This window comes from Ciconia boyciana, chromosome 11 (genome assembly GCF_034638445.1).
Source record: "Ciconia boyciana chromosome 11, ASM3463844v1, whole genome shotgun sequence".
NCBI classification, from domain to species: Eukaryota; Metazoa; Chordata; class Aves; order Ciconiiformes; family Ciconiidae; genus Ciconia; species Ciconia boyciana.
The window spans coordinates 11,553,027-11,697,205 of NC_132944.1; the positions used below are offsets into that span (position 1 = coordinate 11,553,027).

Consider the following 144,179-nt stretch of genomic DNA (forward strand, 5'->3'; position numbering starts at 1 on the left):
GAGAGGCACACACATCCCCTAATGCAGAGAAATGATTGTGAACTCATACTTATGAATGTAGTGCCGTAGCTAAACTAGACAAATTATTACAGGCCCTAGATGCCAATGTCTGCTGCTATACACTGCCTACTACTGTAGAATCACTCTTTTGATTTTCCTTCTCAGGGAGAGAGGGAAAATAAAAAATGTATTACTCTTTTCATTACACAGCTCTCTATTTTCTGCTCCTTATATATATTTATATGTGTGCGTGTGTATATATATATATACATATATAAAAGCTCACTTAGTTACTAACTTTTATTTTTAATTTTATTTTTGCTAAGTGCACTCGACTCCTCTGTGTGTGCCAAGGGTGGGTGAGTGCAGCTGCAGGAGACGCTTGTGCCTCACATGCTGCACCTACCGCCGGGTGCTGCTGGGGCAGCCCAGCCCACAGCGATTTTGGGAGCTATCTATTTATTCTTTGGAGACAGAAATTCATTCTGAGGAAAAGAGTGAATCCTAATGTAAATCCATAAAACCAAACTATTCTCTGTATTAAATCCATTACTTAATGGAATAAACTTCATCTTTTGCCAACTAATACAATAGGCACAGAATGCAGTATCTCTCTTCTAACAGATAATTTAGATATGGGGAGAGAGGTGTGTGTATATTAAACAGGAGCAAAAGGATTGTTTTATGGTTTAGACTTAAGGAGAAATTTTCAAAATCTTTGTGTGACTCAGTAGCCTGGGAGAATTTCTGTTAGAGAGTATCTTTGAACTGGAACAGTGTAGGTGTTCATAGACATTTTCTGTAGAAGCTATTTCTTGATCTATAATAGTTTTACTTTACATATTTCACTAGATAAGGCATATAGACAAATATATTAAAAATATACATATATAAAAATAAATATAGCAATATTGACATGTAAACCTCACGCAGAACAGATTTCATGAAATAAGAGTAAAAATGTTCCATCCTCTAGACAATGCTGAAATGTCTTACCACTGTAAGTGAGAATGAAAACTGGAATGGTTCAAAAATTTATTCTGAACTATTAATTTTGAAAACTTTAGAAAGTCCTCTTTACTTGCGGTAATGCTGGAGAAATGTTATTATTTTCTAATGTAACGTAAACCAGCGTGTGTCTGTGCTTGTGCACATCTGTACAAGTTGGAGTGGGAGAGGGTGCGGTAAACTAGATACATCACTCATTATAAGCCTAACAAAACTGCTAAGTAAAGTGTTTATATGAAGCAAAACAGTGCATGCATCATAAGAAAAAAAAGGCAGAGAATCAGAGACATTGAAAAAAAAAAGTCAGTTTAATTCTGAGTCACTGGAAAATGTACCTCCTGAAAACATCAAAAATCAGCATGTTAGGCTTAATGTTTTGCTCTGAAGAAACAGTGGTTTCTGATGGGAAACTGTTTCATGAAATGTTTTCCAACCAGCTTTAGCACAAATACTGCCAATTGTCATTGTGTGGGAAAGTGAAGAATTTATTTTATTTTAGCTTCAATTCCAGCAGTGTGCAGGAAAGTGGCCTCTTTAATAGAAGTCTTTGAGTCAGAGAAGTGGCAGTGAGGAACATCGCCGTTAATGGGACAATAGCCCTGATGTTCCTCTGCCCCTCTCCTGACCCTGCGTAAGCAAAAGCGTTGTTATGAAACCCCACTCAGGAAAATGGTGTTTCTTCAGACAAGCTCATAAAATCAAATAATGATTGAACTGCCAAATTTCTGGATGTTCAGAGCTGATCATTGCTTTCCCATTTTATTTTATTCTGTTTTTTTTTTTAAACAAGCAGGAAGAACTGCCAGCTAGAGCAGAACTTTTCTGCAGCTGCCCACCTTACTCTTTTTCTCTTTTCCTAGGGCTTTAACAATTGATCTGCCCCACTGATGTTTCTGTATGTTTGCTGTAATTTAGCTATATCGGCATACCGTTATTTGAAGTAGCTTTTGGTTTTGAGGGCTCATTTAAAATCGAAGAGCAATCAGCTTTGGCATTCCCTGGTGACTGGTGGGGGGGGAGAGGGGCTGACAAAATTCATGCTGTGTCTTTCACTGAGGAGTTTGAGACAAAGTTTTCTCTTTTTCTTTTCATATTTGTTGCCACATTTCTTCATCTGGCCTTTCGTGGGCCTTTTTTTCCCTTGCTCTGTTATGGCTCCTGTGAGCTGTGCAAGATTCTTCAGGAGTGTTAATTCCATTTGAAATTTGTCATCATAAAAGAAGCATTGAACCCTCAGTGGGGGTAAAAAAAAAGTTTCAGTATTTGATGTATGGGTTTGCTTTCTTTGTTTGTTTGTTTTAAAATTTTTTAGAAATTCTGTTGGATAGATTTGAAGCCTGGGTTGACAGAGAGCCTCTAAATAGAGAGCATTTACCCATGAGAATATCCGCCTTTAAGGTTAATTCAGTTTTCCAAACTCCTAATTAAATGGAGAAGTTGAAGGAAGCCATGGTAGTTTGCATGGGTGGTGGGGTGGATCTGGCGTCATGACCCAGGTACTCATTTGAAGGTGGCCTGCCCTTAGCCAGGGAGCCTAAGAGAACAGCTCCACCAGGAGAACAGCTAACCACTGATGCAGTGTTACCAGTCAAATGCTTCAGGGGCACAGGATCCTTCTTACCTCAATTTGGGAAAACTTCAGAACAGTCACGATAAACAGCAGTTATATCCACTTTATGGCACTGTAAAGCAACGTCTGTATGCCAGAGCCGGCTGGCAGAGGTGTTAGGAATAGCTCTCTCCTTTGCTGCAGATAGCAAGTTTCCTAATACAGCAGGAAAAAGAGCAACATTGCATCCTTTTGGGGGGACCCTGGGATGCCTCAAGCCTTTCCACCTTAGGAGCCTGTCTGAAGCTCCCAATCTCTTGCTTGTTTTCAGAGCAACAAGCTCTGAAAAATGCCTTCACCAGCAGAAGTTAGCAGAATGAACAGCAGTTTAATCCTCTTCTCCAAAATTCAAATACCTGCCTGTTTTTTTATCATCCAAGCCTTCCAGCTTGTTACCTTGCTAAGATTGTGGGCCAGGTTTAACCCAACCAGGGTAATATCATAGAGGTTAAGCCCTGTAACTTCTTTCCTTTGCTCTGCATCAGCGTTTGTCTCCTACTTTTCTCTGCTAGAAGCAGGAATACAAAAAAGTACTTCTAGCTCAGCCAGTGGATGATTTTTATCAGCTCATTTTAGTCAATAAAGAAAGAAGTCAATCACTCCTGGAAAACAGCACTTTCCAGTACTGTATATACTTGGCCAGTACAATCGTAGAATAAATCAATAACCACATTAATCAATACGATGTAAACTGCTGATCTCTGTGGATAAATTGTACTGGTATAAGAAGGTTTTCAAATAAATTCTAAACCCACTCAAACTGCATAGGCTTTAAATCTACTAAGGGCAGTGGGACATGTGAAAGATTTGTGCTGTTTCTCTTTAAAATCTCTGGGATAGCAGGGCTGCAGAATAATGTAATTAAATCATGCTAGCAGTGCTCACACTCTCACACACGAAGTCTACTTCATGAGAGCTCCAGAAAATATCCCTTAACTCAAATCTGCCAGCAACTGGGGATTCTGGCATCGTGCGATACCTCAGGAGAAAAGGCCAGGCTGAATAGGAAGGGGTGCACAGAGAAGGCTGAGCTGCAATCTGGTTATTTTACAGCCCCAACAGCTGTAGGAGGTTTTGCTCTTCTAGGCACCTCTGTTTTTTAGAAAACCCTGAACCTAAGCATCTTGGTTTTTATTTTACATATTGCCATGATAACAGTCCCATGCAAGACCACTGGCAGAGACTTACAGACACATTGCTTCTAAGGGAAAAACTGTGTTATGCCTAAGGAAACTGGACTCGCAGCAGCAGCGTGGCTTGCAGCAGCTTGTCCCTCTGCTCCAGCTGCATTGCCCTGTGTGCATGGCTGGCAAACAAGCAGAAGGAGACAAACAGGAACGTAATTTGTGAAAATTTGCGTTGGGCTTTTCACCATGGGTATGAATGTGTTGTGGAAAAGGAAATTGTTAGGAGGTCATGATAGCCATGAAGTTGTACATAGCATTAGTAGGAATGCAGAAGGGAGTGCACAGGTGGTGGGTATGGGATGAAGGGAGATTTCATGCATTAGCATAAAACTTAATAGAGCTACGCTGAGCAGGTTAGGGTCATACCAGCTGTTTCTGGCAGAGCAGAAGCCAGAGCCGTGCATGGCAGTGTCCAAGCCAGTGCCTTAATTAACCTGGCCCATCTCCTACACTGTCTGTAGAGAGCTGTATTTACTCAAGTGCAAAAATTCTAGAGACTTGAACGTATCTTGTGAAAAACTTGCATATTATAAGGGGTCTTCTAGTATCCTTTTGTGTTTCAGAATTATTCCAGTTCATTCGCTAAGGATGGGAAATATTTGTAGCCATTTTTTAGTACTGAAAGATATTGGCATATATAGAATAGGTTAAGTAAGGAAATGATACATAACACTATTATTAATATGACATTTTAATTGCTACATCAGACATATTTCAAAGAACAAAGTGCTAGGAATTGATAAAAAGAAGAAGTTCATATTAAAAAAAGCCTGAATGATTGAAGCCGTTTAGAGGCCTTTATTGTACCATGCTGTCAAAATGTCCAACTGACCTTTTCTACATGGTAAATTTCTCCAAGAAAGATTTTATACAAGCTATTTTAATAGCACTGATTTTTTTCCCTCCCTCATAGTTTTTGGATTAGATAATGGTCAGAGCAAGAGAAATGCCAAATACTTACATATACTCTGAAGATGACCAGGGACATTATACATATATACTAAGTCTCTGCAACGTTGTTTAAATTTTTAGATAGATATTTCTGAATGCATCATTTGTGATTCTTTTACACTTTCAGTCCGTAACAATCCTGTAAGTGGCAGCCCTCCATTAATTCACACTCAGCAGCAGAAGGCAGCATATAGACATTATCTCAGCTCGATGGCTGAGGTAGGCTGGACCACTCCTTGGCATAAATAATGCACAGACTGCAAGGCGATGCGCATTCCCACACTACCTGTGCTTTGAAGAGCTCATCATCCTTGTAGCAATAGGTCAATAGTCCTCTGCTAGTATTATCATACCTCAATCAACATTTACCCAAAGGCCATATTGTGGCTGCACCTACATAGGCACTTGAAACATAATCAGGAGCACTGAGATGCAGCGACTCTCTGGCACTTCAAGGGAAATTGTGGGGGACAGTGCCTTGGAAATATGACTACCAGAGGGGATCAAAGGCATTGGTTTGTTCAGAGTGGGACGAGTTCTGCCCTAGCTTTTGCCCAGGGGAAGACAAAGAGCAGTTGGACACATGCTCCCTGAAAAGACAAAAATCTGTGGAGGGGTGTAGAAGGGAGGCAGGATCCCCAGACACTGGCACACGGCAGCCCAGTGTGTCCCAAAACCTCTCTGAGCAGATTAATTCTCTCTTCCACACAGGCTCTGCAAATCTTTGGGGGAAATTCTCTGCGACTGCAGTAGAGTCAGATATTAATAAAATATTTTTCTGCTTTTACAACACATTTATACGTAAGTGTGATTTAGAGCTCTGTGTCAAGTCATCACCAGGACTGCATTCCAACGACCTGCAGAAAACACAGGGTGTTTCTGCACTTCAGGATAATGTTGATTTAGGGGCTGGTACAATAGCACACATGGGCTATTTTATTTAGTTTCTTGGCATTTGTATTCAAAAATTGCCCTATAAAGAAGGAAGAAGGCATTAAAAAAAGTTTAAATGCTCTTAAATCACAAAGAAACATTGTGTTTAGAGTGAACTGAAACATTTGGATAGACTCAAAATTGCTTTTTTCATGGAGAAATATTTTGTTGATGTGTTAAATTTAAAATGAAAATCTCTGACTGTGTCTCTTTTTCATTTTTTGGTACTTTGCTTAGGTTATCAAAATAAAATAGGTATTACTCTTCCAGCTATTTGAAAACTTAGGCTGGGCTGTGATTTGATCTGGTGCCTCTAAAATCTAGTAAGACTGGGCCCAAGGTTCCCTGCATTGGGCACCTTTAAGTGAGGTTTTTAATTCAGCTTCCTAGTTGCTAAAAATCAGGAGCATTGCAGAGTTTTTTGTTTTACTTTTTCCGTTGTTTTAATTTTGACTTCTGGTTTTACGGGATTTATACTGTTCCTATTTTCAAACTTTTTCCTGCAACTGAGTAACAAAACTATTTTTTTGACCCTTTTTTCTTTTAATGAAAGCTGCCAGTCATCTTAACCCTTTCTATTTCAGCATCAGGTGCTTTAATAACATTTTTCACATAAAAAAGAGAGCTTGACTTTCACTGCTTTGGGCAGCTCAGGCATGAGTTCATCCTAGTGAAACACCAAAAAAGAATTGGGGAATCGAAGAGAAGAAAATGAACCTGCACAGGTTAGAGGGCTACATTGATTTAGGGAGGATGGGGGGGCTATGATTATATCTATATTTAAAGGTATTCTCCTTAAGACTGCTTAGAAGTTCTGCTCCCAAGGCAGAATAGTTACTTGGCAATCCACTTGTGCTCCAGCTCTAAGGGAGTTCAGCAAGGGAATAGCTTTACTCATGTTAGTGGTTTTCCTAGGTTGTGCCTTACTTTAAAAAAGGCTACTCCCATGGGAATGACAAAAAGGACTAATGTAGAAATTATGAGGTTACATAAAGAGCCTGATTTTGAAAAATATCTTCTATAGTGAGAAAAGTACCTTGCAAAGAACATCAGTAATGCATACAGAAATGAAAACAAATGTGAAGAATGATTCATTGTTTAGTTTCACTACAAAGAAAAATGTTTTTACTTCATTAGGGTATTATCAATAATTTTAATGCCATATCCACTTCTTTCTAAACTGTTCTCTTCTTTTGAAAGCTATGTTAAACCTTTTCCTAGTAACTCCTGTGATTAGCATCTTTGTAGAAATCCAGGAGGACAGGCTTCTAAAAGTGGCACTATATTTCTAGAGTCTCCCTGTAATTAAGCATCTATCAGGCCTTCTATTCAGTTGTATATAACTGCTCTGCCGAAAATCTCTCTTCGCTTGAATAAAAAGAGATGTTTTGTTTAAACTTAGCAGAAGGATTGCATTTATGTTATGATATATAAGAATTTTAGATTCAGGTTAACTGAAAAAAAAAAAGTACCCATTGCTTACTGGACACAAGAAGGTCTACAAGTGAGCTGCCATGGCAGAGGGCAGTTCCTGCTGGAGACCTGCTGGGAAGGGATGATGCAAAAACCTCTGTCAGAGCTCCACCAAATAGTGGTCAACTCCATGAAATATTTTGTTGAGTTCAGTATGGGGATTATTAAACATCACCAGGTGTAAGTGATATTTGCTTATCCACAGTAAAGAAAAAACCCCAAGTTTCTACAGTCACTTCTTTAGTGAGACTGCAGCTGCACAGCCGTGAGAACATGAAATACACGCTCTTTTGGCTTTGATAGTGTCAACACAAGATGCAAAAGTTTAACAGTGAGAGCAACTCCAAGTGAAACACCTTGTCCTAGAGACTCAATATCCTTTTCATCCTCTGGAGTCCTTAGATCAAAATTGGACATCATTCTGTAATGCGTGCTTTTGCAATATATTTATCATTTATGATTTTATTTTATGTCAATGTATGTGGAGTTCTTCCTGGAAGTCCAACACATGGGCTCTGTGAATAATGTTAGATATTTGGTATCTTTGGGTTTTGGTAGCTTCCTACATGAATTCACATTTTAGACTCTCTTGCTGCCAATTTGGCCTCCCATACCCATGGATAAGAAACATGTTTATGCTGTTCGAAGGATTATCATGCACAGATGAACCTCAATCCCTTTGCTCATTCGTGTGCTTACACATCACTGTCCCCTGTCCCCATTTGAACCTTTTTCTTTTAAAAAATATTGGGAGATATTTGATTCACTTGTAGTTATAAATGGTTACAAAGATGACATAGCACGTATTTGACTGTGGTGAAAAGAAAATATACTTCAGAGTAAAGTGGGAAAGAAGAAAAGGTCCCCCCATAATGATATGAGACAAAAAAATACCTTTTATTGGATGTTGTTAAAGTTGACATGTGTGTGACTTCACATTTTGAGCTGTATCTACTGACTTGAAAGCCATGCTCACTCTGGTGTTTAATTTGTCATTCTAATAACTCAATAGATTGAAGGGCTTAATTAGATGCTTTTATTTATATTTCAAGATGATGAAAATCAATGTTCTTCTCATTTACCTTCATACCCAGCCCAAAGATGAACTTACACTTTCAAGCTACAGCAAAGAATAACAATATCGGGTGAGAGAGCAACTGAACCTACTTGAAGACAGATATATTTCAATCTCCTTTCAAAAAAGGTATTCAGCATGTCTGTTAGTTTTGTTGATCAGAATACTCTTTGCATGAAAAAGTCCTTTAAAATGTGTTTGAGAATATGTAAAGTATCTCATATTATAAAAGGTACTGTCTCATTCAGATCTGGTTCAATGCTTGTTGATGCCATTGAAAGTCTTTCTATTGAATTCAATGGGCTTTGGGTTGGTACATATGATTCCTTTTATTTAAGTTTCCCTTTTCTGAAGAAAATAGTACAGTACACTTCATTTAATGCATTGTATGACACCCTCTGTAATACAAACAAGTGCAAAAAGTAAACAAATAGCTTTTATTTAATTGAAGGTGGGGGTTTTTTACAGGTTACATTAAAGAATGTGAGATAAATATCCACGTCACAAGCAATTGCAAGTCTCTTCTTCTCTCAGTTATAACAGCTTGGCACAGGTCTTTCATGCTTAACATACCATTACACTGGAGTTTCAATAAGAACTACTGCTTGTAAAAAATTTGAGACCACTTTCCTCACAAATTCAAGTTATGTTTGGCACCACTCCATTTAATTAATGCATATACATTTATCCATTAATTTCAAAGCTTATTTTAAAAAATTAATGTAATATTGATACTTAATGTTTTCTTAATAATATACCACTTCTATCTCCCTCCCCCATGCCCACTATTTTTCTTTATCAGGAATGTTGGTCGTGGTGAAGTATTAAGATAAAATCGACACATGGTTTATTTTTAAAAGTCCATGGCTGAGCATTGCTTTAATCATCAAGAAAAAGGGTATATAAGAACAGAACTCAATAGCAGGATCCCAGATGTCAATATATGGTTTGCCCTTTGGGACAATTTTATTCCTCCAGAGCTTAAACCTGTAAAATATAAGCATACAAAATTTTATGACAAGACTAAACTAGTGTCAAAAAATATTTTTCTATTCATTCTAGCATAACAGTAATCTTTGTTCTATTTTCAAAATGAAACATTACCCACAAATGTTATTCCTATTATTTATTTTTTACGTTGTAGCAGCAGGTCCATGGAGTATGGTTTCAAATCAGCTTCCCACCCTCCCTGTGAATATCTACTTTCAGGAGGGTTTTGGCTAGTTTGTTGCAAAACTGTGTTCCATTTTGCATGTATAATAAGGTATTCATGAGGGCAGAGACCGGACCCTGGGCAACCCCTCCCCAGCCGCGGAGCGGGGCTGAGGTGCTCTGTCTCAGCAGCAGCAGCTCCAGAGCAGATTAAGAGCCGCGTTACATGTGAGAGCTGCAGCTTTGACTTTAACGAGAAAGCTTATTTCTCTGTCCTTCCCTGAGCATTACAGGCCAGGGCAGATGGAGACCTACACTAAAAATAAGGTCACATCTAGGTGTTGTGCAAAATACTTTCTCCACTAATGAATCTGAGAGTACCAGAGACTAATCTACATGTCCCCAGCATTACAAAGCAACAGGAGGGAGGCCACCTACGGTAATGGAAAGTCTGCTAATCTATTGTACTTCTTAGAGGCACTGAGATTTTTTATTATGCAATAACATTCAGAGAAAAAAAAACCTCACGTACTTGATATTTTTGGAATCCTAATTTCCTCACTGCTGCTGCCATCCCCACCGTCACTGACAGTTCTTATTTCTATGAGATAATCTTCTTCAAATGGTACCAGAAGTTCAGCTGAAGTGTTGTTTGTCTCCAGTATATGCGTTTTGCTATGTCTGTTTTGTCTATACAAAATCTAAGTAAAAAGGGATTAGAAAACAAGAGTTATTCAAAATTTTTTTTTAAGTTTTAATGGATTTTTTTTGGCTGAGAATAACTTCCGTCATGTCCCAAACTTTTCAGAGAACTATCAGCATCCTGCAGAGTATTAAACTTAATTCAAAACATAGAAATATACTCTGCAGAATTTTGTGATGGAGGCCACAGTGGGAATTTACTCCAACTTTCAGGAGAGCCTTTGTCTACTAGAACTGAGGCTTACCTTGAAAGTAGGGTTATGAAATCCTTATCCAATACACTTGTGATCTTCTGTAAATATGGAAGTTAGACACACCTTTAAACAAGACTTCAGTCTGTAACACCTTTTACATCCAGAACTCATCTGACACTTCAGGAACTGAGGGTTTAGTTGGTTTTTTTTTTTTAATTTTGCCTGGTTGTGGTGAGCATTTATAGTCAAATAGAAATATTCACATTGACTTCTGTGCAAAATTACCACCTGCTAATGAAAACCTGGGACATTGCATAGCAGTATGTTTTTAAAGACTTCAAGAAAGGACAGAAATTGGGATAGCAGCATCTGGGTTTCCACTTAGGAAGCACATTTCTACTAAACTAAACATGACGGATCCAGTGCCTACTTGCACTTAGGCCTTTTTGCTAACGAATCATTGGGCCAAGGTGCAGAGCAGCCTGGGGAGTCTAGACAGGGATCCTACAGACTCTGATCAGCTTTTTTCCTCCAAGAAGCCTTTATTCCTTGCTAGCACAGCAATGACAGTGTTTGACTCCTTTCTCTTGACAGTCTTTTGACATATTTATGCTAAAAAGAGAAACTGAAGAGCAAAGCAGAAGGAGAAACAGGGATCATACAATAAATACTGCAGCAAGTACTTAAAGCACTCTTTCCACATCAAAATGTAATAAGCAAGTGTAGCCTAGAAGCAGGTAGGTTAGACACAAAGGAAAAAAGCTTCATAGTCTAGTTTTACCTTTTTCCCCAGTGTGTGGAGCTACTCAAACATAGTCACTAGGGTGGAAAAGAAGATGATCTCAAGAAAGACTGCAAGGTGGGGGTTTTTTTGTTTCCTTTTCCTCCCTAGGCATAAATAACACTGTGTAGACACTAAAATGCCTAGCAACATGAGGATCTGGATCCTGAGAACCTTTCCTCATGTAAGCACTCTCCACCTCCATTTTTACAATCCTTCAGGAGTAAAAAAGTCTTTCCATAAGTCTTTTGAGGTCAGAGCCACTGCAAACTTTAAACTAAATTTTCCTTTCCTTAAAAAATAGATTTATGGAAGTGCTTTTTACTTCACTCACATTGATCTTTATGTGCGTATCTTCCTATCTGTTTTCAAAGGAACATTTATGAATTGCCAGAGAGTGAAAACTTTTAAATGTGTTTTATGCCTGTCTTTAATGCTTAAGAGACTGTTCTCTACTTCTTATAGATGTGTGAAACTCTTTCCCCAAAAAGATGTGAATGCAAGAATCTTAGATGAGTAAGATTACAAGAGAAAAGGGACAAGAGAGATCCAGCACTGGGGACAGAAAATCCCTGTGTCGGGATAAAGAAGTCCTACTCTGAATGAACACAGCCATTCTTCCATTTGTATAAATGTCAGCCAGCCATCCCAATAACTCCGGAAAAGTCACTGTTTTCCAGGTAATGAACAGTCGCCTTTCAACAAGTCACTGTACCTTTATTATAAACAACATGTCCGATTAATGAGGTAAAAAAATTACTTACTTTGTAGCCTAGCACCTCTGATTCATTTTCCATTGTTTTTACGTGTTCCCAGTTCAAGCAGATTTTGGAATTTGTCAGCTTCCAGGCAATGTTTGCTGGGGGTTGACTTGGTGCTTTAAAAAAAAGATGATGATAATCACAAGATACAGCTCAATATTAATTTGCATAGTGTAATTGAATGAGCTGCTGACATGGAAGTAGCAAATGCATGGGTGATTCAAATCTAGAAGAGTAAAAAATATTTTCCAGTCTATCATTGCTCTCATATTAGTCAGAATAAAGATAGCACAAACCCACTTACTGTGAGAGTTCATTTTCGAAGTTAGGAAAAGCCTGACAGTGTCTGACAGTTCAAGTTATATTTGATAGATTTTGTTTAAGTACTATGTTGTTCCTATTTATATTTTAATGTATTAGAGAATGTTTTGCTGTATGGATTTCAGAAAAAGCTAGAACTAAGAGCAAAATACAAAAGACAAGATTTTCGTCAGCCATGAGGACAGGTTACAAAGAGCTACACATTAAAGTCTCCATGCGTTCCATCATGAAACATTGTAGGATTTTATAAATTCTCAGCACAATAGGCTGAGAGTAGCTTTTCAAAGGCTTTTTATGCCTAAGTGCCAGTACTTTGAAAATTTACCTACAAGTGACTGAAATTGAATCCTGTGTGAACATGTGAAGTTGAAACTGTGCTTTTGAACTGTATCTATCTCAGGTTTAGAACAACACATTATCTCCTTCTCCATGGTGTGTCCCCCCGGACCCTGCCTGGGAGGATGGCACTGGGGGTGTTAGAGGAAATAAGGACTTGAACAGAATCAAGAAAAAGGAGGAGAGATTTGGAGAAACATGTTGTGAGTATCCCAGACCTCACTTTAAAATGCTTAACTTCTGGGATCCTTCTTTTCTCCCTACAGTTCCTATATATTGATGATTAATGTATGTAACTGGGAAGGTACTGTTGATTTGGTAATACTCCACAATTTCTTTCATTTCCCATGGATATAGAATAAATTGATGGTGTCTGTTGTTTCATATCTATCTGCCTCATGACTGTGGTGAAGTTTAATCCATCCCACCAGTAGGGAAAGGGGGTGTTAGTGGACCACTCAGGTGAATATAAGCAGATGTCCATCCATGAGCCATACTGTCAGTCCTGGAAAAAGATTAATTTTCTTTCTGAAGGCATTTATATACATTCACATACATACAACTGCAAATTTACTTAAATGCTGTTTCAGACCTCTTTGTTGCTTTCAGCAAATATTTTATATAAGGAATTTGGTAACAAAAAACTCACGAGAGGCAAAAGATGTCAAATACTTCATTGACTGTGTACTCTGAAAAGCCTTGGAAGCACTCAAAAATGGGTGAATACTGCCTTATTCAAAGCTTTTTAGCATAGCACTTAAAACCATCATAATTCTTAGTCTTTGAGCTGAAAAAACACCACAGGATGATTTTCAAAACAAAATTATGTGGTTTTGCTGTGCAGCCAGGGACCACGTGGTACCGTAGCACTTCCCCAAATCCATAGAAATATCCACAGGCAAAAACACTGCAAACAGTTCTTCAGATCTAAGATTAGCAGATCATTTCCGCAACTAATTTCTTGTAATCAACATTGTCAAGAATAATAGAAGTCCCAAGCACATGCTTAAGTTTATTAAGTTAACGATGTTACTCTCATGTTTTAAGTAACACTTGGCTTTCTTGCTGTACTGAGTTGAGGTTTATCCTTGCAAACTGTTTCTAATATCTATATGTGTCAATGTACATATTTGTAAAGAAAAGGAAAAAGCAAAGAAATTTCTGAAATCCATGACATATAAGTAAAGAAGCAGAAGTGCTGAGCTTCACAACAGCTCCTAATGGAGCAGTATGTTCATGGAAGGAGGACATCATTTCCACTTTCCTAAGTAGTTTAAACTTAAATCAGGATATCAACTTAGACCTTAAATTGATCTTAGATAAGTATGTTTCAATCAGAATTGCACCTATTTGGCAGAAGGACCATTTTAGTTTTGCTTAGTCTCTACAATAATGGCATGCACAGAACATTGTAGGAATCCTGGACGATGAGTAGGAAGACAGAGCTATTACCTTGAAGCTAAAGCTCCCGCTGTAGATGCACATTGTTTATATTCTTTTGACATATTATCTTTACTCATATTGGAAGTGCTTGCATCTTTCAGAGACTAGAGCTTAAAATTTTAATATATGTTTTCAAATATTAAAAGGGTTATTTTGACTTTAATTTTTAAATGAACCATTAGCACAATCCTGAATTTGACAGAAGATGAAGTCAATGTAAAACAAAAGCATATTTATTCTTTATATGACTTGTCACTTGACTGCCATGTCTTTAACTTGTCTTTCATACATATGTACATATGAATATAGAGAATAATTTCCAGACATGGGTCTATTTTCCATTAAGAAATTGCCTGTAAGAAGAGTCCTGTTTGAGTCCTTAAGAAATACCTTCTCTGGCTTTATTTTGGTTTATGTTATTTACATTAAATGGTAACTTTTATCATTAACTCATTTTACAAGTTGGTTCCTGTCTTGCACTTTGAGTAATAGCATGGAACAGCACATAGACAAGAGGAAAATTGGTGAAAGACAGGAGAAATATTTCCCTTTTTGTGCAAAAGGGCTGATCAATTGTTTACTGGGAAAACAAAGTCCAAGGAAAGTATAAAGAAAGAGGAATGTTTAAACAGTAGTGAGTTTTGGGCACTCTGGTACATAGCAGATTACCAAGATTTCCTGCATTATGACTATTTTACTCTTAGTGAACATTTACTTCATGGGTTCAATCCTGCAGGATGGTGCTCAGTGCTTCCTTGTTACCTTGGAGGATGGCCCCATGAAAGCATTGGTTTCATGAAATTGCTTCTCACAAACAGAATAGCATATGTTTTTGCTTCTACAATTGCAGAAAATTTAAGAAATTAATGACTAAATAGTATTTATATGAATGTATCCCATATGCTACCCTCTGTAGTGCACAGTTTAGAGGTCTCAAAAAAGCACTGTATTTGGAGCATTCAACAGTTTCCTTTAAAAAACCAAACCCATATTCCCACACCCAAATCTATTGTTTGACCTGTGGAACATCTTTCCTTTATTGACTCTGCATTTCTTTTGAAAGCAAGTGGTATGCTGTTGCAATGCAAGAGGAAATCCTTCCTAACAGTTGCTACTCTATAGGAACGCAAACACCAGTATTATCTAATTTTGTAGGTGTACAGAATTACTTTAGCATATAAATAGAATAGGGTAAATGAAATAACCTTCCCAGGTCTGATTTAAGTTGATGAGAATTTTGGCTTCCATCGAGAAAGAACTGAAGCCCAAGCTAAACATTATATTAATGTCTTAAATACCAGAGTCTGAATAAACTTGATGGTGACTACAAAAATATTGTCAGGGAAGAGATAGAGAAGTTTCTTAGTCACAGATTTTGTTGCTTAATTTTATGAAGAAATTTGGGATCCAGTTTTCTTTGATATTGCAACATTTACCAGACATGGGTCACGGTAAGCTGAAATGTCACTATCACACTTGGGAGTTTGCAACATTTGTTGTACAAAATTGAATACTCACGTGATTTTTTAGTGGTGACATTTACCGGGGTGCTAGAGGGCCCTGTCCCTGCAGTGTTGTAAGCTCGAACTGTTGCAAAATACACTGTGTTAGCTTTTAGTCCTGTGATATTTTTGGCTGTTACATTCCCACTGACTCTGACTTTACCAGCTGTGCTTTCCTTGGGATCATCAGTCCAATATAAAACCTGAAAAATTAGAACAAAGAACAGGCAATTCATTGTTTTCCATCAGTTACAGATTTGTCTGGGAAGCAGACATGCTGACAATGAAGATTTCAAGGAATACAGGATTTTTTATATTCAAAACTAGCAGAAAATAAAACCAAGCATGAATATTTATAGAGAAGAAAGAAAATTTCAGAGACTGAATACCAATTAAGGAAATAAATGAAATCCTTAACTGTATAGATGTCCAAAAGGAAACCTTTAATAAGGTGAGAAATTTTTAAAGTTTGTTTGATTTTATAGTTTGAACACATTTGAAGAAAACTTTAAACGATACAAAGAAACATTAATCTCAGTCATCTAAGAGGTTTTTTAATTATTTTGTATCCTGCCTCTAGTTTTGATTCAGTGACAGCTCTTTAGACCTGGGGTTTTTTTTCAGTGAATGATTGATTTAGGAAGGTTTCTGTACTGTAAATGACTCCTATTACCTTTGTTTATACATTTGCAATGATAGGACAGAATTTAAAGTATTTCTGACTTGCTTTACTTTTGGTTTATCTTAGCTATAAAAAAAAAAAGTTTCACTGTGCAAATGAAGTTACTCAAGTTTTGCAAGTTTCACTGTGCAAATTAGGTTACTCAACTCAAATTACTCAAGGTTACTTCAAAGTACCCCAGTTATTAATACAAAAATCTGCTCCCCCCCACCCCCCCGGAGGGACCTCTGGTCTGTCCTGTGGATGTCAGATGCAGTTGACACAGGGTTTCTGCTCCCACCGGGTGCTGGAGACCAGAGCGAAGCCAGGAGCAGCACAGCTGGCTGAGTGCCGCTGGGGTCTGGCAGCATCCATGCGTCCTCGCAGCTCCCCCTGCTCAGACCCTGAAATGTCTGTCCCTGGATCTGGCCCTGGACTTGATGCCATGACACTAGCAACGCACTCCAGTGCACAGGGCAAAAAACCTGTCAGTTATCAGTAAATCAGTAGGTGCTCACCACAAATAGGAGTGAGAAGCCAAAAGCCTTTCAAATACGCCACACCATAAGCTTTGGATAGCAATGAAGTACATTTATCCTGGTTTCTTCTATGGACCATGTGCATGCCCTCAAACTATCAAGTACCGCATCATGCTCAGACAGCATTACAGCTGCGTAAGAAGAGGAGGATTAGCCTTGTTTCGTGGAGTCAAGCACGAGTCCTTTTATAGTAGCCATCACAAATGATTAATCTTGAGGTTTTAATTTACATTACAAAAAGTCTGGGACAGAGCTGCAGTCCTGGTCTGTAAATGCTTGTGATTATCTCAGGTGAAATGTTGCTAATGAGAGTCGGGTGAAGAGCTCCATTGTCTGTTGACTTGGAAGCAAGGGAGGAGGAACCAGAATACAAATGTGGCCGGGAAAGGGACATCTGTAAGGTGTCAGACACCAGCACCAGCTCCCTCACCTCATAGCCCAGCACCCTGCCCGTGTGCCTGTTCCATGCGATGGGCTGCCAGGAGACCTCCACCTCTGCCGCTGAAATGCTCAGCGCCGAAGCCCCCGCTGGTGCTATCTGCGGTTCTGGGTGATGGGAGAAAACACAGCTGGTGGAACATATGTGTTACCAAAACAGTGTTATGTCAAAACTGACAGAGATTCAAGAAAAGAGGAAGAGATTCTAGGGGAAGCAGCAAGCAGAGGCTCAGGAAACCTGGCGTGGACCCCTAGCTTTGCTGCCCGTTTATTCTGGAACATCAGCAAAACCATAATTTTTCAAAATTGGTCATTACCCATAAGCTGGGACAGATTTTCAGAGGAGACCAGCTGCACTGAGTGGTCTGGAAAGCTAGACCTTCTGAGAGCTACACTTTTGAATGTTTCCTGATTTTCCCAACCCACTCAGTGGGAGCTCCTTGGGGACAAAGAAGTTGAAACATGCTGTCTACTTAAAGCAATTCTGAAAATCTGCCCCTTGCTTTTGTTTACTTCAGTTTCCCATCTTCTGCCTCATGTCTCTTGTCAATCTTCAATGGACAGCTTTGAGCAGGCTCCTTAATATCCCTGTGGAGATCTGTCTGAACATATCTTGGACCTATTGATGCTACACAACCATTACTAATAAGAGTAACACGCATTACCGTCTTCTCCTGAGTAGACGATGGATATGGAGCTCAGTGTCCCTTCTCCTTCGTTGTTGTAGACACCAATTTTCACTTCAAAAGGAGAGAGAGGTGTAATGCTGTCATTCCTATAAACATATTTGTTTGCTTCTACTGAAGCCATCACTGCTTTTGTCCAGGTTGCTGAGCCAAGAGGACGAAACATAATGATGTAGCCAAAACCTTCCCCATTTTGTAGTTCTTCTGAAACTGGCTGTAGTGACAAGGCAGTCAGTCAATAAGCATTTGCAAGTACACACTGTTTTAATTGAATCTTCATTCTCTGAGTATATTTTAGTGGTATTGATTTAGTTGACTGTGCCTTAGAGAAGATAATAATGTTTGCGCCATCAGTCAATGTAATATTGAAATAAAAATCAAAATAATAAATCTATTGAGGCAATCAATTTAGAAACAAAAGATCTGATCAGCTCCATTAAAGTTATTCTCTTTCAGGCATGAAGTTTTCAAAATTAAAAGCATTTCACTCAGTACAGGTTGTAGCTGATTTTTTTTTCCCCAAGGGGTATAGGAATGCTAATTTTAAACAAATGATTTTTAAAGAAAAAAAAGAGTCAGGAAAGGAGCAAATGCATACACAGAAGCATGCATCAGCTGTATATTGCCTGCATATGAGTACAGCACTTACATATTTTTTTTAGCACAAGTGAAAGTCTCAAGTGCATGAACATATTCTTTTCTTAAGTTTGTTTAGATCAGAAATGTTATAGCTAGTAAACATGGCAAATTAATGTTTCTATTAATAAAATCTCAATCAAGATACGTATTAATGACTATTACTGAACAGACAATTACATCAACACTGTATCCAGCATGAACTTTTTTGTTTTCTTGGGATAAAAATACTTCTACATTGGCTTCTCAAAGCAAGAGAACATTTATGAAACAAGAAAAGATCAGTAGTACATGGAGGAAGGAAGTGTTTCTCAGCAAAACTTCATTTATTTTAAATGCTTGCATCAAAGTAAGGTGCACAGAAAAGCAGCCATGAAAAATGGTGCAAAAAGAGAGAGAAAAACATAGGGGCAGAACTGCAGCCCCTGTGATCATTCCAGGCTCCAAGCTCCTCTCCTGCAGAGAAACTACTGGGACCACTAATGGTGTGAGAAAATGGGAGAAAAAAATCAGGAAGTACGTCAGAAGATTTCAGGGCACTTATTTGATTTTTCTCTTCATAAATTCCTTCTAATTCTAATAATAACCCTGGCCTGGCATATATAACAACTGTGTCTTTCCTTAAGTGTTTTACAAACATTAATTCCCCAATATGCCCCCTTCTAGCTCTTTTCTAGTCCTGAGAGAGTTAAGTGTGAGTGATGATGGTGTACTGGGGATTTATAAGAGTTCAAGCTACTTTCTAGAGCATTTAATTTGTTTTTGAGGCTTCTGTGACCTCAGATTTAATCAAGATGTTTAGTGAGTTCATCACAGAAAGCTTTAGAGTCGTGTTCAGTGTTGTTAGCTTGGCACAATTAGTATTTCTTCTGACTATTTTTCAGGACACACTATGGAGTCCAACAGGATAATTTGATTGAGATCTCTCAGGTTGTTTTCAATTTTCGTGTTCTTCTGCTCCCAAAGAGTAGATCAGTAGAAGAGAAAATGAAACAAAACAGTGAAAGATGCATATGGAGGAAAATTTAGTGCAGTAAAAGTGAAATTTCACTCTGTTTGGAGCATGGAGAGGGGAAAGCATTAGCAATATTATTTATCTAGTGGGGATTCTTTAATTTTGACCTCATTTTTTTCCTATCCCTTCCCTTCCTCCTCCAAAAGGCTGGTTAAATGGCACAGTTTTTTTAGCATACAGGAGAACACAGGTAACTCACTCAGCTGATGAATAATATCACTTTTAGTTTAATGTAATTCCTTTTCTTTTCCTTCAAACTGTATACATGAGCTTGGTTATTTCTTTGGAAAAAGAATGAAGTCAAGGGAGGGAGCAGACTGCTTTCCTTGCTTAAGCTGAACTAGAAGTCTTTTTTTTTTTTCATGAAGAAGTGTTTTCCATGACTTACAAAGGGAGCACTTTGTTTTTGGAGGCCCCATCCTAAATTAGGAACTAAACAGAGGTCATCTTGTGCAGCCTCTGAGACAGTCATACCTGATAGTAAGATACATGGGAAGGCTGCCTGGCCCCTGCCCTCCACGCTGGGTGCTGCTGATGGCATGGGGTAGCTCCTACTTCAGTAAGATGTCCTCAAAGCCAGGGGACAGATTTAATTAGGTAAGTCACAATAACTTCATATGTATTTTTCAGCGGCAATGAAAAACCCGGAGAGTGGGAGCCGTGTTTTGGGGAGTTTTTCCATAGGGGCTGGAGCCCCAACCAAGCACCTGCCCCATTACTGCACAGGCTTTGCAAGATGCTGCTTGCCTTCGTCGTGGTGCCTGCGGGGAGGCTGCTGGGTGGCTGGAGAAGGAGGACTCCTTCCCACAATGCTTATTTCCCGCTCTCTGAAATGACCTGCGCTCACCCATTGCAACTTGAGTATGGTATTAACTGTTCTGAAAATGTATATTCTCTCCTCTCACTGGAGTGCTAGAGAATTAAAGGGCTCATCTCCTTTAACGCATAATAGGATATGTCTTGTCAGCACAGTGTTCCAGAATGAAAAACATGTAAACAAAAGTATGAAAAATATTAATGCAGAAAATGGCCAAGCAGATTAGTGTGTTAAGCACCTCCTGTACAATGGAGATAAGAGGGTTATACAGACTTCTAAACATCTTTATAACATGCCTCTTAAACTGTTTATTTTTATAAATTGTTTGCTATAACACAGAAAACTTGCTATATATCTTACAGGCTGTTTGCTTTCCAGATGCAGGATGAAATTCAGGCTCAGCCAAAGCCAATGACCAAAAGCCTTTGGATTTCAGCAGGGCTGTGATTTCACCCATGGACTCTTCCCCATTAGACAGCTTAGGTTAATTGAGCTAACAATTACCTCCCATGTGATGACCAGCTCAGAACGGCTCCCTCCTCCTCCGCTGACATTCGTTGGTGCCACGACAGGAACTGGAGAAGAAAAGATGTTGGTGCTTGCAACTACCCACTGCTACTGCCAGGGGTCTTGTCAACTGGATGATTAGAGCTTTTCCTAGCTCACATGCAGCTATTCTGCCTTTCAACACGTAGAACAGGGACTATATTATATAGCAGTATATTTAAAATGAACTGAAATTATGTTTACACATTTTCAAGTTTATAAGGCTGAAGCCACAGATGTATTTGATACATGAGTACCCTGGTTCAAAAAATTAATTAAAGAAGCTAGTAGCATCAAGTATCTGACATTATTATGCCTCATCAACTAATTGGCAAAATGATGTTCCATTCAGACTGTAGCTGCAACACTACTGATTTACTAATTATGCATTTGTTCAGTAAACATGTTGGAGCAATATATTAATTTTTTTTAATTGGCTGCATGCTTTTCTTAGGAAATTCAAAACTCTTAATTTGCTTTTCTCCTTCTCCCAACACTGGAAGTGTCCAAAAGTTCATTGACTAGAGCTTGATTTCCCCAGCATTGCTCCAGGTGTATGACACTATAGGTACAGCGTCGAGGTCAAGCAATGTGCTGGTGTTCCAGGCTGAAGGGGCTTCTCATCACTCAGACGGCTCTTGGTGGAGAGGCAAGGAAAATATCAGCATTTCTTGCCTCTTGCTCTGTATTTCTGTAAACATGCCCACCCCATTAGCCTATAAATATTGACAGTTTTGGGGAACTGGTTTGTGATGTAATGAATGGAATTTAGACAGACCAGCCTTGTTCTTATTGTACAGTTTGCTATAGATCTACTTGCAAGGATGGTATCATGTTCCTTTTCACCTGCTAGAGAAGTATAAAAAGAGGACAACTCTGGAAATGACTGAGACAGAAACTCCTTATAAGAGGGCATGTGTACTGTTTACCACCTCCAAACCCTTGGTACTATTTTTAGAAATTTCAAGATTGTTTTGTCATTCTCTTCATTCAACTCTCACTGTCTGAAAATTGGATGTGTTGGGACAGAGCTGAGGACAGGGTCAGAAATAGGAGGGACAGTTACATCTCAGAAGCTTTTTCAGAGACTTTGGCAAGTTTTGCCATGTCCGCCTGCCCTTCCCCATGTCTTCCACCCAGCATTAGCCCAGCTCTAGCAGAGGCAATAAAGGCAATAGCGTTTAAGTTCACAGAAATTTCTGTGAATCCACTATCACTTCTAGATTCAAGTCCACATATGAAACTTTATCTGATTTCATCCTCTCTAGAAATGTTGAAATTTCATGCTAATTTTGTTGTGCAGTCAAAAAAGTGAGTGCAAGTGCAAACAGACAGGCTTTTTTTTGAGAGTTCAGCATAGGTATTCAATTTTGTCACTCACAATCAATGTCTTTGTGCACATCAGAGGCAAATAATCTAAGACTGAAAATAACTTCATTAAAGGAAAAAATTACAAAGGAGACTTTCAAGCCTAGTGTTTCACTGTTTCATGAACCAGTTGATGCTCAATTAGTTCATGTGTTAAATGTGTTCAGTACTTACTACATTTGCATGGGGAAAAAATTTGTACTACTCCTCAGCAGAGCCTCAACTGGGTCATAGTTGAGAAACAGATGAAAATTTACAGCTGAGTGCACCAACAGAGGCTCAATTAATTCTCAGCTCCATTTTAATGAAATGAACAGTGGCTCATTTGCATCCACGAATCTACTAATGCTCAGATTTCAGCTGGCAAAATAGCTATTATGACAGTGAAGTTCACCCTTTCATGGCCAGTCTTTTGCTGTCCACACTGTCATACTGTTTTCAGTTTCCTATTCTGATAAAAAATTTAAAGATAATCTGTTACTTCTCCCACTGCACAGCAATGTTTTGAGAGAATGATTTACAGCAGTGAAGAGGTTAAGCAAGTAAACCTGAACTGAGTCTTCTTATTCATTTTGTTAAGCTTCAGATGGGGCTACACTGTAAGGAAATAATGTTCCTCATGGTATTGCCATGATAAATAATATTAATTTTATTGTTTCTTCCTCTTTCCAGCCTTAGCTTTGTGAATCCCTCTAATAAAAAAAAGCTTTAAAAGATGAAAGCTTTTACTGACTGTATAGGTGGTTTTGAATATCACACTTTACAAAGCCCCATGGTAGCAACAACAAGAAAGGCCTTCTCAACAGTAATTTTGACTTCATGATCAATCATGTAATGGAGAACATATATCTGTGATACTCTGCTGGGAAATTTAGAAAATCTGGCCTCTTCCTGTCTCCAGCTTTTCTTTAGCCTTCCCTTTTCACGTTGCTCCTTACTCCTTGCATGTGAAAGCTTCCTGTGGTTCTCCTGCTGGAGGAAGGGGTCATGTACCACCCGGGCATGCATCCCCCAGACACCGAAGCCCAGGCAGGATCAGTGTATCTTTCCAGGCTGGAGGCTCTCAGGCTCTTCCCTTTGCTTGGGAGCAGCCTGCAATCTGTTTTACTACCACACTGGCCAGGCAGTCCTGACTGCTGATAAGACTCATTTGATGTCTCTCTGCACCTGGAAAGCTGAAAAAATCTATCAAAATCTGTGTTCTAATGATCAAATAGTTTTTTTCTGGCATCAGTACTCAGTATAAGTTTTTTCTTCAACAATAGGAAAAGAAACTTACTAAATTTAAATCAACTGATTTCATATATTCTGAAGTAATTCGGCCTTGGGACAAATATTGTAGGTATTCTGAGAAACAAATGGATCCCCCTTTCTAAGGGTATATGTATTTTCTGTTGTATAATGTACAAAACTGTATTTTGAGTTCTGTCTTGAAATGCAGCTTGCCAAACTTCAGAGCTTGGCAAATGAGATAAACAGAGAGGAGAAAGTGGATTGTAAAAGCTGCTTCCATTTTACTGCTTTCCGTCCTATAAATACTGATTTTATAGGTGAGAGAGAGTTGATAAGCAGGGGGCTGGGAGAAACGTAAAACAAACCAAAGGTTTGGGCTTCAAATAAATTGTACCAAACTGAGTAGGTCAAAGGACTGACAGTGTCGGTCATCCAAGAATGAGTCTTCTTTTTCCTATGAGGTTCCAAGTCCCAGAAGATAAATGTGTAAAGGTTAGACAGACAGATAGTAAGGATCCCACCCTGGAGTCAGTGGAAGCTATTAGTTTCACTGGGCTTTGGATGCCGTAATTTATTTGCTCCAGTTAAAGGCAATATCCTGTCCCTACCGATGCTCAGATATCAAACACCCTCTGCAGCAAAAGGCATTACATGCTTGTGCTAGGATATGCCAGAGACCTGGCTTTATAATTTTCTATGCAAGTCCCTGAGCAGGGTATAAACTTGGTTATAATTGGAAGAAAACAAATGTTGCTCCCCAATTGCTTAAATGAAAGCTTGTGTTCAGGCATGGGGATTAGATATATTTTGGGACATGTCAAAGGGAGGAAGCATGGGCCAGCTCCAGCCTTTATTGCTGGTCCAAGTGATCTCCAAACCAGAGAGCAAAGCATGCAGTACCTCAATCATGTCCAAGCATCCCTTGCATCGGTAGTGCAGGTCTGCTGTCATGAAACCAGAGCAGCCACAGACTAAAATGCCAGACAGATACGTAAGTAACCCTGCAGGAGTGAGTGGCTCTGCTGCAGTGAAATTCTCACACCCAGGAGCTGGCAACGTGTCTGTGTGGAAAAAAACAACAGAAACTAGGGACTTACCTGCTGCTTTAGTTTTCAGTAGAGCTGATGGTCTGCTTGGCTCCCCGATTCCAACACTATTGCTGGCAACCACACGAAACTCATACTCAACCCAAGGGCTTAAGTCAACCACTGTTGCCTTGTGAGTCCTACCGTTAACAACTTCAGGAACTAAAGGTAAAATAAACATGTCATAACAATTTATTTTTGGAGTAATTAATGGTATATGCAAAAAATACAAGGCAACTCTCAAATTGCTCACCTGTTGCAACTGCCTGCCATCCAACTGAGAAAGGAGTCCTTGTCTGAACACTGTAGATCTGGACTGGACTATTATTATCTATTCCAGGCTTCCAGGATAACATAGCAGTAGTGCTAGAAATATGTTCAACTTTAACATCTTCTGGTGGACCTGGGGGGCCTAATATGATTAGCATTTTAAGATGAAGGTATTAGGAAGAGAAGATTCATTGCTGGGTTGGGTTGGACAACTCTTACTTTCTCAAGTCAGTGGAATTATTCATGAAGCTGCAGTTTCATAAAAGCAGCACAATCTCTAAATGATTACTTCATGCCTGTGTTACATTTTTCTAATTAATGAGGGGTTTTGAGTCAGGAAAATGAATGTCTTTATGTTTCTAATATGAAAACTGCAAACAAGGGAATTATTTTTTTTGTCTGACAAAGAAAGTTAACCACAGTGTCTTTTGCTGAACCATCCAACATTTTCAGAATTCCTATTGAATTTAATAAAAATTGAGGTTTAGAAAGAATGCAAGACGGTGCACTATACAGATTTCTGATTTCTGCTAGGGTTGAGAGAATTTGCTCCCATAACAGCATTTCTCTTGCTGCTGGCAGTAAAAAGATTAGTTAGTTGACCATAGAAAATAATCTTTCATATTATCTCCAAATAGTGGAAAGGAACCATGTCTCTTGCTTTTTTTCCAGCCTGCACAGTGACCCAGAGATGCCCAGCAAGGAGCAGGTGACAGCAGTCTGCTGAAAGTAGAGGACTTCCCTGTGGCCTGCCATATTGACCTGCATGGCCTGAAGTTTACCTTCCAAAGAGGCCATGACAGAATTGCACAGATCTCCGTGGGTTAGCTGCACACTAGGATCATGCTGGCCAGAATCTCAATCCAATTTTGGGGCCAAGGGTACAAGGTATATAACATTTCACTATTGAAATGTTGAACTGATATCCTAGGAACCGTTTAAACAACAGCGGATATTAAGAATTTCTAATTCCTCCAGAAGATAATATGTGTCTACATTTAACAGACATACCTCTTACAATTATATCTACTGTTGCAGATTGACTGCCTAAAGTTGTTTGTACCATGCACATATATTTCCCAGAATGATGTAGCTGAATATTTCTTATCATCAAATCCCCAACAGATTCCTGGAGATATAAAGAAAGTAAACTAATCACTCACAACATGCTTTCCATACTGGACATTTTTATAAATTGCTCAATATTAATAAAAAATTCACCTTTTAAATTAAAATATTCATAGCTATCATCAGTTTCTTTCATGTGAATTTTTTTATTATGGCTTCACAATAACTCAAGTGCTTTTATGAAATTTAAGAAAGAAAAATAAATGGCTGCAGCTCTTGTAAAGAAACAGTGATTTGCCATGCATATAAATAGCGACGGAAGAATTATGATAAATATTTGTGTCGTCTAAAGACTGTGGTAAATTGTTTCATTAAGCACTAAGGAGTTTAAAAAACTTACTCTTCCAATTCTTTCGAAATGATGTATTCCTCTATTAAAATTAATTGTATTGCCATTGAATGACCATGTGAACACCACCTGAACAGAGGGGTCATGAGACACCTGGCATGGAAGGACTATGCTTTCTCCAACTGTTACATCCATATTAGAAGGTGGAATAGTAATTACAGTCCTTTCTGTGGAGACAAAAAAAAAAATCCTTTTTATTAACATGCTTATAAAAATAGTAGATCTTGAATGAGTTTTGTACCATTTGTGAAATGATTTAAAATTGGCCCAAATTTTCCATAATAAAGAAAATTATCTCTAATATGGCGATGGTTTCAGAACACTCTTGCCCGTGTGTAGCCTATTACTTTTGCAGTATCAATACAACGAGCACACTTTGTGCCTCTGAGAGTGAGCAGGTGTCAGAGGCAACATGCTAAATTAGTCATATGTTACTTTGTAAAGCCCGTAGTCAATAGATATGATTTCAGCTCACAAAGTGCAGAATTCATTATTAAGGCTGTTAAAAATATGCCCACGGTTCTTCAAACTTGAAAATCTCTCCTTATAGGAAACTGCAGCAAAAGCAAAATTGCTGTTCATCTCTGCTTACTTTATCCATTGAGATCCTTAATCTATATTAATGTTAGTGGTAGTTTACTGCACAGTGTTGCTTACATTAGAGCTTCAAAGAAGATATCTTCACAGACAGAAAAACTATTTATGTAATCTTTTTTAACCCCTTACACCAAGAAACAAACTTGCAGCTTTCATTAAGAGAAGTAGAGCTTGCTGAAGGGGAAAGAAATAAGTTTATATGGCTTCACTTTTGTTGGTATGACTGGCAGATAGATTAGAGAGAACAACCACTTTGTTGTAAGCAATTCCCTTGAATAAAGCTTTTGTGCATGAAAGTGTTATAAAATGGTGAGAATTTAGAGACACATGAATAAAATGAGAGCAGAATCTATTCAACAATATTAATATGTTCTGAAAATAATGTGAGAGGAGGAGAAGAAAATTTACACGAGCTGTATTAGTTCAGAATTTATTCTGGCTTAACCCTATGTGTTAGAAATGTACTTGAAAATTCTGGATTTTGGTTTTACCAAGGCCTTGGTTCCAAAGGGTTGATGAATGATAGGGCATCCAACCCCTCACCTTCAAAGACATTTTTGTTCAGAAGGTCACCATCATTGCAGTAACTGATTAATATGTGGGTACAGATAGGCAATATGGGCTGAAACATGAAGGGCTTCTTCCTAGCATCTGAGCTGCACTGGGTGAGTTACTATTATGGCAGAGGTCAAGTAGAAACGAGGTAGAATGTTGCATTTTCTGCTAACCTTTTAAAATAAAACTGGATCTCACTAGTTTCAGTGATATACCTGTTGCAGGCATCACGTAATGTTTTACCTGATGAAAAACAAAGAACTTGTCTGATTTTTATTATTATAGACAAATTAGGTGTTTTTTCTGCTATCATTAAGAGAGTGTCAGGTTCTCATCATGAGTTAGAGCTCAGACTTGGAACCCACTTTCTCAGATTTCTCTGCATACTCTGATTGCTCTGCACAACCACATAAAACTATCATTGTGGCAGCTCCATTAGTTTGTCTGAAGTCAAGGACTGCACAAATATGAAGGCCTCAGATGACTGTCTTGAAGATACTTGATCATTAGGTTAGAGAAATCTCTTCCTCTCCCTGGAAACAGTGTGTCAGATGCAATAAATTCCAGATGATTCAAGGGCCATATTCTTTGTTGGCACAACTCCACTGATTTCAGCACGCGTTGGCAAAGAACTTGGCTCCATAAATCTCAAATGAAGTAATTCCATTGTGAAGTACAGGTAAGTTTTATAGAATAACATTGAAAAGTATCTGGGAACTACAGAGAACCTCCCCAGAGTTTTCTTTCCTTGCTTTTTCTGCTGTACTTCTTATTCTCACAGCTGAAATAGAACTGCACGAATAACACTTTGAGGAGAGAAATTCTATTACTTGCAATAATGGTGTATATGTTAAAAGAAGAAAGAAGAAATAATACCCTGGTATACATTAAAAATTGGAACTTTCATCATAGCTGGAAGTTCTTTTTGCCACTAGCAGGTGGAGAGGCATGATCTGCTGGCCTGATATGGTCCTCCAAACTTGTCATCTCTTCCTTCAAAGCCATCCTGTAAGACTCTCTCCTTCCTTAAACCTATAAACCGTGTACATCTCTACACTGAGCTTTTAAAGCCAATGAAACATGGCATCAAAGAAGCAAAGTCTTCTTCTGAATACCACGACCAACCTCAAACTAGAGATTCTACATTGCTCTGAACATTTATGGTATGCTTTCTTCCAGACTCCACTTGGGTTTTGTCTGCTCTGTCTTTAGCTGTGCAGGAGAGATGTCTCCACACATATTCTCTCATAAATGAAGCAAAAGGTTATGCCTGGTTTACAAGAGGGTGTTGAAGGGTCTCGCAAGTCAGCCTGGGCTGTCCCTCACCTCCTGTAGCCCCTGGGTCTGACCTCTGCGGTGGAGCTGGGAGAACCAGGAGGTGGGAACTGGCTCCTCTGAAATGGCTGCAAGGGTCACCTCCACAGCTCCTGTCTCCTGTACAGTGTAACTGCCCCTGGGAATGGAGAGGTCTGGCCCTAACAAGGCTCGTTTACAATGTCAATTAGATGGGCAACAGCATGTTCCCTGAGCCTTCCATTGGTAAGCTCAATATCTGGATATGAGTAAACAGGGTAGAGCTTCCCAGGCCTCTCAGATAGTCCCCAAAGCCTAAGATGAGCTCCTTGCTGCCAGGTATAAACTGCTGCTGGTATTTTATGTGTCTTGCTTGGATGTACCTGACTATCTATCCAAGCTGACTTGAATGTATCTGTTTTGCACTGCTTTGATGACAGCCCGAAGATATCCTTTGATCTGGATATTCTACTCAAACTCCAAATCAAGGCACTTACACCAGGGATTAAATTCACCTTTTCTGCTTTCGTTCATTCAGCATTAATAAAACTTTGCACCACTACTGAATTTTCCATGTGTCAAGTCCTCCCTGTCCTTCAAATTTCTCTTTAAAATATCTACCCTTCACAAGACCCACATCACCACTACTACCACAAGACTTAATGCCACCTCATATTGTAACTCCTGCTTCTCTGTATTGGATGGTTGGTCACCAGGATCGGTGCATTTTGACTCTTCTACAATGCACTGTGTACAATTACAGCATTCTATAAATAAGTAAAATACTATCAATAAAATCAATTTATTTCTATGGAAAGGTTGAGATAAGACTAAGCAAGGATGATACAAACAGGATTGCATAGAATTTGTAATCAGATTCAATAGTTACATTCTAAAACCCGTAGAATACAAATAGAAAACTATGTCCTGCTTTTTGTAAAATTTTTAAGCCTCCATCAAAGCCAGTTGTCTGTTGTACAAGAAGGGGCCATTAGCTTCAGCTGGTTGTAATGCAACTGGCTGGGATTTTTTTGAAACTTGTTTTCATCAGAAGGTTCCAATAATATTATGGTTGCCTCATTAGGTCTGTCAAGTAATTTCTTGTGCCATTATTTGATCACACATTCAAAGAGACAAAAAATAATACATCTGCAATCCTGTTATAGAATGTTATTAGAAGGAAAAAAATTCCAGAGGTGATTTATCTGTTAAAACCTATGGAATGCCTCCTTAGGGAAAAGATAAATATTTTGAAAAAAAATGCGTTCTATGAAACCGTCTAGTGAACCAATATTTTGGAATATGAGAACATAAAGGTTTCTTCTTATAACACAACAAAGCCCAACAGGTATATGCTGTTAGTATTATTAGAAGTCTACTTTCTTATTGGCATGAACATATTTGCCTCCACCAAATAAATATTGAAAACTGTCCTTTTGTGAATTATAGTGGGTTTGTGTGTGAGGTGTGTTTTTTTAGTAGTGTTAGCAAAAAAATCCATTTTATTATGGTATTACCATCCTTTTGTATCTCTTGTTCTAGCCTGCTCATATCCAGTGATACCACTGATGCAGAGTGGTTCACTTGTGTGATATTTTCTGCTTCTATTATGGGGTCATCTTTATGTCGTGGTTTAGCCCCAGTCGGCAGCCAAGCACCACCCAGCTGCTCGGTCACCCCCCCACCCCCCATGGGATGGGGGAGAGAATCTGAAGAGCAAAAGTAAGAAAACTCATGGGTTGAGATAAGAATAGTTTAATAATTTAAATAAAACAAAATAAAATAATAATTATAATAGTTTAAAAAATTGTAGTGAAAAAGAAAACAATTCGAGAGAAAGAGAGGAACAAAACCCAAGGAAAAAACCAGGTGATGCAACCACTCACCGCCTGCCAACCGATGCCCAGCCAGTCCCTGAGCAGTAATCACTGCTCCCCAGCCAGCTCCCCGCAGTTTACACACGGAGCGTGACGCCATATGGTATGGAACAGCCCTTGGGCCAGTTTGGCTGTGCCCCCTCCCAGCTTCTTGTGCACCCGGCAGAGCAGGGGAAGCTGAAAAGTCCTTGACTGGTGTAAGCACTGCTTAGCAACAACTGAAACATCAGTGTGTTATCAACATTATTCTCATCCTATATCTAAAACACAGCACTATATCAGCTACTAGAAAGAAAATTAACTCTATCCCAGCCGAAACCAGGACACTTTAAGACTTCCACCTCAAATACTTTTAAAAGCTTCTTAAAAGTTCTTGGTTCTACATTATCTATCTATCTTGCGTAGCAACTGCAGACATGCGTTATATGGCAAATCCCATTCCAGAGGAGAAAATAGATAAGATGTTGTGAGTCCTGAAGGTATAATAAAGACTTCTCACACAAAGAATAAACAACTCAATGAGCAGCAATAAACTTAATTTGCACATTAGATATGCTTTTCCAAGTTCTGACATTTCAGTTGAAAATAATGCTGAAGCAATGAGGCCTATAATTGAACAGCCAAAACTTCTCCAGAGGGGAAACAAAAACAAATGTTCCCTGCAAACAAGATCATTTTTATACCATGTTGTTACTCAGTGTTTTAATAAACTTCATAAATGCCAAACAAAGTATTTTTTTCATGTTTTAATGTGTTTTTCCCATATTGCTCCATTAGGATGTATGTATGTGATATGTGAAATGGTATATAACTTTAATGAAGTCAGAGCTGCCTAAACCCTAAACTTCTTGGTTTATTCATTGCTAGCTGTGCTGTAACATCGTCTCAGATTACACGTTGCACTGCATCAATGCTAATTGCTCTTTCATAATACGAGTATGAAAAAGATTTTTGCCAGCTGCAGTAGGTTAGGGAGGAGGTCATGCCTGCAGGCTACAGTAACCATTCTAAGTCATTGAAAACAAGAATATTAAGAAAAAAGAGAGAGTTACAAATTACATTTAATAATGGGCTCTTCTTGTAACTACAGACATTATTATTGTTAGCTGCTTTGCAAAACTGATTAATATGCGTACTATAATCTCAGAAGTTCGACTTTTTAACTTGTTCTCCTCATTTAAAATCAACAAATATGAATATATTTATAAGAAAACATCTGTATTGAAAAGATCGTGCTGGAGCAAAGAGAAAAACAGCATACTAAGTTTACCTCAGTTTTCCTTCTTTTTTATTTTTTCTGTCAGTGATCAAAGATCAGAGCATAGTCATTTAATATGCTACTCACAGGAATATCTATACAAACAATACCTCTTTTCATGTCCTCCAGCTCTGGGCTAGTCCACCTGAGCGATACATTTGTACAAATTCTTTTTACTGATGGAGCTAGGCCATCCATCAGCACAGCAAAAACTTGAAGCAAAGGACTGCTTTGGACATAATGTACTTTAATGTATTCCACAATGTATTTAACTGTGTTTCAAAGAAGGGGAAAAGCACTGCAGGGGAGACACCCCCCTGCAGAGCATCACTGGACTGGGACCAGAGCCAGGGTGTGCAGTTACATGAGAAGCTCAGCCCCAGCGCAGACAAAGCTGCAGCTTTGGAGGGAAGGAGAATGACAGCAGATGTGACCATTTGATACGATGCATCTCCTAGGCCATAATATGATTTTCTGGATGTTTAAACTGATAATGACAGGATGGCTGTTAGGGAAGTTATTTATACACCTCCAACTAAAGCATCACAACATCTACAGATAAAACTCCTGGCCTCACCAAGGTGGTCTGAAAAGCTGAAGTAGGTGTTGAAGTTGCCAGTGTTTTCAGTGGGAGGATGTAGATCCCGATCCAAAAGCAACACAGACTGCTCAATAAATTGCCTGGACCAACAGGAGAAACTAAGCAGAGCCACGTGCCCAAACACTGGCTGTGCCTGCTGCAGCTTTGGCTGACAGCAAGAACTGTCACCCAAGTGGGATCTTGCACAACAGGTCCTTCTCTGTGAGTACACACATTCCCGGGCAAGCAGCACGCTGCTCAAAGCAACAGCGACCCAGGGGCTGTCCATCTTTTGCACTAATGGTTGGAGTCTCATGGTTACAGTGCTCATCCAGAGTACGGGAGACCCAGGGTCAAGTCCTTCCCACGCAAGGGCTGTGAACACTGCATCTCCCACTTCTCTCAGCCATGACTTTGTACAAGTCCACTCCAGCCAGAGAAGACTTGAGAGCAAAGAAAGCAGCAGCCCGGGGAAAACTCAGTCCTCCCCTAGTGAGGGCACGCAGTGAAGATAGAGGGGGGGAAAGGACAGAAGAAGGAAACCTGGCTTTCCGGTCCTAAAGGTTATTTCTGGTTTATATGCAAGTGCTACAAAATGTGACTGGTAGACAATTCCCTGCACTTAGTGCCTTAATCAAAAACAAGGGAAAAAAAGGAAAAATAGAAGAAGAAAGCATGAGTTGCGTTGGAGCTGGAAGTGTTATGCAGTCAGGCCAGTCCTTGCTGAAATCCATACAAAGTTTGGGAAATATCATGCATAACTAGGTAGTTGCACTATGGCACATCTCATCAGATCCCATCAGTCATTTTGTCTTTGAGGACACAGGGTTTGGCTTCTTATAATGATCCTGATGGACAAGTTCATAGTGATGACTCTCAAAGAGGCAAGCCACTTTATTTTTAAGGAGAGAATTAAAATTTTAATCTCATATACATAATGGAGAATAAAATAATGGTAATGTGAGAGGAGGAAGTTCCTCATTCTCCCTTCAGAAAAAGATCTGTTTAATTACATTAACCTGTAGTTAATGCTTTAAATGGTTTAATTAAACCAAAATCTAATGTAAGAAAACATAAGCAAAAAAATCAAATGTTTTCAGACAAAGGAGTGTCATGTGAAATGAAGTGTCTTAGTATTAATATCCAGGAAAATAAATTAGTTTGAAAGCACAGAAGATACCCTAACGGATCCCTTGTTTTATTATTAATGCAGCTATTAGACTGGGGGAGGGCTGTGGAAGATGGTCATTTTAATATTCAGAATGAAAAGTCCTGTGAAGGGCCAAAGAAGAGTTTTTGCTTGGCTCTGACTTGTTTTGGAGTTATTTACCGAAGTAGTGCACAGCAGCTGGGATGCAGAGAAGGAGCGGGTGGCTCCAGGATCTGCAGGAATGCAACATATGCAATGTATATCTGCCCCATGCTGAAGAAAATAAGCCCACCTGATTTTCAGCTTACTTCATAACATCTTATTTCTTTTTGGCACGCCGGTTTTAAAGTCTCTTCTGCACTCTCAGATGTGATATAAATTGTAAATGAGCTGAATAAAGTCACCCAAGCACACTGCACAGGGCACACCGAACCTCCACACCGCCTTGGTGTCGTTTCAAACTGGCTGCCCAATGCCTGTAACAGCGCAGCCTATACCTGCGATGTCTAAATGGTACTACAGTGCAAATATCATTATTAAAGTTACTACCTGTTTCTGTGGAAATCTTGGGAGACCTCCCTGATAAACAAATTGATCATCGGAGTGGTGCAGTCATGAGGTTTTCTTTGCTGCAGGCAGTGGAGAGCTCAGTTTCAGCTTTAAGCTGCAAGTAAAATCCTGTCAATACTAGCACTGATTGGCACAGACATGGGCATCCCAATGAAAAAAAGCACATACTTTCTAATATCCATAAACCACAAAAGAAGATACTAAAGTACCTTTCACAATCAGGTTCCCTGAGTTTCTGGCAACTCCGAACTGATTTGTTGCTATACAAGTGTACACCCCGGCATCTGATTTGGTGATGTTGTAGAGCCTGAGACTGCCATCCTCTAGTAAGACGACCCTGGGGAAAAAAATAAACAAACAAAAAAGAAGAAAAAAACCCTTCTGTTACAGGAACTGTAATAGAAATGCAATGTTACTTTTAATATTTAAATGCTTCCATTATACTTGTTCTCTTCTACAGCAAGCTGAATATGTATAAAACAATTTTCACTTCTGCTTATTATTGATTTCTATATTAGGAATGTTATATTGACATACTGGAGTTGACCATTAATTTATCTAGCTGGCTTTCTTGCAGCAAAATTTGGAGTCTCAAGAGAAAGAAGGAAGGCCTAACTTGTTACCTAATTGTGCTATATTTTACCATGGGGGGCTTTTTTTTTCAGATCCCGATGCTCCTATGCCATACTAATGTTGTGTCTGAGCCCAGCTGCCAGTGCAATTTTGTCAAGATTATTAAAAGATATTAGCAGACGAGCTGAGATGCTGAAATGCCGTCTCACAAGCCAAGGAGCCAAATCAAATACATCGCTGTCTCACAGGGCCCTCAAATCACCTTATTAGTGACTATGTTGTTTACACCAGTTTGGAGAGAATTGGGTAAATTGCATTTAATAGTAATTTCAGGACTACTGCTGGGTTTTATAGATGAAATTAATTTCTAAGCTTGTTCATATGCTTCTTCATGTCAATGAGATACTTTAGGATATAAGTCAGTACAGAGTTCGGCATATGTTTTCCTTAGGTAAGCTTTCACTGCATGCCTGGCACCTTTTTGTTTTTACATACAAAGACAGCACTTCAGGGTTTTCAGATTTTCTTCACACATATACAGAACACATACCTATCAAAGGTAGAGAATTTCAAAATGATAACTGAATTAGGTAAGTGATGAACTTTTGGACAGAAAATAATATTATTCTGTAATGTTTTGTTAATTTTGTGTCAGTTCTTCAATCCACTTGTTGCACCTGGTAGATGTTGAAGCTCTTGATCAATTTTTTTCTGAGTCTAGAAGAAGGACAGTGGGCTGAAAGACATGAAGTTCCTGGAAGTTTCATGAAAATGGGGTCAGGGTGTCTATGTACAGCCCCTCTTGCCAGTAAGGCCACTGCATGAGCACCCTCCTTAGTAAGCATCCGAGAATCTGCACCCAAGTGGGGAAGAGCTGCACTTGAATGCCACACTATCTTACATCTGACAAAATCCAGCTGTAAGTCACAAATCCACAGGAAACCAGGCTTCATTCATTCCAGCGTTCACAGAAGCACTGCATTATTTTTTTTATATTCCTCTTTTAATTGACATTTAAATCTAATACAAGAATCCTTTTATAAAAAGAAAATATCTAATTCATGCATCACAGCCTGGGTATTTAATATTTATTACTAACAACATAAGATTGGATGATGTAATGAATTATTAAAGGAAATGAACAATAACAAGAGCAGAAGTTGAAGCTGGCAGTAATATTATAGCAATTAAACACACAAAAAACATCATAGAGTCTTGCTACATTCCACTCTGGTATTTATACTGTTGTAGCTATATGGGTAACACACATTAGAGCTTGTTCTGCTTCCCGTTACATGCCCCCAGCCTCTCAGCTGATGAAGAGAAGCGCTAGACTTGGATTTCTGGCGGTCTTCTCGCTTACATCCCCCCAGTTTCATGTCTCCCTCTCTTGTCTGACCTTACCCTGCTGAAAGATCTGCTCTTGAGCAGGGATCTATTTAGGAATGAGAAAAGCTGAGATGTCCCCATGGTGCTGGGCACTCTCTCACTGGGGTGGGGAGCTGAGAGGGGAAGGGATTTAGGATTGAATGAAAAATTTTTGTTACCTTGGCAATAATCACCAGGTACTGCAGCAGTTTTTTGCATGCAATTTGTAGTACAATGAGAAAATAAGTTTGGGTTTAATAATCCATCATATATCCATATTAAACTGGAGAGGAGCAAAATAAGAAACAACAAAGTATGTTCTTCAACATGTATCAACTAAATGACATTTTCGGATAAGGAAGGACAAATAAACAAGAAAGAACTGAGCCTTTCTGCTGGCATCACGACACTGTGCATCAAAACGAGAGACCACAGGTGCCTCTCCCTCTCAGTATGGGGACACACCTGATGACAGTATTTCAAAGGTAGGTTTAAATATGAAGGAACATTTGCAGTATTTCACTTCTGCCTCTGTAATAGTCTTTGCATTAATGATGCATTTCTTCACATCAGTTTGCACCAGCCACAAGAAAACACCCTCATTAGAAACTGCTGGTGATAAAACAGTTGATTCAATTGACTGGTTAGCTAACATGGTGGCTTCATCAAACAGTATTGAAAGATATTCAAGTGTGAATCAGCAAATGTTCATAAATTGTATACCTGAATAATAAGTTATAACAAGTCACCATAGTGTCTTTCTCACTGTCAAATATTGATGCCCTGTTATTTTTACTGCAGTTGCACCTAAAAGCTCTAGGTACAAATTGGGATCCAGAAGTGGGCATGAGGCAAAAAAAAGACAATCGCAGTCCCCAAAATCTTCCAATGTGGGCAAATACACAGGAAAAAATCTGTAAAAATACAGAATAGTAAAGGGGAGAATCTTCGAATGCACAGGCTCTCTATGGGTTTCTGGCTAGAGCTTTTTCACTGAAGTTTAGTCGTGTCTAGCTCAGATATTTTTCCCTGTATTCTTCATTAGGAATTGAGACTACAATAATTCCCAGCTTCCTGGTTTATCCACTAAGAGGGGTTTGTACCCACTCAAGAGCTGACAAGGTAACATTTGATCTGAAGAAATACTGTTCTGAAACAACATTTCAGCAACTGGGCAGGCTGAAGATGGAATGGCCCTTTGAATGGATCAAAACAGGGCTTAGAAAGAGAAACCATGAGCTAATAAAAGCTTCAGAGTTGTTTGAAACAGAGGTCATGCTACCTAAAGACAATTAGGGAGCTAGCAGTAAATAAGGTACTCAGGCAGAATTTATGTAAAAGCACAAAGGACTCCAGCATAATTAGTTAGTGGGGAAGGGAATTAAAGAAAAAAAAAAAGTGAGTGATTTCCAGCTGTACTGAGATCTGTGTCAGGACAGGGATGAGAAAGCAGAGAACAGCAGAAAATCAAGATGATGCATTTCAAATGCAAGAAAAAAAAGCAATGTGAAATACTGACCCAGTTGCCATGAACAGCAAAGTTGCCATAAACTTCCTCAGAGCCACGATTTTACGCCGTGGGTGGGTTCAGAGGGGCTGCACTTTATCCTCTTCCATTTGTCTTTCAAATAATGGAACTGTGATTCTGAAGGCAATGGGAATATTTCTTTTAATGAGCTTTGGATCAAGCTCTAACAAACAATTTAAAAAGAAGCTGTGAAACGCATGTCTCACCTGCTGAAAGGCTTGCTGAAAACCGTTACTTTCCACAACATTTTAGACTGTGTGAAGGCTATAGATAATAATTCTTAGTATTTGCATCAGAAGACAAGGTAATTCCAAGTACTGCGACAAGACAGAAAAGTTTAACTTGTCCAATATAATCCAAGTAGAATATTTTGTCTGCCAGGAAAACTGGACTTCTCTCAATAAGTAAATGACTGCCTGTCGAGGGACAAAAAGCAAAAGATCTGAAGCAGATCTGATAAATGCATCCCTGCGAAAGAAGGAGGAAAAGGAAGAATGAAATGAGCTACTCGGGACACAGCTGTTCATAAAGCCCTGTTGCAGCAGGAGATTGCTTAAGCATAAGCCTAACTTTAAACTCGCATCTCTGACTTACAAAATGCTTAAACACTTATCAGACTTGTGCTGATGCCTGTGTTCCTGCCTGAATTACACAGGTGCTACCTCTGTGTAAATAGCTTAATTAAGCAAAGTTGCTATGAGGAAAAGAAGAAATGAAAATCCAGTTATATAAATCCATACAAAGTTCCTGCATACAAGGGATAATTAGAAATACCCAGAAATATCATTCCATATGTAACAAGCCTGGGAACTTACTCTGCAAAAAGGTGGAGATCTTGGATGCAGTTCACTTCATGTGGATCATAGGAACGTAAGACAGCTCTTAAAGCCCAGTTCAGAGACATAGCTAGCCAATTTTCCATCTGCAGGATGCCCATGGCAGAGGGCGAGGGCAGGGTAAGGCTGCAGCAGCAGGTACCACAGTCCCTTCCTAGCACGGAGTGACCTGTAACCCAGGGTCTGGATCTAGAGGCAGTGCTTTTCTAAATAGGACGACATGTCTCTTCAGGAATGAGTCCACAGCCCTCTGAGCATCTGCAAGCCTTTAGTCCCACAACAGTTTGTGAGAAGTTTTTCCCCAGTTTATTTAAGCATAGTGTAAGTGATGTCCTTTTGTTTGTTTTTAATCTACTCATTCCATTGGATTGATCCACGTCCTTGTCCTCTCTGGGTGACTCCATTAGTATACAAGATAAGCATTATAGACAGAAAGGGAAAACAAACAGCGCACCCCAGATCTGCTGGAGTCAAAACTGCGTAATGTTCAAAAAGAAGAGTTTGCAATGTTTCTGCAGAAGACATGAGACTGGGAAGAAGTAAGAGCTCATTAAAATTGTCACACATACCTTTTAAGTAAAGAACTTGAGAAATCAAGCAGGGATGCTAGGTACAGCTTTTAATTAACCAGGCCAAACAAACCATCTCCGAAAGTGTTGTCTCATGTGAACAAAAGATTGTTGATGGCTATTTGCTTTGATCTTAAGAGCATGAAAGAATAATATGTATTTAACAAGGCTGATAGAAAAATAAAATATGAGAAAGGAGGTGTCAACTCATTGGATTTTAAAGTGCAGCAGAGGTAATTTTTGTGCACTGCTGTATTGTTCAGCCAATCTGTTTTAGAGAGAGGTGTGATTTTAATTTATGGATGTGAATTGCATTAATTCAATACAGCAAATGTCTTTGAAATCCCCACCAAAATCGGATGAGCTGCAATGATATAAAACTGGGGGTGAATCAAGCCTACTTCTGCAGATTTCAGCACTGCTAGTAGGGTAGCTATCTCTTCAAGGGCATTAAATTATTCCTTTGAAAATAAAGTAACCCTGATACTTAATGTAAAGATTCACTCTTCTCCTGTCTGCCTCTAACATCAAGTGTCTGACACCTCATAAGGTTATTGAAGTCATCATCATAGCACTGTGCAGATAAAAAGGGAGTATGCTGGATCTGATGAAATCAGAGGCAAAGTAATTTTTATTATCTGAGAAATCCTATTTGAAACCATGTCTTCTCAGTCTCACTTTACTGCTCAAGAGCAAAAACACTCTTACTTTCATAGGCTATGTAAATATATGTTGTTTATAAATTTCTTCAGATATGCTAGCAGACATTGAGACAATAACTGACTTTTCTAATTTTACAAGGTTGAGAAGCATGAGAGAGGCCAAATTAAAAAGTACAAGGGGAAGTAAGTGAGGGGCAGAAACATGAGCACAGCTCTCAAGTGACAGAATTACTAGCGATTTATGCAGATGTAACTGTGAGTAAAGTTTGACTGTGTGAATGAATTGTACCTGCTGATGACAGCTCTGGTATTTTTGAAAAGGTCCCACTGAGTCCCATCTGAGTTCTGACTGTCTGTATTATATGTTAATGATCTTTGTACCTGTTTATCCTATTCTGAGTGTAATTTGTATGCTAATAGCATTGCCATTTAATAAACTATGCTTAAAAAAGATTTTCCTTGTCTGCATGCTGATATAAATGAACTTCAGAGTTGACTGACAATTAACTGGAAATAAAATAAACCCCATTAAACTCTGTGTTAACTATTTGGATCAAAACAAAATTATACAATCTATCTGAATAGTCTTATTAAAATATTTCAGAAAATAATACTATTACCAATGATAGAAGGTGACACTATAACACTGTTCCTTGCTATTTCCTAAAATTCCCCTCTGTTCCTAAAAAGAAACGTTATTTTATACATAGAATCTCTGCAATTTGGGACCACAAATATTTATTTTATGTAAATATATACAGACATCTGAACTGAGTTATACTCCATCATAAAGCTTCCAGACAAAATACCGCATTTTCAGGAGATAGTACTCCCTTTAACATAAAATAGCGAAAGTTGTTTTGCCCTGTCTTTAACATACTCAAGTATTAAATGTGAGGCAGATGTTCTTATGTGATGACCAAAGAAAAAAGTGACAAAACCACCATGTCTGTAGACTTGTGTCTAAATCTATTGTAGTAACACGTCTCAAAACTTGCAGCCGGGGAATACTGGGCAGCAGCACCTCTATGTGTACGGGAAAGAAAGATGTGCCAACCAAACAACTAGTTTAGGGATGAAACAAAACAAACAAGCAACCCCCCAGAGTGTTGCTCGCCATGTTTTAATCCTTTCAGCTTTCTAAATCCTTGTGATAGTTTTAAGGTGCTTGTGACCCTGTTCATCCCCAGTCTGCTGCACGAAACAAACAGGCACATTTTTGGTCTTTTCCCACATAGAGAACTTGGTCCCATGTCATATTTACAAGATATGGCCCATTTATGGCTCTTCGCTTCCCTGTGTCTGTCTTTCTCCTATTTCAAATATGCATCTAAACAGCGCATGCCATGGGAGGAGAGATGTAGTATGATCCTGGACTAAGAGCCATACCTTAGCACGTCCAGGCAAAAAGAAAGATTTCTTGGTTCTTAGTCTACCTTGTGCACAGGACGTAATGAAACATCATATTTATGTAGCCATACATTGATTAGTCTGAACATTCATAGCAGAAAAAAATATAGTGATCAAATAGTATACTGAGAAGGAAAGGATCAGGAACCAGACTTTGCAAAATCCTGTGGTGAGAATCCAGGTAGAAAAGGAACTGAATTGCCAAAGAAAACGGTTGCCATTTTTTCTGTTTGCCAACAAGTTCTGCTGTTTTTATGAAATCTTTACGACTCTGGTACATCAGAGAAAAGTTCTTTCAGCACAGGATAGTATGCCCACACTACTACTATTCAATCTAATCCTACCATTAATCATTATTTTCATGATTCAGACATTATTAGGAGTTCAGACACAGCCATTCATACAACCAAATTCACTCCAGATGTAAAACAAAGCCCTTAATATGGGACTTGACTTAAGTAGAATTTAAACAGTACATAAGGCCCTGAATTACCCTCTGCGTGGGAGTTTAATTCACTTACAGGAATCTTCTTCCCTATCTACTTGTCACAACGTATTTAAAAAATAAAAGTATAATAAAAACTGCTGTTAACTTTAAAGTATTCTGTATATACAACAAGTAACTGAAACCAGGTACACAGCGTGGTACTGGCTTGCTTTCAGAAGCCCTGGAGAGCATGTTCATGTGCACACACACATACAGTATTGGAGATGCTTTTGCAGTACGTATGTTATAATATTGGACTGATTAATTTTTAACAATCAAATCAGGAAAGGGATTTTGGAGTGAATAGTTCAAAATTCCTAACTCAAGTAAATAATTTCTAGGACAGAAAAAAACAAAGGACCAAAATCCCTATTTTCTTCCACTGAGGAGTTGGTTGGACTACCTGTTGGCTTGAAGGAAACCCTGAGGCAATCCTCACTGGGCTATAGAATTTATGTTTAATTTGAGTGATAATGGTAGGGACTGCATGTGGTTCACTGAAGCCTTAGACCCACATCCTCGCTCAAAATAATACAAAGCATAGAAATTTTATGTCCTTTTATTCTGTGAGTAATGTTTTACTACTTGTGTGTGCCCCTTAAGTGGACTCCTCCTTTCACTGAAAATTTGAAAAGATTTTTAGTTCTCATAGAAAAGAAGTAATGAAATAGCAGTATTTCTTTGTAATAAAATCCCATGGCTAAACCACATTCTCAAGGTGCTGTTTCTATGCTTTCACTCGCATAACCCTTCACACTCAAAATGATCCCAGAAACTCCTCCCTAGAAGACTCTGTTCATCATGCCTACAGCTGACTGGCAAGAGTCCATGTGCCTGTCATGTTAATCAGTATCTTATTGCTCCTTTTTACATCGCCTCCCCAACATATCCTGATCTGTTACCTCTAATGTTACTCTTAGGTTGAAAACTTTTGGGATCAGGAACTATCTTTTGTTTGGTGTTTGTGCAGCATGTTTTTCATCCAATACTACTATTTTTGTATGCTATGGCAATAGAATAGTGCCAGAATAGTGCAATGGTAATGATGTGCATGGCAGTACAACTTGGACTGGAAGAGAAGCACAGAAGGTTGCATTCTCTCATTATTTTTTGTGCAAACTCCTAATTAGGAACCTTGATTCAAAGCCTGCTGAAGTCAATGGAAAAACTCCAATGAGATTAGCTGGCTTTGGATCAAAACCTGAACATCAATCAGAGTATGTGCATGAAGCAGGGCTAGAACATGAACTGAAAGGGAGAGAGGGCACAACACTGACATTCACTGGGGTTTAGTTTATTGCAACTCCATACGACATGAAGGAGTGACAGATTGCTTGGGACATCTCAGCATGTAGGACAGCCCCTCAGAAAAGCTCACCTTAAGAAGGTTCCCAGGAGTTGAGTAGGAACAACTTAAAATTGTATTAGAGAGATGTCATACAGAAGGGAAATTGTAATAAATCCAGCATCACACAGGTTGTCATTCTTTCTTATGTGTGAGAACATATGGTTCATTTGCTTACTTGATGCTCACGCTATCTGATGTGCTAAACACTATTGCATTAAGTAGTCAGTAATACATGATGAAATTAGGTTTATTGGCTTGTTCCATTATGAAACTCTCTAAGGAGAGAGAAAAGAAAGGAAAAGCCCTTTTCTTATGTCTTCCACGGCACTGATATTCTCTGTCTGCTGCCTGCCAGCATTTCATTGGGTCAAGAAGCAATGGGGGTCCCCTTCTGCCTTCTCATTACTCTGCAGTGGATTGACTTCAAATGTAAAGATAACAGAGAAAGAAGAAAGGGGAAAAACAAAGCAAAATAAGATTAAGAAGAAAAATAAAATATTGTCTTTTTCTTCCCCTCATCTGTGCTCTTTCCCCTTATATCTCCCTCCTCATCTTTCACTCATATGCTTTCCACTCCCCTGCCTTCGCTCTCAGCTTGGGGAGAAGACAGGAATAACTAGAAATGTGGAGAACACAAAGAAGGAAAGACTGAAGTACTTCAGGTCAGTCTGAGGCATTTTCTGGCATCCCTTTGGTTGTAAAACTTTTCTTATGCCAATATCATTAGTTTTGCTGGATCACCAGACATTTCTGCTCATGTGTACTCACTCTTCAGTGAGTACTGCCATGTTTTATGTTCCTCCTAGATTCAATGACATTATTCAGAAGGAAACATGGACAAATGCTTGTACACTTATGCCTACAACCAACACTGAAACCAGGAAAATACTACTGCTGTTAGCAAATAAATATTCAAGAAATATATTATAGCTGCCTCTACTAGTCTTTTACAATACCCTCATCTCTGCTACCTTTCATACAGAAACCGAGACCATTGTAATCTGAACATAAGGTATTTTTAGCTAAAACATAGAATACTCCTTGAAGCTCTCAACATTCCCTTGGGAAAGGTGTAATGATGTCTGGTTAGCACCGAATATGTAGCAGTAGCACGGCCTGAAAGATGAAGAACAAAGCAATTCTATACAGCAATCTCAGGTTTTGTAGGAGTTTTCATGTCTTAATACATAAATTCAGGCCAAGCACTGAAAGCAGGCAGGTAAATCCATGCCTTTGATTTCTGTCAATTTATTTGTTAGCAAGGAATGGAACCAAAGTGATTAATCAAATTTAGTAGATGTGGAATCAATTCCATTGGTTCCCTAAGCAAAATTAGAATTTCATCAAGAGATAAGCTTAATTTGTATTCATGTTGACTTACAGCGATGGTGTCTAAGATATCTGGAATTGCTCTGATTGCTGATGCCCACACTTCAAGTGCTCTATTTAAAAACTAAAATAGGAAATGAACTTCTTTACAAGCATACAGGCACTGATAAGATAGAAGGGTTAAGGCATATCATCAAAGCTATGCAAAGCTTCTTGTGGTAGAAAAGCAAGAGGATAAAAATGGAGATACACTTAATCCAGGCTTCAAAAACCAGACTTAAAAAATAAAATAATAGTAATATTAATATCCCATTGCTATTCACCTAGCCACATTGCTGTAGAAAGCTGAGAATAAAATGGTAAGTGCTGGAATAACATAGAAAATATGTTCTATATGAAACTTGTTACTAGCATACAAATGTCTATACTACCTTTATCTGCAAACAGCGGGTGCATAGAGCAGGGTGATTTGTGGCACTAGGCAGCATGACAAGCAAAGCTTCTCTTTGCCTGTTCTACTCATTGGGTCTGACTTCAATATAGGTAAGATTTTTTTTCAGACATTGTAGATAGGTTTCATTCCCCCAGTTTTACTCACCTAAAAGTTAGGCATCTCATTTGAGATGGAGGTGCCTGCCAAGAAAAAGTAAATAACTACCTTGGACTGCATATTGACTTCAGTTAAATAAAAGCTAAGTGACGTCAATCTCCTCCTCTGTTAGTAGAGTAGTGCAAATTTTGGAATTTTCAATCCATTTTGTCTTGATTCCTCCCCAAGCAGATTTTTTATTTTTTTTTTTAAAGATAATGGATATTCTGGAAGGTTTCAGTACAAGCTAAACAAACAGTGTTGACATTCTGGTAATTGAAATGTTTCCTTGAAGTTTGTTGAACTGCCCTGACACATTTCTTCTCAAATTGGTTCAAGCTGAAATGCTATTTCACAGTACAATATGTTTTGTATGTTGTATTTGATCAGTGGATTGAGGACTTTTACCAATTAATTGCCTTTAGTTTTTTTAACTCCTTATTTCTCTAAATCCAACAGCAGTCACAAGAAGACAGATTTCTTTTCGCAAATAACAAAAAAGTTTAAAATGTGTTAAATGTGTTAAAATGTTCATGGTTTGGAATCTGGCTTTGAACTGTGGAGCGGCAGAAGAAAGGCAGAAGCAGGTGGTGGCTGTGAGTGCTCAGAAGGCTGTGGGAGAATAGTTCTGCGCAGGAGACTGGTAGAGCAATTCAGATGCAGCACACAACCGTGAGCGGATCTGACCCTTTAGTTAATGAAACCTGCTGGGTCCCTGTGTTTCACATGGGAGCAGGAGAATCCCATTGAGCTTGAGGCTCCAAGGGGCAGCTGTAAGACCTCAGCAATTACCAGATAATTCCCCCCACCCATAGCGTTAGAAGTCTCCAGTCACAACATCTGCTCAGTTTTCTTTGCATAAGGTTGTTGAAAGACAGCTTTTCATTTTGGTGCTCAATCATTCCCCCATGTTTCCTTTGAGAAATGGCAATAACTTGAGTGCAAAACACCAAAAACAAGTGTGGCATGGGAGAGAGAATTTACCATGTAGAGCAGCTTTATTTATGGCAGAGAATCAATTAGCATCCTTCACAGAGATGGGACTGAACTGTGTCTTGCAAGTAAGTCTAGGAGCCAACAAGTATTGAGCATATTTTATTGACCCCTAAACACGCTTCTTGTCCAGTCCCCAGAAAAGGATTTAAATTATGAATATTTGCTTATTACTGATTATTAATGGATGGAAAGTGCTGTATATGACTAATGCATTCTTTCAGCCTACCTCATTTCTCCTTTTTCCCTCAGCTATCCTCATTTAAATTCTGAGTGGAGTGAATCACATATGTTTATATGCATTCACTACAGTGTTTGGGGATCCTCAACTCATGGTGAGGGAATAGCACCTCTCTCTGGTAAAGCCAAAGGGGTTCCAATTCCCGTTTATTAAAATGCTTCAATCAAAAAGAATTTTTATAAAATAAGTTTTCCATGAGAGTCCTGATCCTGAATCCACTGAAGGTGATAACAAGACACATTTGTGATGAGATCTGTGTCTAGACTTGCACATTTGCTTTATTTAATATACGAATTGTTCCCTTCTACTCTTTCTTTTCCACTTTTCTCAGTGCACACATGAAATGATAGAAGTGAGAAGTGAGATGAAGAAACTCCTATGGCACTTACTGAGAATATATGACATACATGAAAATAGCTCACACCTGTGTCAAACTCCACAGGGTGGGAGTTCAGAGCATGAAACTTGTTATTTTTCTTTGTTGCATTTCATTTCTACATTGAGCTAAAATCCACAGCGCACGCCAGGAAAAAGTCATGCATTCAGCAAAGGCCAAACAAAATCTTTTCAAACAGTTGCCCATTGGACAAGTGGTATTGCCCCCAAAAGCCCATTTCTCAAGACTTTGATACAAAGGAGGAGGTTAATTGCCCGAAAGAAAACTTGAAGCTGTACTGCTAGATGATCCAGAGAAGCTGATCAGGGGATCACGTGGAGAGAGCAGGTAAAACCAGCTAGGATTAGCCAACTGTGGAATTTCTTTTTGATTCCTGCAGCTGATAACCTTGAATTCCCTCTCTAAGGTGGCCAGCAGCATGAACAAAAGATAAATCCCTGAGTAGGGGGTAAGCCATATGAATGAGGGTGGAATTTAGCTATTTCTGAAAATTTTGAAGTAGAATACTCAATGCAAAGGGGACATATTAAGACTGGGAACAGTAAGCAGACCTGGTACAGGTATGTTCATGCTTTGTTTTACCATCTAGTGTAAAAATTTATTGATCTGGGATTTTTTTGAAGGACTTGCGTGTATGCTTCAAATGCAATAAAGTATTCTACATAAATCACAGCATACAAGCTGTTGAAGATCTGGGCAGTGATGCATTTGAGCTGCAGAGGAAATGGGAGAGACAAGTGGGGCTGGAGGAAACTGTCTGTGCCCTGAAAAGGGGGCTGAGGACCTTCACTGCTGGACCATGGCAAGAGATTAGGAAGATTACGCTTCAGGCTCAGGAAACGTTAAGATATTTTTCAAAAAGCAGGGGCCCAAATACTGCAGCATGGTAAACTTAAAAAGGCTGGATAAAAAACCCTCAGAGGAAACCAAATAAAAAATATTTCATGGTGTTTTTATTAATATGGGTAGTCTATTAATTAGCTCTTCCTAGTTAGCACACTTCTCTTTACATACTTACAAACTAACATTAATATAAATGCAGTGTTATATTGTCATATTAAGAACTCAGATTATAAGGGACAGCAGTGACCACGCATGCATGACTAGCAGGAGTAAACTATTGTCATGAGTGAAAGAAAGAAGGTGAAAAAGAAAGAATATCCTTTCCCCTTAGGGTAGAATAGGTCTAGTTGCACTATTTCTATAACAAAAGATTGAATTTGTCTAAATCATTGTGAAGCACCTATGTGATCTGACTTATTTAGCAATGTGTCCATCATAGTTTTGCTGTCAGAACCATAAGGGATTGGTATTTCCTTTTTTTCAGCATTTGTAACCCAACCAAATATTAAAAAAAAAGCTAGTAAAGGAGTCCAGAGATTATATAAATGCTGCACAATAAAATGGGAGCAGAAATAAGGAAAGCTTTAGTTAATAGCTAATCTGTATGTGACACGTCAGTGTTTAATCATACAGAGAGAGAAAGGCAGAGCAGATTCCTTCTCTTTTTTATGAGCAAAGATAGATATGATTTTAGTACTTTAATTAGCTGTGTACTTTAATTACAGCCATACAAATCCTTATTTCATTTTCTGTTTTCTGTCACAAAGATCACTGGAAAAAATACTGTATAGGTGAGTTATTTTTTCTTCTTTAAAACCATAGCATTAGCTATTTTGTCATTTAGTAATCAAAAAGCCTCATAAATTCTACTTTGCACCTGTGGACACACTGGTAATAATGTTTTGCACATAGAGAGTTTAAACACTCTCTCCCTTTGCCTCAGTGTAAATCCTGCTTCTTTTGTTTACTCCTGTTAAGCAGCAGAAGGCCTTCTGGGATGCTCAAAAATTACAGCGTGCTTATAATTATTGTTAGTAAATTAATACAGAAGCACAAGTAAATACTGTATGCAGTATGTAAATATTTTTAATAAGCAAATCAGATGGGGAATACCAGAGTACGAGAACCTCAAGATCTAGACTTAATTCAACTATTTAAATTGTCAGTTTTAAACAGTGCTCTCCTTGCTCCTGTTCTCAGAAATGTCAGAAAATCCAGATATTACCTGTGGCAAACTGTATACTGAGCAAGTTTTCTACATACTGTAGGGATAGGCTGCGTCTAATAGGAATGAACAGGCATTTTTGTTGAATAGACCGTACAATCAAGTAAAGATTTGACTGAATACTAGTTTGAAGAATATTTTTCAACATGAGCTGAGCAGTTAAACAGAAAATAAAACTGCCATTAGTGAAAGGGGGGAAAAAATCATTGGAAAGTTCTCTACGCCCCATGGCATGGATTGCTTACCCAAATATTTCTGTTTCATTGCGAGTACCTATGTGAAATACTTCTTCTCAGATTTGCACTTTTTCACATATACTTCGATTTACTTTTATCTTTATTGTACATTACTGCAGCATGGGATAAGGAAATATTTGTGTCACAGTTTTGGATAATGTTGTTTTAATGAATTATAAGTATTTTAAGTCTTATGTGACCCAAACTAACCTCCTTGAGCAACTGGTCCTGTGTGCAAAATCTGGTGTTCAATTTCCAGAGCTTTATGAATTACTGAGTCTGTTTTCAGACTTTGAAAATGTGATAATGTGATAAAACAGTGTTGCTGTTATATTTGTGAACTGAAAGAGATGCTGAGGAAGATTACAGTTCTTGAACACTGTTGCCCATTTCATCCATCTGTTTACATTTGTATATGGAAATATCATCACGGTCGTATATTGTGTATACTATTCACAACTTACTCAAGCCAGTAAGTCGCTTTTGATCTTAATGCTTTACCATTTAATTGACATTCACGTGTAATAACGTAGATGGTTTGTGGCAACAAATAAGCTATTAGCCATCACAGACAAAACAGCAGTAGAGCCCTGCCAAAGACCATGCAACCCCATGCTAGTTGGTGAAGGAGTGTACCAGTATGCTGGTCCAGTGGCTAAATCCTGCCTAAACAGAAGAGACAGAGAATATGGAGGCTGATTTAGCTATGGGTTATTGTACAACCTGTACAGCTGCGAAGCAATTATGCCACAGCCTGGGGGTATATTCTGCTTCCCTGAAGCCTCCACTGATGTCTCCTATATGAAGCTGATTCACTCAGGCTTTGCATGCAGTAAACAGTCAGCTCTGATAGCATTGCAGTGAATTAACTGCTGATGAACGCAAACGTATGTATCATACAATTACCCATGTGCATTCAGTTTGGCTTTGTTCTCAATCAGCTTTATATCTGCAGAACTGTATGGCCACTACTAAAGACAAATAGGCCTCTGGCATCAAAGTTTTCCATCAATGAGCTGTCAAAAGCAATACTAAGTCAGCTGTGTTTCGGTGATGTTTAAATGATATTAAAACAGACAACACCCAACAATCCAGCAACTGGTTTATGACAGTACCTTTTGTTCTGGCGCAGAACCTCTGAGCCCTTTCTCCAGTTAATAACTGCTCTGGGAGAAGCACTCGGTTTACAACCAATTGTAACTTCACCTCCAACTTGAACAACAGACATTTTTTTCACAGGATTTTTGGAAAAATCAGGTGCTGCAGCTAAAAATAGAGAAGGAAGAAGAGCAGAACAGTATGCAGCTGACAAGTTACTAAATGAACTTGCTAAATTCTTCTCTTCAAGTTACATAGTAGGTGAATCCAGTAATTGCTTTGCTTTTGAGGTTTCTGCGAAAGTATATATATCAAACATGAAAAATGTATTTAAGTACCAAAGAATGGAATTCATTGCATCTTTCTTATGCTGTTTCTAGGTAGACAGTTTAGAAACTGTCTGCTCTGACAATCTTTCCTTAGGGTTATCTGCAGACTGGGAGTATGGGTCTATCTGTGATGAAGAATGATGCTCCTGAGCAGAGTGATGTCAGTAGGATAAACATCACGCTCCTGATCATAGAATGATATAATGGGTTGGAAGGGACCTTAAAGACCACCTAGTTCCAACCCCCCTGCCGTGGGCAGGGACACCTTCCACTAGACCAGGTTGCTCAAAGCCCCACCCAGCCTGGCCTTGAACACTTCCACAGCGATGGGGCATCCACAGCTTCTCTGGGCAACCTGTTCCAGTGCCTCACCACCCTCACAGTGAAGAATTTCTTCCTTATACCTAACCTAAATCTACCCTTTTTCAGTTTAAAGCCATTACCCCTTGTCCTATTCACTACATGCCCCTGTAAGAAGTCCCTCTCCAGCTTTCCTGTAGGCCCCTTCAGGTACTGGAAGGCTGCTGTAAGGTCTCCCCGGAGCCTTCTCTTCTCCAGGCTGAACCACTCCAACTCTCTGAGCCTGTCTTCATAGGAGAGGTGCTCCAGCCCTCTGATCATCTTTCTGGCCCTCCTCTGGACTTGCTCCAACAGGTCCACATCCTTCTTATGTTGGGGGCCCCAGAGCTGAATGGGGTCTCACAAGAGCAGGGTAGACGGGGAGAACCACCTCCCTCAACCTGCTGGTCACGCTTCTTTTGATGCGGCCCAGGATAGGGTTGGCTATCTGGGCTGCAAGTGCGCATTGCTGGGTCACGTTGAGCTTCTCATCAACCAACAGCCCCAAGTCCTCTCCTCAGGGCTGCTCTCAATCCATTCTCCTCCCAGCCTGTGTTTGTGCTTGGGATTGCCCCAACCTACATGCCCAGCCACATGTATTCATCTGCAGAGTTTAGAGTGTTCAGTTACAAACACATTTTTTTCAATGGCTTTCCATTCATAAACCAATGCTGTTTTCTGAAAATGTGTTTTTGTCTAGTAACTTATGTGAAAATTCACTCTTGGAGAAGGAGAAAAACATGAGACCTGTACAATAGTTAGGTACTCTTAAAGTCTGTGTTTTATTGGTTTCACTAGTGTTTAGCTGTTGAACAAACTTTATATTTGGATATCTATAACAGAATACTTTTTATAATATATGGATAAATTCAGGTTTATGTGCATCTCTGGTAATTGTTAATGAAATTATTTGCTATATATTATTTGTTTTTATATATGTTTGCCATATGCTCTTGGTTTAGTTAAAACTATTTTTCCCACTTTCTGAAATTTTTCCCACTTGCTTTTATAAACTGCAGAATAACTATTAATAACTCATAATACTAAGTGAGAAACAGCATTGGTTAGAATTGCATGTATATGATTAAAAAAGACCACACATGGGATTAGAATTTCCCTCCAAACTTGTCACAAAATAATAAAAAAAAATAATCACACATGGGTGATGAAGAGCAAGCAGGAAAGAAATATCAACATACTTGAACTGCCAGGTGGAATTTAATCTACTAATTTCTTAATTTCAAATGTTTTAAATGAGTGTCCTGTTATAGTCAGGACCCACACATTTTAGCGGCATTTACTCACCTATCACCCGCAACTCAGCACTGGCATAAATAGTATCATACTTGTTTTCTGCCACACACTGATAGAGCCCAGAGTCTGACATATTCAGCATAGGTATGATGAGAGTTCCATTTTCTATTTGAATTCTTTCCTGATAAAAGAAAAACAAGCAAAAAACATTGACAGAGCCAATGAGTGTACAATCCCAAAGTTTTTTGGTATCACACTGATGCACCTGATCAGAATTCAGAAGCAGAAATGTTATTTTCTTGGAAGCAATGTGAGCAAAACATCAGAAATATGATGTATTCCTCAACTATATGATGGTGGTTATGTTTTCAGACCTCTTAGCTCTTCAAAGTTTTCAAGAACTCCAGGCACACTTTGCAGAGTCATTGCCTTGGGCAGGTTTGCCCAGATGTTCCAGCTGTGGCATGTGTTTCTCTGCATTGCTGAACTGTGAATCTGTGGGTATGCTTCACCATGAAGCAGACGCAGCTACCGCAGGGCAGGTACGACTGCTCCACGCTGGGAGCCTGGAGCATCTTCCATACGGCTCCCGAGAAGCAGCACCTGCAGCCCTGTCTGGGGCCACAGTGAAGCACGGCCTACCTGCCTCATCCGATTAGATGAATCTAATGATGATAACCTAAGATGATCAGAAAAGCTCCACAGGAGACAGAGGTGCTCAAATAATGGAAAAATTTCAAATGCCATCAGATCACAAGTCACAGAAAAATGATCCACTGAAAAAGCTCTACTGAAAGCCAACGCTTTTAAATTCCTATTGGAAACCCACAGGCAGCTGTTCAGATCAGAGGGAGAGCACACTCATCATGGCTTGAATTTCTATATGCACTAAGTTTCTTTGGTGCAATTCTGCTGAAAGAGAGGAAACTGCACAGTAGGTAGATTTGGACCAGAGCTTGGGTTTTGGTTTAGGAGCAAATAAAAGGAGTTTTATTTGCTCTATTTTGCCAAATAGAAAAAAGCTTGTTTCATGCTACAAGCATAACTTAAAGCTAAATATTTTGTGATTTTACAATTACTAGCCTCTGGAGACAATAATAGCTCCACTGCAAAGTGTAACACTGAAGGAGAAGAGAATACGTTCCCCAAAACAGATCAGTGTGGAAGAAACCCACAACAGGGAATATAAATTCCATCACTAAATGCAAGTCTGAAACAACAGATATTACTGTTATTATTATGCTGCTCCTTTAGTCTTCTCTGCTGCCTCTGAAGCAGTAATGGGAGCATACATTGCTAGAGTATACATCACAGTCTTTGCCAAACAGCTACAAGCATCTAAAATGTATTTGTGAACAGCTGAACATATATAACCTAACTTGCCGAGTTGCCACAGGTAAGCCAGTTGCGCAGCCTGTTGGGGGATTTCTCTTGCAGTGCTTGCAGAGGGGAGAGTGCCACCTATTGAGCCATGGAGCTCTAGTTTCCAATACTCTGACTTTTCCTTGGAGGTCTCCCAACCAAGATCTGACCCAGACCAACCTTGTTTAGCTTGGAAATTTGATGAGAGCACAGCCTGTGGTTGTATGGCTAGCGTATTGCAAACTAATTAACAACATTACATTAGCCACTGTTAATTTTTTTTTGAGGCTCTCACTACAGATCTCTCTTGCATACTTAGTTCTACCTTCAGGCTCTTTGCTATCCTCTCCATGCATTCTATTTTTACAAACAGCCTTTGAATATAAAAACCCCTTCTGAAGCAACACTCATGTTTCATACACATGCAGAATTCTCCACCTTTCTCTGCTGGGTCTTTCGAGCTATGCAGACAAAGAAAAGAATAAAGCACACCATGTACACAAGCAGGAATAATGCAGGGATGACCAACTAGGTGGTCAGGGAGAAAGGTTTGACAAAGAGTAGACAATTCCTCAGAATCAGCCCCAAGGCAGAAAGCATTTGGAAGGTATTCTTCCTGTGATATTTCCAACAGGCAGGGTGCTGTGACAGACTGAATATTTTATTACACCTCCCTTGTACTTTCACCTCCAAACTATCCATTTTGTCCATTGAGCAATAACATTTAGCATTTTGTTGCCCGAAGTATTCCATTTGCAATACACTGTAAGTACTGTGAAAATCTTGCTTGAAAATGTGTCTGTAAAGTGTTTTATTATTTTTTATTCAAACTAGGCAATTGAAGAGTGACAGATTCTAAATATCACTGTCTTCAAAGAGAGAAACTAGCTAATCTTGCTTAGGAAAAGGTGACAATGAGTAGAACGATCAGGTTCAGAAAAATTGCAATCCAAGTAAATTCTGGCTAGCCTTCTCAGATGCTAGTTGGGCTCTGTTTAGGACTAATCCAGCAGAAAGTCATATGGAAGATTGGACCTCCCTCCAATTGCTTCAAATAAGTACTATTAAGTCAAACAAGTGCTGGTTCTGCAACCCAGCAGGTGCTAATTTGCCCCATATGTTTTGGAAATGATTCTGTATCTGTTCTTGCTAGACAGAAATTAATCACTGTATTCTTTTTTTCCAACCAAGTAAGAATGCAATACAGATGAGCCATGCCATTTTATGCCTGACAGATGCTGAATAAATGCTTAATAAAAAGGAAAACTTGGCCTCAGCAGAATGCAGATGCAGCAAAGAGTCTCTTGCCACAGAAGTCATTCTCCATGAGGTCGCCAAAAAGTGAAGATTGGAAGATGGATGTGCCAAAGCTTGGCCACCACAGAAGTATAATTATACTGCCTGGAAAGAGACAAAGCTGGGTTCTCGAAGACCTGTCTACATAAGTATCTGATCGGGTTTCTTAGATGTTTGAGCTCCAATTGATTTCCCCTCTCCTCCTGCACTCTTACCACTTCACTACTTTCCACTTGGTCCTTTTTCCTTTAAGTGAGTTTTTTCACTTATTCACTACTTTTTCCTTATAACTTCATATGGTTTTCTTTAGTCTATTACTCCTCTACATAGCACCAGAAAAGTATTAACCTCAATAGTAGCTCATTTTCATAGCTGACTGATTAATTCAGTTAAAGGATTAACATAGCATAGGAATGGCCATACTGCATGCGACCAAACGTCCATCCAGCCTAACGATTAAGAACAGAAACAGAAGAAAAGCGCAAGTTAATAGGCTGATCAATTTGCAATGCCAGCTCTGAAACGCTCTTCCACAAACAGTCAGCTGGCATCGTACCAGTTTCCCAAATTACAGATTATGTCTACAAATGTGTTTAGTGTTTCTGGACAGACCCTTCTTTCCCTAACTATAATTATTATTTTTAAACCCATCCATACCTACTGCCATATCTTGTAACAATTAGATGCTCAGTAAGATAAATCATGAGGAAATTGGAGTATCTAAGTATATATAAACTGGCAACACTGTACATTTTCAATAAATATGAACTCCAAGAACCAAGGCTTTGTGTTGCAAAGAGTTTGTGCTGTTATGTTTATTTTGATATGTTAAGTTTTATTAAAATTTCTGAAAAAAGGTAATGCACTGTAAAAGTGCATGTCGTGACTAAATAATGCAAAACCAAAAAAGATGAGCAAGAAAGCAAACAAGACAACAGGAACCTTACCTCTGATGTGAGTGGCTGGCCATTTTTTAACCAACTGTATGAAGGGCTTGGTTTTCCTTTTGCCTTACATTCCCAAAATAGACTGTCATAGAGAGACAGAAAGGCATTTTGGATTTTTTTATCCCATTCTGGGAGTGCTGAAAAGAATATGCAAACCATTTTGAGCAGGAGAAGAATGATTTCGCTGGAGGTATGCTGCCATTAATTAATGAACTGAGCAAGGCTAATTAGTATCTGTCCAACACATTCTTATTGTATTGCAAGTGAATTCTGTGCAACAATTCCCTGGCATTAAACTTCAGGACTAACTTGGGAAAATGTTAGAGATCAAGTGGCTAGTGGACAGGAAGTTCAGTTTAGATATTCATTCTTATGGCCAAAATTTGCAGAAGCATTGATTTTAGATGCCTGAAATTCTGGACATGCTCTCTGAAAGCACTGAGACCCGTACTTTCTAAAAAACAGTCCTCCTCTCAAGGTGCTTGGATCTGTGTGCCAAAAATAGAAATATCAAGATCATTAGTCAGTAGCTAATAAAAATCATGGATTGTAATATTACCCCTCTGTTTTACCCACATACCTGAGACCATGGATTCAGACCGTGGGTTCTTTGGTTGCAATTTACAACACAAATACTACACAAAGGAATTGGAACTACTCAGATTAGAATAGCACCTTCTGCATACTTACGGCACATTGACATAAATTAATTGCTGCATAAAAGCAGAATTTGCAAGAATCACATACAAGCTCTGTAAACATCCAACTAAGTACTCAAGGACTGAGCTGAACAGGAATCAGCTTGAAGCAGGCTGACATTTAGAATAGTTGTCAATATATAGGTGAATATGAGACCTAGGGAGAACAACTAACACCCACCTAACTTTGGGATAAACAAAAGCCACATGCAAGTGAGATACTAGGTTGCATCCCTCTCCCTCTAGCATAAGTGGTTGGTGTCCTAACATTCCGTGAAAGATTTTTTGGTTAGGTTATTAAATCGTGATGTTATAATCTCCATATGTATATAAACATATATACACACACATGTAGTTCTTACACAGAGCGATTTAATTTTAGGAAGAGAATTGTTATCCTTTGAGACTAGCAGAACAAGCTACTTAAAAAGCCTCCTTCTACAGCATGACCCTGCGGGTAGCTCATGACTGCCCCAACAAAGTACCTCGAGATTGTCCAACATTAGGTTAATACAATGCCATGGAGCCGCTTCTCAAAATGCAAAAGTATCTCGGATACTGCTTACCATGCTTAAAAGTGATTCTAATTACATGTCATTTTTATTGCTCTCAGAGCCTAAGGCATGGGATCTAGATATCATACACAAAGCAGCAGACATCATCCAGGAAAGAAACCCAATTTCCTAGGGACAAGCTGCCTAGAGAGTAAAAACACTGCAGCACAGAAATTAAGCGAGAGGAAGTGAATTACATAGATAATATACCAGCCCACTCCTAATATGATAAAAAATCTTGTGCAAAAGCTTCATGAGTGCTGTTTATATATTTCACTATGAACAGCTATTAATTAATTTACAAAGCACATTTAATAAGCACATTGTTTTAGATTGTATTAACTGATCATAATTTTGTAGTTGCCTATGCCGTTATCAATCATGTCCAGGTAATCTACTGAACTTAGTTTTAATGGAACTGCTTGATTGATGATCTGCAAAAATTAGTGAGCAATGAGAACAAAAATAACCCCCTAAAAGCAAAGAAATAATTAAATATTCAAAACAACAGCAGACTGCTCTATTCCTGGCATATGTCTTGATATTAGCCATGGCTGCAGGAGACTATAGCTTATCAGCAAAGCCTGCACCTCTTCATTAGAAGAGATTTACTTAAAAAAAATACTTGACAAGGTCTTCTCAACAGGTGTTAATCGTAGGCTCAGTCTAGCTTTCTGTAATTATTTTTTACTGTTGCATTTTCTTTCCTTCTCTTTTGAAAGATTTATGAGGTAAAGAAAAGATCTTCTTTCTTATTCATGTCAAAATATGTTGCTTTCCCTGGATATCAACAATGGGACTAAAGAGCACCTAATTCACCTTGGCTATCGGAGACCATCATGTGTGACTTGGATCACAGGAAATTAATGCATGCAGGAAGGCAAAAGGAAAGGGAGAACAGTTTCACAGAAATATTATTCTCCACTTTTAGACAAGGAAGGAGGGGGAGACAGTGGAATGAGTTTCTCCTGCTTTGCCCTCATCTATTTATGGAGCAATACAGCTCAGCTGGAATAGGAGGTGAAATAATCTTACACTCGCATGAACCAAAACCTCATGAATCCTTCCCTGATCTGCATCTGGGGCAGCACAGCTTTATGCTGCTGTGAGCTATTGAGAGTAAATCTTTTTGCCTGCCCTTAATGTTTCATGTAAATGTACCAGGGATTTCTTTCTGCCTCATATTAACCTTTACAACTTCATCATGGCACAGCCCACATTTTCAATCTGAGTTTTAATGCAAAATATCTTTATTTGCTGAGGATGTAATTCAGTGAAGGTCACTGCAGATCTCCAATCATTTTTTAATCAGCTTAACCTGAACTACATTTCGTATCTCCAGTAAGGGCCTAATAGACTTCATCTGCAAAATACATGTGAACGCCATCATGCTTTGTAAAAGAAAAAAATTAAGAAATTAATCCATCTGCTTACCATAGACAAATAATTGACCTCTTGCAATGTTTCTTCCTCGAATGTTTCCTGCAATGCACTCATAAGAGCCTTCATCTTCTTGCTGAACATCTGGGATTTCAAGAACTCCTTTGGTTTTGTTGTGTTCAATTTTCTTTGTCAATGAGTTTCCATCAGACCTCTTCCAGCTAATACTAGGGACAGGACTAAATTATATTTCATTAGAGAAAAAGAGAGAATTTGTTATAACAGAGAAAAGATAATGTTGAAATCTTTTCATAAGAGTAATAATATTTTAAAAAATAAATCATTTTTGTTTCTAAACATGACAAAGGTTCATAAGGCTGAGATTTTAACCTGTCCAATTTATTTAGGGGCACAAGTCCAACAGTGGGATGAAGTCCTCAGTGAATTCTATGATTGCTTCTTAGGCCAGTTTGGATTTTCCCCAGAGTTACTGTTGCTTAGGGCTCAAACCTGCTTTTAAACACCATGACACTGAAGGAATGACTTCGGAAGTCCAAATAAACACCATAGAAGCACTGAATTATTGACTGGTTTTCAGAGCAAACAAATTCCCTGTAGCATTAGTGGTATTTTCACACCTCAAAATAGGAAATATTGGACAAGAATTCAAAGGACCTAAAAATACCAATAAATCTAGGTTAAAAAAATGGGAGCCAGGGTAAAAGAGGGCAGACAGACAGTTGAGAGAGGAAGTGGAAAGCATGAGACTTTGAGGCTGAAAGGAGATAGAGACAAAAGAGAATATTTCTTGTTTCATGTTTTCATAGCTTTCTATCATTTTCATTTATATTTGGATCAATGTTTTCTATACAATAAAAAAATAGTCAAGTGTGAAGACAGCTATAAATACTTCTTTGATTTCTGGTAATTTCATAAACCATACAAGCCTCACTTCCATGATCTATTCTGTCACCAAAACACTTTGAAATCTTAATAGTCTTGGACTTCACAGTTACTTTCTGTTTCTGCAAACTAAAGTAAGCTGCTTTTTCTAAGCAGACGAGCAGTCATGTTTGGAACAGCTTTTTTACAGAGGCTTTGGCTAAGTGCTGACTTATTTTCCATTGGAAGTAACATTAACAGGAAACACTAGGTACCGAACTTGAAAACATAACTTTCATGGAAATTAGAAGTGCACATTGCCCTTGTCTGCCAGTCCCCAAGGTCTCTGGCCTGCAGTACTGACTTACAAAGAATTTATTCCTTTTTAGCAGAGGTTATAACTGCTCACACCTTGAATTATTTAGGTCCCTAGTTCAAATCCTTGTTTATCGACCAAAGAAATCAAATCACAAATACAGAATGGATGAATTACTTAACACAGATAAGTTTAGACCTAATTTCTGCATTTTGAGTCTGTGTGGCTACGATTTTCGCAAGTTGACCCAAAGCCAGAAGAACCAGGACCCTGGAGAAGTGTGACTACTCAGCAAATTACACAGATTGAACAGCTGGGCAGGTGTTAACAGAGTAATTACAAACATAAAATCAACAGAAATAGACTATGTACAGGACAATTTACAGCTAGACCTCTCTAACATACAATGAATAACAATCCCATAAATTTGCTTAGTTCTACATTTAAGCTTGAAAGATAGGACAGGTGCACTGGAAGTCTGTAAATGTTTTCCTTGTGCTGGTGGGAGTTCAGCTCGGCAAGGGAGCCTCCAAGCTGCCCTTGCCCCTGCTCTGTAAAACCAAAAATCATAATCTCGAGACCATACATTTAACCAAGGGATCTCCAAGTGCTGTTTAAGCAGTGTAATAATTTCTCTAGCTGCCTTACATTTTCCATCATAACTGAGCTGCCTGTGAAAATGTTTTGAAACTATACACAATTTGCTCTGGATTTTGGAATGAACTCTGCACTACTATATATATGGATAACTCATATGTACATACACACACAATTTATACACACAAGTTCCGACTCTTACATGACTCCTCCAATACAGCTGAACAATTTACTATGAACGAGAGAGACTGGGACATGCCAGACATTAACCAGTGAAAGAGCTGGAAAGAACAACTGAGATTTTATTCTATTTCCCATTTTGGTTCAAGACCTATAAGGTTGTTTAAATTCCAAATCTTTTCAGACAACAGTAGCTGTCATCACCACCTTTATTAATTGCCCTTCACTATGAGACCAAAACCTATTTCAGATGCAAACTTGTTTAATAGTATTCCTTACTAGGAACTTTAAACGGGCTTTTCTGTTTTTCTCCAACGGACTGGTTGGTCTGTTAAAAGGTGCTGTCTCTTCCACAAACCTTGGATGACATTATTCATGCAGAAGTTTTGTAAACCAAGTTACTTTTTAGTTATTTAAAAGAAATGCAGCTCTTGTGCAGAATAGGTCTGTCCCACAATTGCCACACTCTACTCAGGAAAACAACCAGAGGTATTTTGCAGTCTTGCAGTAGATTGATACAGACTGCTGACGACATGAAGGAGAGCATGGCTGGCTTCTAAAATACTATTGCATATTAAACAGTGGGTGAATAGCTACTGTATAACAGAAGCATGCAGTACATTGAATGCCAGAAGCATTTAACTAGTTACTTTAAAGGCAATCTCTTCTGGATTTTTTTTTTGTAACAGAGATTAAAGAAAACTAATAGCCATATGGGAGAAGAAAACCAACAATTAGATGCATTCATTCATGTTCCACTGCCTGAAAGTGCTTCATCTAAATATTTCCTATTCTATTAGCTGTTTGTTTTCTCTTAGTACTGACTATTCATGAGTAGTCTGCACTGACACCAAGGCCAGAGACAGGGCTCTGGAAAAAGGCCCCTTCTGTCAACTTGTGAAGTTTACCAAGGTTTGAGCCGAAGACACTGTCCTGTTTTCCTTATCCACACCACATACTTATAATGACATCCTTGGGGACGTTTCAAGGCAAACTCACCTCATTTTTGGCCAAACACAAGGGTGTTTGAAATGCACTCCCTCTGATGTTAACTGTAGCAGGATGACATAAAAACCTCAGAGTTTGGTTCATCAACTCTGCTGTGATTAAATGCAGAATTGCAATAAATACTTAACAGCACTTTGTTCTCCTGCCAGGGAGTCTTGTGCCGAGTGGCCTAGTTTTATCAGCAGAGGGAATTCATTTGTCAGGACAGCAGCTCCTCATCAGCCTGAGCTATAGGTTAAATGAGCAGACTGCAGGAAGATCTATAGCTCAGCCATGTGCCATCATCCATAGGAAGGACCTTTGTTATCACAGCAGCTTGAGATGTGCATTTCTTCATTGCCTTTGCTGACACCTCATTATCATAGACTTTCCAGCATCTTCAGTCCCTGTATTTTGTAGAAGGTGGGGTTTTTTTGCTGGTTTCACCTTCTGATGTTAGTTTACATTTTTATAACCAAGTTTAACAGCAGCCATTACTACTGGCCATATGAAACATTTCAATGTAAAAAAAGCCCTGAATTTAAATTTAAAGTTTACTTGAATGAAATTGTTTTGTGTAACAAGCTATCTATTGTAGAAGTTGATGTTTTAAGTGAAACTGTCCTCTAGATATAGGTAAGTATACAAAACCTAGTTTAATAAATACAGCCTTGTGAATTTTTGTAGGATTATGTTGCATAATCATATTCTATTGAAGGTCAGTATCTGACATTGCTACACAGACTAGTACCTTCCTAGGCAGATTTGGGGTGGTCCTGCAATTGGTGGGTCTTTTTTCATTTAGTCTCTACCAATAACCAGATTAAAATAGATACTGCTTGGGGATAAAAAGTTTTGGAATATATAAAAAAAACAATGAGTACACTTTTCAAATTTATTACACTTCATAGACAAAATCTTGCTTTCACCTGAGTAAATAAGAAAACAGTGCATAAATATGAGAGTGTCTTTGTACATAAATCTGTAGTTTATTTGAAACCTTCAGAGCATCTAGAAGTACTAATTTAATTTATATTCTACCATACAGGCAGCAGAATCACAAAACCATAACTTACTGACTTAGAAAGAAAAGGCGATGGAAAATATTTTTTGGTTGGTGACAAGTCTTGTCACACTGAACATGAAATTAATTTGTCTGCAGCATTACTGCCCACACCAAGATGAAGGTTCTAACTTTTTGCAGCAAAGAGTCAGCAGCCAGATGATGCATTGCATCTGTGCCTCATCTTTGTCCTATGCATCTGGGGACACTTCACAATAAAATTAAATCTACAGCTTTGATAATGAAGACCATGCCTAGTTAAACAAATGAGACAAAGCTGAGGTTTGAAAGCTGCTATCATGTCTGCATCAACTGCTGACACAAGGAAGAATTAGGATCCAAGGGGCACAATAATTAAAGCACTCAGGCTTCTAATCATCCTGATGTATTACTTGGGAAACAGCAAAGCAGCAAAGTTTTCTGAAACCTGATAGCATCTCATTCTTCTGTGGTCACAAGCCACACACCTTAACCATGTAAGAGTGCATCTTCCAGAGCTTCTTGCTTATCCCTTAAAGTACAAATCTTAAGGTATTAGCTCTGTCAGGAATGTGGGCTGAAAATAGCAAATTTCACTTGTGGTGGCAGAAGTCATTCATATATATATATGATTTTAGAATCCTGTAATTGATCCTTTTATAGCCTCCTACATAACTTCCTTAGGAATATACTAGAATAGCCATCTAATGAAGAAGTGAAGCCCAGTATTTTCATGTAAGTTTAGTAAAGATGGTTATTTGGAACACCCTTGTAGCCATGCTATTATCTACTCATACTAACAGCCTCTAGAAAAACCCTGCCCTAAATACATTTACAGGAATATGCGAGGTCTTCCCATGAAAAATGAATATTCTGAGTTGAAAGAAATCCTGTTTTATATTATTCACATATGGTCTTTACAACCTCAGCTGGCAATGGCCCATCTGCAGTGATTTTGAACAGATTATTTCCCTATCTTTGAGAAGAGAATGAAGAAAAATGTAAAACACAGACACAGTCTAATAAATGTGTGCACCAGACATGAAAACTACTTTGCTTATTTTCATTCCAGAAACTATTCTTATTTGTGCAACAGAAAAAAGTTATTTTTGGAAGAAATCTAGAGAAAGCAGCACAGTAACTCAACTGAACATAATTCTTTCCATGGTACTCAATCCCCTCAAAGATATAGTGAACAATAATTTAGATGTATGGCATGATTAATGTAGCTTGATCCAAAACATGACTTTTAATACTGGCATAGTATTAAACACTGTCAACATAATGAATATTAGTGCAGAACACAAAGTCTCATCTCTTCTATTAAATTGCCACAGGCTGCAGTATTTGAAATAGTCAAGCTACTATTTCATATTTCAGTTTTCCCTCTTTTAAAAAATTAAGTAATGTACCTTTTTTGCCTGTTTAGATTCCCCATGCCAGTCAGATAGCTGCATGCTACTTACATTCCTTTTTGCCCAACTGTATTTTCATCACATTGAGAACTAATTTACTTTTCAAAAACTTCTCTACCATTCATGGTCTCTATTCTGCAAAACAGGATTCAGTCAAGAGCTGGCCCAAGCACTTTTGTTCATTCGGGGTCCATCCCTCAAAACCCTCCTCCCAAGAAAAATACTGAATCTTCCCCCCCCCCCCCCCCATTAATTTCCTCAAAACACATGAGGTTTTATGACCAGGCTAGAAGACCATTAGAGTCAGTCATAATATTTTCATGTAAAACACAAAATGAGCTTTGCAACAGAGGTATGTGGAATACGCCTACCTCTGGGTGTCCCACAGCCTAGCTGACAGAGTACTTCTTGGTTAGTTGGCTTTGAGTTCCCCCAAGAAAAAGACATCTTAAAACTCAGCCATAAGTCTGGCCTCTTGTACTTCCATTTTAAATGTGGAAGAGTTTTCTGAGCAAGGTCCAATAGGTATGATTTGCTGATCCATATAGAAAAGAGATGCTATTTCTCTAAATACCATGAAAGTACTTTCATTTAAGACTTTTGGAGACCAAAACCACAGCAGGTTGCCTATAATCTGCCTTAGATGTGAAAGATTTCTGTTATTCATAGCACAGAGGTAGTAGCAGCTGACAGCATTGTCTGAACCAGTGGACTAACAGTATGAATATAGAAAATTATGGATAATGGGAAAGCAGTTCTGAAATCCAAGAGAGATAATAACCGTTAGTGCCTGTGGCAGATCAGAGGTATAGCTCAACAAATGTTGAGCTGAATTGATTTTAACATAAACAGACAATAGTAGGGGCTACTGTTTTAGTGGAATTTAGGCATCTAAAGGTGCAGATGGCCATACTGCTGCATTTGTATGTGCCTAACTACAATAGTAAACAGCTGGAGGTAGGAAACTTCAAGCTTTTAACAATACCACTAATCACCTACATACCTTTAGAAATATGGCCTTATCTAATAAGTTAAGAGTATTTCATCCACAATCTGTTTTTCTTGCTTTATTCACATATAAATGCCAGCTCTGAAATAAAGCTTTTTCAGTGATTGACATGTTAGTGAAAGCGTGGTTCAAGGCTCTGTTCAGAGAGAAAAAAGCAGACTGAAAACAGTACAGTTCTTTATGAGACATCTAACCTATCAAAAAAATCTAGAGAGGAGAAATTCTCTAGCCACACCACTAAAGAGCCTTTACTCACAAACAGCACCTCTCAAATACATACACTAAACTAGATGCACGTTAGTAGTACGATAAAGTTGTGAAGAAAGGATTTCTGCCCATGGATCATTGGTATTTACTCAGTATAACTCCCGGGAAGTGTAGTAGCACTGGTTTTCAGCTGCAGTACTATATATGAAGAAAACATTAAAGCTGCATTAACCCTCTCAGCCATTCCATTTTCTAAGCACAGCACAGAAGGTACTGTGCTCGCAGAGGGATTTCATTATCCATGTCCTTTCAGCCCACTTTTTTCCTCCTTGAGATGTTCTTAAAATGGCAAAGCCTGTGTGCCACATTAACATGACCTGTCTTTACCCCTTCAGTAAGAAGGCACTGTTTTGTACATATAATTTACTCTGGTTTTGAAATGCTTTTATGCAGTCAGTGTATCACTGTTAAATGCTTTCCATGCAACAGATGGAAATATGAAGTGACAACTTGAAATGTAAAGCCTGCACTGACTCACACACAATTAAGGAAGTATTTAAAGAGAAGTAGCTTGACAGTATTTGGAAAGGGAAATCAGCTTTAGCAGGAGCATTCCAGTCTGGTACTTGTTTTGGGCCAAAAAAATGCATATACCTTTGAATATGGCTCTGTAGAAATATTCTTCATCCTTAAACAAAAGTTAGCCCCAAGATTAGCTTATATAAAAATCTCATCTGAAAGGGAAGGCCATTTCCTGTCTTATTAACTTTTTATTTGCTTTATTTTTCTACTTCTCAGTGTAGGTTCCAGAGGAACATTTGATTAATTTGTGCTGTCTGCAAGTCAGGCTTTTAACCTCTGGGAAAGCTCTAAACACTTTAAAAGCTTACAGCCTTAAAACAGATTGTCAAAGTGAACTTAAACTAAATAGAGGTCAACAATCTAAGGTTACTTTAGCTTTTCCAGGGAAAACTGATGCTCATTGGAAAGACTAGTTTTTGTAGGCTGGTTACACTTACTCAGTTACCATCTGCTCTTTGAATACAGAGCACCCCTTGCTGTTTGAATGCACTACTACTTCTGTAAATGAATACAACAGCGTAAGCAACCTAGGAAAAATATAGGCTACCACAAGCCTAATAGATTTGTAGATTTTAGCAGGAAGGGCTACTGCTAAGGCTTCCCAGGGCTTGTCACACCACTTTGGAGAAGTGGGTGCCGAGAGCCATGTGAATCCGTTAGATCCATTCTAGACAGTACATGATCTGTTTCCCCAAGTTTCATTCTTAACAACAATACCACACAGAAAAATATTCCTGTTTTGATGAAGACTGGATGTGAATGTGCAGTTACACCACTGAATGCTGTAACCTGAAGTAAGGTCTCACCCCAGAGTAAAACTCTCAGGAAATACAGTCTTTGTTCTGGTTCCCCATCTTTAAGCTACAACCAAGTGAGCTTCAGTTATGGTATTGTTTTCTTATTTCCTTGTGAACACATTGAACAGAAATAATCAAACCAAGATAAGGTTAAAAAAGTAAGTTTTACAGATTTACATTCTGACCAAAAAAATTCTACTGTCCAAATTAGAAAGAACCATTGTTTCTCCCTGTAGAACAGTTAGAACCCACATCTTAATAAAAATCAAAAATCTTACTTTCCAAGGGCAAAGCATTCCAGTTTAACAGATGAGCCCTTCACTGCATATGTTGTTTCTGGAAAACGGACTTCAATCTTTGGTTCATACTCCCCCATCACACCTGTTGAACATCAAAACAGCTAGCACTCCAGTTGAGCCTCAGACCTGTCTAGTACAACAGAATTTCAGTGTAAAAGAAAGGATGGCATTAATAATGTTAGAGCCTTATGTTCCACCCATGGCAATCAACATGTGATGTCTATGGAGCAGGCTTAGCCTGCTGGGTGAAATTCAACCCTGTGCTGAAAGCTTATGTGAAATTTGTAAGTTCTATGCATTTGAGACTTGAAGAGCATGACTTTATACAAGCTCTACGTGTACAAGTATGTTATACTTATGCATTAAGGTTTTAGAGATAATTTAGGATTCACATCTCTTGTTACCAAGCATTGGTCACTTCTCAGGACACTGGATAGATTTGAGGTGCGAGAGAGAATTATGGAATTCTGCTTCCAAAATACTTGTAAATCACTTAAAACTTCTTTAAAACATCCAAATGTGAGCTCCAGACTTGAGAAAGGCTCATGTAATTAAGATGCAATTATCACATTTGAAAATCTGGCTGAACACCTGATAAACCAGCAATAACCCAGTATCAGTTTAGGGCATTTAATTTTGCAGCAGGTTTGGGATTGCTTTAGCAAACTAAACTTTAGCCAAACTCCTTAAATGTTCATGCATCTTTTAGTGTAACTCATTGCAACAGTAATGACACATATGAATCATTTTCCTGCACATAGTGTCTTTGCCTAGATACCACATTGAAAATGAACCGATTCTTATTTTATATTTAACAGGGATCCTGCTAATATTACACATACAATTTGCACCATTGCCTTAGAGGCTACCTCTTTAGGACCCAACCCAGAGGCCAAAGTGAATGGGAGAAGATAAAGAGACTGATAGAACAAGTCTGAGAAAAGGAATTAAGTAGAATGATGGAAGAAGGAAGAAAACAGTCAGAAAAGATCTTAAGCATTTACAATCACAGTTTGTACCAAATTATTAACTTTTGAGCTAAGGAACTGTAACTGTTTTGGGTGATCAGATTATGTTATAAAGCAGCACAGTCTCATAGTGGAAGTATTATTCTATAATGCACAATAGAGTTTTATTTATCCTAGAAACCTAACTCTATGCAGACTTTCGTTATTGATTGTCACCACTGCTTTGCAAACAGTATAAGTATATTGAAATTTAGGTGAGCAAACTTACAAGACAAACTTTGTGCAAAGATTTCTCAGGTATATATTTCTCACTGTGAACATTTAATTAGAAGTGTTGCCAGAAAGGTATTTGTATATGTGCAGGTGTGTTTCTCACCTCAATGACTCATTTTGAAACAACTTTTTAGATTTGATATTTGAGCTATACCTAGACTATGAATTTAGAAAGCTTTGCCAGATTTAAACCTCAACACAGGCATCCATAAGATGAATAATATTAATGTACCATTTGACATTCTCTTGCTATTTTTCAAGGATATTGAGCACTGCTTTCTTTTCATACGTTTATCTCATCGTCCCTGTCCTGACAGTTCAAAGCTTGTTTCAATCCAGCAGAAACTGCAGGATCATGTCCCAGCGCACACCTTTTTACTGGAAGCCTTTTACCTCCATGAGGTATTTATACCTCCAGGAGAATTGATACCATGAGGTATCAATTTCCAATAACTGGAGATGGACCAGTTAGCATTGTGCGGCATGTTTTTAGCCGAGCATGCCCAGATAACTTACCATCGCTGCGGAGAGTGAGAGGAGTGGGTGGCCCCTGCACACTTTGCTCTGCTTTGGAGTTAGTTACAACACAGGTGTAATTGCCCACATCTGATGGCTCTACTTTGGCAATGTACAGATTTCCCGTTTCTTGTGAAACAAAGCGGCGAGTATCTTCCTGAACATATAAGGTATTATTGTTGAAGATCCATGTATAGGACAAGCCTGGAAAACACCAGATACATATCATACATCCTTTCCAGTATAATCTGCTTCCCATTAGTGCTTAAGTGCAATATTGCCAGTTGAAAGAACAAGTCAGTTACAGGGCAAACCACTGGGGATGCACAAATTAGCAAAGGCAAGGTAAGCATTGCTTTAGTTTTAAACTCATTTCAAGCCACTTCAGAAGGTCACAAAAGTTTTTGTCCCTTGCTGCTTTTCGTTTTCCTGCTTAGCCCATTTTTAAGTAGGAATGGCAGTGCTGCAATGCCATGAGAAAGCTGTTTTAGTAAATAATTTCTATTTATAACACTTTCCTTCTGAACATCCAGAGAGCGAATTGCTGGTCAGTGTTACAGCTCCTTTCTTCACTCTGAAAATGGTGAAATGAAACTGGTAACATGGAACTTTATAATGAGATTCTCATGAAGGAGGGTGCTCAGCTGCACACAAATATTTTGTAGATTTAATATTTGATCCTATTGCACATTTGAGCCTTCTCCTTATCTTCCATACTTACATCTGCTCCATGCTTCTTGTCCTATTCTGACTTTCTAACCCTTCGCTGCCATCTTTTTCCATCCAGTGTTTCACAGTGCATACCTTAATAATGTATGCCTATAGTCTAGGCAACTTAAAACTAATTTATTTGACTAGCCCACCCTGGAAGGGCAGATCTCCATCTGAGCTTACCAAGGACCCTGTTTTTCAGAATGGCATTTTGGCCAAGCCTTCTTACACTGCCATCAGTACTGCAGCGAGCAGGTTCAGTGCTTATAACACAGCACGCTGCAGCATGGGTACACCCGAGGTGTCCTGCCAGCCCTATGCTGTGGCTGCTCCGTGCTGCTGCTGGTACCCGACAGCAGGAGCGGGACTGAAATTCTGTCTTTAATAAGACACAGTAAATCAGAAGTTTCAAAATCTACCAGTTTAGCTTTCCTTAATTAAATGTATAATTCATAAGCTAACAGTGTTCTGCCAACAGCTTCATTTCTACACATTTCCCCCATCAACAATCCCATTTGAAAAAGATTATTTACGTTTCTTCCCCCCCCCTCAGTTACAACATGGGTACAGTATGGTAATAAGCCTGCAAACTCCAGTACTTTTGTGGAGTTTTATGTTATAATCTTTTAACATTTTAAGACTCTCATTAGAAATTATGCATCTCCAGGGAGCAATCAATGACACTTTCTATACTTGGCTAAATCCTGCAATAGGCTCTGTTTTACTACAGCTTAATGCTAAACTTTTTTTGGATGTACAGTAAACTTAGAAAATGCAACAATTCCTAAAAGTGTAACACAACACATGTGTACATGTGCATGCACACAGAAAAGCACCACGTTTTCACATTTGCATGCCTATGTACTTTTAGGTACCTGGTTAAAGCATCTATTTACAGAAGATAATCTGGACATGGGTGGGTTTTTCCTCAGGGAGGATCAGCCTATAGCTAGATATGAGTGATGTAGCCATGATGTGATATGTCTTCCAGAGAGATACTATATATAGGCTATCTTCCTGCCTCAGGCACAAAGTTTGATGACTATAGTCTGGCTGGCCAAACAGACCAAAGTGACTGGTGTGGGCAAAACTTTTTTCAACTCATTTTTTGAAGTTCTAACCTGAAAGTTAGAGACTATAAAGAAAATGCTGAAGATTTGCAGGGTAAATACTTTAATCTATGTTCATTTAAACAGTATGTTGTAAACTTAGGACTTCTGTGGAAGAAATACCTTGTATCTGCAATCTCCTCAGATTTCACAAGAACACCTGTGGGCTGGTGCTCTGATATCCCTTTCATGACAGCTGGAACCCTTGCTTTCCTCCTCACACTGACCTACGCAAAGGCACATATGGGCTTATATGCAACAAAACTGCTCTGAGAGGTTGAACCACTGATAGTTGGATGCACAGACTTTCATGAAAGGTTAGCGTATCTAATGATAAACTGGAGGTAATTTAAAAAGATAAATAGGAAAAATTAGTTTGGAGGTTACCTTCCCAAAGTCCAGTGCTAGCAATTACAGGGCTGAAGAAAGCACTGACCCACTCTAACAAGGCACCACCATAGCTGCTAAGATACTAAATGGATGCCCATGAAGGACCTTCAAACCATCTTATGGCATGCCATCAAAAAACAGATTCCTGCTGTAGGACCTGGTGATGCAACTAAATTTTCTGTGTAGGATAGAGTATACAAATCCTAATAGAATTCTATTAAAACCAACTTCATGCTACACAGACATTCTTCATGAGGTCAATCTGTGAATTAATTTATCAGTAAGAGAGCACCAGTTCTTGTCTGTCCTGATTTCAGTTCTCAGGGGGGCTCCAGCCGACTTAATCTTCTGAAGTTTCTGTTACTCTCTCCCCATCTGTACTCCACCATTGCTTTAGGGCCTATTGATGAATTTTCCCATTAACTGGGAACAAGAGCAGGCCTCTCCTTTTCATATTTAAATCCTCTCCCGCCCCCCCCCCCCCCCCCCCAGTATGAGGGATATAAACACTACCACTCTTCTAACTGCAGGTTCATCATCACCAATCCACAGACCATACCCGCCTAGAGCCTAATTCAGCTCCACTAAACTCTGTAGAAACCCTAATTTTAATTGACTTCAATGGGAGTTGGATGAAATCTCAAGAGAAAGGAACCAAACTTTGGAGATCAAACATATTTCTCTTCTAAGGCATAATACCAGCAGTCTACTCCCTTACACAATATCTTCTAAGGCATAATACCAGCAGTCTACTCCCTTACACAATATCTTTTCTTAGAAAGTTAAGTGACAACATCAACAGATGTAATAGGCTAGAAAATCTAATGTCACATTATAAAAGAAGCTACTACTACTCAAAGATTTCCATTTTGGGTCACTGACTAAATCAGATGTGGAGCAAACCCACTGAATGAGCAAAAGAAAGTAATAAAAGGCCCATGCCATCACTTTTAGGGTTAAATTAATTTGCATGAGTAAATCAGCAGCTGGGAAGAGTCTGGTGAAGGTAATACTGAACAGAAGATAGTAGAGGCATAGAAGGGAAATTAAAGAGATAGTAACCTGCTAATGAAGTCTAGCTAAAATGAACTTGGAAATTGCTGCTGCCAGCTATTTTATGGAAGAACAAATAAACTTACAATTATTTTTTAATTTTGTTTTGTTTTCCATTTAACCACAGGATTTCTGAAACAGATAGCCGTTGGGATCACACTTCAACATAGCCATGACAGTCTCAGAATTACTGAATTTCAGAGACCATTATGAAAGGGCTCCAGCATAAAAGGTCTTACACAAATCTTAGCTATTAACAGCACCAAAGATTTTTGTGGCTTTTTTTTTCCTCTATTTCATTTTTTCCTTTGTGCATAGACCTGTTTGGCTGTAACTTTCCCTCTGGAGTAACCACTTTTCACATGATGTTGAAGATGAATCAACATACCTGAAAGTAAGGGAATAGAGGTTTTTCTATACCAGATGAATTAGTCCAATTTTCCTATTGCTCTTTTCACTACAGTCAATGTGTGATGTTTTAGAAAAATAAACATGCGAGGTAAAACTATGTAGTGGGGCAGAAGGGAGAGAAGAGGTTGGGGAAGGGAACCCCTCCAGAGAAATGTTCACCGATCACAGGGTGCTGTTGTGTGTGGTGAGAAGCAAGTTGGAGTAATTTCAGGCGAGTCCTTACTCAGTGGTGTTTAGATATGGATCACACAAGCAGAATGTGGTCCCAGATTGTTGCAGGGATTTTTTCCCCATAAACTTTTGAAGGAAATTGCCTAAAGTAAGAGTTAAGCTTCTTCCAGACAAATAGAGAGAAACTATGATTTACCCCTAGGTCAGAAAAAAATTCTGCTTATGAAGTTTTAAACCCAGAGAGAATCCCTCTGATATCTGGACCTACAAATAATGACAATATAAAATTCAGAGCACTGTGAAAGTTTCAGGATTTAGTTCACAAAAACTAATAATAAAATATTATTCATACAATTTCTACCCTAAATTTTTTAATTTAACACCTATGTGTCAAGGTGTTTTCTAAGACAAGCTTCAAAAACATTAATCACCTTCAGGTAATTAATTTCTTTTTTTAATTCCGTCTAGCTATGGCATAATAAATATCACAGTACAGCTCCTTTTCACACATACAGCTCACTGGTCTCAGCCCAAATTAATATATTTGAGCACTGCACGCTGGAAAATGATATTTGGTGTCCGAAGACAGTGATCCCAATGCTGTTTTTGACTCTGTGAGAAGATGCCTTAGAGAGCACAGAACTGCCTTTACTTCAAAGGGGCTACATGTCAGTGGAGGGATAATTACAGCAATGTAGACTCCATTATGCATATGCCAGAGCATGAGCTATTTTATTAGTGCTGCAATTCTAGGGTGCTTGGCTTTTTTAATCCAAGGCAGGTGACTATGTGGTGTCAGTCTCCCTTCTCATCCCAGAGGCCCCAAAAATAGGTTAACTCCACCTCACCTTCCAGCCAAGCACTGCCTGGTAGGCAAGTCCTGAGCTTGGCCAGGCAGGAGAGCATTGCCTACGCCTGTCAGCTGTGAGCACTTTCTTTCAGAGCACAGCTGGGAAAGAAGAAGAGCAGCTGACAATCACTCCTGATATACTAGTCTAGGGAATATAACATTTCAGTGCTTTCCTCAGCCCAAGCAAATTCAAATCAATACTGCTTGTTCTGCAGGAGAACAGCTACAGGCTGGTCTCCGGGAAGAGACTCTCCCCCTCCTGCTAGAGCTGGCAGGAAAGGATTATAGATTCATAGGAGCACTGAGAAATAGGAGCAGAGAGAAAGGGGCTCTAAACCCATGGCTAAGGCACTCAGCTTTATAAAGGAGATATACTTCAAACTTTCACTTTAATATTATGCATTTTAGCAAATGGACTGCTTAATGTAAAATGCAGAAACCACCCGAGGCAGAAGTCAAAGACCCTTTTACATAAGGCAGCACTGCTTGTCTCATCCCATCCTCTCCACATACTCAGTTTCCCATCTCCTGTTTTCATGCACACCTCCTTCCCCACCCTTCTGCTGGCTGAGGATTTGGCATATTCCCCACTAAGGAGGTCCACAGGGCTCCTACATCCTTAAGAGTGTTTTATTTTGGGGGTTTTTTGTATTTTTAATTTAATGTACCCTTGGTATAGTAATATCAGTATAAAGAAAAGCCTACAAACTCAGCATTCCAGCTTCAAACCCTGGCAGCTCATATGCACAAGTAAATGCAAATGCATGAGCGATCCTGCTGCTCCTAACAAGATTAGCAACTTCCTTAAAGCTCTGCAGGGAGCCAGCTTGAAGGAAACAGGCCTTACATCAGGCTTCACTTCTAAGAAAATAAATGAATAACAGTCCACCCCACAGCCTTGTGTCAAGTATTACCACTTAGGCAGCAGCTTCTTAATCATAGTCAGGTCAAGCTCATATATAGCTACAGAAATAAAGGCTTCTTCAAACTTCCTTCCTCCTCCCCACACACTTTTCTCTCCCTCCTAGCTCTGTATAAAGCACTATTTTTCAATAATAAAATAATACTATATGTTGATTACATAGGGAAAAAACAGCTGACCTAAAGAACTTAAGCTAGAGAAGAGACACTTCTCAGAGAAAGAAATACAGCTTACCTTCCCACCTCTGCACTCCAGAGCCTCACTAACAAGCAGAGGAAAGTCACATGCTGAACTTTATAAGGTGTGTTAATGAGCCTCATAAATAACAACAGCTGAGGCTGGAGAGCAGCCAGTGCATAAATAGGCAAGGAGGGGCTGGATGAGGAATTGAGGTGTTTAGGTTCATGGGACAGCTTTGCTCTTTCTTTCAAAAGTTAATTACAGGCTATGGTTTTTTGTTCATTAACTGTAACAAATTTTTAATGTCTTGCTTGGTCTAAGACATAAACTATGCCTTTAAAAAAGGGGGTCTTTTTTCTTTCTTGTGTTTGAGTTTTACTAAAAGTGCTAATGTTTGTTCGTAGCAACATAGAGTAGGTTCTTTTTTAGTGTTAAAGGTTTCAGTATAGCTTTAACAGAAATTCTGTAAGGCTTTTGTACTCTGAGAGTTAGTTTAAGATCTAAAGCTGATGTGAAAGCTGTTAGAGCAATCCTTCTGAACTTTTTTCTTGTTCCTTATCCCTTAGATGCTTAATATGTTCTCTACCCCCTATTAGAATGAAATAATTTTTTTTTCTTGTATAAACAAAACCAGGTTATCAGTACACTCTCAGTTAAGAAACATGTATACAAAGCAAGCAGTAGCATAGCTGTTCTTATCAGTTTACTTTAAGTAAACTTAAGTTTACTTTAAGTTAAGCTTTAAATGTTTTAAATACTTCAAATGTAGAAAAAGATTTCCAGCATATGACACAGCTGAGTGATTAAATGATAACTGTAGAGCTTGCTTTCCTGTGAACCTAACAGGAAATTTAACTTCAGACTGTTTGTGGTATAGGGCTAAATAAGCTTGGCAATGCGTTGGTCTCTGTAGTGTGAGGCAGAAAGAGAAGTGAACCATTCTTCTACATAACATAGGTAGAAGAAATTATTTCTTGAGATCTCATTCTATCTACCTATTCCTACTTCTCAGTGTTATATGGGAAGAAAATTCAAATAATAAAACCTCCTTGCTTTCTAGGTTCTTGTCTTTCTGTCTCTTCTATTGCTAGAAGAAGCAGATACAGACTTTCTAGGTTAACAGGAAGGCAGGAGGCTTTAGCTAGTCCATCCTATTCCAAAATAACTAAATATATTAATAATTAATTAATATATTAATGATAGCTGCTTCAAATAACTGCTGTACAGGGGTTTTCAGTCTTCCTTCAAGTCACAGGAAAATGAACCAGTAAGCATCAGGAGCGTGTTCCTCTTCCCTCTATGCAATGTATGGGTAGGGCCAGGTCTGTTAAGTAACTCATCCTGTGGAAAGAAGCAGCTGGTCTATAGGAAGGAGTGCCTGAAGGGCTGTATACATCTGCTCTGGCTTCCTTGGGTGTCTTTTCAATGACATGGATAACTTCTTTCAAAGAGCATAGTCAGTGTTCCCTACCCAAACAGTTAACCTCAGTTTCCCTGTAAATGCTCATACTAGCAAAAGTTCTGTGTTGGTTATAGGCTGTATCTACCAAGTTGCGCAGGAAATTCTAAGAGCAATTTTGTTTCCTATATATACACACAGGGCACATTATACAGCTTGTATTGTCTTACTTATGTTAATATTATAGGAAAGGCAACTCTTTTCCTGCTGCTATGGTGTATCTTCCAAATTCCTTGATGTCTAACTCCTGTCACACTTAAAGTACTGTACAGAACACTTGCAATGGAAGCTGTATGCAAGGTTAGTAATCATTTCTCCTGTAGGTATTGTGAGTCAGAGGCAAGGGTTTCAATTAAAAAAAGAACTAAATATACAATCCTTTTCAATAAAAACAACTTCCTAAGCATACTGAGATAGTATACAAACTATCATAGTTCACACCGTGTACTTCATCCCCATGGCATATAATTTTGGATCACAAATATGGTGTTTATGGATGACAAAATAACTCAGTTTCTGTTCTCTAGAGACTTGTTATTTCAGATAATGTATTTTTCAGGCCTATTGGTCAACAGCTCACATCTCTAGCTTAAAAAACACTGTGGCAAAGGCTTTGTTCTTGGATACAATTTTGTCAGTTCAATTAATCTGGGGTGAACTCACTTGTTAACTATTTATTTGTTCTGAATGTTTTCTTCTACTCATTCCTATTTGTCAAATAATAATTTTACCCTACAGCAAAAGGAAAATATATAGCTTACTGACTGAAGGATGGATGTTTTGTCTTTCTGTCTGTCCCACTGATACATTTCAGGAGCTCTTTCAAGCCTTTTCTGCCCTTAAGGACCAGGTTTCACTTCATTTCCTTGATTATATACTACTTTGATATGGCTGTAAACATCAAGTGAACTGACATTTCCACTCTGTTCAAGACTTGTGGGCTTTAAATTGATTGATGGGTTTCTCTACATATCTGATATACTGCATCCTCTTTATAGATCACTATTTACCTTCTCATGGGAATTTGTCTTATAACTCTGTTTCTTTAAGAATAATTGAGAAAACATTGCTGAGAGCAGGACATTGGTGCTAGCACACAGCAGCACCTGTGGATGTGTGGTCATTCCAGCTGAAAGTAGGACATGAGTAATCTAAAAACCACTGATTCTTTCAGTCCGGAACAAGACAATTCGATAACTGCGTCCTGGTTTTGGCTGGGATAGAGTTAATTTTCTTTCTAGTAGCTGGTATAGTGCTGTGTTTCGGATATAGGATGAGAATAATGTTGATAACACACTGATGTTTTAGTTGTTGCTAAGCAGTGCTTACGCTAGGCAAGGGCTTTTCAGCTTCCCCTGCTCTGCCAGGTGCACAGGAAGCTGGGAGGGGGCACAGCCAGGACAGCTGATCCAAACTGGCCCAAGGGCTATTCCATACCATATGGCGTCATGCTCAGTATAGAAACTGGGGGGAATTGGCTGGGGGGGCAGCGATCGCTGCTCAGGGACTGGCTGGGCATTGGTCGGCGGGTGGTGAGTGGCTGCATCACTTGTTTTTTCTTGGGTTTTGTTCCTCTCTCTCTCGTTGTTTTCCTTTTCATTACCATTTAGTATTTTTATTTTACTTTATTTCAATTATTAAACTGTTCTTATCTCAACCCATGAGTTTTCTTACTTCTGCTCTTCAGATTCTCTTCCCCATCCCACCAGGGGGGAAGGTGAGCGAGTGGCTGGCTGGTGCTTGGTTGCCAACCAGGGCTAAACTTGACACTATGCTATTGATATTTCTCCTTTTTAATACACATTTGCTTTTCCAGGATAAAATTTCCAATCATCTTCAGCTTGTTATGTTAGGAACCCATAGTTCTACTTCAGACTTCAAAAGATCTGAAGCAGTTTTGGTCTGGGTTCTAATACCCCTGGAGGAGATTTGTGAATATATATGGCTCAAAACTTGCAAGAGTCAATGTTGGGGAGAAAAAATAAATATCAAAAGATCACTCAAGAACTTCTTGCTTCTGGTAGGCACAAAAAGTGTTCAGAAAAAATCACAGCAGTAGTGTACATGAATGTTTAAGCTTTTGTATTGCTCTGTAAATGCTGATGTTGGAGGTGGTAATACACCTATAAAAAGGAGGAAAAGGAAAATTGCGCCCCATGCTTAGGGTTGTCTTAGAAGAAAAGTCTGAAACATTATGCTAAATGCATTACTGGTTCATTGCTTGTCACCTGGACTTTACCTCATCCAGAAAGGAAGACCTCAAAAACAGCCTTATAGTTAAGAAGCAGTAGTAGGCAATGGTAACAGATGCAAAGCATCCCCAAATCAATTCTCCAGAAAAATCCTTTTCATTCTTTACCTGAAGCATTGAAAATTATCAAGCAACCTGATCTAATCAGACCTCCTTTGATTAGAAAGTTTACCTCTCCAGAAGTCTCTTCCAATCTAAATTTTTCCATGATTTTTATGATTATCAGGAAGGAGAGAATCAGGTATTCAAGAACAGAAGACAACTTTTCATGACAAATCTAATGTGTAAAATGCAGGATTCAAATTATAGCATAGAAGTAGTAGGCAAAATAGCCATTCCACTCATACCTGAGGTGGTTTTAATGTAGAAAGAATTGCTGTTGGTTGCTCTTCTGCCATTCCATATGGGTGAAGGAGCTGAGATAACCAGTCATGCCAGGAGATAGTCTTTTAGACCTTCATGCTTTCTTTGCTTATGTCACAACCAAAGAGTGATGATGTGTTCTAGTCCCTCAAGTAACCATAGAATAATAAAAAAGGGCCCCTTAAGAAGTGCAAACCCCAGCATTGTTTAAAGAAATGAAATCCAAATTTGTTGTAAACCTATATACTTCATGCACAAATAAATTACAGTGCTAATCAGGCAGGGAACTGCATAAACTACTTCTGAGCTATAGCAGTTGATGTTCAGGCTGCACACAATGTAGGGCTATTCATCATACCTCCGTAATGTGGTGGAGGACCACAGAGCAGAACCACTCCTTGTCCTTCTCTGACTGACACTGTGCTTCTTGTTTTTGTTTCAAAATTTTCAAGATCTTGAGAGAGAAGGAGAAAACAAGACCCAGTTATTATCTGTCATATTTATACCTAACTGTACTGCAAGCTATGCAATGCTTATGTAACTCAAGGACATATTCACATATTCAATAGCATAATATAATCTCAGTATGTCAATTGCCACACTGTATGGAAAAATAGCTTGTCCAATCCTAGTATCTAGTTCTTAGGCAATCATGAAATATCTATTCATAAAGCAGTTATACTCTAACCCTGTGAATTTGTACTTACAATTCCTAATTGCAAAGCTAGTGTATTATTCCGTGACCTTCTAGCATCATTTTTTTGGGAACTTATTAGACTCTTAATCTACATGAGTAGGAAAAAAGCATTTTGCGTTGTTTCCTTTTCTATAGAAATAAAAAGCAGGTGTGCTCTTCTATATACAAATGATAATTAAACATCATCAGGACTCCCACAGAGTGTATGTTTAAATGATGATAAAAGTATGTTGTATTCTTAATGAGCCTGTTCTGTCCTAAAGCTGGCTGCAGTAAGTAGATATGTTTTAATTGACTCAAACAAACTTTAGCACTGGTTTCAATGGTTTCAGTAGGAAATCATGTGATGGTTTGGGGAAATCTGTATAAACATGACCATACCTATCTCCTACAGGTGATTTTTATGGCTATTAATTATTCTTTTTTTACTGAATCTGACATCACACTCAATCTCTCCTGCTTTCTTGCATTTCACCAAGATGTGGAAGTATTTTTATCAATCTCATTCCCTTTAAATAATAATTCCGTTACAGAACCTGATGCAATAGATGTACTTCAAAACTGATTATTTACTTTTTGATTCAGTTCTCATCTTAATAAGAAGACTTACTACTTTTGTCAGAGTACTTTGGGTAATGATTCCTTGAAATACATTCAAAACATGTTTTAATATAATAAATAATATCAGCTTCCCCTTAAAAAATCCTTATTTCAGTGTTGTATACTGCTTGCCTTAAGCTTATTTTATTTACCTTGCTGCAGATTCTTGTTTCAAACAATTGTTCCATTTTTCATCAGCTGAACAACTACCTGATCCAGAGTTCAATAGAGAGAAACAGTTCTTGGTGGTCAAAGCAATAATGATTACTACCTGTACAGGCTCAGCTATTTATGTCAATATATCAATTTTCTCCCCCTTAGTTGAACTTTACACAGTTAATTTTTCTTTTCCTCCTCTTCATCTCCTGTATATTGGTCTCCTATGAAGACACTGTCTACTCAGAGGTGACTGAATTGAATTAGGCAGCTGTAGCACCTCCATGTGCTGTCACAGCCACAATAGATGGTACCTGTCAATACACCAGGAAAGTGTTTTAAACTCCGATGTTCTTTTAATTGCCTGCTGGCTAGATCTCTGTCTTGCAGTCTGGATAGTCCAGAGGGACAAAAAAAGACAAGAAAGGCCAAAAAAAAAAAAAGGAAAAGAATTATTTATTTAGTTTTATTCCATCCTGTAACACTAATTGGAAAAGAAAACAGTGGATGGATGTAATATGACCAACTGGAGTTTGGATTCATACTTAGAAGGTACTTACTGGTCCAATCTCTGAATGTGTGGATTTATTTATTTACCTGTTCTGAAAATTCAGTCTTAGAAAATTTATCAGCTTTCTCCTTTTTCTTTTCTTTCCTGTGGGTTAAGAGTTTTCTGAGAAGGAGAAGGCCAACACAAAATATTTGTGTGGAAAAGTGGCCTCTGGGTCAACTGTCAAGACATTAGATGAGGATTTGCTTGGGTTGGCTGCCCTGAGGCTTGTGTGCTCTGGGAGAAGGGGCCAGCTTTGTATGGAAAAAAAAAACCCTTGAATTTTCCTATTTATTATGTTAAATAGAAAAAGATTGGAAAGGTGCAAAACATTCAGATCTTTTAGGATTCAGGCACTAGCAACAAAAATGGTCACATTTCCCTTTCCTATCACTTTCCTTTAAGCTGCTAATACAACGCAGATCGTGCAGTTTCTACATAAAAATGGAGTTTAAAAAAAAAAAACAAACAAAACCCAAAACTCTTGGGCTGTATGGAAAATATATGTAGTGTAACTAGTGGTTTCCAATGCCATCCGCTATGGTAAATGCGGTCTACGTTTGCTGAGAACAAAATGTCACTTGTTATGAGACACCCAAGAAAGGAGGAAAAAAAAAAAAAGGAAGCGCAGTGCAGCAGTAGCAAAAGGTTTTCATGACAATTCAGAATTAACTATGTAATACTTTACTCTGAAATTGGAATAGATTTTGGAAAGTAATAAGTTGCTAGTAGTGATTCTTAGTTTAATGACACAGTATGTCATGGTATAATTTTTACTCTAGTTTTAGAAACTGTATCACCTGTCTGTGTTTCTCCATTAAAATCATAACAAGTATCCCTGACTTAAATATCGAAAAACCAGTAGTACTAGATCTTTTATGGGATCCACTATTTTATAATTAGCAGGACTAGTTTTGACTATATGATGGGAAAAAGTTGACTTTGCCTTTTTAATCTACACTTTTCAACCTTAAATTAAGTATCAAAATTTGTAAGCAAGAGTCCGAGCTCTTTCCTAGCAAGTTTATAGTTCAGTTATACAAAGCAGCTCAGCTTTTCCTAGTCCTGGAAAGAAGATTTTCATCCCTTTATGCTTACTAGTGTATCATAGGTATAAAAGAGTAGATACGGAGGCACATAAATGGTCATTTAATGTATTCCTCTGGCCCTTGACAGGTACAAATATGTGTGTCCTTTCTAATAGATACTTATTTAACCCACTTTTGAAGACCTCTAGGGATAGACATTTTCTTTAGACAATCCATTCCAGTGCTTGACTCTGAGGTCATAACACTGCATCTTTTAGAAACCCCCACCCCCAAAATTTAGTAGGCCTAAACAGGAATGATCTTTTTTCCTCTACCCAAAGTTGATTTTGACAGATATTTGTACAAAATAAATTTATTCAGTGTCTCTCTCTGTAATAAAGAATCATTGCATATTAAAAAAAATTCTGAAAGAGCAAAACAAAGCAAAATGAATAAAAATAACTCATTAGGGGAGTCAGTCTTACTTCTGTCATCATCTTTATTGGACCCTTTCTCCAGGCAGGCAGCATCTCCTTATGAAATATTATGACACCTCATTCAGGTGGGATTCAATAATTGAGTTATAAAATTGTCTATCTTTGTTATGTAGCCCAGGGTGATAAACAGAGGAATAAGGTGGACCATCAGAAATAACGTTTCTTTTTGCTGGGAGCAGTCCTTTTGCCCAAAAGATTTTTGCATCCGTTTTTCCCCCTATGGAGTTGTGTGTATTTTTAGTGATTAATTGCAATCTAAAATGTGTTAAGTATATTTAAAAAAACCCCTGAAGATTAATATAGATGTAGATATTCTACTTTGCTATTGTTATTCTGAAACTCTGTTATTCTGAAAACAACTTCTCTTTGCCCTGAGCGGGCATTTACACCAACAGAGTACAACCACTCCGTTCTCTCAGTTACTGTTACCTAGCATAGCTTTATAACATAACATGACATAATCTAATAAAGCATAATGTTGCTTGTCAAAAAAAGTATCAAATAAGATCGCTAAGATCAGGTGTTTGGCATACGTTTAGATTGCTAATATGCACTTAGGAATAGTACGACTATTTAACAGATGGTATATTTGCTAACTTCAGTGTTTCTGCAGAGATTTATAAATAAATTATCACCTAGTTCCTACATAATTCCTTCCATTCTTTGTCTGTATTTATCTCACTTTATGAACAACGAGTTCCCTCACACTGCATTGCCCTCTCAGCTGTGAGTTTTATCAAAAGAACTTTTTTCCAGCACTCTGCGTGTTAGCAGATAACTATTGGTATAGCACAATTAATCAGTTGGATGTGATAATGAGGTCATGTAGGCTAAGCAAAATGCTCAGGTGAACAAGTGATTCTTCACAGTGAAGAGTGGAAATATAGGGACTCAGCTCTGTGTGGCAAGAAGTCATCATCTTTGGCTAGGAACATTTGCAGAGCTAAGCAAGAAAAGTATGTGCTCAGAACAAGCAAAACATATGGCATTTTCTGGAAGCTGAATTAGAGAATGACAGGGCTTTCTCTGATGTAAGTGGGAATACTTGAGGTAAAGGAGGCTTTCAGCAGCTTACCAGGTATGAAGGCAGGAATGGGGAGAAGGAATGGGCCAGAGCTTTTTTCAGCTGGTGTAAGTCAATAGTACCGCACTGGGGTTAAGGAAATTATGATGATTTATGGCAGCAAAGGATATGGTCTGCAAGTCTTCAATGTAGATATTCAATTACAATAAAAAGAGAAGGTGGGAAGAATAGAATTTTTGGATGAGTATGACCATCGGCATAGCTTTATTGAGTATAGAGCTGCCATTGAGAGAAGGCAAGCAAACCCACAACGGTGGGTGAGGTGTTTACCTGAATGATGATCTATGGAGGTAGAAACAAATGTAACTGATATACACAAATATTTCCTGCTTAAGTACTTGTTAATTAATAGGCTAATTAATAGGTTCAGACACACAGTATTTTTTCTTTAGTGTTTTGAAGCTCAGCACTGACATAATTGTTGATTGTATCATGAATATATATCTTCTAATATCCCCACCACCACTACTATTACCCACAATCAGTTTTGGGTTTTGGTTGGGTTTTTTTTAAATATAAAACTGCCTTAAAAGTGTTAGAGTGGTAGGTTTAACTTGCACAACAGAATGTGTGAAGACATAGTCAGTTTTCCTGGGATTAGGGAACTACTTCTTAAATACGTCTGATAGGAACAAAAACCCAATCACAAGTAGCAACTCATTCATTTCAACCTCCCAATCATGTGTTTGAAAATCCTCAAACTGCTCAGGGATAAGTGTAGCGCTTCCAAACCAGTCCATTTTAAGAATGAGCATAGGATATCTCTGCATTACTGAATAGCAAACAAGAAAACTGGGGCATTTTAATATATGAAATTGTTACAGACAATTAGAGAAAGTCCAATTTATCACGTTGCATAATTACTAACAGTTCATCTGAATTAATGTAATTTCATGCTTTCTTAAACTTTTGATTTTTTTCATAAATGTTTTGTCATTACATAATCCCAAATGTTATAGTTGTAATTACTTGTTATTGAAATGTGCAATGAATGTTAAGGCATTAGTAGTAAGAACACTTTACAAATTAGCTATGCTCCTGAGGACAAATCAATAAAATTTTTCACATTTCCATGTGGCTGTGTCAAATTGTGATATATCACATCTGTTCCAGTTTCTTCTGTTTCTCTTATTGGCTATGATATATTGCAATATGATCAGTGTTACTGGATGTGATGTATCACAATAGAAATTCTCTTGCAGGGAAATGGAATAAAAATTACAACCTCAGCAGTTTTTAAAAGAAGCTCATCATTATGATTTGCTATAAGCATTTCTAACATCTGTGTCCTGAGTGGACAATTAGTTACCTTCACTTGCTTATGACTGTAATGAATTAGGGGGCCCATTGGTAAGTGTGGGTCTGAACTCAATGCCTGATTCAGAGGAATCAGGTCTCTTACAGCAAAACAGAAAAAGCTGAAAAAATAGAAGTAGAAAAACTGGAACTTATTGGATCTTTCAAATTATCTCAAATTCTGGGAGGTCCCATACTTGGCCAGATTTTGGGTTTGTTTTTTTCTTCTTTCACATAGAGGAAGTCCCAAACTTTTGTTTGGCTAAAACACTGATACCTACTGTGCCTGTTGCCAAAAGGCTGTGATCATCTGTTCAGACCACTCCAGAAGACCTCCTGCACAGCTAGACACGTCTCTTGCTTCTCCTCAGTATTGTTGTACTGAATAGCCTTGTAGGAGACTAGTACCAGCCTCTTGCAGCTTGGTTACCAATAGGGTGTGTTATGGAAATATCTTTCTTTCTCCAGATATCTCCCAAAGGAATGGCTAACCTCATTTCCTACAACTTTGACTGGAAAGTAAACTCTTTTTTCAGCTTTCAGAATTGTAGTAAACTTGCTAAACAAACCCTCTGACGGTTCCTTTGTCTTGATAATAGAGTCAATACATTAATCTTTTCCCTTTACCATCTAATCTCAATTTTTTTAAATGTTCTAATTGATTTTCTATGAATTCAATTCTGAGATTAAGAGCAGTGTTATCTCTAAGGTGTCTGAAAGCTGCTTAACATTTTCCATTTCCTGATTTTTAAATACTTGCATTTTCCACTAAACACCTACTGAGTTCTTCTGCTCCTTCCCTGTTTGAAGTACATGTGAGCCTCCACTTTGTCAGTGTTGTAACATCACAGGGTCTGTAGGACTTGAAGCTGCTTCAGCCAGGACGAGCCTGGGCAACACCTGAGTGTCTCCTTTCACCAGGACACGTTAAAAATCAACTGTAATTCTCACTTTTGTTCTAGTTTTCCACCCGAGGTGAACACTGCATCCCGTCCTGGTTAAAAGAGAAAGCTGCCCTCTCCTTCCCCCTGAAGAAGGCAGCCAGAAGAGCCCCGCTGCCGCTCTTGCCCCAAAGCCCTGCTCCTCTCTGCCCTAACAGAGCAGTCTGCCAAATCCAGGGGAAAAGCACAATCGCTGCGTCTTGTCCTTCTCCAAAGCTGTGTAATCAACCAAGGACCTTCATCAGTGCTCCTTTATTTAGTTAAATTGCTTTGGACCTTCTACGGGGAGAGGACCTGTAATTTACACATTAGGATGCACACGGGCCCCAGGTCTTCAATTCAGCTTAAATGGTATGAATAGCCAATCCAGGCACTAATTTTCAAGGTGGGGAACAATAATTTCTGCCACAGCCTCATTGTCTTTTTCAATTAAAGAGTGAAAATGCCCTTTACAAAGTAATATCAAGCTTCTCTAGAGGAAAAAATGGAAGGTCACAATTAAATTAAAGAGGGAGAGTAAGGGGGGGAAAAAATCCTTAGCTGACTTGATTTTTGTTCACGCACCAAGAAACCCAGTGCAAACAAACATATGCCATGAAGCTGTAGTGCTGGTCTACATCTGGTTTTTGTTATTTTTTCACCTTTTACAGAGTTAGCAGCATAAAATATTAAAGCTCTCTTCTGAACCGAACACAGGACTTGCACTGAGCAGTAAGTGTTGATGCAGCCTTAGGGCTCTTACTCTAAACCCCATCTGCAGGCCAGAGGCATATCCGAGGATCTGACCCTCTCAACGGGACGGGGACATAAGAAATATATTTTTAATATTTTATATTCCTGAACAGTTTTCTCACTTGTCACAGCAGAGTTCATTTGTCACCTGTCATCACAGAGTCACTTCACCGTCTGTATGAGTTTTCTCCAGATTGGAGTCCTCTTAAAAACAGATTTCTCTCTCCAGTCTAAATCTCATGGGCCAGATTTATCCCTGCCAGAACTATGCTGATTTGACTGACTTACACCAGAGATGGCCCTGGCCCCCTGTGGCGAACTACCTCTTGGCAGGGGTGTTAACTCTTATCCCAAACCTCCATCTTTCATTTATATTTCCCCCTGCTCTCACAGACATCTGGTTTCCCAGGGTGCATGGAGAGGGTTCGTGAACTTGCCCTTTCCCTTGGACATTGACCTTCTTGTTGGCAGTGAGCAGCCATACCCCTGGTCCTGCAGAGAGCCCCTTTTGCCTCCATGTCCAGGGTCCTGCTGGGTACGTCCTGTTAAACACCCCACAGTCCCACTTCAGGCTATTAATTTATTTTCATAACGCTTCTACCAACAAGATAATAATCAGAATACGTACAGTAAAAAAATGGCAATGAAGGGAGGGCTCTCATGCACTGCTGTAAGTGTGTAACAAGCATGTCCATGCGCGTTTCAGCCCTTCCAAAATTCCTGCCCAGCCCTTTGGAGATCTCGATCCAGCACAGAATTACTTCTTGCAGAATTACCTTGGGTTATCCCCAGACACCACTGCTTTATCTCTCTCATTCCAGCTGTAAAGCCATCGAAGACTTCCAATGGGAATTTCAAGATTTACCTGAGTGATTGATGTAAAGGATTTTTGAATGTGAATCTTGTAAGGGGGATTTCAGGTGTAGTAGACGTTATTAGTCGTTCTTTCAGTAGCATTTAGAAATGAGTATTTACAGCTCAGTGCATTCTCTGTACCAGATGCAGTTTGCCTATTGAGAAAAGCTATGCCTGTGGCCTTATTCCTTCACACCGTGGAATGTACCAATGACACATGCTGTTTCTCCTTCTTCAACATAAGCTACGGAATCGAGAAGTTTATCTTGTACCTTAAAACCTTTGTATTAGACAGGATCAACCTTATCTGCAAAAATAACTAATCAATTGATTTCATTATTTTTATTCAAAAAAAGCCAGTCATTTATTCCAAAGAATTTAATTCAGTTTTCCCTTGCAAGCCTCCACCTGTAACTTTTTTTTTGTCACACCAAAGAATGAAGAAGCTCATGTGGACATTATGGATATTTCATTCAATAATTTATTGGAATCTAAGTCATATTGTCTGCAATGAAAGTAGAGCAGATAAAAAGAAAATCACCCAGACTGCAAATATAGACTGGTTTTATCCTTCAAAAATATTAAATTTTATCAATCAGAATCTGGCAGCTCTGGGACTTGTAGATGCTTTGTTACCTACCATATCTCAAACACATATATTGCTTTTCCAATACAACTTGCAATGGGTTGATTTAGGATAAACACTTTTATAGGAACTACAGAATAGTAAGTAATATATAACTAAAAGATAATCTTCAAATACTTATACATTCCCTATTACTACTTTATCTGACTAGCTCACTGCCTGTAACACTCCTTACAACATCTCAGAAATGTATGTCTCCATTTCATAGATAAAGAATTCCTGTACAAGAGGAGTGAGAGCCTCCTTTTATAATAGAAGTTTAAGCAACTAACCTAAAGGAATAAAACAGCTTTTACAAAGTGTCCTGATACAGCATAGCCTTGAACATGGTGGTTAAGTACTCTGAGGTGTTTCAAACCATTTGAGAGAGAGAAAAATGCAGCTTGGGTTTCTGATGCTGCTTGGTCTGCTACGACATTAAACAAAAGGGGAATGTTGCTACCATCAGCTCCAGTTCATGTGTTCAACAAGAGAGAGGAGGTCATGACTGCATTTGGTGTTGATGGACATTAGATGGGCTCTGAGAACACAGAGCAGACTCAAACCTTTAGGGAATGATGGAGAAAGCAAAATCCCTTCATTATATAGACATACCCATATCTTCTGGTTTTAGGATTCCAGGCTGTTCTTTCTGTCTTCAGGAATGTCTGGATGTTTGCATAATTCTATTCTTGTAGTATCTGAGCTTTAAAGTAGAAATGCTATTATCACCCTGCCTTGTCCTGTCAGCAAGCAGGTGAAACCCTTCCCGGCTTCCTGCTTCATTACTGTTGAATGATGGTTGATGGCTCCTGCTTTTCTTTAAGCCTGTGAGAGCCTGTGTGTGCACAATCTTCTGCAAAGAAATAAATACTGGAAAGCTCGACAGAGATACAGAAAGACAAGCTGAACATAGTGAGGTCTTGCAGATCTTTGAGTGAATAAGCTGCGTCACTTATAGTCAGTTCTCTGCAAATATTCTGCTCAAAGTAGCCTTGAAGGAAACACAGTGTCCCACTTCAGAGTGGCTACAGCAGTGTACGGACCCCTTACAGCAATGCATATTAGGTTCTCACCATGTTCTTCCTAATTTTGTGGGGAAACATTGTGAAGAGGAAAAAAAGAAAATATGCCTGAGGCTGCTGGGTCTGCTCCATGGAGAGCATCCATTAAGCAAAGACCTTGATGTAGACTCCCACCATGGGGAACAGCTGGAGAGAGTGCTGCAGCATTGGCACAAATTGTCCATAACATTCAGAACTGATAAATGAAAGTTCCGTTTCTTTTTATTCCAGGCAGAATTTTGACAAAATATGGGCTTTATTTCCAAGTAATAAACCGAATTCTTGGTGTATTTATTGTAACTCATTCTATTCAGAAGCTTGCACTCCACCTACCCATATGCAGGGAGAGGTAGGTACTGCTGCTGCAGTTATATTGGATTCTTTAACTGTAGTTAAAAGTCCAAAAGGCAATTTTGAGCTGTAAGCCTATTTAGTGACATAAGGAGAGATGACAGTAGTATTTCCATCCTCCAGATAGAATCAATCTACTGGGAGTGTTGCTACTGCAGGTTGCATTTTTTTCTCACCTGCTGATGGGAAGATACAGATTGTGAGGTGTTGCCAGGATCATCAGGAGGGTTATGCAGAGCCTGGAAAAAACACTGTTTTATATCTGATTCTCCATATATCTGCAAGTTGAGATATGTTTCTGCATTAGATATAAGGAAGTCCTTTCAAAACAGAGAGGTAGGCTTAATGCATTGCTTAGCATTTGTAGGTTATAGAATGATGTGAATAGAGTATATGACTTTACCTGAAGTGTCCCTATAGAGGATAAGGGAATGTAGTAAATGAAGTAAAACTTTGGGGGATGTATCTTTGATGGTGACCTGCTTCTGCCACTGGAAAGCTGAGCTCTTCCTCCTCTGTGCTCTTCAGTTATCAATTGGCCATCCCTGAGTGCCTACTGAACACTAAATTGAGAAGCACATACATCCTTTTGAGAAAGAAAGAAGTTGCAGTGTTCATTCTTGCAATATAAGCTGCTAGACAGCCTGATCAGTATGCCAGCCCTCGCATGCAGTGATGAATTAACAATCAGTTTAAAGACCCAGAGAGCTTTACTCAAGGTGGTAGTTACAACATCTAGCACACCTTTTAATCAAATACAATTGTTACAGAGGGATTTCTGGACATACAGTACCACAATACAACCAATCCAGAAGTGTATGTGCCATTTAGACTAAAATTCATGCATGTCCACACTTTGCAAATTCAGACTATCTGATCTAAGTGTATTGATTTTTCTATTTTCTGTTTCAAAGCATATACTGCAAGTAAAAAGGGTTATGACATTTTGAGGCATGCTGTATTGCTTTGTGATGTTTCTGTAATTTGTGTGCAGTCAAAGGTAAATAACATGATGAAGTAATCAGATGAAAAGTGAGCTTTCATGCTAGCTGAGCATCTCAGACAGCCACTCTAACAGGGCTTTGCTAATGCTCAGACTGTCATGATCTAGCAAAGACTAAATGAACTTGATTCCTTTTAATATATTTCCCCTGAAATGGTTAAATGCTAATGATAGACTATTATTTTATGTTTCAGAATGGAAAAAATCTGTCCAGGAGGAATTATTGTTATTGTTTTAATTTGTTATTTCAGCAAAACTGTGTCTTCTTCTGTCTATCTGACAAAAAGCACATGAGAGCACTTAGGAGCTACAGATTTTATTCTGAGTGCTCCAGCACTGTCACTCTCATCCACGCTGCTATGAGCATGTCGTCGCTGGCCAAGAGGAGGAAGGATGCGTGTATTTAGAAAAATGCTATTGAGAATAAGCACCAAGCAAAACCCCTGAGCACCCCTTTGAAAAATGTGAGAATATGTTTGCAGCCCAAAAATGCCAAGGAAAAATCCTCCCTTGGTCTGTAGCACTGGGGGAAACTTTTAAATACGTGGTCCAGTGTCTCCATTGTGTGCCCTCCTGTGTGGTTCAGGACAAAATGACTAATCCTGTTCATGAATTTAAATTGTTGTCATTGTTTCTCAGAATTAATGATTAATAATGGGACCAGAGGTCTGAGAAAGCCGCAATCATCATGCGTGTTTATCAGCGATGGTAGAACAATTTGAGAATCTAATTTAACATCCCTAGGCAACTAGATGTTTTCAATTAATACTGAATTTTCTGGGTTTATGCCCTGAATAGTTATGAATTAGGTTCACACGTGAGTCTTTCTCATGGTGGAGTATTTTTTTTTCTAGTTTGTTTAATTGCACTTCTTGTTTCTCCTATGTATCTGTTAACGTCTCTGTTATAGACATGTATGAGAACTAAAAGAATTAGTAACAGGCCTGGACAGGCTGTTTTACTGCAGCTAGATATGGGGATTTCCCTCAAGACCAGTTGTTTGCACACAGTTACTTTTACTTAAAACTGATGAAATAATTAAAACAAATCCCCTGTGTGCCTTGGGATAGAGTTCTGGTTGAAGCCATATTTAAGCAGCTCTCTAGAACAGGTTTTTTTTCTTCATCTTTTTTAAGGCATGAAATGCAATTTAGATGCTCTTCATTAATAAAAATAGATTTTTGCAAAACACCTCATTAATATGGATATAAATGCATCTTGGCACCACAGAATAGGAGAAACTCCAGTTTTACTGATCAAAATACTTCTTTAAACATGGATGCTTTTTTCTTTTGTGAGTTTTGACTGCGACTGTGATCCTGCTGTCTCTGGCTCAGGAGCGATAGCTGCTGTGTTTGTGCCTGGTCAGGCTCTGCGGTGGCTTCGGGAGGTGGCTCTGCTGGTGGCGGGGCTCAGGGCAGCTGCTTCGTCAGAGGCATCTGCTCCGATGTGCATGCGGGAGAAGCAAAACCTGTGACGTCTGGGAAGCTTGTGCACAAGCATCTTCATTTCGGTTTGGAAACTAAGTTGTGTAAAACCTGAAGGAAAACCTTCCACGTCCCCATCTCTTTCTTCAAGCTGACTCTCTTGCATAATGCAGTTCACAAAGATGGATTTCCCACAGAGTTGTCTTTGACCTTCCCTTTAAGCAGAGCTGAAGCGTTACTGGTGACCTTGTGTTGGACGTCAATACTGAACTTGGAGGGCAGAAAGCACCATGTGGGTGGCAGGTTGTGACTTGGGAGCAAAGCTCAAAACTCACATCCGCATGAGGACCCCAGCGTCTGTGACAGGCTCTGGCTACACAAGCTGGGATCTGACACCAATGCTTTTTAACCCAACTGAAGATCCAGATCAACAGCTCCAGCTCTCACAAAACACACTTTAGCTTTTCAAAATATACTGCTTGCTGGGTAGCAAGAGACGCACAGGATTTATAGGGAGCTTTCAACTTTATTTATGACAAAACAAACCTTCACCAGGAAGTACAAATAACATAGGACTGCCATCCTGTGTATCCCGCTAATGCATTTATGTGCTCTTGCTCTGCTCTCTCTCACCAATGCTGTCTCTCATTTTCAGCTTGTAGCTTTAATAATCTATGCCACTTCCTTCTGTACAATATTCCTCCTGCAGCTTTCATTTGACAGCTCTTTTTTTAATAGAGGATAAGCATGAAACTCCAGCTGAATCTGAAGACATATTTCTAATCTCATACTGCATTTATTTTGCTACTCAGAGAGCTCACTATCTTGAGCAGAGGAAAAAGTATTTTTCACATATTAAGTTGAGATGTACAATAGGTTTCCAGAGGTATTGTTAATTCAAACTCAGAGTTAGTTACCTTGTAGTAAAAAGACAAATACACATAAACCCTGTTACTTGGATAATAGGCTTGATTCAATTATTTATCATGGCAATTGCAATAATATGCCAGGCAGCCAATTTCAGGGAAGAGTCCCATTTTGTTAGGTATTGAATGAAAGTGTCATAATATCAACATGCCTGCCTGCCTGGATTTTAAGATATAGCCTGAAGTATTGGTTGAAACAAAGAAATAAATTGGATGGCAACATGAAAATAAGAAATAAGAAAATGTTAACTGTGAAATAACTGTTTCAAGGTAATTTGTTCCACTATTCTCATCAGGCCATTATAACATTTTCCATGTACTGGGTTTTTTTCTATTGTAAGACAAGTTAAAACTCATAGTTTCACAGTGATGGCACTAAATTGAAGCATTTCCCTGTATGTTTGTGTTAGCCAATGTAAATGACAACCTTCAATTTGTCTGTCTTCTCTCTTTTATACAGGAAAGGATGTAAACGTCTGTCACCGTTAATGAAAAAGTAGTGCATTTCTTGAATATGGGATATATTTACCATTACATATTTGCTGTTAAGAACTGGAGGATTAAAGCAGGATGGTAGCTGTGGGTTTGTCTGCTGCTGTGCACAAACGAGACCCAACTTTGTTGTGACCTGCTCTCCACAGTAACATTGGGAAGTGTCTTGGTAGGGGTATGAAGCTTAAGTAAAGGAACTGCTTGATATTTATCCCATTTTGATTGTCTTATATTGGCATGAAACTTCAGGCTACTAGTGAGTTAAGTGCTTCAGAGGGAACGCTCCACCAGCACAGAGTATTAAAGAACTGGTGTTTAACAGCTGGAAATACTTAATGCCATGGACAAAGTCCATTTTCTGGCAAACAGGTCCTCTAGCTGTTAAGTGGCATCAGCTGCATTGCACTGAGATGTGCTTTGCCTCAGACAGGCGAGAAATCACACATGGTTTCTTTCAGGTTTGCATGTCTGAGTGCAGATCCCTGGCCCACAGCCACACCGGGAGTAGGGGAATTGCAGGAGGGCTCTGCAGAGCCACCTTACTCTCTGTGGGAAGGTGCACACCCATGTTTAGATCCTTAGTAAACTCAGTCTCGTAAAGAAAACTATGCATCGTGATCTAGTTTCTCTTTTCTACTAGGGAAAACTTCCAAAGGACCACATTTCCAACAAGAGCTTGAAGATGAGACACTTCTGTGCTAACCAGCATGTTTCATTCCCCTGAGGACTATCAGGAATGCATTTGTGAATGTAGGGACAAACATGGACCAGCATTCTGAGAAAGGATGTTTCTCCTCTCTCTTCCTTACCAGTGAGGCTTTCCCCATAAGCTTTCTTTCCCTTTTTTCACTGTTTCAGCTTTCTCTAAACCCTTCTCCTTGCAAAGAATTAAAACAATACAATTTTCCAGAGCTAGTTTTGGTCCTACACATGGTTATGAAATGGCAATAGGTAAAAGTAAACACAGAAAACCATAGGAAGGAAGTGCAATTAAATATTATGCAAAGGAACATTGGCCAGAAGAGCTGTTTATATACCCCAAGAGCTGGTGCACCAAGCCAGTGTGATTCACTATGGGCTGGGAGAGCAGTGAATGGGAAACCAAAGTGCTTCAAGGAATTTGAATCAGGGATAGAATTGTCCAGAAAAAGAGGAAATCTTTGAGTAATACGATATGCTGAACAATCACCAGAGCCTTCTCTCTTTCACAGATATTCCTGTCTTCCCACCCCCCCCTTTTTTATTTTTTTATACCTCCTTTCTGCCTTCATTTGAGAGCATTCCTTTTCTTTAGGCCTTTCCCCAGCTCCATTCCTGGCCTGTCCTGGTTTCTTGGGGATTACAGATTCCATAGACAATTTTGAGGTAGCCATCTATTCTTGCTTCTTTCTAAAATAGGATTTGTTCTGTCACTAAACAATTTTCATCTCCAGATCTTGAAATACTTTCCCATACAGGAAGACTGGCTTGCAAAGATGTTTCAGAAAAAGTGGGAAAATAATGAATAAAAATTTTTGTTTCCATTTGACCAGCTCTTGGGAATCAAAAGCTCTTTGTGATATTCAGGGTAAAATATTATTAAATGAGATACTAGTGATATACCGTTTGATCAGCTTTACTAAAAGAGAGTCTGTGAACCATCCTGACCTCTAATGTCTCCTTTGTATAACCCCTGCGACATGAGATTTGCTATGAGAAATGGAATAAGATTAATAATTAATACATTTGCTGGTGTCTGAAATAGCGACACAAGGCTGGCTTTAGACACATATTTTATTAATGAGGTTTGAAAACAATTGCTTTCTCCCAGCAACAGACAGCTCAGACCTTTATATTGAAGAAAAAGGAATGGAGGTAATATCTGGGGTTTTTTTGTTGTTGCTGTTGTTCACCCCGCCGGGCACTAACAGAACTCAGTCACCACATATAAACGTTGTGAAAAAGATTGTGAAGTTGTGAAGAAGTGAAATGGGGAGCAAGCTTAAAATAAAATTTAAATCTTCTCAAGACAGCCTATGTGCTCTACCCAATCAAGCTGAAATATGAAACATTTTAGAGCATAGCTCACCATTTTGCACACTGTGTAAAGAAAAACAGTGTTTCTTACTCTGTTAATGTAACAAAATATCAGTGTGGCAATTAGGGGCACAATGTTTTTATGGCTCAGACCTCATTACACTACAGAAAACAGAAAGCCTAACTTTTTGCAGCATTCCCCCCCCTACTTATAACTACCTGCAATATAGCAAAGAAAGCACTGCCTTAAAAAGTGGAAACACCTTTATTAAGTGAAAATAATTGCACTCATCTTCCTTGACCTTTCAATTTTCTGAAAGTTATTCTTGTTCCTGAGAGCTAGCAGCCATCAGATGTCTGGGTTTGTTATTAATATTTACTAGGAACAATTTTTTTTTTAAGAATAAGCATTGCTGAAGTAAGCCAAACCTTTTGAACAGAATCACCGATGATACTTTAATTATCCAATAAATTAGAGTTCATGTGCAGAATTAATCAGAAAATAATGCTCTAATAAATATGATCTTCCCAACTTACATGCAAATTGAAGCTTGGCCTTCCGGCTCAGAATTGTTCCAAATGAATTTGTGGCCAAACACTGGTATGTTCCAATATCCTGTTTTTTATGTGGGTTATTGATTGCCAAGCTGCCTCCAACCAACCTGTAGTGATAACTCATGGTAAGATCAATATCTGTGCCATTTTGCTTCCACCTTTGAGGGGAAAAAAATCAAATTATACTTATAATTTACAGAGCCTATTCATATTTATCTTAAATAGTGTGCTGTAGCATACCTGTAATGATAGAAATGTAGTTAAATATCACAAAATTATATCATTTTTCACACAAGACTGCTTCTTATATCAATCTTAATGATATCAATACGGTTCTTTGAAAAATCTTTACTGCTTTTATGCTAGTCACCAGTGTTCATCCAAATGTCTACAAAAAGTAATTATAAGTTATTCATACAAACTAAGCTATCCATGCAATTGGGAGTATGGTATATGCCTCGACTACAGCTATCTTATTTTTTATAATATAAATGGTACCTGAATGTGCTTTACAGTCCTTGCAAATGATGTCATAAATTTGGTTACAAAAATGGTTTGGAGATACAGATCAGGAAGGATTACACTTCAGAGGGCAGATGAAAGCAGAGAGAGAAGTTTTTATACAGCAAGTTTGAGACTGATAATTTAGTGATGAGAATGCTGCTATTTTAAAACATGATTTATCCCTGTTAGTCCACTAAGTAGAAAATGGATTGTATCTGCAACATTACACAGCTATTTACAAATGTCAAAATAAAATGTATATTTCAAAGAAAATAAATATCATATGTTTTAAGAAGGGAAATTTTGTGGCTTTACAGTTAGTCACATAAGGGTTGAATTTTCATTGTCCACATGAGGTCCAAAGGAAGAATAAAGGACCTCAGTCACTGATGTCTGCAAGCTTTGGGCTTGTTAATGCCACACTTTAGGTTGTCAGCAATCCTAAAACTACATTTTACTACAACAACTACAACAACTTCTTCTCCTAATTTTGTACCACAACCATTTCTGCAGCCTGTATCATTTCTGTTGACCTATGTGGGCGTGATGCCTACCCCTCCATAGGATGCAAAGACCATGCAAGAGTTGCTAATGGCTCACTTTGGGTTTGCAGAAGGCTTTATGGCAGTCCTCGAAACAAGGGCAATTGTCTCCTTGTTAATTATCTGAAGGATCACAGCATAAAAAATTTCAATTTCTTGTTATTTGCAGAGATGAACTTACTGACAGTGATGGTAGTTTCCATGGTTGAAGCAAACTTGCACCATAACTATATTCCTGGAAGATCTGACCTGGATATACAGCACACTACTTCGATCACCCACAGACCTTTCTCTACACGATCAGACTGCACAGGTAGTTGTTCTTTTGGAGGAAGATTTTCAAACTGTGCTGTGAAATGCAATTCTGTGTTCCAAGGGAAATCTTGACAAATATGTACAGAGGACGTGAGGATCCTGACCTTTCAAGTGGGCACTTGTTTTTAAAGATGAGTAATGACTGATTAAAATATGAAATCAATGAATTCTGTGAACAAATTCTAGTAACATTAATTAATTTATCTGGTTCTGCCAATCACTGCCTCCTCTTTCATGAATGCATCAACATTAAGAAATTTAGATGCAACAGTGGATCATCAGTAATTCTTCCTACCAATTGCAGCTGATTTTTGACCTTTCTGTACCTCTGCTCTATTCCTTTTTTATGTTTTGATTTAGTTGGTCTAGGGTTTTGCTGTTGTCTTGGGGTATATTAGCTTTTTTTTTTTTTCAAATATGAGCAAAATCTTAGCTGATGCCCATCCGTGAGCCTGTTCTATGAAGCAGTAGTCTCTATCAGTGTTAGGATTTTGCCATATTTCAGGATTTACATACAGTACATGCTGTCCAAAACTTTCAATTTTCTAATATAGAATATTCTGGTATTTAGTTTGCCCATTCTCTTTAATTTTGGAATCAATCACTGAAATAACTGCTGTCATCATTACATGGCTACCAATTAAGCTCTATAATTGTTTTTCAAAACAAATGCAAAGTTGTTGGCTTAGTTGCCGCAAATGAATTCTTCACAGTATCCCCATAATCATTCTAATCACCGTGGTACAATGATTATTAAACTTTGCGTATAGATCAGGGGTTCATCTCCCAGTGTGGGCTTTTTTCTAATTAATATGTTTACATCACTGAAGGAAGTGAATTAATGAATTCCTGTGATAGACAATGATTTAATGACTTTGTGTGTTCTGCAGTATACTGTCTAATACACAGAAATCTTTGAGAATTGTTTTAAGAAAATTGTAACATAAGCCTGTTAAGGCAGGGATCACCTACATATTTTCGTGAACTTGTTCATGTAACCATTGGAAAATACTTTTCATCAATTATAGGAAATGCATCCTGGACCAATAGTTTCAGAACCTAAACTTTAAAAAAAAATCCTATATTCTGATGCTGAATTCATTCGTTCCCTAGGAAGGTAAGACTTCTCAAATCATATTGATATGTCCAAACTTAAAAGAAGCCCTGTGTTTTATGAATTCATAGAACAAATGATCATATTCTATTTGCTTCAAAATCTATCTTTTTATAGAACACCAGTTATAAAATGTTCCCAAAAAATTCATTAAGTGAAAGACTTTCAGAACATATATATGTGGGACCTCCCCCCTTCCCATCTTGATTTAAAGATCTCAAGCAAGAGGTGTTCTATTCTCTCTTGTTCTCTTTTCTTAAATTGTTACCTATTTATCCTAACATTCAAATACACCAATATAACAGCATTTTCCAGGCCACCGGGTTATATTAAATCTTTGATGCTGGGCTTATTGGGAACTTCCTTCTAAAGTACACTGCAGTCAAATCACTGATATAAGGATAAACTTGTAATATATGATTATTTCCTCTTATTTATACTACTTAATCAATACTTGTGATTTGCTATTCAAATAGTCTCCATCTCCAAGCAAATAAAAATGAGGACAAGTAGAATTTATTAATGAACATGAGTATGTGAGTAATGTGTGTTTACAATGCAACTGGAAATTATGCAATCTGTCTTTAGGGTAATATAAAAGAATTGCAGAAAAAATAATATAATTAATTTCTATCATGTTTTCACTCTGAAAAAACATTGATCTAACTAAAACTGTTCAAAGAACACAGAAGCACATAAAACTTATAAAAATGGTGAAATATTAGAATACAAATATTCTTACGACTTGTTTGAGAAATGTCAATATGTCTCATTATATACAAGTTGACTGCTAAGCTGCATACCCACAGGTTTCTCTGGTGTTTAGACTTCCCTTATCCTCTCTGAGTAGAATTTCTTCTGGGCCATGTATCTACTGACACCATGATCCCGACATGTCTCCCTACACCCTGAGCCATGTTCAAATAAATCCAGCAGAGCTGAGGAGACAGAGTCCTCAGCCTGGAGCCACCACTTTATAGAAAAAACATAGGCGCGAGGCATCTGGCTTGCAATCCAACACTTATACAGGCTGATGATGAGCTTCAGAGCAAGAAGATTGTTTCAGGGAGATAAAACTGCTGTTTGGTCACCTACAATCTTTGATATTTTGGTAACAAAAATTTTAACTTTTAACATAAGATTATGATTTTTGATAAGTGGATAATTAACCAGGAAATTTCTGCTCACATCTGTAAGGTTACTACACAGTGCTATGTAATGTCTAAGTAGCTATAATTAAATGAGTCCCATTTCTATGATTAATGAATCTGGAAAAGAGTATTGTTCCATAGAAACTGTTTAGAAGAAGGAAAAATTTCCTTTCAGAAGATGTGACTTGTTTTTGGAAATGAAATGTGAAGGTGTATCAATTTCGGTGAAACTATCAATGTATGAACATTGAAGCAATTAAGGAATTAGTAAAAGATCCCACTTAGGCAATGTGCAAATATTTTGGATAAATTCAAATGTAATATTTCATTAATCTGTTTTACTTGCCTTTAAAAAAAGATACATTTAGGACTACTAGAATTGCCTGCTGAAAGAGCTTTCTCCAGCTCTACAAGTAAAATCCTGGAAATTTTACAAAGCACACATGGCTGTGTCATGATTTTGTACTAAAGTTATCATAGCTAGAAGCTCTTACTTGTAGATATCTTTCCCTAATTTGAACTACTTTCTGTGTGGATATATGCATACATGATTTAATGAATTAACTTTTCAGTGTACTGCTATAATAAAAATACCTATTTTTTTAAGTCTTCATTGTCTTCTATGTTTCTTACATTATTTGCATTCAAATGGGAAAAAAACTTGCAAAACCCCCTAGTATACAGTATTTCCATAGAGGAAGAAAATAGAAAGTTTTAAAGCTATTGACTGTGTACAAGACAACAAAGGTTGAAGGCATTTTTAATTCTACTCCACTTTTGAAGCAGAATCTGCAATGAGTCAAGTGACAGCATTTTAGTGAACAGGTACACTATAGCAGGGTTATCATTTGTTTTTCAAGGGTATGACTAAGATAAATATATTTTGGGGGTTACTGGGAATCATTCTACAATTTTATGCAATGATTATAAACATGTTTTATGTCATTTGCAGTCATCATAGACTTTGTGCTTCTGTTCCCCTCACCTTTATTTGTCTGTTACTGTTATCTTCTGTGGTACTTTGATTTGGATTGAATTTGAATCTTTTAATCTTATTTTACTGCATCATTTTAAGTTATGCTGAAATATTAAAATATTGTTATAATGAATAATGCTTATACTGTCCTTGGATTTCTTATTTATTTGTTCAATTGGCTACTCTCTGTGAACATTATTGAGGGGAAAAAAAGCCTCAATGTCAAATTTGCATGAAAGTGCTAGATTATGTGATTATTCTGAATACTGAATGTAAGTTCAGAAAAAGAGTTAGAACTAATGTCCTGGTTTCAGCTGGGATTGAGTTAATTTTCTTCCTAGTAGCTGGTACAGTGCTGTGTTTTGGATTTAGGATGAGAATAATGTTGATAACACACTGATGTTTCAGTTGTTGCTAAGCAGTGCTTACACCAGTCAAGGACTTTTCAGCTTCCCCTGCTCTGCCGGGTGCACAAGAAGCTGGGAGGGGGCACAGCCAAACTGGCCCAAGGGCTATTCCATACCATATGGCGTCATGCTCGGTATAGAAACTGGGGGGAGTTGGCTGGGGAGCAGGGATCGCTGCTCGGGGATGGGCTCGGCATTGGTCAGTGAGTGGTGAGCAATTGCATTGTGCATCACATGTTTTGTACATTCTGTTGTTATTATTATTATTATTATTATTATTATTATTATTATTAATGATTTTCTCTTCCTCTGCTGTCCTATTAAACTGTCTTTATCTCAACCCATGGGTTTTAGGGTTTTTTTGCAATTCTCTTCCCCATCCCACTGGAGGTGGAGGGGAGGGTGAATGAGCGGCTGTGTGGCGCTTAGTTGCTGACTATGTTTAAACCATGACAACTAAGCCCCTGAGACTAAACAGGAAATGTCAAAATACCACAGAAAACACTTGCTTGGCAGGTTCTAGGTGACTTCTTTATGGTTTTTTTTCAGTGTGGAGGAAGGCTAGGTGTACTGAACTGAATGATTTAGTGGAAGAAAACTGTGGAACTGTGATATGTTCATGGGTAGGCTGTAAGCAGAGAAAGAAGTAAAATTTGTTACTTGAGGTAGTTGATGATAATCCCTCAGTCAACTATAAACAGAAAAGCTTAAGTGCAAAAAATTATAAAACTAATTTGAAAGGTTATGTTTATTTACCACCAACATCACACAGGGAAACAGTTGAAATAATGTACCAGATTTTATAAACAATTTTGACTTTATAGAAAAAGGCACAATAGATAAAATGGAATTTATGAGGACATTTATATAGATTTCCTAACACATGTGTGTTGATTTTAGAGATACTTCTATCCATATTTTTGTTTCCGTTGTAATCAGATGTATGTTCTCTGTTACTTCCAACAGTGTCCAACAGGAAATCAGTATCTCTCATTTTTTTATTACTTTGCCCTTATGCCTACTTCAATTCTATACAATTCTTGCATTGTGGTTTTTAGACACACAAGATTTTGAAATGAAGTTGAAAAAAGTTACTACTATATTCGATGAGTCGATAAGACATATAGTACATAATAAAATAAAACTGAAATGCTAAGCATTTTTTCTTTAAAGAAAAGGTATTAATATTTATTAATATTTATTTACGTAGAAGGTGCTAAATAGCAAATTAGCTTGTATATAACTTTATTCCTTTTGTAGTGCTTCTGTATTTCCGAATCAAACAAAAACCTTGCAGTAGTCCTTGCTGTTCTTTTCCATCACTGAACAAAGGATATTATTAAAATTTCATACTATGCTTGATTTATCTAAAATTTTTGGAACTTTAAATATATGGGCTCAGTCCTTGTCTGACAAAACTGGCATTAGCTCTAGTGAAATCAAAGAAAAGTGCTGAAGACTCCCCATTCCTTTCAAGTCATGGTGAAAAGCTCCCAGGTTGTAATAGCAGCAGTGTTAGTCTGATAACTTCTAATTGACCTAGATGGTTCAGGACCCATTGCCAGATGTTGATCTTGTCTTAGTAGAGTAACTGAGGCTTTGCAAAACATCCTTATAGTACAAAGAAAATGATGTATCTAATTAATGGATGGGTAGGAAAAAAGTGAAAGAGAAAATATGAATATCATCAGATATATGATGGGAGGAAACTTCATAGCTCTCCTGCCTAATGAAACTTGCTGTCTTTACTATTTGTGCATGTGAGGAGTCCATGATTGGAATACAAAAGTCAGTAATTTGTATAGATCTCTGAGGAAGCTGCCTGTATAAATGGATATGAAGCAGATGGATGGATGAACTGGAAAAACTTGAAATTCATGACATGAACCACTAGATGTTCATGTTGAAAACAGGAAGAACAAATGGGATGGAAAATGGGTGAGGATTTCTACTCATAGGAAGAGAAGTTACACTGTGAAAAGGAGATAAAGTATTCCTTTACTAGCACAATATTTGGAAACAAATTAATAAATGAAGAACAAAAGCCAAGTTGATAACCGGTAGTGGTACTTTACAGAGGAAAACGTTGTGTGAGCAGTTAAAAGCTATTGAATAAATACTGTCTAAGTATTTGGTAGGACACAATTTTCTTTCATGTCTTGCATGAATAATTTTTTTTTTTTAATTTTCCTTTTCCGAGACCATTATTTTCCCCATTCTTTTCTGAAGAAAGCACATTGCCATTTTTTCCAGATTTCCAGCTTTTCCTCTTATTAGACTCAGGTTTCCAGATCCTTGGTGCAACAGGCTACATTTTAAATGGTGAGTCCATAGTTATTGAATAAACAAACAATCCTACGTATCAAGGTTCTTTAAGTGAGTCTACAGAGCATTGTAAGCTAGGTATCAGAGCTGTGCCTTGCTGTTTCTCTAAATAAACACTAGAAATATATACATGAAATGTTAGCATTAGAAATGAGCAAGGATGTTGCTCTTTTGCTTTCCAAGCATTTACTGATGTACAGAAAGTTTTGTCAAATACAGATGTGCAACATTCCATTTTTCCATTTTTCACAGCTGTTCTGTGGATTCAGAAGTAATTTTATATGTTTTAAAATACTTTGGGGACAATTTTCAATGATGTGCTTTCTTTTCCTGTGTTAATTTTCTTAACAGTAGACTAGCAAAAATATTTTTCCTTCATTCCTCAAATTTACTATACCTGTGTATACTCTCACTGTGAGTGCTCGACACATTTTGAGGTATGTATGATGGTGTACTACTGATTAAAACACAGTTAAAAGATTTACAGCAAGAAAATACTTTTCCAAAGTTGACTTCACCTGTAGTATGGGAGTGGATATCCTTTAGCTGTACAGTTCAGTAGGATTTCTGGATTTGCTGAGCCCATGGAATAAATGATATCATATGGCTCTTGGATAAAAATAGGACCATGAAGGGTTTCTTCCCCTGTGAAAGAAAAACAATAATTTAAGATTAGACATCTTTAGCATGTCCTTACACATAAAAGTGTCCTTTGGTGTCCTTTGCTTTTGGTCAAAAGTTAAGGTCTGCTGTTATATTCAGCAGAGAATCCAACTCCAGACATTTGGCTATTAAGGAGGAAATATTTCAAGCCTGATTGATAATAAAATCACATATCCCAGGTGTTGGTGATTTATTTTGCAAGTGACAGTGAAGACTAGCTTCTTTGCATATTTCCTATGGAAGCTATATGGCCATCTATTAAATCTCCCCCATCTACCTCATACTTGTGCTTTAGGTCATGACTGGAAGCAGGAAAGGATGAAGTTGTGGCTTTCTGTGTTTGACGCTTCTACCTCCCTGCTCACCTGGTGAAGTGGATGTGTCAGCCTCACATCACCCTTTGAAAGACGGGCAGCTTATTGACTGCGGCCAATTCTGGAAATGCAGACATTTTGCTATGGTCCATGAGAGTGCATACCATGGGAGAGGGAGAGTGAGGACCTCTCACAGACCAGCAAATAGCTTCTAGATCAGGAGGTACGTCATGGTGGGGCGGTGGTCCTGGGCTTTGCTTTCCTCTGCCATTTGGCCTCTCTTTCTGGTGATGGGGTCCAGAAGGTCACATCACAGTCTAAAGGAATCAGTCACTTCCTTCTCCTCTAACCCTTCACATCCTTTGATACATTACTTTTGTATACTTTAGCTGGCCTGGTTTCAGGGTTTGGTTTGGGTTTTTTTGTTTTGTTTTTGGTTTTTTTTCCCCCTCCTTTGGGCCCTTTTAAAGCAGAAGTAGCATTAAATAAAGGTTTATTATTAATCATTTTCACTAGAACCTGTATCCTTCCAGTGACCCACAGAGTCTAATTACAGCATGTAAACAGAGGGGACAACAGACGTGTGGGCTGGGGCGAGACCCGTTTGCTTCCTCAAAATCTCAGAGGTTCCTGCAAGGAAAACTTTCACGGAGATTAAGTGATTTTTTCACCACTATAACTGAATACTAGTAACAGAACAAATAAATGATCCCAGATCCTTGAATAAAGCTTAGTGACTGGACCATCCTCCAGTTCTCAGATGTCTTACGTGAGTCCAAGAAACCCAGAAAGTTTGGAGTAGAGTTACACAGCTGGGAAGAAAAGGTATTAACCCAAAAAACTAGTTGCTCTACAGTTATATTCTGGAAGCAACACAAATGTTGGCAGTAATCATGTCTGATTTTATTCACCTATTAAGGTACCTACTTCCCAAAGGCCACTTTGGATACCCACAGGCCACTTCCCAAAGGCCTAAGGTGCCTACTTCCCAAAGGCCACTGCTTCACCACACCTTGTGTCATCACTTCAGTCCCCAGGTTGCCAAGTGCAATCCTCTTGCTTTATAGCTCTGTTACTCCCACAGGATTTTCTCAGCTGCTACAAATAGGTCTTGCCCTACTGACACCAGAGCCTCCTCCTGCATCCCCAAAGATGATCAGCTGTCCTGATGCATGAACTCAGCGTGCACCCTCAGGCAGTTCCCCAAGCTTCACCCCAGCCGGGTCAGCTCCAGCCACTGGCACCCTGTCAGCTGAAGCGCCTTCTGCAGGGCCATAAGCAACTGCACAGAGTGCATGTCAAAAATCAGATCATCTGTATCTGTTACCAGCTGTATACATATTCATCTCCCTTTGTACTTTTCAACCACTTCAATCTATTTCCTCTAAATTTAAAAAAAAGCTAGATCAGCATTGTTGTCAGCTTTCATCTTTTTGTGACACTTGCTGTTTTTCTGAGAGTCCTAATCCTGGAATTGTATGAATAATTTTTATCTGAAGTAATGAGAATATAATTTTTTTTAAAAAACATCATTGATTTTTAATCTTTATTTCATATCAGAAATATTTTTAACTAAATGAGAAAAGTTAACAGCCCCATCTTTCTAGAGTAAAATTTTTTTTTACTGAGGAATGTAGTCAGACTTTTCTATTTCAGTGGATCTATAACAAAGAACATCTGGAAAAACTCTAGAGAGTGATGAACAAATGAAAATGTTTTATACCTAAGCTTTTTTGACGATAAGCCTTTTTAAGGGTGGCATCTGATAATCACAATGTTTTCCATATACCTTAATCGAGATGCCCATTCCTATGTGTCTGTTAGCCCTATTTACACTGTATATCCTTTGGAAATTCAGAAAGTCAGCCCAGCTGTGAGTGTGTTTTCATGAGCAGTACCTGTGAGAAATAGCCTTCAAAAGAATTGGAGTAAAATTCAAAGTAGCAGTCAAAAAAGATTGATTTGTTTTATACCACAATAGCTGTTTGGGTAGACACATCTCATTTTAAGAATATCTCATGTTATAAAGGAGATAGCTTGGGCATACCAGAAAGAAAAAATACATCCTCTCAGTTTAGGATATAAAGTAAGTCAGGCTAGTAAAACAGCTGAGATGAGCTAGCGGTTTGAAGACAAAATATTAAACTTGGCTGAACATTATATGTTACATAACAGACCATAAAATGCAGTAAATCACATTAAAAGTATCAATTTCCATAACTTTTTCATTCTGTTAAACTTTACAAACTATATGTGAACTTAGAGTAGACTCCAAATATTTCATGACTTATCCATAACTAGTGGACACAGGTGAAAAACTCAGAAAATATGAAGCAAACCCAATGAAAGAAGCTGTCGCTCAACTACGTTCAAGACTTGATATGGCCTTGCTGTTTGCTTTTGATGGGGTTACTCAAATACCTAAAGATAAGCTTGCATTTCAACCCTTACCCCTGTCTAGGGCTTAAATTCATAATTTTTTTATTCTTTATATTTTGGTTCCTCCAGGGGTCTTTAGTCATAGAGCAAGATGCTGTAGGAAAAATAAATAACTCATATCTTACAGTTCCAACTTTCTGATCAGAAAGATTATACATCTCCCAGTGTTGACTTAAGACCCCGAATTATTTTTCCTTTATTCCATACTTTCAGAATCAAATGATCATAAAGTAAACCAGAACTATTTCTATTTCTCATTATAGTCTTTCTACTTCTCAGAGACGGTGGCTGGATATAATTAAATAATATTGGTTTCGTTTCCTGATACTCTTCTATTTTTAACCCCTTGACAAATTTTAAGACTTCTTTTTTCACTGTTTCTACAATTGATCCTTTGACTTGTCCTTTCTTTAGTAGGAATTTTCTTCCCTTCTGGGTTATTTACTTAGCCTGTTAGTCAGTCTTGTTACCTTCCCAGAACTGCCACGGAAAAGCCTTTCTAAAGCACCAAAATGACCTAGGGATCATTGTTCCATTTTTTAAATCAATGATGTAGCTGGGTGGGCCTGAAATTAACAGTGGTGAGCTACCTGATGTACATAAAAATCCCTGGTTTAGCTGATAAAAATGTAAATATTTTGGTAAATCTGGAATTAAATTCCCATGATGAGTTCTAAATGGAATTTAAACTTATTTGTCATTTTCAGACTTTTGAACTTCTTCGTTCTTGTATCCCCTTTCAGCGTCCTTAATACAGCAGACCCTTATTGTGTCAAATAAGGACACAATAGTTTACATGTACCCTAACAGCTCCTTTACAGCAGACATGTTGCAATCCCTATCACAAAAACATTGTCCATGAATTTTAGTAAAGGTGGCTTCATGCTATCGTTTTGTTTTCTCTTTAATATCCTTTTCTTGCTGCCTGATCTGCAATAGACAATAACACCAAATTTGTGAGAAATGATGTGTACTTTCAGAGCCAATGGTGTACTATGAGTCCATCTCTTATTTATAGAAAAGGTCAGGCTGGTCATTTCTAATTTCCTGATTCATCCTTTTGCGTTTCATATAGAGAATGGCCATATATTTCTCCCTCATTCTCCAGGTTCAATACCAGTCACCATGATTTCTCGAGAGATACATATGATAAATGAATCTTTGTAGGACTCTTTACTTTTGTTAAGATTTAAATAATTCAGATTTTTTAAATCTATTTGAATATGAATATTTGATTAAATGTGTTATTTTTGTACATAAAACTTGTGTGTCAATCCTCAGCATTGTGCTTGAAAGCAAATATAAACTCTTGTTATGAAATGTTTTATAAGAAGTTAAAATGTATTTCTTTATGATACCAAATCAGTTTGATCTCCATAAAGACCATAATTATGCTAGTCTGAATTCAAATCAAAGTATGAAAATGAATCAACATTCCTTTATTCATTATATGATATTGTCTTCAGCCAATATAGAGATTAACACAGTGCCAATGGAAGAGGAGGAAGCCCATTTTTTTCATAATTATCTATCAGCAGAGGATATCACAGTGCTTTCCTCTCACAGCTTTATGGCAATGGTTAGTTATGTTGGGCTATGATATTCATGTCAAATGTAGTCAAAGAGGTTTTGGTTAGTCACAACAAGTATTTAAATGCCTATGCGCTGTCTCATCCAGACAGGGAGAATGAAACACAAATCTGGACCCCACACTTAATCAACTTAATTTCCAGTCAAATCCTGCTCCCTGTTCTTTCCTGGTGTCTGACTCTGGCTGGCTTCAAGTTTAGCTCCTTGTGAGGTATCTGCTCAACTGGAAACGCTAGGCAATACAGCCTGAGAGTAATTTAGGCTGGTCAAGACCCAGTCTGTAGCATATGTATAGATAACTTAGTAGACCAATATTGTAAAGCAGCTGACTTTTTTTTATCCCTTTCCTACCACAGATTTTCCTTTCCATTATGATTTTTTTGCAAAGTGGAGTTGCAATTCCTATTACTCAAAACTGATCAGTAACATCAGATAAATTCTGTTTGGTGAAACTGCAAGTGTCCTAGAAACAGCATGCTCTGTTTGCAGAGAAAGACAACATAAGGCTTTAGGTTTCCCTGTGTGAATCAGCTCCAAGCAGACAAACTCAAGAGGATTCATTGCTCAAGGACCAGAAATGTACAGTTCTGTTGGTCTGAGAGCTCCAAAGTCTGCAGTATTTGCAGCTTCTGTGATTGCTTCTGTTGCCACAATGTTTTGTGGAGCTGCTGAGATATTAGAAGTCCTTTGTGCTATGTGCTGTAGATCAAGTAGCTAGAGGTCTTGCATTGAAGAATCCCAAATAAGTGATGGACTAGGGCTGTTCTTTCCTCACTTGGACTCATGCAGTAGGCATAGAGGGGTTGGGCTGCTGCCTAGGCAGGTATATATGTAGCATATCAGTGTATCCTTACTGAAGATTGTAAGAATAAAGAGGCCAGAATAATGGTAAAACCTGTACTCTAAAAAGCTTCTAAATGCAAAACTGCTATAATTCACATAAGTAAACCAGATAAGGAGGAATTTATCCAGGCTATTAAGTTCCAGGAAGGCTGTAAATTCCAGGGGTAGTGAGTTTCTAATGAATCTTTCTTAATGTGCCTTAGATAAGAGCCTCATATCTGATCCAAAACATTAATATGACTTTATGGGCCAAAGCTGACACCTGATTAAGAGGCCTCTTTTAAATCAGCTTGATAGTAAAAAACCTGTCAGTTCTAGCAAAAAGGATGGGACAGGTGAGTTAGAGACTTCTTCCTTATAATAACAGCATGGGTAGAAAAAATATGAAAAATCCAAATGACATCAAAATCTGTTTAATTTTATTCACAGCTGAAGACATTGGTAAGGTTTAATTGGAAGAGGGGGAATTTATAGGGCCCGCAGATTTTTAAACATGATGGAGTCTTTCCCTGCAAATAACACTGGGGCTTTTGATTGAATCTTGTCAGACGCAGAACGAAATTATTATTTGCCTCATCAAAAGCCTGGATGAGGTAGCTCAAGGACTTTAAAAGGAGCATGACAGATGCAAAATGAGAGGTAATGGATGAGACGCTCTTTGCTAACAGGAAAGCGTAAAATAACACACATCAGTTCAAGGAATCAGATATTAATGGTGAAAGAGAAGATGGGAAAAGAAGAAGCAGAAAAGGGCCATGAAAGCATTCTGTAAAAGGAAAAACAAGTTGTCAGTACTACAGGCAGTGGGAGGCAGGCTTCCCTCCTCTTCCTTTCAATGACATTCAGTTCTCAATCAGAGAATGAAGCAGGAGACATACACAGAGAAAGGGAGATTAGAAGAGATGTTATAGGTTTGAGCAGGCAGAAGCAACCTAAAACCTGTAGGATTTTCCCAAAGGGCCTTCAACTTTCATGTGTTTTCTCCCTTCAGACATTGACGTACAGAGCTCCAGAGACACAGGGCTCCTTTCAAGTTTCAGCTTCTATTGAAAAAGTCAAATTGGGAGTAGTGGTGAAATTCCACATTGTCTCTGTTATCAGACACCAAAATCAGAAAGACACTTAGCTAACTCTGATGTAGGGAGAAAGGTAGGTGTCAAGGAGGCACGCAGGGTGAAGTCCTGGCCCTACTGAAGTCAGAGAAACTCTCGGTAATGAATTGAAGCTTGGCACTCGAGCCCAGGTTTTGTATATGAAGCTGTCTATAAAGTGACAGTCAACAGTGCAAGGCATCCCTTTCATCTGGGACACAGTAGGCTAGCAATACCCATTCCTCACAGATTTGAAAAATAGTGAGGGTAATCAGGTGAAAGGAGGCATAGCTGTGAACCTGCAATTTCCCGGCAGCAGCATTGGAGCCATCACCCCAAGTGCCCATCTTGCTTTGTCCCTTCTTTCCGTGCGTGGTGCATGGAGGTTGCCTGTGGCTCACCTGGAGAACCACAGTCTGGATTTGAGTTTGGAGACCTAACTTTCAAGACCAGAATAGTTAGGGCTCCTCCATCCCTGGCAAATGGCACAGAAATATTAAATATCTTCAATGAGAACAATTCTGTATCCTCCAAATTTTATTCCTTGAAAAATTATTCAAATATTCCAATATTTTTCCTATGATTTAAACATAACCTGTATGGTGTTGTAGGTAGGGTGATCAGAGGCTAATGTGGCAAGCAACGCACTCAGGTTATATACTAACTGCACATTTTCCTGAAGTACTTGGGTGTGAAAACAAACAATAAAAATATAAAATATTACTTGAATTACTGATATCACCAGCTGTCAGGATTGCCAGAATCTAGCATATAAAATTAGGGTGTAATATATCACAGGTAATAATTAAGGAAGTATTATGCAAAAATGACCATATTCTTGAATTATGAAACTTTTCAATTAAAAATACTTATTGACAAAAGATTTTGTCAAAATCTGATGCTTCAAACATTTTTTAACAGTTCTATTATGATAACCAGTATTGCTGCAGCACTTTGAGCTAACTTTCTGTGAATATAATTGAGTATCAGTAAATTTATTACCCATCTGCATTTTGGTCTAACAGATACACACGTTCTAATTCCAAAATAATTAATGATAGATCTCTAAATGCCAAAATGTGATGTTTCTCATACCATACTGAGTATAGCAATCAAACTCTTACTTCAGATTTACATGATACTAACTGCATTCTGTACAAAACCAAAATATTCCCTAAAGATTCCAGTCCAGAAGTTGAAACTACAATGAAGGAAAATTTTTCAGAATTGATGCCTTCTGGATAGCATTCCATGGAGCTTCACTAATTTACACTTTTGGCTACAGATGAACACAGATTTAAAAACAATTCATTGTGGACGTACGTGTGAAGGTACAATAGCCTGAATAGGTATAGGGGCTATAAATACACCAGTGTGTGAACTGTATTAATAATGTAATACTTTATTAAAAAAATTTAAAAATGTGTGAGTAACAATGCTAGAATTACTAATTGTGCATGAATTCATTGGCTTTATGGAAAGATTTTCTGAAGACTTTTGTGCTATTGTCCAAGATGTAGACAAGATAAAGGGAGCCTTTTCATTTGTGCAGGTGATTTGTTTTATGTCATGAACTTGGTCATGTCCTTCAGATACAGAACTATTGTGGAACCGACATCTAATTATGGAGACAAATATCCACAATAAAGTTAGAGGGATGTGTCTTTATGATGTATAGTAATCCTTATGTGCACTCTTCTCAATGAAATGTCATTAGTTTTTGTGTTACTAGGCAAGATGAATAAATAATAATGAACCTTTTCCAATCTACTGCACAAGCATTTTGTTCACTGTAATTTCAGTTATAAGTGAGACCTAGATTCGATGACAGATACTGTTTGCTGCATTGTACTGTTGTAATATTCATTTGGCACTGTTGCCAAACTGACTGAAGGCTTAATTCAATAATTTACAATACAGGAAAAGATAACAGCTATATCATTTAATATCCTGCCAGTTAAATAAATCCAGCAATTTTTTTCTCTGTAACTTTTTTTGTGCAAAATATAACTGTGTTTTACGGTCTTAGGAGGATGTTGATTAATTAAGCTTAGATAATTTTTGCCACTGCTAGTGTTGATCAGCTCTGGGTTTTTGTGTGATGACTCCAAAACTCCATTGCAACTATCGATAGATGATCTGTAGAAAAGAGGACAGAGTGAAACTCTACCTTGTGTAAGCATATAACAATATGGCAAGCTACAGTTCTGCTTTTACTCAAAACGGGAAAAAAAAAAGACATTTGTGAAAATTTCTTCCCGCTCTTAAGCTCCATTTCAGACCCATTTCAGTCTTTTCATTAAGCATCTTGCTTTGCAGCCCTACGCTCCCATCCAATGACTCTGGAGACAGGAGGAGACAAAAGGGAATTGCTCCATCGCCTCTTTCCTCTAGATCCTGAGCAAGCCTCAGGGGAGAAATAGCTCTGTCTCTCTTTTCTCCAATTTTCTATGTTAGGATAAACCATCTGAGTGGTTTCAAGGAGTTAGACTGAAATGCCTTATTCCTCCGCCCCCCTGTTCTTGGCTAGCCTGAGGTATCTGGGACAACCAAGCCTTTTAATATTCGAGTTCATTTACACAAATATTTACCACTTTTTATGGCATCCCTCTTTCTGCCCCATGGCAGAAAGACTTGGAAAATCTGTTGGAAAAATACTGATCAAATACAACTGAATTTACCAGGACACGGTGGTAGGGGTTTTTTTGTTTCCCCAGTGTGAGTGTAATTTCAGTGTAGAAAATATGCAGCAGCCTGATGAATGCTAAGTTTGGCTAACATTTTTATAGTTGGTAGTAGATACAGTTTCATGCTTCATCAATTTTTTTTCTTTTTCTATGTAGAGACTATGAGTGAAAGTGCTTTGAAGTCAGTGAAAGCCTTTCATAAACTTCAATGGGCAATGGATCAACCCCATACTAACAAAGTATAAGCAATTGATACACCATTTTTTCTTAGTCTTCTCTGTGTGTGAAACACTGTACTATGTAACATATATTTATCCTATACTTATATGTGTATATAAATGTATGATGCATATACATCCTTACAAGCAATTACACACACATGCACACACACACAGTAGGGCAGGAGGGAAGAGATCTGCTAAGAACGCCTCTTTGCTCTTCTATTTATATTGACTGCATACTATGTAATAAATGATAATCGGTGTACTAAATACTTTGGTGTTTGAAAACTGTACCAATTCAGTGTGCAATAGCTACTGGATATTGATGACAGCTGCATTATTTTCAGGCAGATATTTAGCAAAGATCCAGCCACATTGCAACAAAAAAGAAATGATGAAAAAGGCTAGTTTGCAAATAGTTTGAATATATTCAATGATTCCTCTTTTGTTTCCAGAGGGCACACTTTGTAATTCCCATTTATGTTCAATAGGAAACATGTCATAATATGAAGTATCATTTTGGTTTTTGCAGTATTATGAGTCCCAGACCTTGTAGAAAGCTAGATACAATCACCATTATAGGGGACTTAAATTGCAGGTGGATGTTTAAGCTCTGTGTACATGTTATTTAAATTTTGCTTATTTACTTTGAATAAGTGGAACGAAATGGCTGCTTCGTAGATGCTTGCTTTTCCCACTAGGGCTTAAATAACAGGCATGAATAAAGCTAGTCAGGAACTAGCTGTAAGAACTTGACATCAGAAATTATTTTGTATGTAGATAGAAAGGTTTATGTTCTGGAATAACACTTAGAAATAATAGAGATCATGAAAATAATAGAAAAACATGTGGAGATAATTTATTTTTGTAGTCCAAATTAGTACCACGGCAAAAATCCTTAGGACAAAGGAAGATCTGACATAGAAATTTCAGGCTGCCACCTACTTCTTGCTTTCTGATGATTGATAACTTGGGAATAAAATCTTGGAAAATAAATCATCTTAAGCAATTAAGGTAATGTCAAACTAGGCAAGATTAAAAAGGTCTTTATTTTCTTACATATAATTGAAGAGGAATGCAAGAGATATTTATATCATTTTAAACCTAAGGCAGATCCTGATTTAAATTAGATTAATCAGGCAGGATATTATCGAAATATTTATCGTATTGACTGACTGATTTACATATGCTTGTCACCACAGTATTGGCATCCATTTAGTAGATTAAAACTAAATTTGGAACTTAAACAAAAAAATGGTCTTTCTTGACCAAAAATCAGGTACAGCCTATGGCAAAATTTACTATCGGCCTGTGAAGAAACCAAGAGCCAAGCAGAAATGTTTCTTCGCTTTCCCTCTTAGCCCTTTGTATTGCCATATAAATAGAGACCTGCTGCCTAGTGTGCCGTGTACAGCACACTTCTCTGCTCCCAGGGGATTTTGCTTGATTGTGTCCACTATCCTGACCAGAAAAATAATCCCAGTTCAGCTCTGCTTTAGGCATTGCATGTAGTGTAAAAGTAGAGGAATATGCAATAACGTATTCAAGCTATATGCCATCTCTGCTCTTACGGTCTTCTTTAGGTGTCTACTTTTGGCTGACTGTCATGTAATCAGTTGGATGCATCTTTAATCTGAGCCAGTATGGCTGTTTTGATAAGATGTACTTTCTTGTGCAGCATCACCTGCAGATCTGCCTCACCCTTAGAATATTTACGTTTAATTACTATTTTGGCATCCTGGCAAAAAAATTCATGACTATCATAAGCAGCAGAAGGGAAATAGTGATTTAAACAGTCTGTATCTCAGAAAAATCTGGTTGGGATTTCATGGAACATAGCTTTACCATTAGACACCTACTGTATTTCAGAAACCTGCTGAAAACAGTGAGGTGCAATAGCTCCCCATGACAGGGCATCATAATCCTCTGTTGTGGAAAATATTAGGCAACCGAAATTAGCATTGTATATTTTGTTACTGTGTCAAGCACTGAAAGCTCCCAGGCACTTTTAAAATAAATAGAATAAATGGAGATAAATGAAACTGAACTCTGTTAAATATCATCAACTAAGATCTGCTTTATTACTGGCAATTAAACAGTGAAAGTCAAAACACAAGCTATCATTATCACTCATTGATTAAAAACCAGTTAGAACATTGCATTTCAAACTAACCTACTGCTTTGCTCGTTATGCATTTCAGCATGAGCAACAGCACAATATTTCAGAAATAATTAGGAACACAGCATAAGCGATCAGTGCTAATGTTCTTGAATAAAATTGCCAAAGCAAATGATTATAGATCAGCCAAAAGACACTATTTGAAACCATCATCTTTTGTGACTATTTAATATCTTCATGATGATCTTTTTCTGAGCAAACACAAATGAAGTTAAAGTCTTTTCAGTAATGGCATCCTAAAATTTAACAGAAGCCACAAACATAACTTTGTAAATGCTCATTTTTTGGAAAATAGCTGCTAGCAATTGAGTTGCTCGGGCAATTTTTGTCTCCAGTCTCTGTTTTAAAGGAGCTAATATCAACATTTCTGATGTATGGCAAGTTGGGAATGTCTCACTATCAAATTAGTGTTCTTTTCCATTCAAGTAAAAAATGACCTTTATCCAATCTATTCTGAAAAAAATGACAGCATAAATAGCAAAACAAAACCCAATTGAAAGGCAAAAAAAAAAAGATGCAGGCTGATAGGGCTGCTCTGAAACTCTGCTTTGCAGCAGAGACAGAAAGGGAAGGGTTCAGCAGGCAGGGCTAACCTGACCATGGCAGGGCTTGGAGCCAGGTGCACATGAAGTGGAAACGTTGCTGGCCACGTCAGCAGGCTGAAAAACCTGGGGAAAACAGGAGAAGTGGAGAGGCCTACCATTATACCTTTCCCCTTCTGAAGCCGATATTTGACATAATTTCAATGCTATACGCAGTAATCCAAAGTACAGTTTTCTTTAGGTGTCCCTGTTAATTCTTCCTGAGGCACTCACTCCAGAGAAAAGCATGTAGAGCATGGGATGATATTCCACTTGGGAAGATTTTTGTATGATTTGTCCTCTTGTGTCTCTTGTGCGTATGTTTCCAGAGGGAAACCAGAACCAGAAATGCTTTTCATAAGCAGACATGAAAAATCACATATCTCTGGTACCTGCCAGTGCCAGTTTAGCTGGCTGATATCTCATTGCCCTCTTAGCTGCTTCCTTTTATCTCTACTTTCATTATTTGTGGTTATCTGGCAATTTTAAGAAACAGGAATGATTTATTAATTTAAAAAATTTCTATTTTAATCCAGATCTCAAAAGCTGTAATTTCAAATCAAGTCTTTGCCTATGTTATCATCAAAATTATTTTGTAAAACCATTTTTCCAGCTGGGATTTACACTGATACCTCTATGCTACTGTATTTAACGCTTAGGGCACACTTTGGTTTCTACCCTTGCCCATTATTTCATTTAAACTCCCTGTTTTCCCTCTTGTTAAGAAGCTCACAAAAACTAATCTAAGCCTTATGCCTTCTCCCCACCTGGAAACCTTACAGAAAGGACAGTATGATGCAGGCAGAAGAACTGAGTCCAGGTTTAGGACCTTCTTGTGCTTATCTCAGTCCATGGAGTTCTCTGCAATTATGTACAATTTCACTGCTTGGGCTGGAAACAGAAATAGAGATCAGGCAATCTATATTCTGAATAGCCTGATGGGAGCTTTAGTGCAAGGACAATAATGAAATGCAGGGAAAACATTTCATATGTATTACTTTTCTGTAATTTTTCTCTAATCCAAAAATCACAAAAATGCTGTAATTCTGCAGAAATCTTGCATACTTGGATTGCATATTTTTCCTAGGTACAGTAGGAGCTGATAACAGGCTGCTAAAGTACTGCTTAATAAACCACTAAATGAGTGCCATCTAAGATAACGGGGCATTAAATGACGACTATTCAGGGAAAAAGTAGCAGTGCAAAAAGAACTGCAAGAGGAATCTCTGCATAGAGGGAAATTGGATTAGTCATCTCATCTATGCCAGTGGTGAAATTCAAACTGAGGCAGATTTGAAAAAAAGAAAGTGGTTTGATGCCGTAATGTGCCAAAGGAAGAAATACACTCAATGCAGGAGCTACTTCTCATCACAGCGAACCTGAGCTGGGGCAGAGAGTATTTCAATTATGGGGATAATGTGAGCAGTAAAATGTAATAAATGCAAAGACAAAATAAAATGCAAAGGTAAAACCCAAAAAGCATTAAATAACTTAAAGATGATACTATAAAAAAAAAAATCAAAAGAGATGGAAGTGGTGGAGAATTTCAGGCTGTAAAGACAACAGGCCAGGTGTTACTTGAATTCAGGCTCTTGATCCCCTGATTTCAATGGGGTTTAGGTATTTAAGTACCTGTCCTTCCCATAAGGGTTAGAGCCCTGATCAAAACCAGGGGAAAGGCACAATGAAGGTCTATGAGGAACTGCTTTGTTTCAGTCCATACATCACAGTCTGGTGTCATCCATCTACAGGAAAGGTTGTCCCAGATGGCTGAGAACATATTTGCTTGACTTGTAGTAGTTGGAAAATTGTATCATCTTGACTGATACTTAATGTGTCTGCTGTCTAGTATCACCAGTAGAGTTATGACAAACCATCTGAAGGCCATATTTCTGGGGAATGACATAATCAATGATAGATACTGCTCTAATTTAGGTAGGTTTAGAGTGCAGAGTTTTAAAGGAAAGAAAGTAGGGTATTACATGTTTCCTCTCCTCAATAATTGTATCCAACTGAATTTACAACACATCTTTTTTTAACGCATTTATTTTCTGCATGCTAGTATTTTCACATCTCTATTATCTTGAAAACTATATGGACATTTTAGTAAAATGTCAGTGTAATATAACATATTGGGTTTTTATTATTTTGACTTGCAGTGAAAGTCCAACTTTGGGCTGAAAAAAGTGTTCTTTTCTCAACTTCTCCCTATGAATTAGTTATGTATATGCACAGTGCAGTATTTTACACATATCAGATTGTGACATAAAATCTTGAATCAGGTTAGGTTTCTTTAAAATATATATGAAATTCAGTTGATTTTTCAAATCATGTTGTTTAGATTTTTAGCCAAAACTGTAAACCCAAGTTATTTTAAGGCATAAAATGCAAATCAGGCTGGATTCTGTTAATGGGATTTCTTTCTTTTCCATACAAATGTTAGATGCTTACCTTTCAGGTCAGTCTTGATCTGTAAAACACAGTAACATTTAAAAAAATTTAAGGACCTGGGCATTACATGTTGGAGCGAGTCCAGAGGAGGGCCATGAAGATGATCAGAGGGCTGGAGCACCTCTCCTATGAAGACAGGCTGAGACAGTTGGGGTGGTTCAGCCTGGAGAAGAGAAGGCTGCAGGGAGACCTTACAGCAGCCTTCCAGTACCTGAAGGGGCCTACAGGAAAGCTGGAGAGGGACTTCTTACAAGGGTATGTAGTGATAGGACAAGGGATGTGATGGCTTTAAACTGAAAGAGGGGAGATGGAGATTAGGTATAAGGAAGAAATTCTTCACTGTGAGGGTGGTGAGGCACTGGAACAGGTTGCCCAGAGAAGCTGTGGATTCTGTGGGCAGTCTCTCTGCCCAGAGAAGCTGTGGATGCCCCATCCCTGGCAGTGTTCAAGGCCAGGTTGGACGGGGCTTTGAGCAACCTGCTCTAGTGGAAGGTGTCCCTGCCCATGGCAGGGGGGTTGGAACTAGATGATCTTTAAGGTCCCTTCCAACCCAAACCATTTTATCATTCTATGATTCTATGATTTAACTTGTGAAGGAATTAAATTCCAATCTTAAAAACTTTGGATCTGCAGCTATCTGTCCCTGGAGGTGTTCAAAAATTGTAGACATGCAGGTTATTTATATGAAAGCTTACCCAGCTCCTAAAGTTGTACTTCTATACATCTCCAGAAATTATCAATTTAAACATTATGCCATAGAAAGTATTTAAAATAGATATGGAAACAAAAATGAACTTGGAATCCAGATAAACTTAATGTGGCTTCAGATTTTATAAGGGGTGCTTATTTATGATTTGTTGTAAAAGGACACTTCCAAGAGCAATAATAAAACCGTGTTTGTTTGCTTTCTGTACTTGGAAATGTGTTTTAATAATATGGAGCTATTCCTGGTCCCTAGATCTGACTGTGCTCTTTTAGTGTTATGTGATTTTTCTTAGACTCTCTAAAGAGAAGACGTTGTTGTTACCAGTCAGTAAGCCTTGCAAGCCAGTGGCATCATTGGGAATAAAAACTATTTCAGTTTGTAATCAGATTGATATTATATTAAGGAGATGTACTTTTCTCTAAGGCAAATTTGTGGGGTACATATGCACCACCATTTTAATTGCAACACCACTCACAATTTGGTATACTGTCAACTTATCTTCAGGAGAGGCTGGGGGTTAATTTAGTGAAAAAAATAAATGTAGACTAATTAGAAGATGACAAGTTATAGCTGATAAGGTCACTTGTCAGGCAAATATGAATTCAATATCTATTGCATAAATGACTACATTTTCTCTGGCCTAGAGCAAACTATTTGTGTTTTGTAAAACCACAGATGTTTACAAGAAAGAAGCAGAGAAAACTCTTTTATTTCTACTACATTCAGTGTAAAGCAGAATAAATCTAATTAGAAACAGTAGTTGGAGGTATAATGTTATATTCTGGTTTAAGTTGCATTATATGATCAGTGATTTCAGTAGCTTTAGACTAATATGACTGAAGTATGAATCTGATTAATGCTCAACAAGACATTACTAGAGATTAACCCCTGCAGTTTTTTTCACATTGCCTGTACTGCTATACATTTTTTTATAAGCTGTAGGAAAAGTAATCAATCATCAAAAACTATTTGGCATAAGTATATGAAGTGAGACAATATTAGAGGATGAAGAAATTGCATTCCATAAATCACTTTCGTGTTGGTGGGAAGGCCATCTAAGCAAGTGAGTCAAAGTTTGGATGGATTTTACTCTAAACTACAAAGCCATTTTCCAGGGTGAGTTCAGGGTACAGTCTATGACCTGGAGACTGTGCTGCGGTTTGGGAGGAATGGCGGCCTGGATGTCTGTTGGGGAAATGAAACAATATGAACAAAAATCTGTCCAAGAGCATACAGCAATTCAGCAAAGGGGAAGCCAGTTCCAAAGGACAGTGTTTCTTCTCTGATTTTATAACATGCTTCTATTTTCCAAGACAATTCTCCCAAATGATAATGAGCTTTGCATCTGCTTTTAAGGAAATCCAGTGGCAAACAATATACCCATATATGAGATGAATGCATGACCTGCTGTGCAACAAAGCTTTGTAATGATGCTGAAGTGCCCGAGCCCCTGCCTGTCTCGGAGAGCCTTCCTCCATAAGATACACAGCTGCTGATAGAGCTGGGAGGGGATAGGAAAGAGAACATCTCCCACATGGGTTGGATAAAAGAAAGATGAAGCTGCTAACAGGGAGAGCCACCCTTTGCTTTTGAACCCTCCTTTCTCTCTCCTGCTGCCAGCCTACCCCTGAGCAGCCCTCTCGGTGGGCAGGCACTGGCAGCAAAACAAGGGGCTCAGGGTGACATTTCCAGCAGGTGAGATGTGGCTCAGTCCAGCGTACGTATGCTTGTAACAACACTGATAACTGCAGCTTTCTTCATCTTGTCTGCTTAAATCAGAAATGCAAATGAACTAATGAAGATACAGAAATCAAATTTTATGTAACTGGTGTGCACACGTAAAGTGTGTGCACGTGTGTGTGCAGAACAGCTCCAGCATAACAATTTCAGTACAAATATCTGCTACCTTTTTACACCTTTTTACACTCCAGTAAAACGACTACAGAATGAATTGCACAGAAATAAACAGTGCTTCTGATTTTCCTGGATCTGTGTAAAATGTTTGCAATATACAGAACATGTCAGATGTCCTGTCACTAAAAGAGAATCATACTTAGTCCAGACACACATAAATAAGCCCCCTAGCCATTAATGTGAGTTTTCACTAATGACTCAAGAATGACCTTTTTGTATCTTCTGTTTGTTTGGGAGCAGAAGTGAGTAATGTTCCCAGGCAAATAATGAAGTGATGTTGCTTATTCAGAGAAAATATTATCCCAAGAAATAGTATGATAGAACTGATGTTATAGACAAGCGTTTTGTGAGGAGAAGACATTTTAAAGCTATGGTGACTTTCCTTGCTTATATCTTGAATAGTTGGATTACTTGAGTGATCTGTCACTTTTCCCTCAAAACCCTCCTTCTTCTTTTGTGCCCACTTTGGAACCATCAAGTACAATTATTCTATTTCTAAGGAATTCCAGAGCTGCAGTGAAAGGTGCATTTGTCATTACAAAAATATCTTTGTCCATGAGAACTTTTCATTTCTACCAACGGCAGCTCACACCACAGCAAAGCTCACAGGAGTCTTGATTAAAAGACCTGACTTACATAAGTAGAAATGAATGACTTGCAGGTAATTATAGCAGGCTGAAAAGCAGGAGCATGATGTTTGGAGCTAAACAATGTCACAGATAGTGCCTTAATTAGCAGCAAAAGTGATTTAGCAGAGTAATATTCTAATACCAATTCAATTGCTACAAATTATTAATAACAATAAGCACAGAATAACCAAGATCCGCTAACAATGAGATGCAATATCTGTCAGAGGAAAACATATTGTCCCTTTAATAATGAGATTGCAATTAGAACAGAACAATAAAGCATATATTAATATTGAACAAAGGACAAAATACCATGGTATTATGCTACACAGGAGGAAATCCTATTGCCAAAATTCTAAAAGGGTCTAAAAATCAAACATATAAAAGGCATAGAGATTAGGATTAAATTCTACAAATTTACCTCTTGCTGCAAAGCTGATAGGACTTTAGAGAGCTTCCTCCTTAGGCTGCCCTACTAGGACAAGGATTGTCACCTCCAGATGGACCTTGCACAGACAGAGGGAAGCCGAGAGACCCAGAGAAGTGGGGTCTGCAGGTCTCCTGTGCATCTGAAGTCTACATCCACATTCAAAAGTTGTCCTCTCACTTGCTCCCCTTTTAACTCCCGCAGAAGAAGCTGTAGAGAGCCTTATCTCTGTCTGGATGCTAGTTGTGATAACTATGCCGTCAACTAGAGCAATTACTAACAATAATCCTGAAATGTTAGGTGTGTTTTTTCTCCAGTTCCTGAAACCGTGTAATTCCATGAGAATTAAACATTGCTTTTAATTTGGATTTTTTTTTAGAGTCTACCCCTAATGTCTAATGAAAGAACATAGAAAAGGGAGTTCTGGAGGATGAAAAACAAATACAAGGTAAATAAAAAGAACCTATTTGCATTATTATTATTTGATGGCTCACAACTATAATCTAGTCTTACGGAAAATGTATACTTGGCCTGTCATTTTGATTGTGTTTGGAGCTGATAGAGACAAAACTAGAAAAACTACAGGATCTGAATGTAATAAGACCAATGAGAGGACTGTTTTACAGATGGTGCAGATGTAATAGCTTCAGTCGAACAATGGTTCATCTCTGTCTATCTCAGATATTTTCATTCATCCAGCCCCTACACATGGCCCCACTAGACTAATCCATCCATATTTTTCTCAAATTACAGATCAGCATGTGTCTCAGAGCTGGCTTCCCATACACACACCAGCAAGCAATTTTAGTGGTAATCACAAGAGTTTCTGTTCCAGATAGTCATGAAAAAATGCCTCACATCCCGAAGAGGTTTATTTTTGTAATGTAGGCATGATAACCACAGCCTAAATAATACTGTGTGGTTTGAAATTACTCTGTGAGCTCAGAATCTGTGACAACCACATTTTCTGTCCCAGGCAAGTGCCAACAATAATAATAATAAAAAAAGATTTTGTATATAAATTTTTTTTTGCTGCCAAGAGATTGGAGGCGAAAACAAAACAGATTTTTGAAAACCCCAGTTACAGCGATTGTGGTAGCAAGCTTCCCCCAGGAATGTCAAGTAGGTATAATGCAGTGAATTCCAAGAAGTTTTCAATGTTAATTTCTGCTCAACAAGAAACACACACACATAAACAACGATCAATAGTCGCTAAATGAAAAAGAAGTAGCAAATCGATAACTAGAGACATTTTATTTTCAAGCTTCTGCAAACAATGGAAGGGATGATCAGTCTGTGATTACGTGGAAGTAGCAGATATTGTTTCAGCTCTTAAAAGTTAGTGGGCAAGGTCTTCACCCATGTCACTGTGTGCAGATCTGCTGGATGGGAATATTAAACAGCATGGAAATTTGATCTGGGTTTCCTTTTTTAAGTAAAGCAGATTTAATCATTTTTTGCATTTCCAAGGTCTGAAAACAAATTAAATCCTTCTCATTCTTACTATCCACTTACATCACTTCTCCACTAGTGGAAAGTTACAGACTACAGCTGGGTTTCTCTCCATTTCATGTAGGACATCTCCATCATTCTCAACATAATAAAATCTAAGGTTTCACATGTCAGTGCTATAATTGAGACATTTGTTGTGAAGTTTAAAAGAGAATGGATTTGACTATTAAACTGCAAGGGAAGCTATGTTGGTAACTGTTTGATTACCATGACAGTATGTCAGATCAAGATGCAGCAGCCTCAACTCTGAAATGGGGGATCTCAAAATCCAGCCCTGTGGTTTTAGTTTAACATTCATAAACAAAGTATCCTGCTCTAATAGTGACCTCTGCAAAACAATGTCTTAAAACTTAGCTTAAAGAGTAGCCTGTTACAGAAGTGAGAGATCAAACATAGGCTGTGGGCTTCTTTCTGAAGGTCTCTAGGTGTGAACAAAATCAATGAATGACACTAGGGTCAGGGAAGAGTCCTGTGCAACGTGGGAGACTACAGCAGATGTACAGTTTCAGTTTGTTTAGTGCTCATATGTAACTGACCTGGAGTATTGGAAGCAGGCTCCCCACCAAAATTTGTATTAAATGGAAGAATTATATTCAATCAGATTTTATTTAAAAACAGTGTACTTCAGTAAACTATTTCAGCGCTATATTATTGTGCCATCTTAGGTTTAATTTTTTTATACTTAAATTTTCTCTTGCTGGCAATAGAAAATGCTCAAAATATTTTAAGTGCTTAATCACCTGCTAATTTCAACTTCTTGGCAGTGATAATAAAGTGCAATTGAATTTTCTTTGAAGCTGTTGCAAACAAAAAATGAAAAAAAAATTTCGAATTACTTCTAAAGTACCAGGATGTTATTTTACAAAGTTAATAAGCTTTTCATACAGAGAGATGAAATGACTTGATATGAAACAGAAAGAAACCATGTAAAATTCCCAGTATAGAAAAAAACACCTTTTTATTTAATGTGAAGTAACTAATTGAAGAGATTAGGAAGTAGTAATTATTTAAACCACTGTAAAAATGGGTTAGGCCTTTCAGACTATAGAAGAGACTTATACACTAAAGCCATATAGAAAACATAAAACTCTAGTAATGACTTCCATGAATTCTAGCATGCTCCACTTAACTTCAGGAACTGTAAATAACATCTTTCTGACAGCTAAATCAATGCAACCTAAAATTTGAAAGTGCACCCTCAAAGAAGCATCTGAGCTCTAACTTCTTTTTCACCATATGTCTGTGCACTCAAGAGAATTCAAAAAAGACATTTTTCTTGGAAATGGAGTATAATAAGGAAGACTATTCTATAATGTGAGTCTAGCCCATGTTATATAATATTAAATGATTATCATTCCCTGTATCCAGCAGGTCAGTTTGATGTGGTATGGTATACTTGGGAAACATCGCAGTGATACACCCTGTTGCCCATTCAGAATAAAGACTGCCTGGGAGGTGGGTTTATGTCTGTTTAGTGAAAAGCTGCAAAACCCCTTACATTCACTAAATGAGTGAGGCTTTCAGAAATGCTGAGCTTTGCCCTAATTCTTCCCTTTTCAAAGCAAGTGATAAGACTGCTATTGCAATCTGCGGAGGCACAAAAATACCAATGCTGAGTCCTTCTCACCATCACACCAGCCGATTGCTACTAGTGTAGGTTGTCACTTCTTTATTGAAGTCATTATCATTGCCTCATTGTCATTTCTTTCTTCATGTGCTTCATTATCATAGCAGCTTAAACCACAAACTGGTGTGAATATATCCCTCTTTGAATTGAGTAGTGAAGGAAATAGTTATCTTAAACTCCATGGTGCTCTGTAACATCGTCCTGTTCAAGCAGCCAGCAAGTGGTAGAGCCAGAAATTGCTCATGGGCTTCCTGAGCACTAGTCCTCTTTGTCACCAGAGGATTTGTCCCCTATGTTGCCTTGCACTGAGGACAGAGATTCACATTTCTCACATACTGGCTTATTTTGTTTGGTTTTGCCCTTGAGTTAGAAACAGTTTGTGGTTCTGATAAGGGACAGGACATGGAAGTAGTGAAATTGCTCATTCTCATTCTTAAAATTAAATATGGAAAGACCAGTTTTATGTAAGCCCTTCCACAAATGAACAGGGACAGAGCAGCTCACTCTCCCACTTTCACCTACTCTCCCGTTTAAGGCAATTTTAAGGACAATATTTTCCAAAGGCAATGTCTGCAAAACTGGATGATGGATTAGAAAAACACCTTATTTTCCCTTCCTATTTGTGATTTTTTTCCTCTGTTTTGCACATGTTCACATATCTTTTTTGATAATAGTATTTTTCCTGCTAATACAAAAAGTATCAGGTCCTGGTTTTGTATCTGAGCATATGTGTGGCAGTTCCCAGAGTACTAGCTTTTAGCTGGGATGTCGCTGGCCCATGTCAGACCCAGACAACTGATCCACTGCATGTAAGGGGAAAACAAATGAGGTACTAGAGGAAGATGAGAGCGAAGGGCACATCTGAGAGACCTTCTCTCCCATCTCTCACTGCCCACATTAGCCTGTGTCAGGGCCTCCAGGTGCTGGAGAAGTAGCTTGTTCCATTTGGAAAATATCTCCCTGAGACAGCATCTTCCTTCAGCATTGGAGGCAGTCAAAGCAGCATCCCCTGGAGCATCCCAATCGGTTATGAAGGAGAGTGAAGCTGTGGTGCAATTAGCTAAATCATTATGAAGTCCTTCTAAGAACAGAAATCAGGTAAAGCCTGTTAACTTCAAAGTAAATAAATAATTTCATAGCCCATCCTCTCTAAATACAGTCACAGTCCCTCTTCCTGTGTCTTGCCAATAGCCAAAAAATTTGTCTTTGAAATGGGAGGGGAAGGGCTGCCCGCCTCTCTGTGGCTCACCACCACTCTTTCGCCAGCCCCAGCACTGCATCTTTGGGGCATTAGGTGCTCTCTTTTGCTGGCTTTGTTGTACCAGAGTATGTTTGTTGTTCACGCATGTTGGGAAATAAGCTGAACCACATGGCACCCCATAAAATGGAAACAAAGGTTTTTTCTTTAAATGTCACTCTTCACTCTCCTGGGAAGGTCATTGCGTTACCAGTCATCCTCTCCTGCCAGATGCTTGGAAGTCTTTTACAGAAATACAGCTTTCAGGGTCACTGTTTCCCAAAGTCATGAAAACTTCCATGTTATCCAAGGGAGACCAAATTATTTTCATTCTCTGACTCATCAGTGGGTCTCTGAATGCCTCTGGTTGTTCAGAGAAGCCTTAACGTTTCCAGGCTGGACTAGTTCATCTCCACAGTTCGCTGTTAGAAATAGCAAAGATGTCACTTGTCTTAAAATATATGGTCTGCTGTTCCATTCCTAAAGGTGCTGTTATGCTAACAATAAATCTGCAAGAGACTGCAGGCAGAGTGTGGGATGTGATGTATTCAATATTCATCATGCTGTGACCCAAAGGAGTATCAGGACACTTTACATCATGAAATTTCTCTCTCTAATTTAGCAGTTTCAAAATGACAGGCCAAAATACAGCCCGGGAGGTTGCAGTTGCATCTTCAATTGAATTTAAGCCAATAAGCCAAAGGACTGTGTAAAAATACAGTTACAGCCTCATTTCCAAAATGAAGGTTCAGACTGGCTGGTTTGGCTTTTAATATTTATATTGTCTATAGCTAGTTTTAAGAGCCTGATAGCTTTTACTGACATTTTCCTTTTTCCTCATCTTTAACCCTGGAAAACCCATTTGCTTTCGTGATGGGGTCAAGACCAGCAGTAGAGCAAAGAACAGTTGCAAAGGCCATCTCTATATGGAAGACTGCATGTATTTATTTGAAGAGCAGAAGCCACCAGGAATCAGATAAAAGAGGGGTCATGAGGACCTTTAGGAATGGGAGGGACACAGAAAATTTAGATAAGCTGTCTAGGAGGAAGACAGAAACTGCAGAAATAATGAGGAGATAAGTCTCCTCCTGTTCCTGAACAGTAAAGAGCCTCGGAGAACTGAAAGAAGAAAGCAGGGAGGCTCAGATATTTGCAGTGAAAGTGGTGCCAAAGGGGGACTGTACATAATCTGCTGTGTAGGGAGCTACCAACAGACTTGTTTGTTCCCCCAGTATCATATACTTAAGTCACCCATTGGAAAAATCAAGCTGTGCCTGGTTCTCTTTTCACCTAAGACCTGCAACCTGTATTTATCCTGTATTCCTAAACTGGGTGATAGAAAAGGGTGGAAGAATGGCTTTTGCAAAGTATTTATGATCAAATTATTATTCGCATTACAGCATTGGACAAAATCCTTATTGACAGAGGAGAGAATGGAGGGACCAGAGAGACAGACAGATGAGGCGCCTGTTGTTGCATGGGCAACCTGCTGCAGAACCAGGCCTGGCACCCATTTCCAAATAGCAGTCGAATGTGCATCTGGTAGATGCTTAAGACAGCTTCCTCTCTCAATACGATATTGCTGCCAATCAGCCTTGCACAACAGCTCCAGAGGAAGGAGCATGAGCTAGGAGCAGCCATAGGAGGAAAACTTGAGACAGTTTTGGTGTGAAGAAAGGATTCATTTATTTCTTGAGCACTCTGGACACTTGTGCTGGTCTTGGCTGGGATAGAGTTAATTTTCTCCATAGTAGCTAGTATGGGTCTATGCTTTGGACTTGTGCTGAAAACAGTTGGTTGATAACACAGGGATGTTTTCGTTATTGCTGAGCAGTGCTTAGACACAGTCAAGGCCTTTTCTGCTCCTCACCCCACCCCACCAGTGAGTAGGCTGGAGGTGCACAAGGAGTTGGGAGGGGACACAGCCAGGACAGCTGACCCCAACTGACCACAGGGCTATTCCATACCATATGACCTCATGCTCAGCATATAAAGCTGGGGACAGAAGAAGGAAGCGGGGGGACATTCGGAGCGATGGCGTTTGTCTTCCCAAGTCACCATTACATGTGATGGAGCCCTGCTTTCCTGGGGATGGCTGAACACCTGCCTGCCCATGGGAAGGAGTGAATGAATTCCTTGTTTTGCTTTGCTTGTGCACAGCTTTTGCTTTCCTTATTAAACTGTCTTTATCTCAGCCCACAAGTTTTCTCACTTTTACCCTTCCAATTCTCTCCCCCATCCCACTGGGGTGGAGTGAGCGAGCGGCTGGGTGGGGCTTAGCTGCCGGCTGGAGCTAAACTATGACAACACTTTACTGTTCATATCAGCTTCTCAAAATTCTGCCTAGATCTTTAATCCAGAAAGTGTGCTCTTTCTTAACATATTAATATCAAGCAATGTTTAAATTTCAACAATAGTGTAAGGAGATGGTCGCCATGCATCCTTATAACAAGTACATGGAATTTAAAGTAATGATCTCTGAGTTTATCTTCATCAGCCTTCTTGCCTCTGGTGCTCTGCTTAGATCAGATTATCTCATTTAAATAGCAATGGGTTATGAAAAAAAAGTCTAATCTGTTCCCTCACGGTGTCACTGTGCATGCATACATTACTTTATTTTATTTTATCCCCTAAGGCACTTGCAAGAAAACCCCAAAGACCCTTATTGAGTCACATAAAAAAGCTCTGCTGGAAAATAAGAGTTGGAGGGAATATTACTCTTTCTATGATCTTTCCATATAGGGAGAATATAGAGGGTAGTTTGATTTTGGGGGAGGTAATAATATCTAGCTCTGCTGTACAGCACATTTAATCCTTAGATTTAAAATTCATTTATAGGTCAATATCATTTTCATTCTACATGTCTGGTAGAACTGAGGTAGAAACGAGTAAGAAATGACTGACCAATGTCATCTAACAACCTGAATTACCTTTCAAGCCCCAGCCCACAAGACTGCTCTGCACAGCATTCTGACTAGTTCCTAATTTTCCCACTCAATTCTATTACTCCTAAATTGATGCGAACCATCCATATAATAAATCAAAGAAGTTTTGCCCATAACTGCATGTTTGACTATTACCATCAAGCATATTTCAGAATGCCATGTAGTGAAAATCAGCATAGCTCCGCTGAAATCAATGGAGTTAATTTATACCCAGGTATAAATTAACTTATCTCAATAAAGTCAGTGGGAGCTTTTGCTGTTCCTTTAATTGATGGCAGGATCAGGACAAAGGTGCCATTGTGATCCACTCTTGGTGCCTGGGAATATGGAACATTTAAACTTTTATCTATTGTTAAGTCTTCAAAAAACTGAGCATGCTAACGTGACAGTGAGCTCCTAGTATCTTTTAACTCAGTTGGCCCAGGATACTGGCCTCATTCAAAGATGACCCTCTATCAAGAAAGACGAAGATGATGAAAAGTTGGAAAAATTAAACCTTTTATGGAAAGAAGTGAAGGAAAAGGTCATATTTGGAAATACAAAACATAGGTGTAAAAATGGTCTTGTCCATCACCAAGCTGTACTGCTCCTCCAGTGATTTATATTCCAGGATCACCATCTATTTCACAACTGCTAAAAGCAATCAAGAAATTATAGGGAAATCCTGTACTCTAAAAGATTGGTACAAGTCCTTTACTTAGAATAGTAAAGAAGGAAATGACCTATGAGAAGTACCCGAGAGGCCTGACAGATGCTGCGGCAGTGCAGTGGGCAATTAAAGGGAAGACTGGGGTCCTAAACAGGTTGTCGTTGTGTTTAGTTCAGCATATCTGGGCCTAAATGAGTGGCGGCTTGCTTGAAATCTCTACAAATATTTTAATATGAAGTCCTTAACATGTTGGATGTTCGTTACTGAAACAGGCACTTAGTATTGATTTAACAGAAAGTCTGATCCTGAGATTTACATTTTTACCTCGGATCTGTTAGATAAAATATTATCTAGTTTAATTTAAATAATATTTTAAAATATTACTGGTGTCTGCACTCTGCTTCTGTTTCTTCATTTCAAACAGCTGCTGACTCATGCACTACATAATTAATTTAAATATAATTTGAGGTTACTTTAATACAGTTTCCTCATAAGTATATGAGTAACATGCCGGCTATTTAGAGTTCAATGCATTAATTGTAGACAAAAGTCAGTTGTCATGGTTTCTGTCACAGACAAGTATGAAGGGTCAGTTCATCCCCAAATTCATTATAACCTCAAAGAGTTCAGTTACCATTTTGTGTCTGTTTTTAGATGGGTCTGTAATGAGTCACATGAGTTAATCCCATTTATATAGTTTTATGAAGCACGATTGTCAAGTTATGTGCTTTGAATTAGAAGAAAGGTTCAAAAAAGGAATGAACTCAGAATACCAAACCTTCAATGTGAACAATGCCCAGCCAGGCAGAAAAGAACATTTTACCTTATAATATGTTAGCAACCTGTCGATATTTCAATTAAGCACAAGGGATATTCAAGAAGGAGAATGGGGGAAAGCAGTCCTGCTTCCTCCAACCACACTTTCTCTTCTGAATACAACCTGAGGACGGACAGGATGCCCAGCACGTGGTTCAGTGACAAGGTGGGTTGTGTGAGTGTCTATCACCATGCCAGCTGGAGGCAAAGAAGGAACATTTGCATTTGCTTTGGGCATTAAGCAAGATTTTCTTTCATTTTTGGTATTTATGTTTGATAGTCCTTATGATTCTTCCCAGTTTGGGACTTCATAAATGAATGCTTTTATTTTTCTTTAAGTTAAATATGATTTAAAGACACTTTACTTGTATGGAGGCATTCAAAGGGTATCATATTCAGTATGGAAACTAAACCATCCATGCAACGCTCCCATACACCTCACTAAGCTATTCTGATTTTCAATCCAGCTCCATTTGCTGGCTTGGGAGTTAGTTATGCTGTGGCTAAGAAATGTCTTTCATGTGCATGTTGTTAGCCAAGTAGCAATTGTACTTTTTTCTCAATGTTACAGTTCAGAATATTTTTAAAAGTTATTACCTGGAGTACAGCTTTCTTATGATCTTGAAACGTGTTTTCCTGGTTCAAAGGCAGCACCTTGTGTTGCTTAAAATTAAAGCATGTCCTAATGAAAAGCTCCTTAGTCACTTGTTCATGCGAATAAGTACTGTTAGTTTTGGTAATTGCTTCTCCTTTCTAGAAGAATTATGATACTGATATAGATTTATTAATCACAAACACTAATAGTGGAACATTTTACCTGTGCTGCAGCTCATGAATGGCAGCAGAATTATTAGTTTCCATAGCAACACCATCTCCACTTTCCAAGGTCAAAAATTCCTCCCATCCAATCAGTGGAAAGTAAAGTGTGTCTTCCTGTGACTACCTTGATATTCTGTAAAAACAGGAAGAGATATTGGGTAATTAAAGTGCAGATTCAAAATAAATACCCCAATTTTCAATGTGTAAAATCATGTTCTACTGCACCATTGAAGACTCAGACACTAAAGAAGCAACAAATAGTCTAAACAGGATCATCCCAGCATAAAAATAATTCCCAAATGACACAAAGCTGGAAATGAGAAAAATGAAAAGCATATGTAATGTTTGAGACCCATCCATCCACTCCACATGGCACAGAGATCACTTGCACGGGCTTGAGTTTCTCCAAATAAGAAAGCAAAATCTGTCTGTGGTCCATTCACCAAATATTGCTGGGTTAGGATAAAAGGTGTTTGCAAAAATGGGCTCTTCTTGACTCCTAAATGTTCGTCACACTTTATGATGTTTCTTTCCCTACAGTGGTCTGGCTTCTGACCCCAGAAAGGATCCTTTGGTGAACGCATTGTAATGAAAGCAGTTACTGATGCTGAATGGTAGTTCTCATAGGGGAGGAGAGGGCAATACAATGTCATACATGCACTATGTAAAAAAAAGAAAACAAATTTTTTTGTGTTAAGGTTTATTCTTCAGAAATGAAACATTGACCCGTAAGGTTTTACATAACAATTTGCTTTAATTTCCTTTGACACTTCAGTCAACATATGATGAATCATTCAGGAAAGAAGTATCTGTTTGGCCTTTATTCCCAAAGACCAAAGTAGCAATTTACTGTTGGGAATCAGTTCATAAAACATCTGAAACCAGAAATCACTTAATAAAATGGGTTTACAAAATCATAAAATAATTCTAAACCTTTTAAGTGTTGAAAATTTTCCACTGAGAAATTGCATTTATGATCCACATTTATGGATCCATATTCTCTTCTCACTTGACTCATTTTTCATACCAGTGTGAAAAAATATCATACAGGGTTGCCCTGAAACTTACTGCTGATATGAGCAAGAGAGATGTTTTTTAGAAAATTAAGAAATTAAACTCTTTTGGAAGTCATCCCATTTCTATAGGGGATCTAATTCTGTCCATACGTTTTTATAAATGTCACCTAAAAATTGCAGGTGGTCTCAGGGGACACACATATAAACCTGGTGCACCATTGCTAGTTGCCATTTCAGGTGGGGAATGTTCAAACCTTGACAAGCTTCTAAGTTTTTTTAAAAAAGGAGGGAAAAAGCAGAGTTTCTTTTAATCTTTTGTGAGGTCCTACTTCACACACATCTGGAGTCTACTGAAGCACTTCTGCATCATTTAAAAGTATAAATGGCTTGAGCTGTTTAGAAAAAGGAAAGCAAAGTTTGGATAATTCTGTCAAAGTAGAAACAGAGAAAAAGGAGCTGGATGGTACCTTTATACATCAATCCTGCCCCAAACAACAGTAACTGCACCTAAAATATCCTCAACAAATATTTGCCTGTCATGCTTCAAAGACATACGGTGATATAAGTCTTTCCATAACTTCCTCAGGCTAAAAATGCCTTCATTTGTCTACTCTAAATGGACATAGACATTTCTTTCTATATCTTTTGCATGTTTGAAGAATATTTTTATATTTTCTATTAGAAGATTCCTATTTTGTTTATCCTAAGTCATTATTTTATCATGTCTTCTCATTTTTGTCTTTCTGGATTATTTCAGCATAGCTGGCATCTTTCTACAAGCACATTGCCCAGAGCTGGGCACAGTCCTCCAGCTGAGGCAGAGTGGCGACGAGCAGCCATTTGCTATTTACGCATTCCCAAATGAGGGTGGCTACTTTTTTTTTTATACTTGCATTCAGTTCAGGTTCCACTCTAACTCCTTCTTTAAACTGCCTGCCTATACTGAAGGTATACATTGATCATTTCTACTTAAGTGTGAAACCTTGTACTTTTCCTTATTGAATTGTGTCATATTTGTGTGATCTGAGGGCTGAAGCACCTCTCCGATGAGGACAGGCTGAGAGAGTTGGGGTTGTTCAGCCTGGAGGAGAGAAGGCTGTGGGGAGACCTTATAGCAGCCTTCTGGTACTTAAAGGGGGCCTACAGGAAAGACGGGGACAGACTCATTAGCAAGGCCTGTTGTGACAGGACAAGGAGCACTGGTTTTAAACTAAGGGAGGGCAGATTTAGACTGGATTTAAGAAAGAAATTTTTTACCATGAGGGTGGTGAGGCACCGGAACAGGTTGCCCAGAGAGGTAGTGGAGGCCCCATCCCTGGAAACATTCAAGGTCAGGTTGGATGGGGCTCTGAGCAACCTGATCTAGTTGAAGATGTCCCTGCTCTTGCAGGGTGGTCAGACTAGATGACCTGTAAAGGTCCCTTCCAATCCAAACCATTCTATGATTCTATGATATTTATTTCACACCCTTTCTCCTGTTTGTCAGTATTTGTCCTGAAGCTGGTGTACACATCTCTGACATTTAAGGCAAAACAAACCCTTACTTTTTTTTCCTTGTCCTTCCTAAACAGAATGTGTCCTTTCAGAACAAAAAGTAAGTTAGAATTTTAATTATTTACTAAGATTTCGTGTTAATTCCTCCTATATTAATTTTGTGACTTTGCCTCCTTGCCTTCCCCTGTGTCCCAGTTTTACCTTTTTTCTACCTATAGGTTAGGAGGAGGGATCTGTTGCCTGCAGGAAGATTCCCCAAACAACCATGACCTGTGCATTCAGCAATGCCAGTGGGTGAGGAGGCTCAAATTGCCCATCTACTGACGAAGCAGCTTGCTGGGTGCCAATGTCCTCTGTTAGTATCAGTAGATAACAACCAGTATTTGCCTATGGTTTATCTTCTTTTGGTGAAGTTAGTGCAATGAATTTTGCACATTTCCACGTGTTTCCTTGGCATTTCTATTTGCATTCACCTCCTGTGCTGGGTGTTTTTCTGCGGTTGTTTTTCTTGACATGGACAGAGAGCATTTCCCAGTGCTGGCTATTCAGGTCCCACCCAACTCCTTTTCCTCAAGATCTCTCCAACATGTCCTGTTTCTGGTCATTACACCTGCGGTGTGTGAGCTATTTTGTGCAGATCACCTGAAATCCCTCTTAAAGGTGCAAGAGTTGCCAAAGGCAATTATGGCTCAAAAGAAAAAGGACTTTAACCCTCCAATGTTACTCATGTGCTTCCCAGGAGGAATATTCTGAACAGCAAAAAATCACCAATAAAAGCCAATTAACTGACCAGATCCATCCTTTTCCAAGATACTTGCCCTTTCTTGCAAGGACAGATCCTTCTGAAAAACTCCGTGCATTCTATTTTCCTCTCGTTGGGTTATACTTGAGTCTTTTGAAACCAAGAAGCACGTACCTGCTGCTGCCAATATCCGCAATATATACCCCAAATTCTTTGTATTCATATAAGGTATTGATCAATCCTCAGAACTGTAATTCTCCTGCTTCTAAGATTGGAAATTATGGGGTATTATTGTAAATATATATATATACACACACACATATTTCCTTTAAGTAACCCAACTGTTTTACTTATTTCACTCTGACAAACACAAGGACCTAACTGGCAAGCAGGCACTTAATAATTTTTACAACGTCTTTCCAACAGCAGCTTCCATGGGATTATTTACTGTCAAACTAAATCAAGAATAAATGAAAAAACTGAAATATTTATAGCATAAGAAAAATCTGGTTCAGACTAGAAATCCCAGACTGGCATTAAATCAAGACATGTAACAAGATAAATTATGCCATCATACTCTTTGTTTTTTGGATGTAACACTATCACTTATTCTAATTGTTATGCCACAGTTTGAACAGTCGGTCTAGATAGATAGATGGAAAACAAGTATGTTAAACATGATCATGGGGGAAACATTACATTTTCCCCTAAAAATACTGATTGCATGTCCATTTGTCAACAGTATGTAATTTATACAAATATGTTTGTTACAGAAGTACTCAGCATCATTTTTTGTTGTTTTCCCATTAGAGAAAACAAGTCTGTAGGAAAGGACTCAATCCTCAGATATCTTTTAGCTGTCACTTTTTCTTCTTATCTGTGGGAGAAGGAAAGTTATCTATTCCTGAGACATCCAAACATGACGTGTGGCATATACAGGGGTATATATGAGATGAATAGACAGAAATACTGTGGTGGAAAAAAGGTGGCTGAAATTAGTCTGGGGGACATACGCTGGTCAGCTATGGCTCTGCGTGCAGCACAGCATCAAGTTTCTGCCTGGATGGGTTGTGCAGCATCAGCTTCTCATTGCAAATACTCTGGGTAATATTATTGGAAAGAAAATGCACAAAAGAATTCAAAGATTTCATTCTGGATATCTGGAATATTGAAAATTTCAGTCTAAACTCGGGATATGAGTAGATGCATTGACCTAGTGGCATTGCACTTAGTACATAAAGGGAAAGGTTTTTTTGTCATGTGTCTGAAGCTTGCCGTTGTATTGCTGTTTTCCCTTGGCAATGGAATTTAGAAGTAGATAAGTTATAAATTCATTTATTAATTAAAATGGTCTGACATATATTTAGTGCATTAACATACGTGCCAATATTTTATCCATTATTTCATAGGTTGAGCTGAGGCTCAACCTGATGCCTAGGCTTTAGGTTTCAAGACCTGTACTTTCTTCAACTGCTTATTTTTTGAGTAACAAAACACTTATAAGATCAAGTCTGTGACAGAGGAGAAAATGCACTTCTGGTGTCATCTGAGTTTTCATTAAAATACTCAACATTTCACATATCTGCCACAGTTGTCTGTTAGTTTTGTAAAAGCAAGAAAGAGTCAGTTCAGGTGGCGAACTGACATCTTTCTGAGGTAAAAGTTGTCAGGCAGTGGGAATGATGAGATTTTGCTCTTAGCTAAATTCAAGCAAATTGACATTTTTACCCATGGCAAAATGTAGCTATGTTTGCAGAAATAGCAACATTTGACCCGGTGAAAGAAACAGTGTTTAACAACAGGGATTTGGGGCCAAATTCCACAGTGGTGCTGGCAGAGGAGCTTCACTCCAGGGCTGGTATATTGGTGTAGTTACAACTGGTATATTGGTGTAGTTTCCTATAGAAAGAGATCTGTTGAATGCATATAGGAGGAAAGGAATAAAAATGTGAAGATAAGAGGCTATAATCCAGGGAGTGTATGCATAGGCTTTTTATTCTGCAGCCTCAGCTTTCCCTCCCACCAGCTTCCACACATCTATATTATCTTTTGAATTTGGCCTTACGTACTTTTGTATTCTTCATCTGCCAGGAAATAAGCTGAGTCTGTCCCAGCTAGACTTGCATTCTTGGCACACCATTGCTCCTGATCTCTATATTGTCTCCTGAGCACCTGATTTGAAGGCATCTAATGTGAATTTTCTCATGAATGCCAATGATATACAGCTACATTTTTCTTTTCAAACTTTTTATCCCTGAGGCGCTTTCTGCACTCAAACTATTTTCCAGATATCCATAACAGACTGAATAGCAAATACTTGTAACTACCAGAGCAGAAGCAGAAGCGACCAGTTTTACAGTCTCCAGCAAGATTTACCCATGCTGTTGTAGTACTTACTGCTTATTTAAAATTATTGAACCATATTTTGAAGGAGGAACGTACCCCCTGTTATTTAACTAAGGTTTCCGATACTGATCACTCCTATTTTCCCTTTTTCACAAAAGGACTTGGATTTTCATTTGTTTTTCACTCCTGACTGCTATTGCTTACTTTTCCTAGGGAAACAGAAAATATAGTCACTTGTTTGCAATTCAAATTCAGTACATAAAGCCTTCGGGGAGGGTTTAAATCTTGTGTTTTCAAAACATTTTCCTATAACCTAACAGCTCATTGCGTTTCAGGTGACATTGGGACTCCTATACGGTGTGACACTATAGATGCTTTTGTTTCTTAAACTCCCCGCATTAAAGCATCTTACTGGCATATGAGGAGTAATGGGCTGGACTCTATTTTGGTGTCTATGATGAGGCCTCGCTCAGCTCCCCAGATGGATTCACCAGTATTGAAATAAGCAGATATGAAGGCCGTAGCTGGCTTACTAAATAATAACGGCACTCTGGTGGTCCTGTGACATCTAGGGACAAGGCAAAATGCTTGGTCTGAGCAAGCTGCTGAACAAACGGGATCCACCACCCCTGCATGAGATTAATTTACTCATCTTCCCATGATGAAGGATCCTTCTGAGGATTCGCACCTTCTTCTAACAGTCAAGTACAAGACACAACAGGATTTCCATACCTTAAAAACAATTTTGATTTTTCACATGGTTTTCTTTTCACAGACAGCAACAATTAGAGAGCTTAAACTAGAAAGCTGAAACAGAAACACTCCTCTCCCATCAATGCACTGCAGAACGTTCCTGTGTCCTTTGTGTGCAGTTAGCATCCCACTAGCATTGCTGATGCCATGGGAAGGTATTAGTGAGTGACACACTTTCACCAGAACATTATGAATATATGCACTGGTTTAATGCAATAGCACAAACATTTGTGTGGGCATTCACAAATGTAAGTAACTGCGTCTCAATAGGAAAGAGGCAACAAAAGAATTTGCTGTATTTAACCCAAACATAAAGACTGAAAGATATAAACCCCAGTGTGTTGCGTTGTTGACAAATCCGCATAAAAATGTCTTTCAACAGTAAACTGCTTAAGTCGTAATGAATATAACTGTTGTAATACAATCACAGCCCTTGTGCTTAACCAAGCCTTAGGAGAGCACAGTAAAGGTGCAGTTATCTCATATGAACCATGTCGTTTGGAGCTTATTTACTCTTACTTTGATATTCTTTTTTTCAGTTTATACATAGTATGCAATGCCAGTAATCATTCTGAAAGGGCTGTCTCATGGGCAATATAAAATTTTACTTCACACACTCACATTGCTCACGTATCAAAATTGCTGGTAGTGTTTCCTTGTAACTTAGGAGATGCAGACATATTAGCTTTTTATGTATTTATGTGTCTATATGCATATATGTATATGAGTGTGTATATATACATAGTACAAACAAAGGTATAATTTGATTCAATCATCTCAACTGTTGTCTTTTTTTTCTTATATATATGAAGTTATGGCTCTATTTCTGCTCTTTGCAGTGATATGTATGATAAATAAAGACAGAAATATCTTGTTCTGGTGTAGTGGGATAAAACTGGCACAGAAGTTGGTTCAGTTTGAAGAGTGGTGAAATCTTTTCTATTCATTATAAACCCTGTCTGGTCTACTGGTCTCTTACTCTGGGACATGTGGAGCAAGGATATTAGTCTTTGTGGGAAATACTAGGGTGCCCTTGCAAAGCCGATACACTGTGCTTCAGGGTATGTCTCCACACCTGCAGCTTTTCAAGAACAGCGCTGGGCTGTGCCAAGGATTGGCTTCAGTCCAGACCCATCCACAAATCCCTTTCAGGGAAATGATAAAACTAAAATATGCTACCAATTCAGGTTGACACTGCCCAGAATGGTAAATGGTAAATGGTAAATTCAAGTAAACTGCTTATCCCATTACCAGAACCACAGGCACCATTATAAATAAAATCCCAATAATTGCATTTCTCTTTATAACATCTTTTCCATGGTTTCTGTGGCCACTTACCATGCCTGGCTTTGCAAATAAATATGTTGTGACTCAAGTCAATTGAAGACAACGTATAGTTACAAAGTCAATATATTAGTTTGTAGTAATTTCTATTCTGTAGTCCTATAGTCTATATCACATGGAGGATTATATTTTGGAATGTCATTTATATGTAAGACTGTCCAGATTAAGGCTAGTATAAAATATTTGCCACTTAATTAAGTGAGTCATGTAATTGCATGTGTCTCTTAAAATATTCAGTGATTTATTGTTTTTTGTTAGTCACCCCATTTTACCCTATGTAATGTAAAAAGCAATTGTATCAGTCTAAGTAGTTTAGAAATATGTCACGAACATTAGTATTCATTACTGATATTCCTGGAGGCAGCAGTGAGGATCAGCATCCATTTACAGTGAGTAAGCGCCTCATCTTTAAGATCCTGAAATGTGGGATCAAGAAACACAAGGTCTCATACTATGATTGTGCTTCAGTTTCAGCTATTAGTGTCTCAGTGCTGTGTTCTCTGTTCCTAGCAGAAATTATCACTTTTGATTTCAGGAAAATGTGTTTTCTACATTAAATTTGTAGCTGGGATAAGCATAGGTGCCTTTGACAGTGGATTTCTAGCCTGAAACTCTTTTCATATACTGAACAGAAGCGAGGCAGAAGTAGAGTGAGGCAAAGTAGAGTAATTATTTATCTTATGTTGTCTGATAGAAAGAAAAATGTCAGCCACAAAAGCTTCCTGGGGCAAAATGGATAACCTTAAAGAAAGATTTGCAGCAGTGATAGTAGCATTTAGCAATGACTGCCATGTTTCCAGCAACTGAGGGAAGACAAAACTGATTCAAGCTTCGAAGTTTCTGTAGGCGATATGTACCGTGGTTCACCAAAAGATTACGTGCCATTGACCTGCCATCTCTTTGAATTTGCAGATACACAGATCCTAGAGGCATGCTGGAAGAATTAACCTCATATACAATTTTCCATTTCACTTCCCTTTTTGTTTGCAGCTTAAGTCTTTCATTGTATAATAGGCAGTATGTATGAAGACAGAAAAAGCAAAATTTACTACGTATGTTACTAGACTTGAGCATATGTTGAGTCCTTGGCCAGCTGTGTAACCCAGTCACAGCCTAACTCTAGATGGAGTCAAGATCCAGGTATTCCCCAACCTTTCACAGAAGATTTCTGCTGAAAGGAGAGCTGGGAGCTTGGACTGACCTACACATGCTCCAGCCATTGTCCCTTCTGGCTGTGACCTTCCTTACAATGGCGGGAATAAGATCTAATGCACCTTAGTGCCAATACAATGCTTAGGTCATCTAAGCCTTTTTCCCTCTTATCAGGACAGAGGTGACAGACTCTCACTCTTTTAGTTTCATCCCTTTCCATGCCTGTGTACCAGCACTAGGAGTATCACCTGCCATCAAAATGTTCATAGAGGAAAACTAGAAACAATCATAGTTATTAAACATTTAAATAATGTTTTATATGTCAAAGCAGTATTCTTTATCAGAACTGGCTAAAGTAGAAATTGTCATCTAGAATCTACTAATCGGAATACTTCTTTAAAGACATGGCAGAAAGATGTTAACATCTCTACAACATGACAACAACTTCACCCATACACTAGCTTCATTAAAAAAAAAAAAAAAAAGGGCTTGGGTTATGACTTCAATACTCCTGATTCATTCTGGTTAGTCATTCTGGTGTAGGTGTAGGACTTTCCAGCTCTTTGTCAAGTAACTGACAGGACTGCAAGGACCAAATGCAAGAGCTCTACACATTCTTCAGCTAAAATGGTGCTGGTCTCATTTAATCTCTACATATGTGGGAATGGACATTCAAACGTCCATATGAAATCTGTCCTGTAAGTTTTGATGAGATGGAAACTTCAGCCTAGTCTTCAGAGATTTCTGTGAACTGCAGAAGAGAACATTTTCCATGTGAATTAGAGTTTAGAAGTTTTCACCATATAGATAATTTCCAACAAATAAAAGATTCTCTACTAATCACTCAATACAGTCTACAGTATTTAGTGAGCAAACATTGAGATAGAAAAGGTCTGATAAAAAGGCTTGAAAGGTTTGGCTGAACTGTAAGTGTGGATCAATTTTCAATTCAACACATTATGAAATACATTTTCTGAAGACATCTGAAAGTGTTAAACTTACCAAACCTGACAATATCAACTGTAAACTAATTATCACATTTCTTTTAACGTGTTCACAAACACTAAAGCTAAATGTCTAGATGGTACCCAAATACTGACACTGAAGAGCATACATTATTCTTCACAGATGAAAAGTTTAGTATCTACTTCATATCTATGAGTAAAAGCTTAACAACTCCAGAAAACAGCTTTCCAAATATTATCAGTGTAATAATGATTTAAAAAATGATTCTATTCCAAGTGAAGGTAGTAGCAAAGTTCCCATTTCTTCAGAAAAATAGGATGAAAATTAGAACGTCATCAAAAGATACTGTGCAGGTTTCTCCAAGGATAGTGATGTTAATAAAGGAACTGCTGATAAACCTTTACAATAGTATCTTGAAGGCTTCACCTCTTTCAGGATCTCATGCAGCAGTTGTTTCAATATGAGCCTTATATCGCAGGAACACTTTAATTTGTGCCACCGTAAAGTCCGCTATTCAGTGTTTTCATTTTAATCTTTTGCTTGCTTCATATTTAATATCCCATATTTTTTTATTAAAACCCATATTAAAGGTATTGTGATATCTTTATGGTGCTCTCCTTTCAAACAAAATAATATCCTTAGTAACAAAGCTCTTACTTCTGCATTTCTTATACATCTATACCTCCAGCTGGTGGCTGTGGAGGGAATCACGGTGCACGGAGGGACTGATGCAGTCTCTGCAGTCTCAGGTCACCTCACTTGGTACCTTCCACTCCACCCAGGGTCGAACTGCTGTGTTTCTCAGAAACCTAATATCAAGCCTCTGTCATTCCTAGCAAGAGACACCCAACCAATGCCTTTACTTGGCACCCATTCATCGAGCTAATGGCCGAGGGGATTTCCCTGCAATAGCTCACAAACCTCATTTGATCAGTACACAGCAAGAATTTACCATTTACTGGGAGAGACCCTCTTTTTATTGTTCTTGGCTTGTTGATGTATTATATATTTACTGACATAGAATCTCATTTGTGGTTTATTGCTCTAACATCTGAAATGATCTCTCTCCTTCTCATTTCACTGTTGCTCATTGTTTGTTATTCCTCCCAGTTACAGCCAGCCAGCTTCAAATGCTGAGCTCCCAAACCCAGCACGGGCACCAGTTGCTCGTCATCACAACACCTGGCTAGCAGTTTCTCCTACTTAAAAAAATAGTTATGGCCAGTTTATTAAGAAACTATTAATTTTCATATTCTCTGTTCTGGAGGAAAAAGGGGAGGAATGATGTGCTTTGCACACAAAGCATGTCAGCCACAAGGTATGAAAGAAAGCAGGACATTATATGTGCTGTGAGTGGTATTGACTGGGTATTAAACACGACACTTGAATTATGTGGTGCATCAGAAGTCCCCTGTCTCCTTCTCAGACTCCCTTACAGGGCAACAAGTCATCTTGGGACTCGCTTTCAGGAAAAAAAGCAGGAAGTTTTCTCAGGTGAACAGCAAGGTACTGCAGTGAAGCTGTAGGGAAAGGAAAGACTTCCCAGACTTGACTTTGGGGAAATGTGTTCAAGTCCTTTTTTCTCTTTTGTTGAAAATGCACTAATGAATTGCTTCTAATCTTCTCTTGACTTGGGCAAGTGGTACACTCTCCTTCTCCCAGGAAGGGTAGGCTTAAAGATACTCCAGCAATATGAGGGCTGGGAGTTTATAAGAGCTTTCAAACAGGCTTTCCTGAAGAACTGCAATGGGACAAGATGTCCACACTGACTCCTTTTGGGTTGGAAATGCCATCTAAACTCACCTGAAATGGTTTCAGCCAGTTGCAGAGACAGCAAGACACTTGCAAGCACCAGTTTTGGTCCTTTGAACTACCTCTTTTTTTAATATATATATATACTTGAAAAAACCTACCCTGGGAAAAGAAATGTTTGATTTACTGACACTGCACTTCCTAGTTATTGTTAAGAGTGATGGGCATCTTGTGTCCACTAGGATCTTACAGCAGGATAAAACATGGTGGCTATGCTGTAAAAAACAAGCCCCAGACCAAAGAGGACCTCCCTCCTCCCATCAGACTGCAACTTTACCTTGGCAGCATATAACCCGCCCAAGAGCAATGGCAGCTGTGTGGCATGCGAAAAGCAGGTGTGAACCAAAGACCTAATGCAGACTGGGTTTTGTGGATACCAGTCTTAGGGTGAGCACCCATGGAGGTTCCTAGTGGCCAACATAATGGGGTTGCACACTGGCCACAGAGACACCCACCAACCCACCAAACTTTCTTCCCAAAACATCAGTGGAGTTCAGTTTTGAAGAGCTGGTTCTTTTGAACCAGGGGCTTGGAGGAATGCCTTCAGAAGGGGACTGTCCCACTGCCACTCCTTCCTTGGGAATTCATGGATCAGAGTTAATATTTGTAAACAAAAAAAAAGTGAAACCAAAGCTAATTTTAGACAAGAACCTGGAAATCCACCAAGTTATTAACAACTGGTCTTCAGCCTGGCAGAAAGTATTAACAGTACCATGAAAGTAAATTATTAACTTTAGATTTCTCCAGAGAGCTGTCAGGAAATATTTAGATTTTGTAATAGCCATACATTGCTGTGCAGCAATAAATAAGGAGGCGAGGACTAGTTCTGTGCTGACCTAGGTGGACACAAATGTTTATAGGTTAGATGAATTTAAACCAGCTGGCAATGAGACTAAGTTGAATCCTAAATAATATAAATAGGAACAAGGCAGGACTGTAATGCCAGGGTGACTTTAAGATTAGCTGAACCATACATGGCCATTATTTTTGCCTAAGATGAAGTCTCTAATCATTTTATTTGCATGCATATGTGCATGCATGTGTGTCAGGAGGGAAAGTTAATTTTAGGGCTTATTGTTTAACGAGTAAATGATTCAGCGTGAAATGATGATCCTTACCATTCCCTTCCTCCTTGGTGATGCTATTTCTGTTTATTACTATCATTTAGAATCTCTTTGATAATGAGGAAAAGAAGAAAATAATCAGTTGGTTTCTAGATGAAATTGGACTTAATTCAGCATAATCTATGTATTTTAAGATAGGGGATATAACCAAGTAGAATAATCAGTGCAGCAAACATTTTATTAATGTCTAGACAGGGTTCAAGATGATCTGGAGATGGGAACAAGCATACAAATGATTTATCTCTTCTGCTTGAACAATAGATCTGGATGCTGGGGGAATCCAGAAGAAAGGAGGAGAAAGTCCTTTAAACAAAAGCTAAGGAGAAAAGTGCTAGAGTTTCTAATGGTTTCACCGTATTGAGTCCCTTTTCTACAGAAGGTTTCTGGGTGCTACAACAGGAGAGAGGAGCAGATGGCTCTTGGGCTGACTCAACAATAATGAAATTAATAACCAAGGCAAAGCCAGCTCATATGAAGGTCTGTCATTAAAGCACCATTTTGTCCCCTACCAGTCCCCTGATATTGGCCATCTCCTTGTGCTATTCCCTTGTATTTATATATCCCTAATATTTTGGTCTCTCTTTACACATTCAGTAGCATAGCAAATACATTTCTTGGCAGCTTCTGGGCTTTGACACTTTGGCATTGCTGCTATGAATGGAAAAGTTAAAGAGATGGCTGCAGACTCCAGTGTCAACAGGAGTGACGTTGGATGTCCAGTGGCATGGCCAGAGTGTCACACAAACTGTCTCACCACGTGCCAGAAGACTTAAACTCTGAATAAACTGCAAACAGCACAGTGGCAAGAAGAGTTTAGAGTCCTAAACCTTTTCCCAGTGAAATGATGGCACAGGTCTTGTATTTCAGCTATGCTCATGATTTGAATATCAAAAATCAGACTGATTTGTCCTTGTCTGTATGTTCAGTCCTGAAAAAATTATCTATGCCAGC

At 38.4% G+C, this 144,179-nt stretch overlaps 1 protein-coding gene across 4 annotated transcripts; it reads right to left on the bottom strand.

The window, feature by feature from the left end:
- Window positions 1-9,097: 9,097 nt before the first annotated feature.
- On the bottom strand, window positions 9,098-94,944 carry LOC140657982 (contactin-6-like). Of its 4 annotated transcripts, XM_072875800.1 has the most exons (20): window positions 94,788-94,944; window positions 78,269-78,364; window positions 68,041-68,244; window positions 66,263-66,365; window positions 58,025-58,209; window positions 55,339-55,475; window positions 51,785-51,914; window positions 49,829-49,979; window positions 34,289-34,416; window positions 26,191-26,366; window positions 25,734-25,851; window positions 24,706-24,864; window positions 24,465-24,614; window positions 20,725-20,795; window positions 17,732-17,966; window positions 17,059-17,174; window positions 15,445-15,631; window positions 11,830-11,942; window positions 9,921-10,089; window positions 9,098-9,223 (listed from the first exon to the last, which is right to left on the bottom strand). In XM_072875800.1, the coding sequence occupies exons 1-20, from the start codon at window positions 94,927-94,929 to the stop codon at window positions 9,123-9,125; spliced, it is 2,871 nt and encodes a 956-aa protein (XP_072731901.1). In that variant the 5' UTR covers window positions 94,930-94,944; the 3' UTR covers window positions 9,098-9,122. The 4 variants fall into 4 exon arrangements, with proteins under 4 accessions (XP_072731901.1, XP_072731902.1, XP_072731903.1 ...); XM_072875801.1 differs by lacking the exon at window positions 66,263-66,365 and having other exon boundaries at window positions 68,037-68,244; XM_072875802.1 differs by lacking the exons at window positions 66,263-66,365; window positions 68,041-68,244 and adding an exon at window positions 76,797-76,803 and having other exon boundaries at window positions 58,025-58,197.
- Window positions 94,945-144,179: the final 49,235 nt, after the last annotated feature.

Bases quoted from the DNA above. Each gene is read 5' to 3' on its own strand.
- LOC140657982 (XM_072875800.1), bottom strand. From the start codon at position 94,929: ATGAGTTATCACTACAGGTTGGTTGGAGGCAGCTTGGCAATCAATAAC. The intron at 55,476-58,024 runs GTAAGCAGATGG...TATTCTTTTCAG, and splicing joins AGGTCAATTATTTGTCTATG to CACTCCCAGAATGGGATAAA. The intron at 17,175-17,731 runs GTAATGCGTGTT...CCCATCACCCAG, and splicing joins CGTCTACTCAGGAGAAGACG to AACCGCAGATAGCACCAGCG.